Below are 137,356 nucleotides of genomic sequence, written 5' to 3' on the forward strand. Positions count from 1 at the left end.
TTAAGATCAGAAATCTCGCCATGCTTCAATAAATTTGTAAGGTTAGCACAAAAACTCTTCAAACTATCTCTATCTGCAGACCTTAACTTGTCCAAATCAAACAAAAGCCCAAAATTCTCTTCAAAAGTCTTAAATTGCTCAAACCTGGTTTAGAAAAAAAGAAGAAGATGAAGTTCAATAAACTATATAAACATGTCTCACCCAAAACAACGGCTTCTCTGCTTGGATTCTCTTTGCTATAATCTGCTTAGATATCATTAAGTTGGATAAATCCAGTGGTAGGTACAGAGTTGTTCAATTTGAAGAAACTCACAGCTATGATCTTGTAATACAAGAGTGTGCTCACAGTTACTTGGTCAGTGACATGGTCAGTTACGTGACCAATTACATGACCAGTTACAGTTACTTGGTCAGTGACATGGTCAGTTACTTGACCAGTTACATGACCAGTTACAGTTACTTGGTCAGTGACATGGTCAGTTACGTGGTCAGTTACGTGGGGTTACATGACCAGTTACTTGGTCAGTGACATGGTCAGTTACGTGACCAGTTACTTGGTCAGTGACATGGTCAGTTACATGACCAGTTACTTGGTCAGTGACATGGTCAGTTACGTGACCAGTTACATGACCAGTTACTTGGTCAGTTACATGACCAGTTACTTGGTCAGTGACATGGTCAGTTACGTGACCAGTGCCATGACCAGTTACTTGGTCAGTGACATGGTCAATTACGTGACCAGTTACATGACCAGTTACTTGGTCAGTGACATGGTCAGTTACATGGTCAGTTACGTGACCAGTTACATGGCCAGTTACAGTTACTTGGTCAGTTACGTGCCCAGTTACATGATCATCAGCTTGCTCAAAACACCATGCTCATTAACTGATTATATTAAATTTGAATGAAATTGTGCTAACCTGGTTTTGAATGAAGAAATAGCTTGATCAACTATGTAGAGAAAATAATTGACTTTAAAGGATTCTGCAGCTGATTGTGTCACCGCTTCGCTAGAGCTTTCACCAAATTGTCTCTTTTTGTGAATTGTCCGTTTTTCCATGAATACCGGTTCAATCCCCATCTCACTTGCAATCTCTTTAGCTTCAATCAAGGACTCCTCAAATCCAGTTTCTCTAAACTTTTGAAGAAAGGAAAGAAGACGTTCCAATTCTTTGATGGCAGTATCAACATGCATATCTTCAGATTTTCGATAGCCACCGAGGAAACCTTCTGAGATGTTCAATCATAATTGGATTTTTGTCTTGGATTGAGAAAGAGCTTCAAAAACTTGAACTTAGAAAGAGGAAAATCATCTCCTCTCTACTGCTTTGCGTCTCAATTTGATGGAACTATGGAAGTATTGAAAACAGAGGGTCATGTTGTGTGTACGAAGACACAAAGTGGTTTAGATTGATTCTTTTTTTTTTTTTTCTGCAGGCCTACATAATAAAAATTTTTGAGGCCCCTAAAATATGAGGCCCTAGGCTTGGGCCTGCTTCGCCTAGCCTCAGGGCCGGCACTGGTGATACTCAGAGTTTCTGCTACCTGTCAAGTGAAATACAGAGGGCGTCAGAAGGAGATCGCGCTGGGCGGTCTTCTCTTCTCCGATGCCTAAGTTAGTCAATGTATTTGTGTTGACAAAGTAACAATAGGTAAGTATTAAATGCGTAATTAATGAGGAGAGAGGAGAGAACCTTTTATAGGTGAAGAGAGAGTAGATCTTCTCTATGTTTTTGATGTGGAACTGATATGCTTCAGTCCCCAGCTTTTGATGTTGTCTTGGAGCGGCGCGTGGCGGCGCGTCAGCGGTGATCTGGGGGCAAGCCGAGGCTCAGGCGGTAGCCTGCTTGGCTGTGTTCCCGTAGGTCACTCCTTTAGCGGGAGTTGGTACCGCTAGTGGTAGCATGAGCGTGGCTCGTTATAGCTAATTATGCTTGCAAATGCATATGTAAGTACAAGTCCCCTAAGTCCCCAGTCAAGGAGGGCAATCTTGGTTGGGGAGTTGCCTAGCGGTTCGAAGTGTTGCTTCCGCCAGTCTTGTTAAAAGCATAATTAGCGTCAGTGCGTTGTCAACCATGGACTTACTGAGCAAACGCTTTATACCCTTCCGGGTGGGCCCCTGCTAGGCCCCCCTAGGGAGTCCCCCACTCCCCGACAAAGATAGACCTCCTTTTGGCCGGTGTATTGTTTGTTGAGGGGAGCTTCGTTGAGCAGAGGGTGTTGGGTAGCGAACCTAATCTTTGATACCCAAGTGGCGGGGGTCAACAGCCTGATCAGGGCCGTCGAAGACTGTTGACGCATCCCCCTACCTGTCCCAGATGACCATATTTTGACTGCAACGCCGCGTTGCGGTAGTTTATCAAGGTGAGGCGTGGCCTCTGGAATCGTCGCTGGCGGAAGTCCTGCTGCTGATGATGAGCGACTGGCAATGTCGCGGGGACCTGCCTGGTGGTAGCCTGGTGCATGGCGTTACGATCAGCGGTGCCTGTCTTCCCAGGTGTTAAGGGCGAACTCTCGCTAACGGAGTTGTCTTTATCGGAGACTGGCTCGCTTGGAAGATGGACAGGGAGAAGTTCCGCTAGCAGAGTTTCGCTTAGTGGAGACTATCTCGCTTGCAAGATGGAAAGGGAGAAGTTCTGCTAGCGGAGTTTCGCTTAGCAGAGACTCTCGCTTGCAAGATGGACATGGAGAAGTTCCGCTAGCGGAGACTATCTCGCTTGCAAGATGGAAATGGAGAAGTTCCACTAGAGGAGTTGCGCTTAGTGGAGACTATCTCTCTTGCAAGATGGAAAGGGAGAAGTTCAGCTAGTGAAGTTGCGCTTAGCGGAGACTATCTCGCTTGCAAGATGGAAAGGGAGAAGTTCAGCTAGTGGAGTTGCGCTTAGCGGAGACTATCTCGCTTGCAAGATGGAAAGGGAGAAGTTCAGCTAGTGGAGTTGCGCTTAGCGGAGACTATCTCGCTTGCCAGATGGAAAGGGAGAAGTTCCACTAGCGGAGTTGCGCTTAGCGAAGACTATCTCGCTTGCAAGTTGGAAAGGGAGAAGTTCTGCTAGCAGAGTTTCGCTTAGCAGAGACTATCTCGCTTCCAAGATGGAAAGGGAGAAGTTCCGCTAGCGGAGACTATCTCGCTTAGTGCTTCGATAATTGCCAATTTTCGTTCTCGATGGTTACCTTGGACAGACGCTTCGTGTGATGGGGTCTGACACGTGGCCTACATGTATTGGATTAGCGTGTGCGATAACGTCTCTTCAGCACGCCCGTTACCTCATCATTAATGTGAGTAATTATTGATTTTGTAACCGAGGCGTTGCCTCGGTTAATCCAGGAGTAAGTGTGCTTGTGGGGCACGTGTACGGTTGTGACGCGATGTCGTTTTTCAGCGAACGGCGTGGATTAGTTTGATGTTGACATAAAAGAGAGGGAAACCTATGGGTTTTGGCACTTCGTATTTTTTACCTTGTGTTGTCGTCTTCAAGCTTCGCCTTACATTCCGAGAAGAGGATTGTCAAGATTCCATGAAGGTATCCAATTTTGAAGCACGAAGATCCTCTGTAGTGAAGAGAAGCGCCCTTGACTGCACCCAAGTTCTCACTTTTGAGGTTGGTACTCTAAATCTCATCCCTGTTTTATTGGATTTGTGTTTGCTTTTATCGGTTTCTAGGTTTTTTTCGATTTGGGGTACTCTGTTCTTCCCTGGTGTGCTCTGGGGGTGTGCGAGTTTTGGGGATGGGTTTTGATGTTTGGTAGAGAGTTGGGGTTTAGGGGTTTGCTGGATGGTCGAATCTGGGTTTTTGAGTATATGGGTGCTCTCTTTTCTTGTTTTGGTATTTGCCGGGCAATTGTTCTTGATGTTCCTGGGTGTAACTTGTAAAGGGACAGTCTAGACCTTGTACGAACTAACTAGTTTGGGTTTTTAGGGTTTTGGGATGGCTAGCATCATAGAGATTTCAAGCGGTGAGGATTCCGGGTCTAAAGAGTCGCTCAACGTGGCGGATAGGGTTTTTATTGACTCGTTGCGTCCGTCTACCCCTGCAGGAACCTCCTGGTCCGAACGGCTAGACATTGCACCACAACAGACCATACCCTGGGAAGTTGCCATGGGTCGTGCTGGTCGTCCGGAGAGTTTTAGGCCAGGAGAGGATGCCGCTAGCCGCAATAGGCGAGAGGATAGGCTGGCGAGTAATAGCGCCGCTAGCGTCTCCGCTGATGGGGTGAGAGAGGCTGGCGGGGAAGAGGTTAAGTCAGTGTGGCCGTGATGGCACCACGGTTGACGAGGCGGGAGGGCCGATGACGGTGGTCGCCGTCAACCGAGTGAAGCGGGTGTTTCGCTTGCCAGGCGTTGTGAAGGTGCGACCGCTGCTGAAGGATGAGAGAGCGTCGGTCCTGCCAGCTGGGCATGCCGCTGTGCACCAGGCTATCTTTCTCCAGGGAGTGACATTCCCGTTGCTGCCAAATCTCCAGATTTTGGTCTGTGAATTTGGTCTTGCCTTTGGGCAGATTTTCCCTAACATGTGGCGGTTGCTGATGGCACTAAACTCACTATGGCGGTTGTTCGGCTGTGAAGGTCCAACCGTGGCGGAGGTGCTACACTTCTACGAGTTGGTGTACGTGAAGCGCCAAGGATGCATCGGACAAGTGAATCTGAGTTGCCGCCAAGGGGCGCCCAAGCTAATCGAGAATTTGAAGGACTCTATGTCACCCTGGTGGGGGACCTTCTGTGTTGCCACTGATGGATGGGAGTACCAGGCGGGGTCGAATGCGGGGGAACCGACATTCAAGATTAAGTCGGAATTCCAACCTATCTGAGGTTGTTGGCCTGCCGCCGTTTAGAGTTGATTTTTTTTGCGTAATGATTCCCTTTTCTAATGACCATTTTGGTTTTTTTTTTTTTTTTTTTTTTTTGTAGCGGGCTTGCGCTATAGCCTGACGCGCGAAGAGGAGTGCCGCCTAGGAGCTATTGGTCGATCAGCAGTTAATACGAGCCCTTGGTAAGTGCCATTCCAGGATGAGTGTTTTAGTTCGTTGTTGTTAAGCGAACTCTTTCCTTTGTACAGATTCTCCGCCTGGAACAGAGCAAGCCGCGAGGCGTTTGAGAAAGCCATGGACCGTGCCAAGATCAACGATTTCTTAGAGAGCATGTACGCCTCTGGGCTAGAGGCTCAGCAAACTGTGGTCAACCCTCAGACATTGGCGCTGAGCCCATCTGAGGTTCCCGTGGTGTTGCCGATGCCGCATCACTCACACCTCGGCCCCGACGGCTCGCCCGTGGTGCAGGTAATAGCTGGAGAAGGCAATGTCCCTGCTGCGCCAGTGCAGCAGAAAGAGAGGGTGCCCGCTACTAGGCGTGGGCTGCAGAAGGGGAGGGTGGCGCCCACAAAGGAGTCAGTGACAATTGCGGGGATGGAGCCGCAGACGGGAGCGCTCCCCGTCGCCGCTGGTGTGACACGGGTGGTACACCAAGGGAAATGATGACAAAACGACTAGGGCGACGAGGATGATAAGGCTGACGTGGAGACCATTGGGGTCCGTCAGCGAAAGAAGGCAAGGCAGGCCCCCTTGAAGGCGACTGTGACCACTGGGCCGGAGGTGCAACGAGCGACCTTGACTAGTTTGCCGCATATGCCGAATTCCTGTCGGAGCCTAAGCGGGAGTTCCACCGCCATTGATCAGTCCCCGTACAGCTCCGCCTTCAGGCACATGTCCGTTGGGCTACATGAAATGTTCCTGGCAGCCTCAAAGCAGCCCCGAGTGGAGCGGTAGTTCAGGGAGGAGATCGAGGGTCTCCAGAGGGAGCTGGCAGAGACTAAGGACAGTTTGGCAGATACGGAGCGGCTCCTGACCAAGGCAGAATGTGATGCAGCTGATGCTCGCTGCAAGCTGTCTGTCGCCTTTGCGCGGGATGTGGAACGGAATGACCATATCTCCATACTAGAGCAAGACATAGCCCTGCTGAAGGATTAGGTGGTGGCAAAGGTGAAGAAAGTTGAGATCCTTCAACGGGAATCTGCCGCTAAGTCTACTGAGGTGAAGAGGCTGGAGGGTGAGGTTGCTCGTCTGGGAGTGGAGGGGACTTGTGCGGCGTCTGCAGCTGTGGAGGCGTTTAAGCAGTCGACGGAATATAAGAAAGCGTTGACTGAGGCGGCAAAGGTCGGTGCTATTGCCAACGTGGAGCTGCTGAAGCAAAAGGGCGCTATTGACTGGGTCAAGGCGTCCCTACCCGTTGGGTCGTTAAGTCAGCACGCACCGCCCGCACAAGGTGTGGTTCGCTCCTAGATTGAGGGTGCCTGTTCAGGTAGCGGGGAGAGTGGTGTGCGTCCGGAGGAAGACCCTCAGTAGACCCCACCTCCTACTCAGTCCGAGGTCTCCCGTGCTGGCTTTCTGGCCGCCCACACCCGAGCAGATGGCACCATTGTAACACCGAGCCCTACCACTTGTGGGTCCGATCAGACGAGTAGTCAGTCGGAGTAACAACCTCCGCCGGAGGGCGAGACTGCCGCTGAAGCCCCTCATCAATGAAGATAGCTCCACATCCCGAAGTAGTGCCGCTAAGGCCTTTGTTTTAGTTTTTTTTTTTTTTTTTTTTTTTTTTTTTTTTTTTTTTTTTTGTGCCGCTAAGGCCTTTTGTAATTCAACAATATTCTTGGGCGGGTAGTCCCAGGCCCTAATATATACAGCTGGTATTTTGTTTTTGAAATTTTTCCAAGTGTGGATGCATTTGTTGATTGCATTGCTTGAATATTTATGGACCGCTAGAGTTTACTGCTGTTTTGTGACTCAATGAAACATTAAAGGGTTTAAAATTGTTCCAAGTGCACGATATAGCGGACGTAGTTGGCTGAATATTGTTGGCGTTGCCAGTTGATTCTTATGCTTGGGCTTGGGCTTAGAGACAATGGTTTGAATAATTCCTCTTTTCATTGATAGTTGATATGTCAGTGTTTACAAAAATCGGGGTTGTACCCGTTGGGTAGCTTCCCTTAGCTAAATATTGAGTCAAAAATTTAGCTAAGCCAAGATGCTCTAGGGTAGCGGTATGACTACTTGTAGTAATATCGGAGGTGTTCGGTATTCCAAGGGTGGGTCGTTGTGATGCCATCCTTGTCCATCAGGTAGAAGGTGTCAGGGCTAGCAACTTCCACAATTTGGTATGGACCCTCCCAAGTTGGGCGGAGTGCTATTGGCGGTGGAATGACTTCCTTCATTACCCAGTCCCCCAGTTGGAGGTTTCGGGCCTTGACCCTGGCATTGTAGAAACGTGATACCCGCTGCTTGTTTTGCAAATTGTGCAAATGGCCTTGTGTCGTTTTTCCTCTAGGAGGTCTCTGTCGAGGTTGACGCCCTCGCTGTTGGTCTCGGGGCAATAGCCTTCGACCCTAGCGGTAGGTTGAGTTACCTCAATGGGTAGAACGACTTCAGTTCCGAACATCATGCAGAATGGTGTTTCACCAGTAGCGGAAGTTGGGGTAGTTCTGATGGCCCACAAAACTTCCGGAAGTTTCTCCTCCCACAAACCCTTGGTGTCGTCGAGCTTCTTTTTTAGCAGTTTTTTGATTATCTTGTTTGCTGCTTCAACCTGGCTGTTGGTTTGTGGTGAGCGACAGATGCGAAGCTCATTCTGGTGCCCAGGTTAACTGTGAAAGATATGAGTTCCTTGTTGTTGAACTGCATGCCATTGTCTGTGATGATTGTGTGGAGGACACCATAGCGGCAATACATGTTCTTCCAAAGGAAGTGAGTTACCTTGGCGGTGGTGATTGCAGTCAATGACTCCGTGATAGGAGCATAATTATGCGATATTAATAACGTTAATCTCTATACTTACTTTGTTAGTTGAGTATATTTTCTAGTTATTTACATTGTTTACTTGTTTTATAGGTATTTTGAGCAAAGAAGGAGAAAAGAAGTAAAAGAGGGATTGAAGTGCAAAATAGGCAAATTAGCCTGTGCAGATCAATCAATTTCGACAGATCACTGATACCAGCTCACAATGAACCAGATGTTGATCTTTATATTGATGGAAAGCTCCAGATGTCTAGTTTCCAGTTCTTTTTACGGCTCATCAATATCATTTTTCTAGAAGAAGTTATGGCCGATTTAGTACAAGAAGGTCAGGCTGCGCGTGAATCTGAGGTTGAACGAGAATTTATGTTTTGAAGCCCAAATCACACCGAAAAGCCCGAGGACGAGTTTGTGCATCATATTCTGACTTAATGGGTGATGTGAATGGTTGGAATAAGTCATCAAGTTCAAGAGCCAATAGGAAAACTCCACCTAAGCACGTGAACCCTAATTCTTTTAGGTTTTGGATTTCCTACACAACAGAAAGATGAAGGGAACCTCTAAGGATATAAAAGGAGATCAATCTGCAGCAGCTCTTGTTTTCTCTTCTCTATTCTCCTCTCTCTTCCTTCCCTTCTTTGTTTTGTTTTCTTCTATGTTGAACTAACTCTTTAGTTAGGGGTTGTTGAAGCCCCAAATCATGATTGTAAACTTATTATGACTTTCAATTAGTTTTGTTTATCTATTGGATGAGAACCTAATTTCTATCTTCACATTGATGATTCCTTTGCATGTTTTCTTTGGTGCGCAACTTAGATTGCATGTTTAGGATTCTATTGCTAAGAATGATCATTGCCTGTGCCTTGTTTCGAGGGTTCCGTTGAGAGTTCTAGAGTAGTAAATCGTCTATAAGGCGAGTGATTAGGCTCCTAGATTAATTGAGACGCGTCGTACTCATGATGTCTTGTGATGTCTCGTTTTTCTTAATCTTAATGATTTCTATGTGTTAAATCTAGAGTTGCGTCAACCTAGGTTGCATTTTAGAAAATAGGTTAGGTGTAGAGCGTCTCTCACCTAGCATACAAGTAAGGAAGAACAATAGGTTAATTCAGGCGTTGGGTTAACTTGAGCATCTTCATCCATAAATAAATGAAATTAGGTTGAACATGATTCGTTTACTTGATTGATTGGTGGTGGATGCAATTCCTCTAACTTGTTTTATCTTGATTTTCAAAACCCTGAATCAAGTCTTTTTATTTTCGGAGTCATTTAGTGTTTCGTTTTTATTTAATTAGTTCGTCAACCAAAGCACCTTAAAAAATTATCAAACTTTGTCAGTAGTTAGTTTATCATGTCTAGAGTCTGTCTGTAAATTTTCGTGACATTTAGAATAGTTTAGAGTCGTCTGCCAGTCAGATCTTTATAACTGGACAGTTTAGGTTTATTTTGTTTTGAGTCTTTAGATTAGTGGTTAGACCACAATCTCTTGCGGGAACGATCCCTACTTACCTATACTATTTTCGACATTCTTGTAGGGTTAAATTATAGACATTTTTGTGCATCTATTTTGGTGTATAGAAATAGCTTATCACTCCGCCTCTATCCACTTGCTATTATAGTCGATTGCAACAATGATGTATTTGAACTGGCCTTTGGCGATTTGGAATTTGCCCATTAAGTCCAAACCCCACGTGGAGTGAATCCATGGACCAATGATGATCGACAGTGGTTCTGCCAGGGCATGTGGGAGATCAGCATACTGTTGACATTTGTGGCAAGATTTCGATATCCTTCTGGCGTCGTCGCCGAGCGTAGGCCAAAAGTAACCTTGTCGCATTGTGCGATTTTCCAAGGATCTGGCGCCCGAGTGGTTTCCACATTCCCCGTTGTGTATCGTTGCCAGAACGACCCTTCCCTCCTCTGGGGTTAGACACCGGAGGTTGGGATGGGTGAATCCCTGGCGATAAAGCTTGCCATTCTGGATGTTGTAGCGGGTTGCTCTCCGCTTGAGTTGTCATGCTTTGACCTTGCCCTTTGGCAATGTTCCATTGCGCTTGTATTCGATGATCTCGTTCATCCAACTGAGATTGACCTCAATGTTGAAGATCTCCGCTAGGGTTTTTGTGATGCTAGGCCTATCAAGACACTCCACCCTTGTGTTCGCTGGACTTTAATATGGTTGAGCGGTTGCTAGTCTTGCTAGTGAATCAGATTTGGCATTCTTTTCCCTGGGGATATGTGTGATGGTGTGAAATTTGAATTTTTTGAGGAGCGTTTTGACGTACCCTAAGTACGCCGCTAACTGTTGGTCCTTGGCATGGAAATTGTCATTGACCTGGTTAATGACAAGCTGGGAGTAGCTGAATATGTTGGCAATGACAACTCCTGAGTCGATGGCGAGGAGTAGGCCGGCGATGAGCGCTTCGTACTCTGCCATGTTGTTTGAGGCCTTGAAGTTGAATTTTAACGCGTATTCTACGTTCAGTCCCCCTAGCCCTGTCATGGTGACTCCGGCGCCACTGGCCTTGGCACAAGTGAAGCCGTCCACATGTAGGTTCTAATTAGATTGCTGGGGGGCTGGCCCTTCAACGGTTATCATTGTTGTGCTGGGTTCTACCTCTATGTTGGGTTCAGCTTGACGCTCAGTGAGCTTGGCAATGAAGTCCGCCACCGCCTGGCCCTTCATGGCGGTTCTTGGTTTGTAGTCAATGTCGAACTCACTGAGCTCGATGGCCCATTTGTTGAGACGGCCCGAGTGCTCAGGGTTTTGCATTACTTGCCTCAGCGGTTGATTTGTTAAGACATAAATTGTGTGGGCTTGAAATTATTGGCTGAGGCGTCTAGCGGCGACGATGAGTGCGAGGGCGAGCTGCTCCAGGGGGGATATCTTGTTTCAGGCCCATTCATGCCTCTACTAGCGTAGAAAATGAGGAGCTCATCCTGGTCGTCCCGCCGGACAATGGCACAGCTTACCGCTGATTATGATACCGCTAGGTATATGTACAATGTTTCTCCCTGCACTAGGATAGAGAGGAGCAGAACTGCTGCCAAGTACTCCTTCAAGCTTTGGAACGCTGCCTCACAGTCTGGGTTCCAGTCGATGACCTTCTTGTGTGTTGTCTTCAGGACTTTGAAAAATGGGAGGCATCTGTCAGTGAGTCTTGAGATAAACCGAGAGAGGGCGGTTAGTTTTCCCTGGAGGCTTTGAACGTGCCTTTTCCATTCTGGAGCCTTCATGTTGAGCATGGCTTGCACCTTGTTAGGGTTGGCCTCTATGCCCCGCTCACTGACTATGTAACCCAAAAATTTACTGGCGGTGATGCCGAAGAAGCATTTTTCTGGGTTAAGGGGCATACCGTAGGCCAAGAGAATGGCGAATATAATTCTGAGGTTTGCCACGTGTCTGCTGGCCTTTATGCTTTTTACCAACATATCGTCCACGTAGACCTTAATGATTTTTCCCAAATGCTCCGCGAACATAGCATTCATCAGCCGCTGGTAAGTTGCACCGGCGTTCTTCAAATCGAAAGGCATGACATTGTAGCAGTATAGGCCTTTGTCGGTGGTGAAGGAGGTGCACTCTTGGTCACCAGGGTGCATCTTGATATGATTGTAGCCGGAGAAGGCGTCCATCATGCTGAGTAGCTCGTGGCCGGCGGTTGCATCGACTAGTTGGTCCATGCAAGGTAGTGGGAAACTGTCTTTGGGGCATGCCTTGTTGAGGCCCTTGAAATCGACACACATTCGCAACTTTCCGTTGGGTTTTTTTACCATGACCAAGTTGGAAATCCACTGAGGGTAATTTACTTGGCGGATGAATCCAATGCTCTGGAGCTTGGCAACCTCTTCCCCTATTGCACGGTATCTCTCCTCATAAAAGGCCATTCGTCGCTACTTGGTAGGGTAGGCGGATGGTTTGATACTCAATTTGTTGGTAATGATCTCGGGGGAGATGCCTGGCATGTCAACGCAGGACCATGCAAAGACGGCGGCGTTGTCACGTAGAAATTGGGTGAGTTCAGCCGCTACCTTTGGATCTAGCTGGGGGCCGATGCGGACTGTCCGCTCAGGGTGTTCGTCGGATATGCTGATAATCCTTAAGGATGTTTCTGGGTTGATAGGCTCTTTTTTGACATACTTCTTCTCGTCATCCTTGGGGTCCTCAAAGATATCAGGTGTCGCTGCATGATTTCCCAATGTTAGGACTTCATGGAGGCGCATTGATCGTGCCACAGTTGTGGAATAGCACTCTCGTGCCAGTTGCTGACTTCCCTTCACACAGCCTGTTCCGTTGGGAGTAGGGAACTTCATGAGGAGCATGTACCCGACGATGATGCATTTGAGTTTGTTAAGTGTCGGTCGACCAATGATGGTGTTATATGAACTGAAGCAGTCCACAATGATGAACTCTGTATGCATTTCCGCCATACATGGACTGGCGCCGATGACTAGTCGGAACCCAATGGCTATGTGACATCACCGGAGAAGCTACGTAGTGGCTCATGATCCTGCAATAGTTTTCTGTGCGGTCGAAGTTTGTCGTAGCACTTGTTAAAGATGAAATTTACAGCGAAGCCGCTGTCGATAAGGATCCTTCCCACTGACCACTTATCGAGTATAGCGTCGATCAAGAATGGATTGTTGTGGATCAGATGTACTTCGCGTTCTTCCTCCTCTGAGAAGGTAATAGGCTCCCAACCAGATTTTGGGAGTTTAGCGGACCTCTCATAGCGGATATTGCACACCTCCTTGGGGTGATTAGCACGTGCATAGCGCTTTTTTGCTCTATGAGACATATTGGTGATTGGAGCACCACCGTCGATGGTGTTGATGCGGCCCAAGGGCTCAATGTTAACAATCATGGGTGGTGGTTGGTGTACCTTGAATTGTTCCATCTTACCTTCTCGGTACAGAGTCTCGATGGCTGTTTTGAGGGCGTTACAATTGTTGGTGTTGTGGCCGCTGTCCTCGTGGTATTTGCACTACTTGCCAGTGTTTCTGGGCTTTTCGACCCTTGGGTATTTTCTTGGGGGTGATGGTGGGACCTGGTCCTTGCATTGGTCGTATATTTCCTCGTATGAGGCCGTGAGGACTGTAAACACTGCGTACCGCTGGGATGACTCCGTTTGTTTATTACGGTTATCCCCATGAAATAAGCGGCTGCCCTTATTGTAATGCTGGTCCTTCTGTCGCTTGCTCTGGTGGTTGCCTTGTTGCCATTCTCTCTTTTTATCAGTTGGCGATGCAGCAGAGGTTTTGATAGCTGTTTCCTGATGGTTGGTGGAGGGTTGGGTGGACTTTACAGACGTTGGTGGTGGGGGGGGGGGGGGTGGGGGCTTCTCCGTATGTAATGAATTCTGCCTGTGCATGGATGATAGCCTCGCTCATGACATGGTCGTAAGCGGCATTTGGATGGTTGTAATTGAGGTGATAGAGAAATGGTCCCTTGAGGAGTCCCTGATTGAAAGCTGCAAGCGCCATTGTTTTATTAAGATCGCGGCACTGGAATGTTGCCGCTCGCCAGTTGGTGACGAACGCCTTCAATGTCTCCTCCGCCCCCTGCTTGAGGTTGAATAATTGAGATGTATTGTGGTGTCCGGCAGCCAATAGGATGAACCGAGATAGGAATGCATTTGATAGTGCACTGAACGAGTCGATGGACCCTGGCGGACATTCAAAGAATCAACTCATTGCCTCACTATCCAACGTTTCGCTGAACAAATGGTAGAGGGTAGCGTCATCGAAGCCTTTGTTATTGGTGACTTTTTTGAAGGTGTCCATATGGACAAAGGGGTCAGTCATGCCGCTGTAATGTGACATCTTTGGTGTCTTTGCTTGTTCCGGGCGGATGGCATGTAGGATCCTGGCGGTGAGTGGTCCTGGTTTGGACGCAAAGAGTGGATTTGGTATTGGCGCTGGGACGCCTGCCTCCACCCAAATTAGCCTTTGCTCTAGTTGTTGCATCCGCTCCAGTATTAGGGTGGTTGTGTCTCCATCGGGTCCTGCCTGGATGTTCCGCTGAACCAGCTCTCGCTTGGGGACGGGTATATTACCCTCGGTTTTGGTCCTGGTTGTTGAGCGGCTGGTATGTGGCTGTGACTCTGCCTCCTATTCCAGCATTAGTCTGGGTTCAGGAGGTGGTCCCATTCCTCGTAGCTCTGGTGGGTTTAACGGTACCTACATCTGTATGATTGGTCCAGGTACCAATCCGCCGGTGTTGGGATGACTGCGCCTGGTGCTCCGCGATTGCTCTCTTTGCACTGGGTTGGCGTTTGCTTCCAGTGCCCTCTTCAGCTCGTCAAATCTTGACATAAGCGTGGCCACCTGCTTTTGTGCCTTGGCCTTTTCTCTGCGCTCCTGCTCGCGCTCTCGATTTGCCTTGTGAAGGTCCGCTAGCGCCAGCTCATACATGGCAGCGAGGTCCTGCACTGGGGGGCGGCTGCCACTCAGCTGAGCCTCCGTTGTAGTTTGGGTTGGTGGGATCTGGCAACTGGCCTGGAGTTCCCCGCCAGGGTTGACTGGCTTGTTAAATAGTGCGCTGTTAACGTTAACCGCTGGATTAACGTTGATCGTGGGGTTGGTGGTTGGCGGATTGATCTGCCTGCCCCTCAGCATTTCCCCCGCTACCATTAGTCATGGTGGATGTTGTGGTGGGGTGGTTTTTTGTTCAAGGATTCCCACAGATGGCGCCAATGTTAATGTTTAAAGTTCAGCGATAGCTAAACCTCTGTTAACGCTGGTCCGATGGGCGGACCGCTACCTGTGATACTCAGAGTTTCCACTACCTGACAAGTGAAATACAGAGGGAGACCGCGTTGGGCGGTCTTCTCTTCTCTGATGCCTAAGTTAGTCAATATATTTTTGTTGACAAAGTAACAGTAGGTAAGTATTAAATGCGTAATTAATGAGGAGAGAGGAGAGAACCTTTTATAGGTGAGGAGAGAGCTGATCTTCTCTATGTTTTCAATGTGGGATTGATATGCTTCAGTCCCCAGCTTCTGATGTTGGCTTGGCGAGGCGCGTGGCGGCGCGTCAGCGGTGATCTGGGGGCAAGCCGGGGCTCAGGCGGTAGCCTGCTTGGCTGTGTTCCCGTAGGTCACTCCTTTGGCGGGAGTTGGTACCGCTAGTGGTAGCATGAGCGTGGCTCATTATAGCTAATTATGCTTGCAAATGCATATGTAAGTACAAGCTCAATCTCCGTGAAATCAGAGAATCAAGATGGACATCATTTCAAGACGGAAGAAGATCTCCCAATTAAACCAGATTCTGAGAAGAAGTGGAAAGCAATTAAACTTCATCAAATGGCTCCTAGTATTTTGGGGATTGGATTCTTCTTCAAATTTTCTTGGGCAAAAGTGAAGGTTTATAAAGGGAGGTTGGAGCAGATTTCTCTTCTCTCTCTTTTCTCTTGAACCACAGTTCATCTTCTGCGTTGTACTCTTCCAAACTCATGGATCATTTTGTTGCTTTCATTTTTCTTATGGAGAACTAATCTCCTAGCTAAGGCTAGGGGAGAAACTTTGGATTTCCTATGTAGTTTTTATTAGTTCGATTCGACAAGAACTTCAATGCAAATTTAATTTTTGGATGTTCACTTTTAATTTTTGCTTTTACTTTTTGATTGATTGATGGGTATTTGATAATCTATTTCATAGGTTCAGCCATGTTTTTCCTATTGTGTAGTAAAAATATCCATGCTTTTGAGATTAAGTAGAGTTGCAGATTGATAGATAATTTCGTTGGAATTGTGTCTTGATTGGTTGTTGCCGTTAGGTACAAGTTATACTTGAACTATTCCTAGAGAAATTGATTGGGTTTTGTGTCTTTGAACTACCTCAAATTGGATTCATCTTTAGTGTCAGTTCTCTTGAATAAGTTTAAGGAAAAGAATCGAGTTGATAACATTGCATAGGTGATTTAAGGTGGAACCCTGAAACCTTAGTTTTTATCATTATTGAATTTTCTCTTCAACTAAACTCATTCAAATTGTTTTCTTTTCATTTTATTCATCATTCTGTGTTTTTCTCACTGCTCTCGGCAAAAACGACACTCATACTTCTGAGTCTATACTACTACACGACTCCTACACTTGGGATTAGCAAGCAATTTTTGGCGCCGGTCACCGGGGTGCGTTTGACGAAGCACGCAGAATACTTCTACATTTGGTACATTCGTTCCATTTTCTTTTTAATTTTGTTAGTGTTAGGTAGTTTAGTTTGTTTTCATTCTTATGCGTTATAGAGATCAATTAGGTAGATTTGCTAAAAAGCCTGAGTCTGAAACTTTGTTTGGAGATTTGTTTGAGTCTTCGAGTTCATCTGCATCATCTATAAAAATGGAAAATGATGACAATAATAATGTAAACAATGACCAAAACAATGTTCTGAATAATGTGCTCAACAATAATCTGCTTCCCCCACCTCCTCCACCTAGGACTTTGCAGACTTACTTGCATCCTGCACGTAATGCTCAGCCTTCTTGCATCATGTTACCACCTAACATGCCCAACATTGATTTTAGACCTGGCATTGTTCAACTCCTTCCTACATTTCATGGTTTGAAAAATGAAAATCCATACGTGCATGTTAGGGCATTCGAGGAAGCAGTTACTGCATTTTATTATCAAGTTGCAACCGTTGATTTTGTCAAATTAAAATTCTTTCCATTTTCTTTGCGGGACAAGGCAAAAGCTTGGTTGTATTCTTTGGGGGCTAGATCTATGGGCTCTTGGGCTGAAATGACTGAAGCATTTTTCAATGAGTATTTTCCTAATCATAAGACAATGGCTTTAAAGAGAAAGATCGCTAATTTTGCTCAAAATGAAAATGAGTCATTGTATCAAACTTGGAAAAGATTTAAGGAACTCTTGAGCTTATGCCCACATCATGGTTTTGAAACATGGCTGTTGGCCAGTTGCTTTTATGAGGGACTTCTCCCTCGTGACAGTCAGTTTATTGAGTCTATGTGCAATGGAAATTTCCTCAAAAAAGATCCTAATGAAGCCATAGAGTTTTTAGATGAGATTGCTAAGAAGACTCACCAATGGAGTGACTCTTCTACTTTTGAGAGCACAGATCGCTCTAAGCCCTCCACACCTTTTGTGAGTAAAGGAATTTTTCAATTAAAAGAAGAAGACCATTAGAAGATGATATGAGACCTTACTTGCTGGTCTGAATAAATCTCACGTGCCTCAAATGGTTAATTGTAATCAAGTTTGTGATTATTGTTATAAGATTGGTCACTTTGGTCAAAATTGTCCTTCTTTGCAGGTGATGAATGAGCCACAAGTCGCTGCATTGGGAAATTTTCAGCGACAATATTCACCTTATTCGGAGACTTACAACCCAGCAACAAAGAATCATCCGAACTTTCGTTGGAGGAATGAGTCTCACCCCCAGGTAAGTGTCCCTAACCCTCAATTTTCAGCACCTAATACATTTAATTCTAAGCCGTCTCTGGGAGACACTCTTCAGACATTCATGCAAGAGCAGCAAAAACAAAGTCAAAGGTATGATGCAATGTTCACTAAATATGATTCTATGTTTGGTCAGATAGTTGAAGAGAATAAGGAAATTAAGAATCAGCTTTCTAAATTAACCAATTCTCTTGCTTTTAATGAAAAAGGGAGGTTTCCTTCTAATACTGAGCCAAATCCCAAACGTGTCAATTCGGTTGAAATAGTTGAGCATGCTGATTCTATTATTCTTAGGAATAGAAGAACAATTGAAAATGCACCTCTTGTTAAAGAGGAAGAGAAATCTAAGAGTAAAAATGAATTTGATGAGTCTAAAGAGAATGAAATTGTTGGAAATCATTCTATGTCTGCACCGTTTCCCAAAGCTTTACTTCCTTTAAAGAAAGTGAATCAGAATTCTGAAATTTTTGATCTTTTTAGGCAAGTAAAAATAAACATTCTCTTGTTAGATGCAATTAAGCAGGTGCCATCTTATGCAAAATTTTTGAAAGACTTGTGCACTGTGAAAAGAAAGCATAATGTGAAGAAAACTGCATTTTTAGCTGCTCATGTTAGTTCAGTACTTCAAAGTAAAATTCCTCCAAAATACAAAGATCCCGGTAGTCCTACTCTTGTGTCATTGGAGAACATTTTATTGATCGTGCTTTACTTGATTTGGGTGCTAGTGTAAACTTACTTCCTTATTCAGTATACCTGCAGCTAGGTCTCGGTGAGCTTAAGCCTACAAAGCTTAAATTGCAGCTGGTTGATCGTTCTGTAAAAATTTCAAGGGGAATGATTGAGGATGTGTTGGTCCAAGTGGACAAATTTTATTATCCTATTGATTTCTTTGTTTTGGACACAGAACCTGTTTCACACATCAAATTCCTGTGATTTTAGGACGTCCATTCTTAGCTACATGTGATGCTAACATTAGTTGTAGGAGTGGAGTGATGAAATTGAGTTTTGGGAATATGACAATGGAAGTTAAAAAATTTAATGTGTTTAGGCAGCCATATGGAGATGAGGAATGTGAATTTGTTGATTTTATTGGAACTCTAATGCATGAACAGTTTATGAAGAGTAGTGCTGTAGATGCGTTAGAAAATTTCCTCATGAATTCACCTGATTCTAATGCTACTGAAACTCCTTAAATTGCTTAAATAAGTCCATATTTTGATTCTTTTCAGGTTCAAGGAGTGAATGGGTGGACGCCTAAGTTTGAGAAGCTTCCACCGCGAGTTGAGAGCAATCCATCAAGTGTAGAGGTGCCAAAACTGGAGCTGAAACCTCTGCCAGCAGACGTAAAACATGCATTCTTGGGTCCAAACGACACTTTTCCTTTGGTAATATCCTTTTTACTTACTGTTGAACAGGAAGGTATGTTGTTAAATGTCTTGAAGGCCCATAAATCTGCTATGGATTGGTCTATTGCTGATATTAAGGGAATTAGCCCTCTTGTTTGCACGCATAAGATTTTTTTAGAAGAGGATGCTAAACCATCTAGGGAGCCGCAACATAGACTAAACCCAAACATGAAAGAAGTTGTTAAAACTGAGGTCTTGAAATTGTGGGATGCGGGTATTATTTATCCAATTTCTGACAGTAAATGGGTTAGTCCTACACACGTTGTACCTAAGAAATCTGGAATAACAATTATCAAGAATGATAAAAATGAATTGGTTCCTACTAGGGTTGTTTCTAGTTGGCGCATGTGCATAGACTATAGGAAACTTAATTCCGCAACTAGGAAAGATCATTTTCCCTTACCTTTCATTGATCAAATTTTAGAAAGGGTTACAGGCCATGAGTTTTATTGTTTTCTAGATGGTTACTCAAGTTATTATCAAATTGAAATTGCCATTGAAGATCAAGAAAAAAACTACTTTTACATGTCCATTTGGTACGTTTGCTTTTCGTAGAATGCCATTTGGTTTGTGTAATTGACAGGGTCCGCCCCGGATTCCACCTTGGAATCCGAAATGGCCCCGCGGGACCCACCTTTAAAGAAGGTTTACCAAAAATTTCGGCATAACCTCCCTTAAAAATGCACAACCCAAAACCTGTAGAATTTCAATTGCACTTCTAAACAACCCTCCCAAAACTTCTGGAGCCACCCTGCTCCCAAAACCGCACAACTCCACAATTTAGAGTATCAAATTATCCAATTAACTCAAATTACAACCAAGTCATAGGTTACAATATTAATACAAAAATCTCAAGGTTATCAGAGCAATCTAGAACCAAAAGAACAACGATACACATAGTAGGTTAGCAAGTAACCTACGAGGGATAGATGACAGCGGTGGTGCTAAGCCTCAACTCCTAAAGCCGAACAGCTACACTGCGAACTGGGCATTTGAAACCGAAGGGCCCAGGGGAAAGTACATAAAAACGTTAGCGTGAGTGGACAAAATAAATAATTTCAAACAAAAGGAATTTTATAATTTCCCACACTTATTTCTTTAAAAAAATTCCCGATGCATGCAATGATTATAAAAAAAAATACAACAAGAGGAGTTCCGCTCATGAAAACCGACTAGCCCCGCTAGTCACAAACGATTAAAAGAAAAGGTTGAAACTCTGATACACAAGGAAATAGAACCAGACCCGCTGGCCAAAATAAATCGGAATAGCCCCGCTAGTCGAAAATAGTATAATGAGTAGGGGAAGACGATAGCCATACGAGTGAGCCTCCCAGGCTCGGGTGATAGCCTCCCAGGCTAAAGTACTCCCATTACTCCCGTAATATACCCTTACGCCACTATGTATAGCGATAGAATACTGGGCTTCAGAATTACTGTCACAGAGACAGTAACCAGCGCCACAAAGGCGGAGGGCTTCGGTGATCCCATCACCTCGCCACAAAGGCGGAAGATCAAAGCTAGCAATGATAAGTCACCCAAAGTATGGTAAAAGAAAATCCGAAAACCAAGTAAATCCACAAATACATAAAGTTTCCCCATATCCCGTAAAAGAATTTCCCATGACGTGTCCCACACGCCAAGATAATCTCGAGTTTAAAATGAATAGGAAGAAATAATAAGTATAAAGATTTACTCCATCGAAATCTCATTTCGAAAATCTCATAAAAATCTCAAATCGCCTAATATAAATAGTAATAATCCGGAAATCACATCGGAAATAAATAAATAAGAGAAGATAAGCATAATCCAATGACGTGACCCCGCACGCCATAAAATCTTCAAATAATCATAAATCCAAATCCATTTTCGAAAATAACCATATGCTCGAAAAAGTAAATTGATAAATAAATAGAGCATAATCAAGAAATAAATGCATGCATCATTTACTTAAAAACAAAAGTCCACTCACAGTATGCAACTAATGTGGTACCCAAGCGTAAGGATCCTCGTCAAGCGATGGGTCGGTACCTCGTCCTTTACACAATTATATTCAGTAAACAATAATTCGATAAACAAGTACGATTCTATACTAAATCCCAAAACCCTACGAAATCCCACATCTCCAATTCTTTCCAGATTCAATCCAAACTTCACCATTAATCTATCTCCGTCGATAAAAGTATTCCATATCGGAACAAAGGAAACCCGAAGGTCGGATTCCCACAATTCGACAACCAAAACTTCCAAACTTCGGGAATTCACAAACATATCCAAACTCTTCCAAAATTCACCAAACTTCACATACAAGCTCCATAACATTTATACAATTTAAAAGAGCTAAAAACTGAAACTAAACACTGCCCACACACGCCTCCACGCGCCGCCAACAGTGGCAGTGCGTGGGCCCCACCCGCCGGCGGCCACTACCTCCGATGGCCACCATAATTTGACAGTAACACCTACTCAACACACTGATCGATTTTCTCAACTACAACCCAACCCAATTTTACCTTTAAACAGTCGAAACCGGCCGGTGAAATTTTTCCAGAAAATCCCAAGAACCCTAGGATTTGAAATCTTCGATTCGACCTCCACACTGAAAATCTTGACTCGAGGATAGGGGCGAAATGTTCCTTGGAAAAAACCGATCCTTCAACGCCAGTTTGGTGGCCGGATATGGCCGGAATCGCCGGAAATCAATGAAACCTCCGTTCGGCTACCGTAATCTTCGTGGCTCAATTCCGAGCTCCTCTGGTCGAGCCGCCGCAAAACACCACCACAGGCGTGACAAGGGGGAGGAGACGAGCTTGCCGGTGCCCAGATTTCGTCGTGGGTCGGCCGGAGAAGGGAGATATCGAAGGAAGAAGAAACCGGACAAAAGGGAAGAAAGGATCGGGGGAGAGGAGAGAGAAAGAGCCGGGTAGGTTTCCAAAATGGAAACTTACTACAGTAACTCAGCTATTTATAGAAACTTACCATGAACAGTAACCGTAAACAGTAACTTTAATCTTTCGCTTATAACTTTCACATACGAACTCCAATTTTTACGCACCACATATGCACGCGCTCGGTTTAACGTCCTCTACAACTTTCATGAAGGAAGTTTCCTCAAATTTTAACCCGAACGAAAAGTCAACTTTTAGGGCCACTAAAAGTATCTAAACAAGTAAAAAGTGAAAGAAATTGTCGTTTCCCGTCCAAATGACTAGTAAACGGTAAAATTTAGGTCCGGGACGTTACAGTAATTCCCCTGCCACATTTCAAAGATGCATGATTAGTATTTTCAGCGATATGCTAGAGCAATTTCTTGAAGTTTTCATGGATGACATATCTGTTTTTGGTGATTCATTTGATGAATGTTTGTCTAATCTAGAAAGAGTGTTGATAAGATGTGAAGAGAAAAATCTTGTTCTGAACTGGGAAAAGTGTAATTTCATGGTCCCTTCCGGAATTGTTCTTGGTCACATTGTTTCTTCTAAGGGAATTGAAGTAGACAAGTCTAAGAGATTGAACTGATTGCTAAATTACCTGTTCCAAAGAGCATAAAAGATGTTAGATCCTTTTTAGGACATGCTAGTTTTTATAGGAGATTTATAAAGGATTTCAGTGCCATACCTAGACCTTTGTGTAATCTCTTGTCTAAAGACACTCCATTTGTTTGGACTGATGCTTGTCAGGTTGCTTTTGAAAGATTAATTTCATTGCTCACTTCTGCTCCTATTATGCAATCACCTGATTGGAATTTGCCTTTTGAAATTATGTGTGATGCTACTGACTTTGCAATAAGGGCTTTTTTGCAGCAAAGAAAAGATAAGAAACCATATGTCATTTACTATGCAAGTAGAACTTTGAATAGTGCTCAAATGAATTACTCGACAACTAAAAAAGAGCTCCTTGCGGTAGTATTTGCATTAGATAAATTTCGTGCTTACCTTGTTGGATCGCCTATTGTTGTTTTCACTGACCACGCAGCTTTAAAATACCTTCTCACCAAGAAGGATGCTGAGGCTCGACTTATTAGGTGGATCCTCCTACTCCAAGAGTTTGACATCACTATCAAAGACAAAAAGGGAGTAGAGAATGTGGTGGCAGACCATTTATCTAGATTGGTTTTTGATGAAAATCCTGACTTGCAGCCTATTAATGATTCTTTCCTTGATGAGCAGCTTTTTGTTATTTCGGAATTACCTTGGTTTGCTAACATTGTTAATTATCTTGTCACAGGTAAAATCCCTCTGGATTGGAATGCACAAGATAGGAAAAAGTTTCTGGTGGAGGTACGCAGTTTCTTTTGGGACGATCCTTATTTATTTAAATATTGTGCAGACCAAATTTTTAGGAGATGTGTACCTGAGAATGAAATGCATGATGTGATTTCTTTTTGCCTTGATGAAGCATGTGGTGGCCATTTTTCTGTTAAAAAAACAGCTGCTAAAATTTTGCAATGTGGATTTTATTGACCAACTCTGTTTAAGGACACCAATGCATATTGTCGAACATGTGAGCGTTGTCAAAAGTTAGGAGCGATAACTCGTAGAAATATGATGCCTTTGAATCCCATTTTAGTCATTGAAGTATTTGATTGTTGGGGCATTGATTTTATGGGTCCGTTTCCTTCGTCTTTTGGATATCTGTATATCTTGGTAAGCATTGATTATGTATCTAAATGGATTGAGGCTGTTCCTTGTCCGAAAAATGATCATAAAACTGTTTTGAAATTTTTGAAAGAAAATATTTTCTCTAGACATGGAGCACCTAGGGCTATTATTAGTGATGGGGGTAAGCATTTTTGCAATAAGCCTTTCAAGTCCTTGATGAAGAAATATGGAGTTACTCATAAAGTGGCCACCCCTTATCACCCACAAACAAGTGGTCAGGTTGAACTTGCCAATAGGGAAATAAAACAAATTTTGGAAAAAACAGTGAACCCAAACCGCAAGGATTGGTCTTTATGACTAATTGATGCACTTTGGGCTTACCGTATAGCTTATAAAACCCCAATTGGTATGTCCCCCTATAGATTAATCTATGGAAAAGCTTGTCACTTACCTGTAGAATTGGAACACAGAGCTTATTGGGCGATCAAGACATTTAATTTTGGTTTGAATGATGCAAGTTCTCTTAGGAAACTTCAGTTGAATGAATTGGAAGAAATTTGGAATGAAGCATATGAAAATTCTAGGATTTACAAGGAACGAATGAAAGTTTTACATGATAAGAAAATTTTGAGAAAAACTTTTAAACCTGGTCAAAAAGTTCTTTTGTATAATTCTAGAGTGCATTTGTTTCCTGGTAAGCTTTAATCTAGGTGGACAGGTCCGTTCGTGGTTAAAAGAGTTTTTCCATTTGGTGCTATTGAAATTGAGGACTCAAAGAATGGTAATGTGTTTAAAGTCAATGGGCAGCATTTGAAACCATTTTTGGAGAATATTGTTCTAGAGGATGAAACCATCTCTCTAGAGAATCCTATCTATGCAGATTGACTTGTTGGACTCTCAGTCCATCTGTTGTAAAGTGTAACATTCTTTTCAGTTCTGTTGGTTTTTCTTTTCTTGTCCGGTCACTAACAAGTTGCAGAGTCTTACTTAGGAACATCTCTTCTTTCAGGTGCACTCTTTCCTACTCACTCTTTACTTTTATTAACTTGTCTGTTATCTTTTGCTATTGATTATCACATTGAGGACAATGTTTATTTGAAGTTGGGGGGAGTAGCAACTTGTCAGTTGTGTCTTAGTTTATTTTGATTACTGTTTATTTCAATTTTGGTACTGTTCACCATCGTCACTGTTCACATAGTGTCTCAAAAAAAAAAACAAAAAAAAATTAGTTTGTGTCATAATTCCTTTGAGGTTGCTTGCTTCCCAATACGATGATGAGACATTAGTGATACTTCCTGTATGGTATGGAGAAATACTTGAGATTTTGGTGGTTAATTTGAGATATGAGCGTTAGCTTTGCATGTTGTCCTTTTGCAAGATAATCTTCATGACAGTTGGGGTCGTTTCAACCACGTTAGTACTGTTCAAGGTTTTGAAATTTACATGGACTGGAAAGTCATAAAATAAGTGGAGACTTATAACCCAAAGTGAGATTTGAGCTATTCTTTTATTGTTGAGGGTTATATATGAAATCTTATTTTCCTTCTGTGCTAAATACATTTTGGATGATCTCATTATTCTTCTATTTTGATCAATCACCGAGAATTCATTGCCTTGGATTATTACACTAGAACTTCCTTTAATGTCTCTCGAAGCGTAAAAGTTGACCACATGATGACTGGGAAGGGATTAAGGCATTTAGGATTACCGTCATTTCCATATATGCCTGTGTCCTATACAATCATCCACTAGATAACCATTTTGAGCCTTAAAATAAGCCCTTTTTTTTTTTTCTTAACCATATTCTCCTACCATGCTCCAGTATTAGAGTTAAGCCACATATACAAATCCATCCCCTTATTTTCTGAGAAATTATTAGAGATGGTTTGTATTCACAGAAATGTTCTCCTTTCGATTATTGTTGTACTATTGTTGGAGAAATGGTTAGGAAAAAAAAAAGAGAAAAAAAGAATGAAGGGAGTGAAAAAATGTGTAGCAAAAAGAAAAAAAAAAGAAAAAACTGCTAGGAAAAAATATATATTTGAAACAGAAAGAGAAGATGAGTTTGCATGATTCGTTGCAGATTATTTAGATAGAGTCATAGAAAGCAAGATTATCTAGTGTATAATTTGAAGGCCTCTAATAGTTTCTCAGGAATTCTTTGAATATCCTATCTGTTATTTGTTTAGCCATGCCCCTAGCCCCATTACAACTCTATATAAGATCTCTATGATCTTGGGCGTTGTGTGGTACAATTGTGGAGAATAGATAGAGAGGGAACTATGGAGTGTAATCCGATATTCTCAATGGTAATTGGTATCTTTCATGAGATCTATTTTATTTTACCAGAAAAAGCTGTTTTTTTTCATGACTATATGTGAGACTCTTTGCATCCATGTACATCAGTTCTTCTCACATATGCATTGAGAGAAACACCTAACCAACTTATGAGTGATTTTATTCTGAGTGATATATCCTATGTGAGAGTTGAAGTTGAGGCTTGCTTATGATGATTTGGTCTGTGTCGAAACTGAGACCTAGAATGGTACTGATTGTGGCTGGACAATTTTGGGTGTTTATGAGTTGAGTCTGGCACTTGGACAACGTGTGGAGCTCTTGCTCAGTCTTCTTTTAGCTCTTTGAAATTATGATATTGGATTATGTGAGTCTGTGTTGACATATATTTTTGGTTTGTATCTCTGAGTTTAATGATGGGAAGTAGTATTCACTTGGAATTGATGTTTGTGGGTATCATCCCTGGAAAACCCTCACGAGACTATAACTCGTCTGCTAAGGAATTCTTAGTGGAATTAAAGGCTTGTTGCATACGCTAAATGCAATCGTAACCCCTACGAAAGTGGCTTAGGTAATTTGGTTTTTAGCATTCTTTGAGTTGGAGAGTCGTCTTGAGTCGCTATCAATGGCTAGAGACTAGCAATAAGCTAGTTGGGGGGTGTGATGTGTGGTCTAAAATGCAGTTATATCTTATTAGTTTCTTAACTATTGAGTATTTTATTGGCCTAATTTAGTCTAATTATATCATATTCCTGATTTAATAGGTTTGCTACTTGGATGATAGAATTGGACAATTAAAGGCCTAAAGGAGTTGCTGTGCTTGGACTTAGAGGTAGACAAGTTGACTTTATTGGTTAATTGACTTGCATAATTATCTTGAAGGAGGAGATAAGTGTCTCCACGTGACTTGCTCTCCTTCCTTACTTTTATTCATTGGAAGGCACCTTTCCTTTGCCTTGCCGTAGCCCAAGCTCTCCAAATACCCAGAATCAATAACCTTTAATTAAGGGAGAGTGAAGGAAGCCAAATAAGTATGAAGAGCTCAATCTCTGTGAAATTAGAGAATCAAGATGGACATCATTTCAAGACGGAAGAAGGTCTCCCAATTAAACCAGATTCTGAGAAGAAGTGGAAAGCAATTAAACTTCATCAAATGGCTCCTAGTATTTTGGGGATTGGATTCTTCTTCAGATTTTCTTGGGCAAAAGTGAAGGTTTATAAAGGGAGGTTGGAGCAGATTTCTCTTCTCTCTCTTTTCTCTTGAACCACAGTTCATCTTCTGCGTTGTACTCTTCCAAACTCATGGATCATTTTGTTGCTTTCATTTTTCTTATGGAGAACTAATCTCCTAGCTAAGGCTAGGGGAGAAACTTTGGATTTCCTATGTAGTTTTTATTAGTTCGTTTCGACAAGAACTTCAATGCAAATTCAATTTTTGGATGTTCACTTTTAATTTCTGCTTTTACTTTTTGATTGATTGATGGGTATTTGATAATCTATTTCATAGGATCAGCCATGTTTTTCCTATTGTGTAGTAAAAATATCCATGCTTTTGAGATTAAGTAGAGTTGCAGATTGATAGATAATTTCGTTGGAATTGTGTCTTGATTGGTTGTTGCCGTTAGGTACAAGTTATACTTGAACTATTCCTAGATAAATTGATTGGGTTTTGTGTCTTTGAACTACCTCAAATTGGATTCATCTTTAGTGTCAGTTCTCTTGAATAAGTTTAAGGAAAAGAATCGAATTGATAACATTGCATAGGTGATTTAAGGTGGACCCCGAAACCTTAGTTTCTGTCATTATTGAATTTTCTCTTCAACTAAACTCATTCAAATTGTTTTCTTTTCATTTTATTCATCATTCTGTGTTTTTCTCACTGCTCTCGACGAAAACGATACTCGTACTTCTGAATCTATACTACTACACGACTCCTGCACTTGGGATTAGCAAGCATTCACCATATGGAGACCAGTTAGTGTGGATTAAGAGTGTCCCTGTAGATGCAAGCAGTACTTACTATTCCAGAATGGTCAAACCAAGCCAGTCCCAATTATTGTACGTACCTAATTGGCTTTGGACGGTTTAGTTGACAAATAGATAATGGGTCAGGTTCTAGATGTTCTTCTTTGCAATGTCTCTTTGAATTTTCAGTTTACACAAATAGTGTCGGGCAGTCAACATTGGCTTTTCCATTTCAGTTTTCTTTGTTTCTAGACTTTGCTCATTCTGATGGTGTTGCTCGATCTACTTTGCTTATATTGACTGCAAAGCTCGAGCTATTAGCTAGTACTTCACAATAAAAAATGCAAGTCTAACAGTTAAAATCAGTGCTTCGTTTTCCACGTTACGATGACAATTTGGGTTTTTCACATCATAGAATCAGCCATTTGAGGCGGCATCTTAGACTTGAACAATAGTTCGCATAAAAATATTAATTCTTTGAACATTCCCCTGTCTGAGCTCATGCTTTGATCTTCAGGGGGTAAGCTTCATCCTTCCTTTAAAATCGGAGTTTAAATTGAGTGAGTATTTATGATTCTAATCAGAGTTTAAATAGAGTGACTATTTATGATTTTTTTTTTTTTTCAAAAGAAATATTAATTAGGATCTAAGGCAGCTAACTCGGCTCAGTGACACCACAAGATCGATGGAATTGACAAAGATAACTTTCTGTACAGCTACATATGATTGAAGGAAATGTTTTTCTCATCAATCTTGTTGAACAAGCATTTCCTTCGATCAAACTGTAGTTGTCGACAAAGTTATCTTTGTCAATCCCATTGATCTTGTGGGTCTTCGAGCTGAATTAGCTGCCTTCCCCAAAAAGGTGATCCTCTTGATGGTTCCAACACCTCCATCTCCTTCAAATAAGGTGAACTCGGTGGTGGAACAACGGAGGACTCGGTTTCATTAGTTTACCAGCTTATGACTTGGATAATGATAAAAAAGAAAAGAGAAATATGGAAATTGGTGTTAAGGAACTAGAGAAGGTTTTGAGTAATTGTGAGAGAAGAAAATGCTATGGGTGGTATTTATAGAATGAGTCATGATTTATGAGGTTGAAGGCCACCCTATCGCTACCAACTGTGAATTAGTAAGTATCCCTGTAGATGCAAGTTGTACTTACTATTCTCTTGGATATATCCAGAATGGTCAAACAAAGCAACCCAACCCCAGTTATTTTATATATGTAGCTGAGTGGCTTTAAATGGAATGGGTCATCATGTTCTAGATGTTCTTATTTGCAATTTCTCTTTGAAATTTCCAATAGTTTACTTCACAGTTTAGCTAGCTATAGACTTCATGCAAGTCTAACATGTTAAAAGTGAATGCTCCTTTTTCCACGTTAGGATGACAAATTTGCCATTTCACAACTTAGAATTAGCCCATTTAGGCGGCATCTAAGTCTAGAACGATAATTCAACGTGGGAATACATGTTCTTTGAAAAACCCCCTTGCCTATGTTCAAGCTCTGATCTACAGGGTGAGCTTCATCATTACTTATAAATACCACCTCTAGAGCTCGTACTTTCTCACACCACTATCAATATTCTCTTAGCTTCTTCCACATTTCAATTTTCTCACTTCAGCTCCTCGATCAATCATCATCATGGGTGTGTTCACTTATGATACTGAGTTCACCTCTGTCATCCCACCACCAAGACTCTACAAGGCCTTTGTCCTTGATGCTGATAACCTCATCCCCAAGATTGCACCACAGGCTGTGAAGAGTGCCGAAATTGTTCAAGGTGATGGAGGTGTTGGAACCATCAAGAAGATTCACCTCGGTGAAGGAAGTGAATTCAGCTATGTGAAGCATCAGATTGATGGACTTGACAAAGACAATTTTGTGTACAACTACAGTATAATTGAAGGTGATGCTATCGGAGACAAAGTTGAGAAAATCTCTTACGAGATTAAGTTGGTGGCTTCTCCAAGTGGAGGATCCATCATCAAAAGCACCAGCCACTACCATTGCAAAGGTGAGGTTGAGATCAAGGAGGAGCACGTCAAGGCCGGAAAAGAAAGAGCCGCTGGTTTGTTCAAGATCATTGAGAACCACCTTTTGGCCCATCCCGAGGAATACAACTAAACCTATCTCTATGAAGTATGAATCTATGATGGTGGTATTGAGTGCTACTATGCACCATAATAGTGTTGTGTCCTGCTCTTGAATCTTGATTCTGTCATTGGTGTGGCTTTGTTATTTTTTCCTCTTCTTTACAGAGATTGTTTTGGCTTGTACTTCGGTTTATATATGGCAAATTGTAATGTATTAATCCTGGATTTGAATTTAAATAAATAAACCAAAAATCATTTGGTAAGAGTTAGTGTTTCAATTTCTCGGTGCCTACTTTTCTTTACTACTGATTGTGAACACTGTAATGCTCGGACGAATGAGGATTCTACAGAACAGTCAGAACTGGTTCTAAACTTGGCCGTTAAGAACTCCCACCTGGAGCTGTTTGTGCAGATCATAGCCTGCAAGCGATGACAACTCAATAGTTTTTTTTTTTTTTTTTCTGTTTAATAAACAGAGACCGGGTGTATTCCTGTATAAGCCTTTATTAACATTTATTACGTAGGAAAAAAGAATACAACCCACTGAAATATGACATGAAATTTAACTCCTCAAGAAAGAAAAAAACAAGATGCATGAAACCTTACCACTGCTCAATCAACAAAAATCAAATGACAAGACATGTAGTAAAACAAGATTCATGAAAGTGTAAATTATGAACAGCTATTTCCTGTGGGGAAAAAAAAACTTCCGAATTTTATAAAACTTTGTCCTAAAGAACTCCAAGAATTGTTTTTGCATATCCAAACCTAACGAAATTTTGTCATCACTTAAGTTTTTTTTTTTTTTTGTGAATAAATAGAGCAGTGCGACTAAAACCATATCACTCCTCAATCAACAACAAAAAAAGGACAAGAAAACTAATGATAGTGAAATTTTTTTTTTTTTTTTTTTGACTTTGTCAAGGGGAACCCAAAGGCTTCCTAGGCCCAAGATAAACCCCTTCGGCCCATGTGAAATGCTCCAACTGTGCATTGCAGCACAGTGCCTGGCTACTTTGACAGCTTCGGGGTTCGAACCTAGGTTGGGGAGCACACCCAACTAGGCAAGAACCATTAGGCCACTTGCAGTGGTTAATGATAGTGAAAATTAGAAAGCCTTATTTCTCTACTAGCAACTTAGGTGTCGCACCAAAATTACAGATATTTCAAATTATCCATAATTAATTACTTAGCTGTAGTGACAATTTTTTTTTTTGAAACAAAGGTTCATTGCGTTAGATGACCAGCCAAAAAGCCAGAGTCTAACATACACTTAAAGGCAGAAAAATGGCGGGTAACTACCATGCTCATATCTAAGTAATGTAAACTTATTACAAGTCGATTTTGAGCCCGCTTTGGAAGCGAACCCATAAATAAAGAACAACTCCGTGTCTTCTAGGGCAAAATCATTGACTAGCATCCCCATTAGCCAGGCGCGTAATTGCGGTACCAACAGAGAGCCACTTCCCAGCAAACAAATAGGAGTCAAATCCTCATCCAAAAGCCGCTTCAGTCCAACTCAAGATAATTAGCAATTCCGAAGAACCTTGATCTGAATTAGAACTGCCACTTTAAAAAACCTTAAGCCCATAAAGTGCGCCTAGGTTTATAGCCCCGCAACCCAAGTTTGAGCCCAAGCCCAAAAGCCGAAGCCCAAACCCAAGTAGCCAAGACAGTAGCCCTAGCCCCCAGTAGCCAAGCAATCGCTGCCGCCATCCAACCCTCTGACGGCCGACCGCGACGGAGCCTGGCCATGGTGACCTCAAGCCGCAACCCAATAAAAGTCTTCGAGCACCTGCACGTCTAGATCCACCGACGAGGAAACAATCTCAGCCCCTCCAAGTCGGAATCAGGAGAACAGTCGGACCCCTGCACTCAATACCTGAATCCGACCTCGCACAGACCCGATAAGCACACCGTGATCGCGTCGACCTCTCCGATCCACTGGTCTTCCTCCACCACCGAAAGACCCGTGTCCAAGCACCGCGATCTGGAATCCAACCGGCCGGCCAACACAGCCCGCCTCAAAGTCATCGCTACCTGCACCAAGAAGCCCTGTCGCCGCTATACCAGCGTGCAACCACAGGATCCTCGGCCGCCGCTCTTTACCAAACCCTAGGGTTTCTCTGATGTTTATATGACTTACGAGTTTTTTAGCTGTAGTGACAATAAGTCCAATAATTTTACAAATTTTCAATGAATCTTTCTACAATGCGGATTTTTTTTTTCTCACCATTATGTGTCTTTGTATCGGATAATCTAAAATGTCCAATATTGACAACAACCTGATAGTGGAAACATTTCCTTAAATCTGATCAAATAATAGTGGAAGCACGTGGTCAAACATAAAGCTGTCATTGTATATTCCCTATGATTTTAATATCTTATGAGATACTAAAATCTAATCATCGACTATTAAATACAAAGAAAAGTCATGATGAGCCCATGCATCATTTGCAAGCTTACATATAGCTTGATTATCGTATAGAAAACATTATAATATTTGATTTGTTGATAGTGTTTTCCTTAATTATTTACATTAATGTGTATTAACGTATTTGTCGATACATTCATTTGCAAGTTTACATATAGCTTGATTATCGTATAGAAAACATTATAATATTTGATTTGTTGATAGTATTTTCTTTAATTATTTACATTAACGTATATTTCGATACATTCATTTGGAATAATGATAAACTAGCTCAAAACAATACGAAATCGACTTCTAAGGTGCTTGATAATTAACTCCTTATTACAAATAGTGACCCAATTACTGTCTTGGGTGTGTGTGTGTGTGTGTGTATCCATTAAGAGATCCTTTTTTTGGGTCTTTTATAGAGATAGGGTATTAGACAACTTTTCGATTACATTTTAGCATCTCAACCGTTCAATTTTTAGGTCATAATATGTAGATCATTTCTGCAAATTTTTAACCAAATCGGTAATTTTTAACCAAATGGACGAACCAAATCTGTCAAACTTGAACCGTTCATACTTATAATTATAAATCACCGTTTTGAATGCCTTAACGATCACCGATTTGGCTGAAAATTTGCAGAAATGATCTATATATTAGGACCTAAAAAATGAACGGTTTAGATGTCGAAATGTGATCGAAAAGTTGGTCTAATCCCCTATCAAATACCAAAAAAAGGGATCCCTCACTAGAAGGGCCCTATATATATATATATATATATATATATAATATATATATAGACAATGTAGTAGAATTTAGTCGACTAAAAATGAAAAAAAATAAAAAATTGGAAACGACGTTCTAGATGGTCTTGTTCTAAACTCCATTTTTGAATCTTCGCGGTCAACATCAACAATGGCATAGTCCAGTCAACATTGGCTTTTTTGGGTCTACATTGGCTATTTTATTTGTTTTTTTTTGTTGGGTTCTTTGCTAATTGTCTTCAATCTTGATGGTATCATTAAGAACTGATGTTTAGAGTAGAATTGATGTAATGTATTGTTGAACTTTTGAATCGATCGATTCTCGTTTTTCCACATTAGGGTTATGTAATATTCAGTACAAATATATAACAGAATCTGCTTCACCTGTACCTCAAGCTCAAACCAAATTTTGTTGGGATGACTTGGAAAATGAAAAACTCTTTGGGCATTGCTGCTTTACTGAATCAGAATTCAATTTCACTCTGGGCTTAATGAAGATTGAGCAATTATGAACGATGAAAATTTTTGATTCTTAGGACTCTCCTAAAAGTTCATCACAAGAAATTGGAACCAAATAAGGCCAAACGAATTCGAGTAGGACACCGCAAACTCGAACACCTACTATGTGTCTCAATCTTTGATTTAACGGGCTAGTGCTAATCTTGCATATGTTTTGGAACTGTCTTTTAGACTTTTTCTTTTCTCTAAGGAGTTTTGACTTCATGTCTCTCTTTAAGTTATTCTTTTTTTTTTGTTTAATAAAAAAAAAAAAATTAAGTACGTACTCAAACTTCAATTTGGTTTTCCAAAGTCCTCAGATCAACTATTGAAGACGGCTTCTTAGACTTCAACCAATTATTTATTGATTTGAATATTAGAAACTCCTTTTCACATCGAACTTAACATGTATTCCTTGAAAGTTTCACTTGTCTATAACTGTTTAATCTACAAAAGTGAGCTTCATCCTCAACTATAAATACCACCTCCATCCTCACAGTTCCTCACACCAATACTAGTTCTGTCATCATCTTCCTTCTACATTTCAATTCTTTGATCAATTTCTAAGTTCTTGTATCGTCATCATGGGTGTGTTCACATACGAAACTGAGTTCACCTCCGTCATTCCACCACCAAGATTGTACAAGGCATTTGTTCTCGATGCTGACAACCTCATCCCTAAGATTGCCCCACAGGCTGTGAAGAGTGCCGAAATCGTTCAAGGTGATGGAGGTGTTGGAACCGTCAAGAAGATCCACCTCGGTGAAGGAAGCGAATACAGTTACGTGAAGCATCAGATTGATGGACTTGACAAAGACAACTTTGTTTACAACTACAGCATAATCGAAGGGGATGCTATCGGAGACAAAGTTGAGAAAATTTCTTATGAGATTAAGTTAGTGGCATCTCCAAGTGGAGGCTCCATCATCAAGAGCACCAGCCACTACCATTGCAAAGGTGAGGTTGAGATCAAGGAAGAGCACGTCAAGGCCGGAAAAGAAAGAGCCGCTGGTTTGTTCAAGATCATTGAGAACCACCTTTTGGCCAACCCTGAGGCCTACAACTAAATCAAACTATGATAATGCTACTGCATTATACTGTGTCGTTGTGTCATGTTCTTTATATCATTTGGTGTGGCTTTGATATTCATTTCCTTTTCTATCGTACCAAGCCAGATCTTGTTTTGGCTTGCAGTTGCAGTGATGACAAATTGTACGTAAAATTTTTACATTTCATTTGAATAAGTAAAGAATAAAACGTTTGTTCCTCTTTATACAAATTTATGGGCTTAAGTTTTTTCCCATGCCAGGAACACCATTTTGAAGTTCAAAATGCAGTAATTATGATGGAAAGCATACATAAATGATATACCAGCACGGCCGGGAGTCAATTGGACCCTGAATGAAGTGGTATATATAACCTGGTTAGTTAGTGGTTAAAGTCTTCTTCTTCTTCTTTTTTTTTTTTTTGGAAAGGACTGGTTAAAGTCTTTAGTAACTGTTTAATTTTTAACTAGCTTTCCTACACACGCATACGTGTGTGCAGAAGGACTGCGCTCGCGCGTGCGAAATTACGTTCAAAAAATTGTTGTTTTGCCATGTGTGTTAGAAAGACCACACTCTTGCTTGCAGTGATTTTTTTTCTTTTCATTAACCATTGCTCTACTTTGCAACATTCAAAACATTTACCATACAATTTGTGTCCGGATCAACTTTTGGGAATGCTATACCATCATCATGCTTTACTTTCATCCAAAAACATGTAAAATGAGTGTTTCAACAAATGAGAAGACATAATTTTTGCCAAAGATTTCATTGAATTTGAAACTAAAATAGGAGGGGCAAAGCTCTTTTATTGTCAAGACCTCAAGTAATTCTAGCATTCACCGAGAGAGGCTACCGAATGTTCTTTGCAACGAATCAAATTAATTTATGGAAAAAAACTTATGAAGATTAAGCTAATGATCGAATTGGAAAAAAAAAAAGAGGATTTAAAATTTATATGCAACTACCTTATTTTGTGAAGATTCCTATTGTCCACAGCGTTTGTTGATTGAAAAATATGGATATATTGTTCTGTTTTTCCTTAATAGATGAATGGTTATTAATGAGGACATAAATTATTTGTAACATAAGCTAGAAACCGTTTATTGTTTAGTTGCTACACTTAACACTATCATCTAAACCTGCACGGACAATCTATATTTTCACTATGTCATGTAAGTAGCTGCAGCCATTTGAGCAGCATGTCTTTCTGTTCTTCTCTTTTCTTATGCTCAATACATTCTCTTTGGAATGAACAGTCCAAGCTTCTCGTTACCCTTGCGAATGATGAACCAATTACCAAGCCAGGAAACACATGCCGGATACGAATTAGAAAGCTCTCCTTTATGTTTCTCCTACATGTTCCCTGTTAGCAGCATGGAAACAAAACTATGAGATTCTATCGTTTGATTCTTTCTATATTAGTATATTATGTACATGCAGCGATTAATAAAGATGTATGAAATGGAGATCACAACCTAGACAGAAACATCAACATGACACAACTATCAAAAGAGGAAATAAACCAACAAGACATGGCAAGACACAAATTGTATCTAAGTTGGCGAAAATTAGTCTGTTTGCCTGCTTATTCTGCAATATTTATTAGTGAAGACACACACAGGCTATAGCTAGCTTGACCCCAAGTGTGCTAGATATTTTAGATAATTAACTTGGCCAAATAACCAAAATCACCTGCTTTGCAAATATAGTCGCATCAAAAATAACAAGTGCACTTAAAAATAAGTAGGGATCATAAAGTTAATGCTAACACAGCTTACAAACTCCAGCGTTTCTCATTTATAAATTAAACTCCAAATTAATTAAGCCAAAGTTCATTACAGAATAGGCCAGAAAGAGACAGGGAACAATTTTTGTTACAATTCATCATTGAAATTTTGATTTGTTTGAGTACGTCTTCCTTTCTCCCTTCCTTCACTCGCTGCAATCTGCATAGGAATAAGCAATATTAAGCTCTTTGATTAGATTTTCAAAATGAAGAGCCAACCAGCGGAGACACCAATAATCAGAAGTAGATAAGTACCCCTCCTAGAAACCAAGAAGTAATTATGATGACTACTTGAAGAAGTCTATACAAAATTCAAGGTTGAACACCTTTTCTTGGGTATCTGAACCAAAAACACAAAACCCACAAACAAGTATTAGACAGAAAGAACAACTGCTTGGATGACATTAAAATTAATGAATACCTCTCGGTTGAAGCGGAAGAACTATCCTGGGTGTTAGCGTGAGTCATAGTTCCCTATTAGGAATAGATTACAAGAGAATATATTGTTGTAGCTACTTACCTTGTATATGTAGTGTAGTACAGTAGTACACAATAGCTGTAGTACGATTGTATTATGTTTCTATACACCACAGAATTGGTTTAATAATATATCAAACAGTTTATTCTCTCAATATTTCCGAAGTTCTTATTCCTTTTGACTTGGTATCAGAGCAAAGATCCGAAAGAACTTTGTCTCCTTAGTTTCTTTTCTTTTCCTTAATCGAAGGAATTGATACATAACTAAACCTTTTGTTTGGGTTTATTTTCGTCGTCCTCTACTATTAATCAAAACATGTCTTCATCTCTTTAGAGACCGACCTTGTGTCATCTCCCTATCAATCCAAACCAGTCAGGTCTTCGTCTCTTCAGGCCCACTGTTCCAAAAACAGCCAGACTGACCTCAGACTGGTCCTCAGTTCACAGACTGCTGTCTCTTCTCTTGCCCAGTCAGCGTCGTCTTCAGCCCAAGATCACCGCCGCTCCTCTCATCAATCCAGATCGGCTTCGTCCTCCCTTGATTACCTGCCCAGTGTCGTTCTTTGGTTACAAGCCCGGAATCCCATGATTACCAGACCGGCGGCGGCTTCTTCTTCTCCACCAGTGTCCTATGTAACTAATGCCAATGATGAGGCCTTTCCTGTGTTAGGGTCAGGGTTAGAGTCAGTTCGTATTACTCCCACCTTAGAACTTCATAATCTGTTATATGTGCCTGACTTGTCTCATTATTTGATATCTGTTCCACAGTTGAATACTGAGTCTCAATGTTCCGTAACCTTTTATCCTATGTATGTGATTTTTCAGGATCTTCTCACCAGGGAGATAATCGGTCGGGGGTATCTGAGGGGCAGGTTGTTCTATCTGGATCAGACATACGCAAGGTAGAAACCAGGAGCACAGTCCCGCGCCGCGCTTTGACTTCGAATTTTGATAAGCCAAGTGAAATTTGGTTGTGGCATCACAGTTTAGGGCATCCATCTCTTAGTCTTATGAGAAAAACCATGCCTACTCTGTTTATTGGTGTGGATGAGTCTATTTTATATTGTGAAACATGTGTTTTGGCCAAGAGTCATCGTGCTACTTATTCTCCTAGTATTTATAATAAAAGTATTATTCCTGATTCATTTTGATGTTTGGGGACCTTCTAGAGAGCCTATTGTATCGGGTATGAAATACTTTGTGTTGTTTATTGATGATTGTATGGGTTGCTCTTCTTAAAACCAAAAATGAGGTCTTTCCAGCCATTCAAACTTTTCCAGCCTTTCAAACTTTTCGTACTCTTGTTCAAACACAATACCATAACAACATTAAAGTCCTTCGTTCTGACAATGGGGGAGACTATGTTAATCATGTTTTCCAAGAGTTTTTTCAAACCCATGGGATTGTTCACCAAACCACATGTCCACAAACACCAGAACAAAATGGAGTGTCCGAAAGGAAAAACAGTCATTTACTTGATATGGTTCGTGCCCTTCTTTTTAGTGCTCATATGCCTAAGTATCTTTGGGGCGATGTTGTACACGCTTCCTCTCATCTTATCAATCGTCACTACACCAAAAACTGCATCACACGACGGTGAAAAAAAGTCTGATTTGAAGACTCACCGTCGTCTATCTCGATGTTGTCTGATGAAAAATCAAACGACGGTGAATTCACCGTTGTATGATACAAAGTCAGTCGACATATATTTCTTAATATCGTTGTCCAAGAACTCGACAGATGCCGGACGCACCCATGTGCAACACTTGTGTGCAGCAGTTCACACAACAGAATTTGCTTTTATGCCGTTGTGGGTTGAATTTTCATACAACAGTTTTGTAGTTTAGCTGTTGTGTGATTAAAAGCAAGACAACTGTGTTCTAGTATTTTCTGTTGTATGAGCTTAAAACTAGACGACGTTACTTATTGAAATCCATTGTGTGATACCTATCAATGCATTGTGTGAATACCCAGAATTTTTTGGTTCAGACAACATTGATTGACATTTCTGAAAATCTGTTGTATGATTGCTTCAAACATCCATTCTCTGAATTGATTTGTACATTAATTTGATCCATTCTACCTAATGAACAGTGACTATATCTTTCAAGCCATTCATCATAATCCAACATTCTATACATAAACTGCCTTTCCCAAACAAAGTTGTCCAAATTTCAAGCCAACAATAAAAGAAGAAAAACATTCCTAACTAGCTACGCATGAATCAAAAGCTGATATAACATCTTTTCGCTTCAACAAAACCTTCATGTGCCACTTTATCAAGCATCTTGTGCACTATATTCTTATTTGCATCACCTCCAAGTTTGTTTTGAAGCTTCTCAAGTTAGCACATATTGCAGCACCAGAAGAAATGTTCCTATTTGTTTGTGGTGTTGAGTAGAACAAATCCGAATGGTTCTTCTAGGATTTGGATATTGGAGTGCGAAGAACCATTTCCTCTATACCTACATCTTCACCATTCAAAATCCTGCACAAGGTTTCCCATCACTTATCAAATACTGAATTGCCAATACATGTCATAATAATTCGATGTCGGTAGATAAGTCAAACTGATGATTGTATCAGCTCAGATAGAGAGGTACATTTGAACATTATACACATTTAATTAATGAGACAAAGAAGCAAATCGTAATCTACCAATGAGACTAAGCAACTTAAATGATAGAGCAAATCAGAAAAGAAAAGTCCTTCTGAGTGCATATTTCAGAGTCCTGGAGCACACTTTTACAATCACCTCACCGAGTGCTTTCTATTATATAATATATTCACTATCATGAGAGCAACTCTTAATTTCGATTGTAATTGAAAGAAGAATGCACTCCTGTGTTACGAATTTGATGCAGGAGAAAAGAAGTGAGTTTTGGCTATTAATAATAGTGTGCTTAGGATAGAAATCTTAGGAAATATAATAGTTTCAGAAGACAAAAAAGGTTTATAGATGCATTAGTTTCAGAGAACTTGGAGGAGTAGAGAGGAGAGAGGACGACAAGGTAGGGGAAGAGATATTAATACACCAAGTCTTTCTACAATACTTTTCATCAATGCCAATCTGATTTGCCTTACAAGATATATATGACCCTATGTATAGGCTTAAAATACCTTAGGTGGACTTAATAAGAGACTTATCAAATAAGAACACTCTTGGACACCTTACAGACTTCTAGCCCTAAGAACAGAAAAAACCCAAGAAAAATAAAAATAAAATCTTCGTAGAACTCAACATTTAACTCTAAGAATATCCCAATCAATTTCATTATCAGGCATCAGCTTTTAGACTCTTAAACTACCATGGGGACTTGTCTTTGGACCAAAGAGAACTTAGTTTTAGAGTTGAGCAAATAAGCTTAATCTTGGGATTTCAAAAGGGTAGTTATTTTGTAACCAAAGCTGTACCTACTCTATCATGGTGTTGCTGTCTAGTTAATTGTAAATGGCTATGGCTTCATTGTATTACACAAAGTGTTACACACTACTTAGCCCTCAGTTGAGTATATCTTTATTATTTTCAACATTTTTGTCCCTCAGTCATGGCCAGCGAATCAACCAAAAATCTCTAGTAGCGATGAACGTCATATATATATATATATATATATATATATATATATATATATATATATATATTCCAAAGTAGAGACAATTTACCCTCTTTCTTTCAAGGAGAATTCCTTCACCAGCTAACTCTATTTCAGTAGCTGCAGTTCCAGGAAGAATATGGGCTATCATTCCACACTGCCTGACAATGAAAAGCATTGAAATTATCATGACCAAGAGACTAGAACAAAGAACCAAAAAAAATCAAAACATTAAAGTTCTCATAGGTGTCCTCTTTTCTATACTAGGACACAAATTATGTCCTCAAAGTTCTGGAAATGGAGTCATTCAATCCATAAGAGGACACAAAAAATACGCTCTTATATTATCAAAACTGCATACATATAACACATCAAACAGTTTCTCTGTTTACCTTTCAACTGTTAGTAATATATATATTACAACTTTACCTTGTTCTCTTTTCTTCTCATGCTAATTAGTATAACAACTGATGCTACAAACTAAATAGCAAATCCACTAACTGCTGCTATTACGGGAATGAGTACATTGGCTTTCTTCCTTTTCCATGATATTGCTGCACATATGTTTTTATTTTCTCCAACCCTAGGATGAATAAGGTTGATACATATCAGTCATGGAAATTTAGTCGACAATATAGTATTCAATTTGTATAGTATAAAAACAACGCCAAACAGTATAGAACTTTTTCCACATCAATAATATAAGATTGCAACCGAAAACAGAAGGAAATACTTTGAATATATTAGATAATGGCTTTGGACAGAAACAGACCTTAAAAATAATGATCCACTTGTCGATTTTTCAATAAGCATACTCGAAAGTGAACCATTTGAGCTTGTTCTTCTCCAAGTTACTGCAGAGATAGAGCAAATTTATAAACCTCTTCTAAATAAACAAGTATCTGCAGTAACAATTCAAATCAAAATACTCAAGACTTTCAGGTTTGGCAATTTAGTCAGAAATTCAGGTATTGAGTCAGTTAATCTATTGTTAGATAAATTTCTAAATCCAGTCATATACATACATTAATTTATAAATTCAAGTACTAATTACTAATTTATATATGCACAAATAATGTCAACTATTGCTAAGTTATCAAGCTTGGAATACTTACAAAGATGTAACAATTCATGATTGGATATATATATATATATATATATATATATGAAGTTTTCTCTCCTATCAAATCCACTTGAGGACAAGTCCCTAATTGCAAGTTTCAAGTAACTCATTAAGTGAGTCATGGTGATATTAGGATCCCCTGCAGTAAACAGATTGAAAACACCAAATTTGTTCAAAATCCAAGTTTTAGTCTCTTATATTAATTGTTGCTATCATTCCCCTTGAATCTTTACCAGAAAGAAGAACCCAAGCAAGCAATCATTTTAAGTCCAGTTACTAAGAAGCATTAAACTCTAATTCTTTTCCTTAATTCCTTGAACTTTCTTAAGCATACGTCAAGAGTTCAATTTCAGTTACGTATCAAACAACCTAAAAGAGAAGATAATATATTACCTACAGATATGGCCGCTGTGCTCCTTTTGTAACTGTACAAAATTCAAAGATAGGCAGTTAGGTATGCAACTTACTCAACTTCTTTACAACCATAGCAAAACAACAGTAACAGAAAATAAAAAGGTTAATTGTTTCTTAAGTTATTCACTCCTTAATTAAGGAATCCAAAGCAAGAAAATGAAGTTGAGAGTGAAGAACAGGTAGAAAACAAAAACAGTAAGATTAATTACAAAAATCTACAGATTCTATGGCTCATCAATCATTATCAACTCCAGGCTTTAACGTTTTTCCTCACAAGCACATTTAAGGGTTAATACTAAAAATCTAACATTTGAATTGTAGTTACAATTAAGCTGCACAGTTACTTTACGTATATGCATGTGGGAAACCTTCAACACTCACTTAAAGGAAATTCACACATCCAGCTCATAACACTATGATTTCACGGACAAAAAATGGGGTTGTAGCTACAACTACCATCAACACAAGTATTTTTCAATTGAAAGAGAGAACAAATTAAAAGCTAGAACAATAGCAGCTGAAACTTGGAAATAATAACCCAAAAAGATATTGGAATTTAAATTGACACGGAAAACAGAAACTGAAATAAACCAAAAAGTGATCGTATCAAAACATTATAGTTAAGTTTTGGGATGTGAGAAATCTTAGGCCATTCGAGGCCAGTCTCCTTGGTGCATCTTTCCTTGAGCAGAGGGCATCTCCTAGTGGAGAGTACCTTCAATTTGGTAAGGCTTTTCATAGCATCTAGTCCAAGCAGGTACTGGAGATTCTTACAGAACCAGATAGTCAGAGCCTCAAGAGATGTAAGATTTCCCAACTACTCAGGAAGAGCCTCTAGTCCCTTAAAATAATATATCCAGAGAGATTTTAAACAAGTAAAGTGCTGAATTTGTTGGGACATAGACTTGACCTTAGGTCGCACAGATATAATACTGAAATTGATACTAGACAAGAGCAATCAGTTATTTCTAGATTCTGAAGAGAGGTGCATAATTGAAGCCCACTCGGTAGGCTTAATAATCTCTGAACACCAATAATTGATATTAGATTATTACATTTCATTACCTGCAATTACTGAAAAGAGTTGCAGTAGTCGAGCCCAACTAGGCTTGATAATCTCTCACACGATCTGATATCCAATCTCCGGAGAGACGACATGCACTGTGTGATTGGAATTGACATCAGATGATGTCAGGGCAATCCCTTATGCACAAGTGCTGAAGAGAGGTGCAGTTATCAAGCCCAATTCTAGGCTTGATAATCCCTGACAACTCTAGATGTTCAATTCACGGAGACGGAGAGATGCGATGCCCGGTGTGATCTAAATCGACTCTAGGCTGGGGCAGAAGAAATACACTAATCGAATAGAACCCAACTAGATTGGTCAGAACCCAAATCCCCCATTTCAACAGAATGAAAAACCCCCAAATTGAACCCAACTTGAACCCTAATTGAGTAGAACCCAAATCGAATAGAATCTAAATCTAGACTTTGAAAGATGGTGATTTGTGATGGCTAAGTGTTTAGAGAAGATGATGAAGAAAAGCTCTAGATTTTGATCGAAGTGAAGGAAAGCTCGGGGTTTCTCTCTCAGACATGAAAAATGGCCAAGGCATTAACTTTGTTTAAGCGTGCCCTCGAGTTGGCTAAGGCAATAGGCATTAACTTTTGTTTAAGTGTGCCCTCGAGTTGGCTCAGACAGACAACGTATAGATACGTTTACGTTGTCTGATTTGTTACTTAGCTGAGGGAATAAAAGATTGAAATTTCCCACCTTTGCAATCAAAATGTTAGGTTTCGTGCTTAGGCTAGTCATTGCTCATTCACACAACAGAAATAGTTCATTCTGTTGTTGGAACTTGCAAGCATAACAAACAATTGAAGCCAAATTTTCTCGTTTTGGGGGGAATGAATGTCATTTTGGAGCCATCTCCAAATTTTGGTACTCACTTGCACAACAGGACATTAAAAACCATTGTATGATGATTTCCAGGTATACTCCTACAACGGAAGTAACTAAACTGTTGTCCAATTTAATAGCATCTAGGGTATAATTTGGAGCCAAATTTGACTCAATGGTAGGAGGGAAATATGCCGGTCTTTTTCTTTCATTCAGACAACAGATAATCTCTCTTTCTGTTGTGCCATCACCTCCTAACTAGAAGTTTTAGAATTTGAGCATCTTTATACAACGAAGATTTATTAAATGTGTTGTATGATTCAATTGTCGTTAACAGACAACAGAGGATTTGTTCTCCGTTGTGTGATGCAGTTTTTGGTGTAGTGCGTCTTCCATCTAGTGTCCTTCAGGGAAAAATTCCATTTGAGGTTCTTACATCTCATGTCTCCTTACCTTTTTTTCATAATCTTCCAGCTCGTGTCTTTGGTTGTGTTGCTTTTGTTCATATTCCTAAACCCCAGAGGTCTAAGTTGGATGCCTGAGCTCTTAAGTGTGTGTTTGTTAGCTATGGAGGCTATCAGAAAGGGTACAAGTGCTATCATCCACCTCCAGAAAGTACTACGTCACTATGGATGTTACTTTTTTTTTAGGACATGAGCTATTTTTCCTCTTCAGATACAGCTCTTCAGGGGGAGAATTCATATTTTGAAGAGCTGTATCATGGAGAGGGGGAGGAATCAGAAGGAGGAGCAGAAGTCACACAGCGAGGAGGTATTTTGACGGATCCAGTTAAGACTATTAGCTCGCCGCCACCTCCAGCATCAGAAGCTCCAGACATCCAGGCACCAGTTTCAATCACTAAGAATGAGGTTGAAAACACAACTGCCCCTCCTGCCATCACTTCTACCCCTGACCCATTGCTTCCTGGTACTGAAGATCACCCGTTTGAGGTATGTCCATCCATTGGTACTAGTAGTAGTGAGTCTAATGTTGAGAAATATGTGTTACCAAATAGGACCACTCGAGGTCAATCAGCCAAAAGATATGAACCTACTCTCATTGCCAAATCAAAATACCTAGTAGCCAACTATATGTCTTCTAGGAGGTTGTCTAAGTCATATGAATCATTTGTGAATCAAATATCTGCTGTATCAGTACCTAACAAAGTGCAGGATGGGTTGGGGGATCCAAAGTGGAGGAAGGCAATGGAGGAAGAGATGGAGGCATTGCAGAAGAACAATACTTGGCAACTTGTGCCTCCACCACCAGGCAAGAAGGTTGTAGGTTGTCATTGGGTGTTTACCGTGAAGCATAATGCAGATGGATCAGTGAATCGGTACAAAGCATGCCTTGTAGCAAAGGGGTTTACTCAGGGGTTTACTCAGACGTATGGTATAGACTACGATAAAACATTTGCTCTTGTTGCCAAGATGAACACTATTCGGGTTCTGCTCTCATTTGTTGCTAGTTTAAACTGGCCACTTCGGTAGTTTGATGTCAAGAATGCATTTCTTCATGGAGAGTTAGTTGAGGAAGTGTACATGAGCCTTCCACTTGGGTATGTAGTTGCTTCCCCTGGTGATTTTGTATGCAGATTGAGAAAATCTCTGTATGGTCTCAAACAGTCACCTAGTGCTTGGTTTAGAAGATTTTTACAGTTCATGCGGAAGGTTGGTTATAAACAGAGCAACTCAGACCATAAATTGTTCCTCAAGCATCAACAAGGGAAGGTAACAGCTCTAATTATTTATGTGGATAATATGGTAAATACTGGCAATGATACTGTTGAGATGGATAGACTACAGAGACAGCTAGCCTCTGAGTTTGAGATGAAGGACTTGGATGAACTTAAGTACTTCTTAGGAATTGAGGTAGCGATGGGGGAGAGAAGGAATCTATCTATGCCAGAGGAAGTATGTCCTTGACTTGTTGACAAAGACGGGTTTGTTGGATTGCAGACCTGTTGATACTCCTATTGAGCAGAACCATTGTTTAACTGAGTATCCTGACCAGGTACCTACTGATCGAGCTCGATATCAGAGGTTGGTTGGGCGCTTGATTTATTTGGCTCATACTAGACCAGATGTTGCATGTGCAGTAAGTGTGGTGAGTCAGTTCACGCATAACTCGAGTGAGAGTCACATGGATGCTGTTGTGCGAATTTTGAAGTACTTGAAGTCAGCACCAGGAAGGGGAGTGCTATTTTCTAAACATAACAACATTCTTGAGGTTTGTGGCTTCACAGATGCAGATTGGGCTAGAAATATTACAGACAGGAGGTCAACATCAGGTTACTTTACCTTTGTGGGAGGTAATTTGGTTACATGGAAGAGTAAGAAACAGAAAGTTGTGGCACGTTCTAGTGTTGAGGCCGAGTATAGAGGTATGGCTCACGGAGTGTGCGAATTGTTGTGGCTGAGAAATCTATTACGTGATCTGGGTTTCAAACTCAAAAATACCATGCAGTTATATTGTGACAACAAGGCAGCTATTAACATATCACAGAATTCAGTACAACATGATCGTACTAAGCATGTGGAGGTTGATCGTGTCAGGACCCACCCCGGAATTTCCCTCCTAACTCCAAGATGGACCTGCGGGGCCCACTTTTCGGGAAAATTCGACATAACTTCCCCTAAAAGTGGACAACCCTAAACCTGCTGAAAACACTTCTAAGTATAATAAATTTCAGTGCTTGAAGCCACCCTGCTTCCTAGCAACAATCCGCAAATTTCCAAGTATGAACACCGTACTACACAAACATAACCACTTATATAAATTACAACCCAGCAAATCAAATCTTTCAACTTCCTCCAATATTATACAACTCCCATACACTCATAATTATACAAATGTAAAAATCCAACCTTTTAAGGTAATCAGAGCAATCTATAGAACACACTTGAAATATGATACATAAGGTAGGTTAATAAATAACCTACTGAGGATAGATGGCAAAGTTGGTGCTAGCCTCAACTCCTAAGCCGGTCAGCAACGCTGCGATCTGGGCAATTGAAACCAAAGGGCCCAGGGGAAAGTACATAAAAACGTTAGCGTGAGTGGACAAAATAAATAAGCATAACGGAAGAAGAGTTTATACTTTCCCGCATTTATTCACTTAAAAACCGATGCATGCAACAATTAGAAAACACATTTAGCTTTAAATCTAAGAATCTCAAAACGGTAAACCGACTAGCCTCGCTAGTCACAAGATACGAAAAACAAATATATTGTAAATTCGAAATCTCGTTTTTCAAGAAGACAAGACCAGCCTCGCTGGCTATAATGAAAATCAGACTAGCCCCGCTAGTCAAGCAATGAGAAAATATGGGGAAGAAATTTCACCATACGAAAGAAGAGAGCCTCCCAGGCTCGGGTCAGAGTGTCCCACACTCTGGAGCATCTCATGCTCTGCTCTTACTCACCCATGAACACATAGTAAGCAGGGAGGAGTACTAATAGGCTAGCTAGCAATAAAATATAGCGACCCAGGTATGGTGGGTAAAAACCATTCAAATCCAATAAATCTATAAGGCTTCCCCATGTCCCACAAATAAAGAAAACACGGGTACGATTCCCAACCGTACCCAGAAATTCTAGTAAAAAGTCGTATAAATCAACAGCGTGTCCCACACGCTAAAAGAATAATTAGATTATCAATAAGGCAGTCCCAATGCCAAAATCGAAAGTCAATAAATAAATATGAAGATTTACTCCATCAAAAACTCATTTCGAAATAAAATCTCAAATCGACGAATATAAATATAATATAAATAGTATAAATCCGGAAATCACATCGGAAATAATAATTCGTCGAATAGGATTATAAATCATAACCAACTTCGGAAGCAAATCACTATCGAAATCAATTATATGGGATAAAGCGAAATCAATCTCCAAAAATAAATCATACGCTCGAAATGTAATATGTCAATTAAATAGAACATACTTTAATAAATAAATGCATGCATCATTTATTTGGAAACAAAAGTCCACTCACAGTGTACGGCTAAGCCTGTCGTCGATCCAAACCCTCCTCGAGGGAATCCTCCTCACGTCCTGTACAATATAACGTTCGTAAACCCATAATTACTGAATGAACAACTAAATTACGATAAATAAAACCAAACCCTAACATTGTCTTTATATGCCCAAAACCTCCCAATCTTCTTCACCAATGTTATTCCCTTAATGTATGGGCTTTAGGGTAGAATCAAGGAAATCCGATGGATGGATTCCTCGTAATTCAATTAACAATTTCCACCCTTGAACAAACATCAAAATCCATACTCACTCTTCTCCAATTCTATCCCAAAACTGCAATTATGAAACTAAATGTATAATTGGTTATTTAGCTCAACAACATAAGTTAAAGACCGGCCAAACACCATCTCACGCGCCACCAACAGTGGAATTTGGCAGCCGGTACCAACCTCCACAACCGGCTGCCAAATTCCATGTACAGCAACAACTCAACACACTGATCAATTTTCTCAACTACAACACATCCAAATTTTACCTGGAAATAGTCGAATCCGGCCGACGAAGATAACCCAGAAAACTCAAGAACCCTAGATTGTCGATTCGGTCTCTCCACGGCAAATAGGAATGCAAGTCCTCAGGGGAAATGATCTCCGTTGAAAACCGAGCCCTCGACGCCGGTTTGGTGACCGGAGATGGCCGGAATCGCCTGAAATCGGCAAGAATAGCGAATTGCTACAGTAACCTTCCCAGCTCAAAATCGAGCTCCTCCGACCAAATCTCTACAAAACACCACCACATATGCAACAAGGGGAAGGAGGCGAGTTTGGGGATAGCCGGATTTCGTCGTGGGTCGGCCGGAGGGGGAAGAAATCGAAGGAAGAAAATCGGGGCCGAAGGGGAGGAAGGGTCGGGGAAGAAGAAGAGAGAGTTACTGAGGGCTAGGTAGAATTTCCGAAAATGGAAATCTACCAACAGTGACTTTCATATATATATAAATTACCATGAACAGTAACTTTTACATTTTCGGCCATAACTTTCACATACTGAGTCCAATTTTTACGCACCGCATATGCATGCGCAGTTTAAAGTCCTCTACAACTTCTATGAAGGAAATTTTCTCATAAATGGCCCCGAACAAAAGTCAACCTTTTAGGGCCACTAAAGTATCGATAAAAAGTAAAAATTAATAGTAATCGACATTTGCCGTCTAAATAGTGAGTAAATCGTTAATTATAGGTTCGGGACGTAACAGATCGTCACTTTATAAAGGAGAAGTTAGAAGCCAAAATTATTAGCTTTCCTTTTATTCCAACTGAAGAGCAACTTGCAGATATACTTACCAAAGGAGTTTCTAGGAAGGCGTTTTATGACTCACTAAGCAAGTTGGGCATGGTTGATGTATATGCGCCAACTTGAGGGGGAGTGTTAGCGTGAGTCATAGTTCCCTATTAGAAATAGATTACAAGGGAATATATTGTTGTAGCTACTTACCTTGTATATGTAGTGTAGTATAGTAGTACACAATAGTTGTAGTACGATTGTAATCTGTTTATATACACTACAGAATAAGTTTAATAATTTATCAAACTATTTATTCTCTCAATATTTCCCAAGTTCTTATTCCTTTTGACTCTGGGGTCATATCCAAAAATATTGTGAATTGATCGAAGCAAAAGACTAAGAATGCTAACATACTCAGAATCGATCACCCTGTATTCAAGAACAGTGCAAGAACAGAATTAATAGAGCATAATTGATAATTGATAGAGAGAGAGAGAGAGAGAGAGAGAGAGAGAGAGAGAGAGAATATACATTTCATTGATCTTTTCAATCGTTATGAGGAGAACGTCGAAAGAGCAGAACATGATGGAGGCACCGAGAATGAAAACTGCAATAGTTTTTGCTTTTAGTGGGAGAACCTTAATTGTTCACGTAATCCTCACAACTGCTTGGACCATTACTCTTTTACCCTTCTTTTATTTAATTGATTTACTGTGAAGTTTGATAAAGAGAAGGGTATTTGCAGGGTTTTTGAAAATTTAACCATAAGCCTTATTGGCTTAATTAATACTGATATAACCGTGTTAGAGTTGTCCGATTAATCTAGCTAGAGGATTCTTATTCACTAAAATTCCAGTCTTTTCATAGACCAAGCCATTTTGATTAGGAGAGGCTGATTATGTAGAAAAGTTCTAAAATACATTAATATACTGGCACATTAAGCACACGTTTACTTATCTGAAATGAGAATAGAAATAAAATGAATTATTTCGATGTATGTACTAACATATATAAGTATTTTCTCCTGCTTTTACTAACATATATAAGTATGACAATTATTCAAATATATGAGATTCCTACATTTACTAACATATATAGGTATTGGAATGGGTGTGGGTCTCATCTCATTATCAGAATTCGATTCCTGAATAACCCTTAGTTTGATAACCACCTGGGTTCGGGGGTTTGGGTTTAAGAATGATTCTCATACCGATTCTTTCCTTCTCTCATTCTAGTTGTCTCCGATTCATGACTTCTTCCGTTCCAGTTGTCTTCGATTCATGCATTTTTCATTTCAATTAAGTAAACATGTCATACATAGATTTAGTTAGATACAGAGGTAGAATACTATCAAGCTAGTCTACCAATGTATAGAGTCAGTTTACCTCAAAATTGAATTAATTTACTTAATATATCGGTACACTAATGTATCGTAGACAAACTCAATTTTTTACTGAAAGATAAAAAATAATTGATTCGATCCATCCATAACATACGTCATTACCAAAAGTTTACTTTTCGTGAATAGAAAGCAGATGGAAGAATAAAAACATATTAGCTGGCAGAAGTCACCGAACAAATTACGTGGCCAAAAATAATTGTGGATAATTAAACCAGCCCATGACAATTTACTGAGGCCATTACGACCCAAACCAATTAAGCAAACACAGCACCGAAGTAAAACCAACGCCGTACATTGTGACAGCACACAAATACCTCTTCTCTCTCGCGGCAACACCTTGATCGAGAATGTTTATCCGTTCGGAGGCAAGCCATTGGATCGTTGAAACTTTGAGGTACGTTGACTTAATTCCGTTGAGTTTTTCACATTCTTGGTTAAGTGAATTCCCCAAGTTCTTATTTTAGGGGTTTTGCTTTCTATGTAGTTTTGATTAATGAGTTACTAGCAAGACTGAAACTCCAGTCTCTTCGTAAAATCATAAATCATATATTTTGTTTAGGAGAGGCTAGTTCAGGGGTGTTCTTCTTGACCATCTTTCAGGAATTTTTTTTTTTTTCTTTCTATAGTTGGAACATGATAGTTTAACTTAGTTAAGATTGAATAGAACAACGAATTTGCAAAGTGCTATTATAGCTTTTTATTTGATACAATACATTAGTACATTCAATGTTTCAACAATCCACCTGGAATATCAGCTGACTTTCTTGTAGAAATGGACGACAAACGGCAAAGAAGTTTAAGAGTATTCATTAGGATTGGCCAAGAGGTAGCCTTCAACAAGCTTGAAGAGGTGGGACGCCTTCTCTTTTCCAGCCTTAACATGCTCTTCCTTGATCTCCACGTCACCTTTGGTGTGGTAGTTACTGGTGCTCTTGATGATGGATCCTCCATCGGAAGATGCCACCAATTTGGTCTCGTAAGAGATCTTCTCAATCTTGTCGGACAAGGCATCTCCTTCGACTAAACTGTAGCTGTAGACAAAGTTGTCTTTGTCAATCCCATCGATCTTGTGTGTCACAGAGCCGAACTGGCTGCCTTCACCAAAGGAGATCTTCTTGATGGTTCCTACACCTCCATCTCCTTCGATGATTTCAGCACACTTAACTGCTTGTGGAGCAATCTTGGGGATGAGATTGTCGGCATCAAGGATAAAAGCCTTGAACAATCTTGGTGGTGGGATGACGGATGTGAACTCGGTTTCATAAGTGAACACACCCATTATCAGCTTATGAGTTGGAAAATGATCAAAAGGAAAGAAGAGTAAAAAGGAAATTGGTGTTTAGGCACTAGAGGAGGTTTTGAGTTGTGAGAGGAGAGAATGCTACGGGTGGTATTTATAGGTTACTCAAGGGATGTGTTATTATGACTTATGAGGTTGAAGTTCACCTATATGGAGACCAGTTGGTGTGAATTAAGAGTGTCCCTGTAGATGCAAGCAGTACTACTTACTATTCCAGAATGGTCAAACAAAGCACCCCAGTCCCAATTATTGTACGTACCAAATTGGCTTTGGACGGTTTAGTTGACAAATAGATAATGGGTCAGGTTCTAGATGTTCTTCTAAGCAATGTCTCTTTGAATTTTCAGTTTACACAAATAATGTCGGGCAGCCAACATTGGCTTTTCCATTTCAGTTTTCTTTGTTTCTAGACTTTGCTCATTCTGATGGTGTTGCTCTACTTTGCTTATATTGACTGCAAAGCTCGAGCTATTAGCTAGTAGCTAGTACTTCACAATCAAAAATGCAAGTCTAACCGTTAAAATCAGTGCTTCGTTTTCCACGTTACGATGACAATTTGGGTTTTTCACATCATAGAATCAGCCATTTGAGGCGGCATCTTAGACTTGAACAATAGTTCGCATAGAAATATTAATTCTTTGAACATTCCCCTGTTTGAGCTCATGCTTTGATCTTCAGGGGGTGAGCTTCATCCTTCCTTTAAATACCACCTCCAGAGCTCATACTCTCTCACACCAACATCAATATTCTCTTAGCTTCTTCCACATTACAATCTTCTCATTTTAAGCTCTTTAATCTTCATCATGGGCGTATTCACTTATGAAACCGAGTTCACCTCTGTCATCCCACCACCAAGACTCTACAAGGCCTTTGTCCTTGATGCTGATAACCTCATCCCCAAGATTGCACCACAGGCTGTGAAGAGTACTGAAATCGTTCAAGGTGATGGAGGTGTTGGAACCATCAAGAAGATTCACCTCGGTGAAGGAAGCGAATACAGCTATGTGAAGCATCAGATTGATGGACTTGACAAAGACAACTTTGTGTACAACTACAGTATAATTGAAGGTGATGCCATCGGAGACAAAGTTGAGAAAATCTCTTACGAGATTAAGTTGGTGGCATCTCCAAGTGGAGGCTCCATCATCAAGAGCACCAGCCACTACCATTGCAAAGGTGAGGTTGAGATCAAGGAAGAGCATGTCAAGGCCGGAAAAGAAAGAGCCGCTGGTTTGTTCAAGATCATTGAGAACCACCTTTTGGCCAACCCTGAGGCCTACAACTAAATCAAACTATGATAATGCTACTGCATTACACTGTGTCGTTGTGTCATGTTCTTTATATATTTGGTGTGGCTTTGATATTCATTTCCTTTTCTATCGTACCAAGCCAGAGATTGTTTTGGCTTGCAGTCGCAGTGATGATGAATTGTAACGTATTACATTTCATTTGATTCAGTAAAGAATAAAATGTATGATCATCTTTATACTTATTAGCGGTGTTTAGTTTTTGACCTTATATTTGTCAGTGCTTGGCCTGTAAGTGTGTAGCTGTAAGAAATTCATGAGCTATTTCTGCAAACAGATTAGATGGGTTAGAAATGCAACATTTATTGTATTTTTAACTGGTTGATGTGAGACTTTATTTGAGTTGTTTCTATTTTTTCCAGGAACATCATTTTGAGGTTCGAAATGCAGTAATTATGATGGAAGCTAAAGGAACATATACCAGCAGGGATGGAGTCAAGTGTACCCTGAATGAAGTGGTATATATGATCTGGTAAAGAGTTATCTGGTTAATGACCACTCAAAGTCTTTATAATTGTTAATTAATTTTTAATATAACAGTAGTAGAGTTGGCTAATCTGGCTTAGATGTTGACATGAATACAGTTTTCTATTTAAGTAATGGAATAGTAACAAATTTTAGTCTTTTCAAAATATCATAACCATTTTGATTCAAAAAGGATGACTCTTTATAGAAAGATAAGGAATGATAGACTCGATCGCTACATACAATCTGTCGTTACCAAAAGCTTTTACTGATGGTGAGTCCAACTTTCAGCAAATTATATCGAGCACAAGTTTGCCATCACTGATTTCTTCATAGTTCTGACTGTTTGGACTTCTACCAATGCTACCTCTAGAACTAACTGGCCTAAATACTCTGAAGTCTCAAGAACTCGTTTCTGTTGCAATGGTGATTTTGTGACAGTTTTTGTTTTGAATAATACTAGGTGAACAACCTTCTTAAAGTGTTTCTGGACCGTCTTTGAGGATATCTATTATAGCTGCAATTTGATAATTTAGCCTAGTAGGGAGTTATTGAACAACGAATTTCCAAATTGTGATTAAAGCTTGTTTATTTCATAGAAAATTACAACATTCAATCGCTTAATGCTCCAACTGGAACATCAGCAGAACAAATGGACAGCGAACTGATAACAATTAAGTTTAACAGTATTCATTGGGGTTGGCCAAGAGGTAGCCTTCGACAAGCTTGAAGAGGTGGGACGCCTTCTCTTTTCCAGCCTTGACATGCTCCTCCTTGATCTCCACATCACCTTTGGTGTGGTAGTTACTGGTGCTCTTAATGATGGATCCTCCATCGGAAGATGCCACCAATTTGGTCTCGTAAGAGATCTTCTCAATCTTGTCAGACAAGGCATCTCCTTAGACTAAACTGTAGCTGTAGACAAAGTTGTCTTTGTCAATCCCATCGATCTTGTGGGTCACAGAGCCGAACTGGCTGCCTTCACCGAAGGTGATCTTCTTGATGGTTCCTACGCCTCCATCTCCTTCGATGAGTTCAGCACACTTAACTGCTTGTGGAGCAATCTTGGGGATGAGATTGTCGGCATCAAGGATAAAAGCCTTGAACAACCTTGGGGGTGGGATGACGGATGTGAACTCGCTTTCATAAGTGAACACGCCCATTATCAGTTTTTGAGTTACTCGGAACTTAAAAGATGATCAAAGGAAGAGTAATATAAGAAATGGTGTTCTGAGAGAAAAGAGAATGTTGTCTAATATTTATAGAGTAATTAGATAGGTTATGAGGTTGAAGGTCACCTATAGCCTGCTAGCTGGTGTAACTGATAAGTGTTCTTGTAGATATATGTTGTACTATTCTTTTAAATTAGCCAAGACGGTCAAAGAAAGCACCCCAACCCCATTTAATTTAGAACCCAATTGTATTAAAGAAAAAGAGACTTGGCTTCTAGATTGTCTTATTCTAATTCATGTAACATAAACAATAACTAGCTTCCTTGGCAGTTTACTGAAATTGGATGACGGTCAAGATTGGCTTTTTCATTTTTCTTTGGTTTATGACTTAGCTTATTGGCTTAATGCTGCACCTACTTTTGTTTTGGCCTGTATTGACTTGCAAAAATCCAGTTCACAACCAAACTGGAAGGAACATTTAGTGAGGTTGAAAATGTCTTCCGAGACCTATTCTATCTATGTTAGCGGGGAACAGAGAAATTTATAAAAGAAATCTGTTAATGTATGCCAAATATATTGGTTTAATTTGTACCAGGGATAATCTACTGTAAGTGCAGAAGTAAATTTTTCTGATCTAATTCATTCATCCTTTTTGAAAATCACTATAAGTACCTAACAGTTGACATCTAGCTGATTGCTGCGGTGTTGATCGAATTCATCGTTGTATGTCTGACAAACTGATGATACGATATATAATCATCATACCTTAATGCCTTCCATGTTTAACATATATAATCATCAATTCATCATAACATGTTCAGGGCCGGAAAAGAAAGAGCCGCTGGTTTGTTCAAGATCATTGAGAACCTCCTTTTGTGGCCAACCCTGAGGGCTACAACTAAATAGAACTATGATAATGCTACTGCATTATACTGTTCTGTTGTGTCCTGTTCTTTTTTGTCATTTGGTATCGCTTTGATAGTTTTTCCCTTTTGTTCTCTACCAATCCAGGGATTGTTTTGGCTTGCACTTTGAGTGATGGTGAATTGTAATGTTACATTGGTTTTCATTTGAAAAGTAAAGAATAAAACGTATGATCCTATTTATACTAATTTGTGGTGGTGTTTAGGTTTTTTTACCTTCTATTTGGCAATGCTTTGGCCTGTAAGTGTGTAACCGTAAGAAATTCATGAGCCATTTCTGCAAACTGAGTAAATGGGTTACATATGCAACATTAATTTATTGCATTTTTAACCAGTAAATGTGAGAATTTTATTTGAGTTGTTTCTATTTTTTTCAGAAACATCATTTGGAGATTCGAAATGCAGTAACTATGATGGAAAGCTAGAGGAACATATAGCAGTAGGGAGGGAGTCAACTGGACCCTGAATGAAGTGGTATATATGATCTGGTAGAGAGTTATCTGGTCAGTGACTGATCAAAGTCTTTAGTAATTGGTAATTAATTTTTAATATAACAGTATTAGAGTTGGCTAATCGGGCCTAGATGTGGACATGAATACAGTTTTGTAATGGTATACTAGCAAATTTCAGTCTTTTCATAATATCATAACCATTTTGGTTGGGAAAGCTGATTCTTTATCCAAAGACAAGGAAGGATAAACTGGATCACTACACACAATCTGTCATTACCAAAACCTTTTTCTGATGGTGAGTTCAAAATTTACAGCAAATTGTTTCTGGAACAAGTTTGCCGTCAATGATTCTTCATAGTGCTGACTGTTTGGACTTTTACCAATGCAACCTCTATAACTAACTGGCCTAAATACTCTGAAATCTCAGCTACTCGTTTCTGTCATGAGGGTGCTTTTGTGACAGTTTTTGACTTTTTGTTTTAAATAATGCTAGTTGAACCACCTTCTTAGGGTGTATCTGGAGTTCTGGACCATGTTTGAGGATATTTTTATAGCCGCAGTTTGATAGCTTAGCCTAGTAGGGAGTCATTGAACAACGGATATGCAAATTGTGATTACAGCTTGTTTATTTCATAGAAAACATTACAACATTCAATCTCTTAATGTTCCAACAGGAACATCAGCGGAACAAATGGACAGCAAACTGATAACAATTAAGTTCAACAGTATTCATTGGGATTGGCCAAGAGGTAGCCTTCAACAAGCTTGAAGAGATGGGACGCTTTCTCTTTTCCAGCCTTAACGTGCTCTTCCTTGATCTCCACGTCACCTTTGGTGTGGTAGTTACTGGTGCTCTTGATGATGGATCCTCCATCGGAAGATGCCACCAATTTGGTCTCGTAAGAGATCTTCTCAATCTTGTCGGACAAGGCATCTCCTTCGACCAAACTGTAGCTGTAGACAAAGTTGTCTTTGTCAATCCCATCGATCTTGTGGGTCACAGAGCCGAACTGGCTGCCTTCACCAAAGGAGATCTTCTTGATGGTTCCTACACCTCCATCTCCTTCGATGATTTCAGCACACTTAACTGCTTGTGGAGCAATCTTGGGGATGAGATTGTCGGCATCAAGGATAAAAGCCTTGAACAATCTTGGTGGTGGGATGACGGATGAGAACTCGGTTTCATAAGTGAACACACCCATTATCAGCTTATGAGTTGGAAAATGATCAAAAGGAAAGAAGAGTAAAAAGGAAATTGGTGTCTGAGAAGTAGAATGAAGTTTTGAGTTGTGAGAGAAGAGAATGGTAGGGGTGGTATATATGGATTACTCATGAGTTGAGGTATGAGCTGGTTGAAGGTTACCATTAGCTTGTAACCTTGGTGTGAGCTAGTGTCTCTGTAGAAGTTGTACTATTCTCTTGGATTATGTTCAAAATGGTCAAAGAAGGCAGCCCAATTAATTTATAATGCCCAATTGGCTATAGTAGACAGAGAGAATGGGGTCGCGTTCTAGATGGTCTTATTTCAATTTCTATTTGAATTTTTAGTAGCTTCCTTCGGTGTTTTCACAAAGTAATGTCGGGATTGGAAGTCAACATTGGCTATCCATTTTATTTTCTCTTGTACTTGCAATCAATATGTTACGTCCGAATGCTCATTTTTCCACGTTAGGATGACAAATTGCGTCTTCAAATCTTAGAATTAACAACCATCTGAGGTGCCTTCTTAGACTTGAGCCATAGATCATTGATTTTTCATTGAAAGTCTATTTTTATATGGGAACTATATTAGTTATTTGAAATATTCCCATTTCGTAGCTCAAAGTGTTTTTTTTTTTTTTTTTTTTATACCATTTCGTACGTAGCTCAAAGTTGATCTACAACCTTAACCTATAAATACCACCTCCGGGGCTCACACTTTCTCACACCGATATCAACATTCTCTTAGCGTCTTCCACATTTCAATCTTCTCATTTTAAGCTCTTTGATCATCATGGGTGTGTTCACTTATGAAACTGAGTTCACCTCTGTCATCCCACCACCAAGACTCTTCAAGGCCTTTGTCCTTGATGCTGATAACCTTATCCCCAAAATTGCCCCACAGGCTGTGAAGAGTGCCGAAATAGTTGAGGGAGATGGAGGAGTAGGAACCATCAAGAAGATTCACCTCGGTGAAGGCAGCGAATACAGCTATGTGAAGCATCAGATTGATGGACTTGACAAAGACAACTTTGTTTACAACTATAGCATTATTGAGGGGGATGCTATCGGAGACAAAGTTGAGAAAATTTCGTACGAGATTAAATTGGTGGCATCTCCAAGTGGAGGTTCCATCATTAAGAGCACCAGCAACTACCATTGCAAAGGTGAGGTTGAGATCAAGGAAGAGCATGTTAAGGCCGGAAAAGAAAGAGCTGCTGGTTTATTCAAGATCATTGAAAACTACCTTTTGGGCAACCTTGAGGCTTACAACTAAATCGAACCATGAGAATGATACTGCATTATATCATGGATAACAACAGTCTGTGTCTTGTCCTTTGGTAATTGGTGTGGCTTCGATATTTTGCCTTTTCCTTTTCATTTCTGGCAAGCCCATTTGTTTTTGCTTGCCTTTCGTTTATGGTGAATTGTAATGTTCGATTTCATTTACATAAGAATAAATCACTTTATAATCTTTGCAAATTTGCGGAGTGCCCGTTATTTTAGAATATTAAAATTATTAACTTCAGTATACATTCAAATTAAATATAAATTTATTTTTCAGACGAATCTAATCCAGCAAACCCGAAAAACAAAAAATAAACGAAGGTAATGAAACAAAATTTCATTTCATAATTTTTGCAAGGGACGCAAGTACCAGTAACAAATTATGACGTGGGTTCTACCCAAGCGAGCAGCCCTCCAAATTGCAATGGAAGTCATTAGCCTAGGTTATGAATCTTATTGATCACACATTGACCTCCGTCCAGGTAAGTACCTTGCACGGTTGCTACCCCCTCTTTTGTTGTACCTCTTACTCGTCTCTTTCTTCTTATATTTCGATATGGAACATGTATTAGACAACCGCCTATTGCCCCATCTCATGTATGATCACTACATCCCATTAACCTGGTACTAATCAAGTACATTTTCAATAAAACTAAGACTATGAGTTTAGTCAACAAGCTTAGCCGAACGGATTGTACGCAGACTTTTGCAATACCAATTTTAATCCCTACTCAATCTACTAAAATGAAAACTTAATGTAATGGTAAGACTCCTAACAATAAGACTACTTGCTCTCCTCAATCACGACCGGTACTACTGTAATCTGTGAGATACTGTGTGTTACATATACATGCCTCTTATCTATAGCTTAATCTTTGACCAACTCAACATAAAAATTGAAAGATTGAATTCCTTTACTAATATTAATTGCAGTTTGGAGGTGTGCAACTGGATATTAACACTTTGATTAAGGAGCTAGAGCGGCTAAGTGATCGAGGCAGAAGCGCATAGGCAAAATGCATATAAGGTCGGGAATTCGAGTTTATATGTACCAGAATCAAAACAAGGATACATAACTATAACTGAACCCATGCATTACCATCTCATTTCGTCCGCCATCATCAGTCACATTACTCAGTAAAATCAGTAACTAATTTTTTAGTGGAAATGAGCATGTTCCGAGATTATCATATTAAGGATAACAATCAGTATAAATGATATTACTTTGATCAGTTTGACACAATTTTCACAAGGAGAAACTCTATTGTGAGAAGTTTGGGGAAACTAACCTTAATAGATAGCATTACAACTCAAAGATAATAAATCCAGATAAATAAGATATCGTGTGAAAAGAGCATCTTGTAACACTAAATATCCTGTTCCCAGAACAAAAACCACTCAATCTCATGGCTGGCCTTGGTTGAATGTGTTTTAAATTTCAACAACACAACTGAAAATTTGTTTCCTGACTAAGTACGTATTTTTACCAATGTATAACCTACAAACCACATTTTTTTTTCATCGAGTGTTAATTACTGTTTGAACTTAAATATGGCAAGACCCACGTGGCAGACAGGTGGGTCAGGCCCACAAGGCATAATGAATGAAAATGGTTGAATAGCCGCGGAGTAATGAATGATCACAGCTAAATGGCCACGGCATATTGAAGATTTACAAAAACTAGCTGTCAAATTTGTAGCAGAAGATAATGCTTTCAGAGAGCCATTGCCAAATTTGGAGAAATCAACTTGAATGGGCATTAAGAGATCTTGTTGTTGGAATCATCAGCTTCTAAATTTAAACGATTTGAATTTTATTTGTAATCAATCTCAACAATCAAGGTTGAGATTGTGTCTTTTTCTTTATTAGTAGTGTTATCATTCACTATAAAAATGACCATAGGCATCTTTGTCTTTTTCTCTCTGCAATTTACTCTACCGTTTTTTACGTACTTGCAATTTATCTTCTTGTTCGTTACTATCCTGCATTTTATTTCCTTCGGTTTATATTTTTTTTTATTTTATCTTACTGCACTTTATTTGCTTGCACTTTAATTTATACACTTTCCACATATCATATTAAGAAAATTATAAAAATTATTATCACCAACACTATCACATCAATCACAAGTTACACAACACGAAGATTCCGGCTAGTAAACCCGATCCATGTTAAAGTTCTTGCATACAAGGGCAGAGGGAACCCCACAGCCAAGATTGATCCTTCCTCGGTTCACAATCAACTGATAGAAGTCATATCAGCGCAAACTCAGCAACATCCTAGAACAAAACCTGGAGAGTTGGCACGCTCGCATCACACGTCACCAAACCAAAATAAATTGTGTAAGCCAAAGAAGCCCTCAACCAAGGGACACGTGGCCGAAATGAATTTTTGAGCCAACAATTTTTTGGAGAGTTACAACTTTAGGTTTTTAATTTCCACAAATATCTCAAACCTCTGTATCAAAGATTTCATAGTGATGTTAGTTATTACGAGATTAAAAAATATATAGAGACCCAATTCAAAAAAATATATATATAGAGACCTCTAATTTATAGACAAAGAGTATTAAATACTGCATGAAACAATATAACAAGAAGATCATGATCAACAGAAGTTTTCTATGGTATATAGACTTCGCGAAGAGACAACACGAACATCCTAATTAAACCGATTTCATCCAAATAAATTTGTGATCAGAAACAAACTACAAAAGTCATGGATGTTCATTTACTTTTTGTGATTGATATGTGATTGATAAATCCCACATCCCACATCTCATCGACAAACTTTTCACAGACCCACTGAAGCAAGCATCTCTTCTTTTGACTGAAAATCTGAAATTATACCAGTTCAGATAAAGGCTTTTGAATGTTTCAGTGGTAATCAATCTTTATTAGCAATAGGTTTGGTTCATTCCTTAACATAAACCAAATGGAAACATGCAGTACTCTAACTCCATTAGTAGGATGCCAAATCAAATTTTAACAGTAACTAACTATTAATCCACAATTTTGTAAAGTCTTAATCCACAAACAGAAGCCAAATTTTAATTAGCATTAGCTTATTATGATCTCTATATCTCAATTACCTTCGTAAATATGCTGATAGGTTGGCTAATGCATTAGAAACTCTTCAGATCAAATTTTACAGCAAAGCTGCATTATTTAAGTCATTTATGATCTAGATATGAACTTTCAGTTATATATCAGAGAAGGCATTCTGCATTTCAAAAACCAATTTTTGGGGCATCCATGTAGATGCAACCTTCAAGAAATTGGCACTGTATGCGCTAGTAAATGGCAACAGAATCAATAGTTCGCATTGTGCTCAATGCATTGCTAAGTGGCTTTGAAAAACTGACAGCTGCTTTATTTTATATTGGTGAGACGAGCACTTTCTCTTGTTTGCGAAGTGTGACTCGCAGCGCGTAGCACTAATTTACTGAGCCGATCTTAAGCTGAGTCTACTTACATCATGTAGGTTACATGAGACCATATACTTAGCATTTCCGAACATCCATTTGAGATCCAAATAGCAACTATAGATGACAAGATAGTCAACAAACAGTACAAATCATTTAAGTGGGGGAATTTAACATATATAGGTACGGGAAAGTTGGCAATTAATTCCTCATCTCCTCTCGTTCTACTCCACGTGTTAAATCCTAGGAGGACCTTTGCATATATTATACAGTTACTAAAGCTGGTCGCACTGTTTTATCACTGTTCATAAAATGAAGCGACAGTTTTATTCTGTCTTTTGACTCAAATTACAACTCTGCCATAACCTTTCTTTTTTTTCTTTTTTTTTTTACAATTCTGCCATTTTTTTTTTAAGAGAGAACAATTCTGTTTTGTATTTGTAAATCTCTACAAATCATGAAAAAAGTTTTTTGTTGTTGTATCACATTTATTGTTAATCTATTATTAACAACAAAACAAATCATATTCTAAGTAGAGCCTATATTTTTTAAATTGCGAGTATTCATCTATTACATATGAAGCTTGGAAATAAAACAAACCCGCAGCATCGCGCGGTTCAATTTACTAGTATTAGCTATTAGCCACCCGAAAATCTCACCCATTGAAGTGAAATACAAGTGTCGTAATTCTAGGTGAAGTTGTGGAGTGCTACCCTTAGATAGTGAGAGTTCGTCTTATTAGAGGGCTTTTAATCAGTAACAGATTATTCATTGGTATAGCTACATTCTTTTTTATTTTATTTTTTATGGGAGATTTTTACTGACAGAAGACTTAACCTAAAATGAAATGTGTTATTAAATTCTCTAAAAGTATAAGAGCTACAATTTGCCCCACCTATTGCAACCATAGCATATGTGCAAGTAACAAGTATACGAAGCCATTTCTAGCGGCAATTCTTGACATGCATGTTTAACAAAAGTGATTTGAGACTAGATTTTTAAGTACTGCTATCCCGAAATGATCCCTTCCAATAATTCTCGAAGGCGCTAGGCTGTAACTGATGTAGGACAAGATTTGAACCAGTTTTACTTTTAATAAAGAATATCGAAAAGAAAGAAATGTGGTCATATTAAGAGAACAATTTGAAGACTTCATCAGAAACTCAGGCCCCCGAGGGAATCTGGAATTTAGTTTTCAACAGACAATAGACACAGCATCGGTTAGAAACTCATAGGTTGCGCCACTGCCCCAAGCGCAAGGATATCCAAATTGTAGCCTTAGTCCCTTCGCTCGCCTTTTATAAGTTTCAGCAGTTTCATATCTGGGAATATGTCAAAACACTGCCAACGGCCACCCAACTGTACCACACAAGAACTGCACAGATGGCCAAAGTAATACATACAAAATGGTGATCAATGCAACAAAAGCAATGAAAGATCTTTACAGAAAATAGGACATGCAATATGAACTCTTTCTTAGACTTCCATGCTAGAGCAGCACACCCCACTAGCCTATAGCTGCGTTGTTTTCTAAACAATTTGTATAGTTCTTCGTTGCAGATATATATAACATCCCCATACCTGAGAAGATAGAAAAGAAACGTTACATGAAAACTGTATTAAAGTTTTCTCGGTTCTTCCTGTTCATCTAGGTAGGCAGGTAGCCAGAATTTTCATTCAAACTTCTTGATGCTATAAACCACACTGATATCAGGAACTAACAATTCCGTATTGACTGAAGATCGAGTTTGGGCATAATCCGCACTTGGGAGGGCAACAAATCTTGTTTGCAGAAGAGTGGTAATTCTCATGCTTGTTCAAGGCTTGTCCAATTGTACTAGTCTGCAAATCTATTGAAATAGAAACATTAGCATAGCCTCTAGTCTATGAAACCCACACACACACACGCACGCACGCACGCGCGCACACACACACACACATATATATATATAACAGAACAAATAAAGAATTCAATGAGAAAAGATGAGTATAATTCGATAGTATTGAGTTCTACTCATGAGTTGCTAATGACATTGTGGCGAAAGCCCCCAACATGAAAAATTCACATAATACGTCCTGGCTCGCCATGTTTGTTCCAAAACTTTCTTGAACTTCCATGTATATCATCAATATGTGCCCCCCAACCAATAATGAGAGATTACATAAGGAACAGAAGTTCAAGAAAGCCTGTGGAAAAGCATGACCTGAACAAGTGAGGGGTAAACCGAAGTTGTTCTAGTTAAGTGCAAGTCGAGAACCAACTAACTAAGCTCTATTATATTCACGTGAATCATTAAGAGGTATTGGTTTGTAGATAGGGTTATTTTGTGAAGTGTACTAGATCATAATATATAGCAGAGAAAATATATGTGCTACACACATGCATGTTTGTTATTAAGGTTATAAAAAAATTTATAAAAAAAAAAAAATATATATATATATATATATATATAATTTTGGTGTGAATTTCCAGAGAGGGCAGGTGTGCAGGTTATTGAACAAACATTATGTGTGACAACTAATGATACATGCATGAACAACTAACTTTCATTCTGTATTCTGCATCAATCCAATAAAAAGGATAATCAATGCTAAGTTAAGATTTTTTAAGTCAAAAGTCGATGTTGAGTGAAACTACAATGAAATTAGAATAAGAATGATTCTTTGTGTTGAAGAGAGATATTCTTTTTTGTCCTCATTGAATGTTGCTAAATTTTCCTTCTTCTTTTTTAAAGTACCCAAATTTTTCTCTCTAATTGATAGTTTAGCTATTAGCTGATTGTTTATTTTTTTATTCTTATATTCTTGACCAGACCAAATTCCTCACCAGCTAGCTGTCTAATTAGTTTACAAGAGCTGCATATGTAATGATCTTTCTAAAAACCATAATATGCAAAGGAGCAGACATAACAAGTTTGTCATAACGATCAAAGATTTTGCAACTAGATTTGTAGGGCATTATCCAGAAGGGAGCCCTTCCCAAAATTCTCGACGGTACTAGCTATGTTAGTTCCTCATTAGTTGTGTTATTTGCCCCAAGCGCAAAAACAACCATATGAAGCCTTGGATGCGTGAATGCATGATAAACATAGCCAACCAACCGTACCCCGGTTACAGTTCCAGCATTTCATCCTTTATACAGACGACCACGCAAGCACTTAAATTTTTTGGTGAAAAAGGACTTAAAATCAGTGCACATATGGCCACATTATTACATACAAGACAGTGCTGCAAGAGAAGCAATTATCCAACATCTCTTGCGATGGCAACAGTATGTTGTACGTGCTATAAAACTCGGTATACATGTATAACACAGCAATAATCCTACAAAAATAATCAAAAACATTGATGTACTAACTACTTGAATTGGCGACAACATGTTGTACTAAGACCTCATTTGGTTCACAGAATAGATTTCTTAGGAAGGTTATTCCTTTGTATTTCCATCGGGAAGGGAAATTAAGATTCCTACTAATGTGTTTGGTAACACTAAGGAACGGAATTAATAATTAATAGTATAATTGAAGAAAATTGGTATTTATTTTTTTATAGAATTATTTTAGCCATACAAATTGTGTAATAAATGTTAAAAAAAAGTGTACTAAATGTTAGAAAATGAGAAAGAAAATTGGTTCTTTAGGAGAATGGAATGATTCATTTTCCTCCCTATTTTTCCTTGCAAGAGGAACCATTTTCCTCACCTTGCACTTTCCAAACACAGGAAAGTAAGCACTTTCCCTTTCCCGAGTTTAAAACCCGTGAAACAAACGAGGCCTAAATGTCTGGAACTCATTAGATATCTGACCAATATCCAAATAGAAATAAAAAGCATGTCATTCCAGCCAAAATTCCAAGACAACAAAAAAGTACCAAATAAACCATGTCTTCAACTCTTTCTTATGGTTTCAACTAATCCTTTTGCTGTAGTTAAGGATCTAATTAAAGTGCTAGACTAAAAGCCGAAGAAAATGGATAATGTGTCAAGTTGACCTACTAGATGAAAGTTGCTCCATAACTGAGATTAGATGTCAAAGCTTTCAGTCATTCACTCCATTCACATCACTTGCTTTGATTCTATAAGATTGATTGTGTTAATCATTATGAAATATAAGAGCATGCAATGAAATTTTATGGAAATATCAATTGGCAAAGAACAAATAGAATTTGCTATAAAAACTGGCTAAGAGCATCTCCAACAATTTCCTCATAAATTTAAAAATTAAAATCTTTATCATTTTTGTTCTGCAATTGTATCAACTTCTCAATCATACTGGCTATTCATTTAAAATAGAGAAAGAAGTACAGGATATAGGAACTGTTGGAAACCAAAATTTTGAACCCATGGATAAGAGTTCGAACGCAAACCCCTTCGCAACAAGCAAGCACCCGCACCCCTCGCACCCCTCGAAGTGCAATAAATGTCACTACCTATCCGGCTAGATAGCCCATTGACCCCGTCCAAGTAAGTATGAGTAAATGTCCCACATAATTTATACTCCTCACTCACTCATGTTATTTGATTTGTTTTCGCCATGTGGAGGACTTAAATAATCATTCACCGGTACATATGGTTTACATTCATATCTTACATAATAGAAACTAGGACTTGACTTGACAGTTTGATGTATACGTAGGCTAACCCTTACACGAGCCAGCTAGCTAGATAACACCATTACTTCTTCTTTTTCACATGCTACTATTGTTTTTCTTTTTACATGGTGTGTTATATATGCCTTAATTGTCTAATATACAGCTTTAACTGAATCCATGATTTTCACCAATTCAACCAAAAAAAAGTGAGAGACTGAATTCTAGGTGCACAGAATTTGGGTAGGACAATACACCTTCTGCAACAAAGCTCGACTCGAAAGCTCTCGATAATCAAAGCTTCAAAATATGCATTTACATTCATTGATTGAAGATACACTAATTTTTACTACACTGATTTCAACTGAGAAGCTTGCCAAAATTCTCATGCTGTGCTAATGTGCTATCACATTTGTTGGCGCGCAAGGAATAAAATTATAAACTTATTTTGAAGCAAATCACCATGCTTCCTACTCGAGCACTTCCTGCAGCTCTACTACTCTTCAATCTTTGCATATTAATCCTCCCAAGCTTCCCCTAAAGCGTTTTTCGAGCAAGCTGATCAGATGGCATTCTCAAGTAAGACATTGTTAAACTTAATTCATCATCTAGCCTCTGTTGGTTTTGTTCTTCATGATGACCAAGGAAATCTGATCCTAACCTTTGCCAGATATATTTTCTGTAGAGGGACTGCAGAGATGCACAGAAATGTCAATGCAAACTTGAGGTTGTGACATTGATATTGATATTCTTCATGTAAATGTTGCTTGGCTTCACTGGAGAGGGCTGGAATGAACAAACAAGAAAAAACATCATCAGAATTTAGGGAAGCCAAAAGTAAATTCCTTGCAATCATTAGTGTTGCTACTCATCTTTCTGTAGTGCAAGTACAGAGGAGATGGGGATTTGTAGCTTCTACAATGAAAAATACAGTCATCACAGCCGGTTGGAGAGCTAGTATTGATGTGTGAGACTAAACTGGATGCCTCTCGAGTCTTTGATATTCAGATGCTTTCTTTGTCAATTTTAGATTGAGAAATAGAACCATCTGATTCGATTCATGGCTCATGGTTCGAGCCATGAGATGATGATCATCTTAGAGTGAATCCTTCTGTCGACTGATGACTCCTATTACACACGTAGTCTGAAGGATGAGAACCAACATTGACAAAGGATGAGAACCAACATTGACAAACTCCAGACAGTATTGCTTCAAGACCCAGAAGACGCATTAACACCATTCACGTTCTCAGCGTAAATTTTCACTTCGTTTGGTAGGGTGCGCCAAGCTTTGCTATAGTGCAACGCAAAGATGACACGTGTAGGTTCCAGCAGCAAGCTACTGTAATGAACCTACCCCTTAAAAAAATTAATTTAATATCGTGTGGACCATTGGTCCACGTATCAGATATTAAACTGATAAGAACAGATACTACACTTGATCTTAGCCAAAAGGCCGAGAAAGGTATGCTTCTTCTAGTCTCATGCTTCGCTTTTTATAGTCTTACGGGCATCCATATTGTTTCTCAAAACCGATGTGGGAGGCAGAACTATTACAATTTGCAAAGAGCTGCAAGGGCTGGGTGTTGAAGGCTCTTTACCTATGAGTCAACCACTCTTATTAACACAATCGATGCACATTAAGATTAAATGGTATTCTACACCATCTTAGCATCATAATCAAAAGAGAATTCAGGGCTTCATCTGCAAGAAAAACTGGAAAGAAGAAGATATAACCGACTTTGTCCTTCTTTCAAACACCATGCAGTCTCTTAATCTATGAAATCAATGTTCGAGTACCATCTTCGTAGATTGGATACAGTAACCAAAAAGAGAGCAAAAACACTTGCTACCAAAGATGGGAAAACCAAGGATCGTTTATATACTTGTACATGTATTGCCACACATGAGTTAGCAACTTAATCTACATACACCCGGATGTCTTCACACCAGTATATTCAGAGACCAAAGGGTTGGTTTGTTGCGATGATGAGTTGGGGTGAAAGAACAGGCAAATAGCGGAGATGTCATCCATTGCAATGCCTCTTCTCTTAGACTTCCATGCAAGAGCAGCACATGCCACCAGTCTTTTTGCTGCTTTGTTCCTATCTGGTGCCGAAGAAACTATCTGTATAGCTTCTTTGTTGGAAATAACATCCCATACCTGAGTAACAAACACAAATAAGTGATGTCAAGTTTTTGTATAGTCACTTTTGTTCATATATGCCAGAAGAAAATTGATCAATAGAAGAATTAGAAGAAATGCATGCATACCCCATCTGTTGCTAGAATGACAAACTGGTCCTTGCTGGTTATGTATCTTTGGCTCACATCAGGCACAGAAATAAGCCCAAAGTCCTTAACACAATAGTCACCAAAAGCTCTTGATACTGCCAGTCCTGGTGTCTTGCCATTTGGCATCCACACCCTATAAGTCCCCGGTTCATCGTGTAGACAAAACACTCGTCCATTGGACCTTCTGATTCTCTCAGCCTCCTCTACAACATATATAGAAAATGCAAGTATGAGGGAGGTGTATTTGATTAAAAATTTATACATACATTGGTCAAGTGGAGATTGAGACAGAATGCTAACGAGGTAAGTTAGGCTTGAAGTCGACTGTAAGCTGGATAGGTACCAAGCTCCCATCTTCTGAAGTGGAGGCCAAAACAGCCCTAGAATCGCCAACATGTGCTATGATGAGAAGTTCACCCTGAAGATATTGATGGTGATATTTTAGTTTTACTTTCTGGAAGGAATTACTAAAGTCTAGGAGAGCATACATCTCAGACCTACTAGTCCAAGCTGTTTGCTTACGTAGTTCTAGAATCCTACACCTTCTACATTTTCATATCAAAAACAAGTAATAGTCAATTCTATATACAGTACCATGATTCAACACCTGAGCATAGAATCTTCTGTACAAGTTAGATGTCACTTATGTGCATATTAGTTCTGATTGTCCTTCAGATGCATAGCTGGACACTTCATCATACCTCTTGTTAATATGTTACATGAAGAACCAAAACAGAAGAGTAGCAAAGAAAGCACTTAGGGACCAAGAAAAGGGTTTTGGACAGGAAATTGGGCAGTAACTTATACAACTATCACAATTTTTGATTACCTGCTTAATAATTGTCAACGCTGTAGTACCACTTCGATAGGAATCGATTTTAGCAGAATGCTTAAGCTCCTGGTCAATGGCAGCGTATGTTTTAAGAAGGGACTGCTTCCATGTATCATATCGATGGAGATTTCGATCCATCTCCATTTTAAAATTCAGGTCAAGTGATGTTAAACTGAGAGTTTCTTGCCAATTGCACAACAAAGAAGAAGGCATAGATTGCCTGACCCTTTTGCTAACAAGATGTCCCCACTGTCCATGCCCATCAAACACTCCACAAAAGATCATGTCTTCTTGGCACCCAAATTCCTATTAACCAAACCCAAATGATCAAACTATTGAAGATCGATCATGAATTATGAAACAAGCATCTATAAGTCTATGACAGTTATTCAACCTTCTCAAACAATTCAAGGAAACTGATTTACCTCCCAAATGACTAAACAATCCTGATTGATACCCTTTTGGCCTCTCTTGGAGCAAACAGAAGAAAAATTGTTAGACTTGTCAGAGTCAACAATCCCAGAAGAACTCAAAACCAGCTCATTCTTTTTTGCTTCCTTTGTCAATGCTTCTGCAGTCTCCTTTGCCACATCACCATGGCAATTCTTGGTCTTCTTGATCGAGATGGTTCTTCCCAACCCATCTAGGAAAGATGGAAACAGCACCATAACTCCTACACAATCCAAATTCCAGATCATTATACAAACTACACAACTTTAATATACATATTTCAAATTCTTTAGTTCAAGGCTTTCACCATGGTTGGTTTATGAGATATGCTCCTAGGCAGCATGACATGCAAATACTTGAGATGATGAGCAGTAAACAAGAGAGAGAACCAGTATTCAAAACCTTGTGTGTTTCTCCGATTCAGTACAAGAAAACTTCCGCCAGAAACCTCCTATGAGCTGCCGGAAGATGATGTCATGAGCTCGCTGCTGATCCTAGAAGAAACAAACAACGCTTTGTTTTCCATTTTCATCATCTTCTCTTGTTCATTTGCAAACGCGAGTATAACTACGCAAAGGCAAACTTTGAGACAAACTAGAAGCTAGTGTGAAATTACTTTCACGCCTTGCCTTGGCCACCATGTGATGTACACTTCATGGACCTTTTAGACATTCCAATTAATTAAGAGAGTTACATCAACATTGTCATATATATCTATCATCATGCCCCGCCCACTTTAATCATGCTTTTAGTTTAAGATATCAGATAGCTAATAGGTGTAATATAGATTTGGATGCATTAGTGGGATCATGATTAGTTAATCAGAATATACCACATAAAGTTGTCCTAAAACACTAAACAAATAGCGAAGACTAGTATGCAGTGATTAATTTCTTGTGGAGGAGATTAGATTCTGATTAAAGATGTATTATCTTGAAGAGTATTCTATAAAAAGTAGTGTTCATTACAAAGTTGTGATAGTGAAAGCTTTATTAACAAGACATTTTTTGGTGTGGATCAAAAGCTCCATTCAATGAGGCATAAAAAATCATTGAGATCCAATGACCAGATACCAAACCAAACACAAGGCTATGAATGTGCCGCTTGTTCTTGATGGACATATACATCAAAGACTGGGTGGTCAAAAGAATTAGGTGATTGTGACCCTATAATGAATCCAAAAATATAGGAGAAGTGGTTGGACCATAAATCACAGAGACACATGCATATGCACGCTAGATTCTGGTGCTAGATAATGGTGGGGTGGTATACATAAGCTTTTAGGAAGTCAGATCAACCTGCACACATTGTGGTGGTGGTTCGTTTCTTTTCACACCAAGTATCTTATGCAACTAGCTCAGCATGACTTGCAAGTGCAATGACATTAGCAAGAGCTTAGTAAAATGGATGAATTTCTAAACGTTCAATCTTTTCATGACTCAAACACCCTCCACTTGATTCAAAAGTTCTATAGTTCTTCCGAGATGTTGGTCATTCAATAAGTGAATACATGCAGCGCGTCTCACATATTGAACAATTGAACCGCTTATATCTCTGGTTTGAATACTTCGGAGTACTATAACACTACAAGCTAAATCAAAATATTGGGTAAAGATCTAAATCTGTAAACGCCACTATTTCCGGAGGGAGAGCCATTACGCTTTCCGCTGCAGAGTCGCTAAAATTTGACACAGTAACAATGGGTTGCATAATTCACTCTAAAACCATGTAGGGCACACAACATATATATTTGGCTACTGAGTTGGTTCACTTTACATAACAGAACTATTTGCTTCCTCATTTTCCAGTTCTCTAATCAACAATTCCATCATTTTCTTATACATAGGCATATAGTGATCGTTGATCATCGTTCTAGAAAGTCGGAGCTTACTGTACAGTTCTCTACGTGTCTCGTATATACCAACATGCTCTTCACTCGGTCCATCATGGTCTAAATTGGTAGAATCAAACGAGGTTACTGATATAATGTGCATGATTCTGCCAGGGGGATAGAACCGGTGGCTCTCAGAAATGTCTGCGGAAGAGATTGGCGTATTGCTTTCTGCAACATCAACCAGCATATTTTCTTCCTCGGTTATTTCTTTAACTGCAGCAGCTTCTTCCTCCTTAGCCTGAACATTGATTGCATTCTCCTGCCTCGTAAGCTCCTTCTCCAGTTCATACCACAATTCACCTTCAGTAATGTCTTCGACAGCAGATGTGGTTGGATCTTCATGCACTGGCAAAAGCTGCTCCTCTTCATCAGTATCATCATGACCTGATCCACCAGAACTACACACCAAATTATCCAGCATTGGGTCAGCGGTTGTTCCTTCAGCCAGAGATTCAGAATCCCTTTCACATATTACAGAAGTTTCATGTGAATCACCCATGGTAGAGTTCAATGATTGACCCACATTACGGCGACGTGCACCCATGCAAGACCAAGATGATATAGATGAACGGGTTCTAACAACAGCTAGGGCAACATTTTGTGCACGCTTCATCACAACCTACAAGTTGCAAACAAAAGCCTGGCCTTTCATTATACAGATAAAGGGGACAAAATCATACAGGTCACATAGGGAACATAATGCAGTTCATTTGAATGAGTCAATTACCAGTCCTTCTCAAAGAATTCTACAACTTACTGACATAGAGAAGCCAGTGAATTAAATTTCTAGCATGCAGCAGGTCTAATAACAGTACAAACCAGCAAGAACTGGTGTAATTAACCATCAATTCAAACAAGAGAAAGATTAGATTTACCTGAGTACTGCTGGATACTGGCCTCAATAGTGCACCTGCACCAGCAACCCTGGCTTTTGCACTAGCTATAGATGGTAGACGAGAACCTAGAGCAGTTGCTGAACGATAAACAACATTCAAAACACGTGTATGCTCAACCTGATCCCGCAAATCATTTAACCAAGATGAAGCTGTGACCTGATAAGATGACAAATTCAAATAAAAATTATGAAAATATCTAGCAGATGAAATTAGAACCATATACATATTTAGAAACAAGAAATGCTATACAATCCATTTCATATCTGGAGAAAAGTTTAGCACCTCAGAGCGGAGGTCATCAACAGAAGCTGCTGAGAATGTAGGCACCAGGTCAGAGCCATTGATGATAGTAGTGATGAAGTGCTTGCCAGATTCTGCCAACTCCATTGTTATACAGGCAGCTGCAAATGACAATTGCAGTACAAGCAATTGTTATTTCTAGTTTTCTACTAAAGCGGACAAAGAGGGGACCAGGGAAAGCATATTCCAGAAAAAAATTATCTGAGATGGAATGACATGGGCATACGCATGTCATTAAACCCACGGCATTTATTTGCATTTCAATGAACAAATGAATATGGAATGCTGTAACCATTAGCAAAGAGAAATTCAGCAGACGTGCCTGGGGCAAATGTAATGCAAGTACTTGAAGATAATTCTCTCTGTTCCCGGAGAATGTATGTTAATAAAGCAGCTGTACCACCCCCCAGTGAATGTCCAACAACCTGAATTGCAATTTTCAACATTAGATAGAAAAATAACAGAGATAATAATCTTTTTATCATATAATTATACACATTTTGTGAGTTCCAAAACTAAAGTGTATATACTTAATGAACCCTAGATTTTATGGCGAAATTTAGTCTGCATAATACTTTTATATCAGGAAAAGTGACAATACAGTTTTTTATCATCCTTCATAAGAAGTAATGAACTTAATTATCCAGATCTTCTTTCCTTGTTTCTCATGGTAAAATAATGGCCAACTTTGAAATACATCAACTGAAATTGTGACCTCATATATTAGATGAGAAATAAAAAAAATTATTTAAATGAAGGGTAGATATTAAGATATAGAGGACAGGCGTCCACTGAAATCTCAAGCAAACTAAAACACAGTTAAGAAAAAATAAAACTAAAATGCTAAAATGAAATGGAGAAGTCAGTAACAACAACTTTAAGTCTTAAGAAACCCAACGCCCAAAGCAAAGAAAAAGACTGAACCTCGAAGATCCTACTATCTGTTCCCTTCCCTCCTCACCAACCAAAAGATTGCAATAAAGCACATATTCCCAGCTCCAATCCCCATTCCCTCTACAAAGAACTTTTACCTCTCACCACATGAAGCTGGAATGTCCCATTTTACTTCACACTAAATAATGAATTTACCATAAGGTCATTGCAATCGGACAACAAAGCAGCAAATGATTTGATTTCAGCAGCCTTCGTACACATCAGACAAAAAGTCAGGAGTGTCACCAAGAAGGCCGTCTCTTTTAAACAAAACTACATGTATCTATCCAATTCAGATATCTGTACCACCTCTTATTCTAAACAAACCGACAATTCAGATATCTGTACCACCTCTTATTCATTCAATTCTTGAAACCCAAAATCCCAAGCTACAGGATAAGAAGAACTACTCATAATCTAACAATAGGACTATGTGAAATAGGGATAGTCTGTATAATTGAGGAAAGGGTACATGCTTAATTCAGTAGCAAGATCACTTCGGTTGCTGAGTCACAAGACTTCCTTGAAAAGAACCGTAAACATGTACTATTAGAACATGTGTTGGATGAATGACTCAGTTTATGTCAGTTCAAAAACAAAATGTAACGCTAGGAGTTAAGTTAAAGAACAGTAAGAAGACAAAACATGCATTATAAAGCTAAGAAATAATACATGGTGAATCAAAACAGATAGCAATATAAAAAAGAAGTCTGATGCTTAGTTCATGAAATGGCATTCACCTTTACTGTATACTCAGGATATTCACCAAGAGCCTCAAGCAAGCAAGGAGTACTGAGCTTAGCAATCCAACGGGCTGCAGCAACCATCCCACAGTGAGCATATCCTAGGACTAAGTTGCTTATTCCACCATCATGCAAAACCGAATGGTGGAAAGGGGCCACTGCACCAGTTGCGGCAGTTAGTGTATCTTTGATACTATGTGTACCACGTATCAACAGAAGAAAGCATTTTGAATCTTTATCACGTAGAATGGTGAACGCAGGCTTCAGAAGCTGCAACATTATGTTATTAATTAATAACACAATTAACAATCACTCACTCGTACAAAAGTAAATAAAAAACGGAAGTGCTTTATCACAAGGATCATAGAACTATTAGGAAGTTTATATGCAACTTTGTGCCTCTGCACCATACTTTTATTCTTTCCCAGTGATCCCCTTGACTCAATTCATTTTCGTCTGGCATGAATGATGTTACAGAATATGGACTAACATTTTCTGCTGTCAGTTCTTCCTTGTTATGAATACTACTTTCTGCTGCTATGGATTAATTCTCCAGAAAGACGCAAGCATGATGCCTCATTCTATAGGATATTGAAAGAAACTTCACACCAATCTAAAATGTTATCCAGATGAGAAGTTATTTGGTCAAAAACCAGGTTCTAGAAGTGTTTTGATCGTATTTTATTTACCTTAACTACAAAGACATGTAATTAGAGAGTTTGTTTGATCGCAAAATGAACTTCAAATGTATATGTGTAAAATAAACAATCACATCCATGCACGTCAATCCGATTACTCAGAAGGGCAATGTAAGCACATAACCAAATGCAGTTACATAGAACTAAGTTAAGAGCTTACGAACCGCAGCCTTGGGCTTCTGAAGAAGGACATCTTCCATAGAGAAACCGCCGGACTCTAAAAACACCGGAAAGGGCTTCTTGGAAAACAGATAACAAAGCGTCAACAGCTTCAAGTAATAATTTAGTTCCTCAATAATCTTAGCGCCTTTGAGCTGCACACTATCACAACCAGCATACACACTCGCCACTTGTAAATTCCCCTGCAGAGGTGAAGCAGTAAATTCATAAACCCTCACGCAAATTCCGAACCTTTATAGCATCAAAAATGTGGAATTTACAGCAAAAAAAAACTCCAAAATTTGAGGCCAATTGCTTTACCTGCCTACGCATGAGGTAGTTAATGCCGAAGGCCAAGTCGCCGATCGGCCATTTCCCTAGAGTCTCAGAGTAAGTGAAACGCAGCGTATCGGACAAGGTGGACATTGACTCGATCCACGTGGCCGGCGCCTGAGCCGGTCGCCGAGAAAGCCTCCTCCTAGCCGATCTCGACTTGGAGAAATCTCCGCTCCGATTGTCGTCGTCGTCGTCCTCAACGCCGTCCTTCGACGACGCTCTCCGGCCAAACATGTAGTAAAGAATCACAGCAGCTCCGGCGGCGGTCGCCATTGTCCCCGCCGCCATCAGATCGAAGCTCCGAGATTCAGAGCTCGCAAGAAAAACAGCATTCACTTCACAAAAATCAAACCCTAACGAATTGAGCTCTCAAATTGAAATCCTTGCTGTAATTTCAACGGAGCAAAATCGAATCGGAGAACGAAGGATCTGGGGAAGTGGTTTCTGAGGAAGCAAGGTACTACAGTGTGTGTAAGAGAGAATGTGGGCCAATGAAGAAAAGGGACTGTGGGAAATGACGGGAAGGTCCTTCCGGGGTGTAGTTGACTTTACGTGTCTTGAACGGAGTGGCGTGGGGAATATGTGAATTTGAGGGAGAGCAGTTTCGTCACGCCGGGTGTTTTGTTTTTAACGTGTTGATCGAAGTGGAAGGGCGCACGGGGCACGTCAGCGATCTCAAGTTTTTTTAGGGGGCGACGAGTGGTGGATATGGAGAGGTGGGCCCGGGTGTGTGGGATAAGAGCTGGATCCAACCCATCAAGTGTTTTCTATCCATTTAAATTGGGTGGGCCCGGAAGGTGTTATGTTGATCTGTGAGGTGACGAGGCCCAAATGTTTGCTAGGTCAGATCACCGAATTTTGATCCTGCTCGTGCGGCTACCGGCTGGGATCAGGAGTGAACGTCGGCACTGGAAAGTGGACTTTATAAAATTGATAGAGAGCAAGTCCAGGGAAATTAAAAACTGAGAAAAGTTAAAAACCTTAAAGTAATTAGGTCGAGTCTATAATCTAGTTCTATTACACCTTAACTCTTTCAATGACAAAAGTCTCTCGTGATACATAAAAGAAAGAGATGAGAAGAGATGATTTTTGTTAAATTTTTTATCAGAATGTTTTGTAACGAGTATTTTATAGATCTTTGGTGATTTTGAGAAGAAAAATTACTGCACTAAAAGGCAAACTAAGCAAAGGTTATAGCTTCGTTACTATCCATAGTGTATTCTTGTTATATATAGTTTTAGCTTGTCTTCCTATCACCCAACTTTTCAGATTCATGGTAGGTTTTCTTAAAAGCACATAGTATAGCTTTTGTGATAATGTTTGAACTTCGAAAGGGGCTTAACCGAAGGCAAGACTCAAGAGTGCTGATTGTTGAGGAAGTGAGAAGCACATGTAGAGGATAAGACGAAGTACTTTACAATACCATAAAACTAAGACAATTAATGACAATGAAATTGAAAGTTGAAACAAAAGAAGTGAGTAATTTGCGAACTACTTCATTTTGCCATCACAAGCAAAAATCCATAATTTGTTGATCACTTCTAGTCGTCTCATTGTCAATATCCACCTAGTTGTTTTGTATGGTGCAGGGTGGGGTTGCACAAATGTGTTTATATCATCTTCCATTTGTGATAACTTAACAATAAATTGTATGCTTCTTGTTCAACAAACTTAAATCATGGAGACACTTGATTATCTAAGCGTCACACTCAGAGCAACTAAATTGTGATGTGGACAAATTTATGGAAAGTGTACATGTTTCATCTTCAATGTCCGCGTCCCAATTTTGGGTCCAACATGTTTTGCTTTCTCCTCCTATGGGATCCTTATGATATAGGTGAACCTAAAAGAAGCTTGATCAAATTCTCAATCCCTATATACTTCAGTTGGTAAATGTTTTCATGAGTCTACACTTTACGCAGTTGTTGGGGCAAATGAATAGTCAAGCGCTTAATTGTTTACCAGTATACTCATAGGTTAAAAACCTAAAATCTCATAGTCCATTGCTCATTTCCAACTATATATATATATATATATATATATATGCATTTTGCAGTAATAGACCAACATTATTAGAACAATTCCAACAGTTTCCCCATATTTTAAATTTTCTTTACTTTAGGGAAAAATGAGTCTCTTTTGCTCCAACAGATTCCCTATAACTATCCATATTTTAAGGAAAAATCAAATTTCCTATATTTACAGCAATCTCTAAGAGCAACTCCAACAGCTTCCCTATAATTTTTGTATTATATAGAAGCAAAAGTCAAATCTTTAGCATATTTTTCTTCTCCAACTCCAACAGATTCCCTAGTTTACAGTAATCTATAAAATCTTCATATTCTTCTTTAAAATTTTGGAGTTTGCTGTAAATATAAGGAATTTGGTTTTCTCTCTCCTCACTTTCCCTAAAATAGAGATAGTTAGAGCAACTCCAACAGCTTCCCCATATTTTGATTTTACTCTATTTTAGGGAAGAATGAGCCTCTTTTATTCCAACAGATTCCCTATAACCATCCCTATTTTAGAGATAATGAAGAGAGAGAAAATCAAATTCCCTAAATTTACAGCAATCTCTAACATTTAAGGAAGAATTATGGAGATTTTAGAAATTGCTGCAAAATAGGGAATCCGTTGGAGTTAGAGAAGAAAAAATAGCTAAAGCTTTGACTTTTGCTTCCCTATAATATAAAAATTATAGGGAAGCTGTTGGAGTTGCTCTTATAGGGAATCTGTTGAAGCAAAAGATGCTCATTTTTTCCTAAAGTAAAGAAAAATCAAAATATAGGGAATCTGTTGGAGTTGCTCTAAAATTTTAAGGAATAACATGGAGATTTTAGAGATTGCTGTAAAATAGGAAATCTATTGGAGTTGGAGAAGAAAACGATGCTAAAGTTTTGACTTGTGCTTCCCTATTATACAGAAATTATAGGGAAACTGTTGGAGTTGCTCTATGAGTGCTAATCGGAGGAAACACAAACCTTCATTGAGCAGGATGAAAGCATTGGAGTTAGCCCAGGAGACGAAGCCAATGCACGTAGTTCGAAAGATGAAGCATAAAACAAACCTAGGGTCTGATATTCAAACCTTTTCACCTATTCCGCAAATTAGGCATTGAATTTTTGAGCACCAAATAAACTCAAGTACTCAATCGACATATAAATTAACATTATGGAATTTGACTACTATAAAATTGTTAATTATCTACTGTAATTGGAATTTTTTTTTCTTAATAAAACAAAAACTACATCCTAATCACTAAGACACACCAATCTCAAAACAAAAGCACCATATCCAATGCTGTGCTAATGACAAAATGGCTAAAGGTCAAATTCCAAATCCCTGGATTCCTCAAATTAAGAAAGATTCTACTAGAATGGAAACTATTGGGCATGGGAATTCGAAACTAGGTCAGTTTTTCAAAGATGCCTTGTGTTTTTGGGCTCCATCATATGATAATCATAACCCCACAACCTCACATTACTCCAGGTAGAAGAAGCCATTATACAATACTGTCAAGCCTGTGACCCCATAAACCCTAACTTTTCCATATCAAGTGTTAAACTAATTAATCAAAGATCCAAGTCTTTTAACTCTTCTTAACACACATTGTCTCAAAAGCTTAAAACCCAAATGGATAAATCAACCTAAATTACTTGCAAACATTGTAGTTCTCTTCGAGCATCACGTCAAACAAACCGTTCTCAATTGCTGATACTTGCTTTTATTTTCTTGTTAGAGGCATAGAGGTGAATTTAACCTAAATTGCTGGTATACACTATAGTTCCCATCAAATTCTGTATTTAATAGTTTTATAACTTACGTAAACAATTCTCGATTGTTCATGTTCGTATGCATGTATAGAATTGCTCTGAACATTTACGGATCTATATCCGAGCATATATGTTCCTAACTCCAAAACTCCTACCTACTTGCTAGAAGAATGGAGGATTCTGTTTTAATTACCTAGTATTGAATTTTCCCACCTAAAACTAGTACTAGCTAGAGAGGCTCCTTCCCCTTTAATCTTTTCACGTGAAGTTTCTCATTGTTTTTGTGGGGGTGATTCATGTTGAAATTAGTTTTGTGCACCTACCAAAAGAGAGAAGAATTCATTCGCCATGGTCCTCTTTAACACTAGTTCATCATGAATCTCTCAAATTTTTTTTTTTCTGTCAGCAGCATTATTTTAGCTGCAACATTCAATTCTGGGACCTTTTTAATCTGTGGCTTTATTTGTTGGATCAGTTTAAGGCAGCAATTAGTCAATTTGACACTGACATTTGCAACATTATTCCATTTGCTATGAACTAGCTAGTGTCTAGCTTACTGTCATAATAGCCCCATCATATATTATCATCCACCCACCGTTTTCACCTAACTAATTAATTTTCTTTTTCGGTTGAAGTACTTGATCAGATTCTGTTAATTCTAAGCTATATGCATAGGTGAATCAGTTGTGCACCTAATGTCAACTAACATGAGAAGCTTGATTGATTAGGTGATATTTTTTCTCCAATTTGCACATTCAAATTTCATGTATATCTCATCATCACCGAATATGAAAAATGAATTCCATTTTTAATTAAGAGAATTGCTTTCTAAGAGTGTAATGCACATACAAATCAAGAGCGTTGGTCATCATTATTGCTGTATCTCACTTTTTTTTTTTCTACAATCATCTTTCACTAAATACAAGAATCGTCAATATTTAGATGTGCGATCTACAATTTAGATTTTTGTATAAGATAATTTATGACTCAGAGTAACGACTATTAGTTAAATATATTTCTATTTTATCAACATAGATTTTATAGTTAAATTTGCAATTAAATGCGATCAAAACAGGCATCATTGAGTGACTTCATCAAACTTTACTCAATAAAGTAGACCAATACAACAAAATCTCAACAAAGAAAAGAGTACCACATAGCTAGACAAAAGTAAAAAATGTATGTAACAAAAAAAAAATGAAAACTGTAATTAAAATGAAAGCATCATCATCCATTTTCTAATTTTATGTTCTCAACCACTAAAACTACAAATTAACATGACGATAAATTGCTTGAAATATAAGAGTCAATAACTTATTTTTATTCAAAAATTTGAACCTCGAGCATAAAAGCTACAAAGAGTAAATCCGAAGGACTATAATGACCGGGAAGACTGTTCTGAAACGCTTACATTTGGCAAGATCAACGGCTGACCTCGTCCTATTCCTTCCCGCACCAACTGATCCACTTTCAAAAATCTCACCCGCAAACTTGGCTCTTTTTTCTGAACCGCTCCACCTTGCCTCGTAATCACTGCGCCTCTCTCTCTCTCTCTCTCTCTCTCTCTCTCTCTCTCTCTCTCACACACACACACAAAACTCCAAAACGAAACATGCACACCAAAACCCCACAATATATTTGCCACCGAATTTAGCTTTGATTTTCTCATTCATTTCCATTCTCTGGCCACCTCCATTTTTTCCTTCCTTGATTGGAGAAAATGGAACATGAATCTGACTTCAAATCGCAGTTGGTGACAGAGATTTGCTCCATTTCGAAATTCTCTATTGTCTGTTCTCATAGGCATTGCACCAGCCCTGTTCGATCTTCTTCACCTTTCGTCGATTGGTATCGTCTTCTTGGGGTACGTTTCTTCATTTTCAGAACGTTAAATGCATTTTTTTTCTTTCTTTAAATGATACTAGCATTTACGTTTCTGGAAATTTATAGGTGGAAGAAACAGCTGGGATTGATGTTATAAGAAAGAGATACCATGAACTTGGTACGTTTAAGAATTGGCATTTGCATATTCCCAATACCCAAGTTGTGAAAATTGCTTGGTTTGGTAATGTAATGATTTTTGTGTGCAGCTTTACAACTTCACCCAGATAAGAACAAACATGCCAAGGCTGAAGTTGCCTTCAAACTTGTCTCAGAGGTTAGAATTCCACCTTTTGAAGTTCTTGATCTGGGGAAAAGTGGACGAGACAATCCAATGAGTCCACACACCCATTAAAACTCAGTTGCCCCAAAATGTAGAAGACAAATTTTTTTTGTTTTGACAGTATTTATTCCTCACCTAATTTAGTACATGAATTGGTGAGAAAATGCAGACCCTTGAATTTTTTCTGACAAAATGGGCCATTTAGCGTCTTTTTGTTTTAGTGCATTCAAATTCAATTGCATTGTACTCGCTTTGGGGTTTAGTATTTAATTTGAAACACTGGGTTTGAAATGTTGGTGATTATATCATTTCAGGCATATTCATGTCTCTCTGATCATGAAAATAGAAGAGCTTTTGACTTGGAGAGATGGAGCAAGTTCTGCTTTGAGTGTGGTACAATCCCCTACACAACCTACAAGACTCCCAGCAATGCCAAGGCTTCAGAACACAAGGGTTGGAATCCCACAAGCAGTTCGAGGTCTTGTAAAGTTATCAAGGGCCTGAAAGATATGAGAAACCGGTTTAGAGAAGAGGCAAGAGTGATCGAAAACTGTCTGAGGGCTAATAATGCAGCATCAAGAAATGAATCCTCGCTCTTCAGTCCAACTTCTTATATGTTTCAGAGCAATTCTAATCCTAGGTTGAGCAGGGAAACCCCCGTTTTCAACCCATCTGATCATGTGGTTCAAGGATATCCCCATGTCAGGACTCGAATTTACGACAAAGATAAATCTCGGAGCTTTTGGTGCTTGAGAACAGGGCATCATATATTGAATTATGAACAAGGAAGGGCTAGTAGGGCTACATATGATTCTCCAGTATTTGAGGTCAGATCAGAAAGGGGAATTTTAAAGAGTAGATCTACTTGTGTTCGTTCGTAGCTTTTAGGAAATAGATTGTTTCATTCATTCAAAAATAATGTAGAATTCATTTCTTTGGAGAATAAATTCTTTTAACTTCTCTTCTTGCATTGCCATATGATTGCCTTCAATTTAGTTGGTATCTGGTAACACATTGATTGCAATTGTCATGGCTTAGATTCCAAAGCATCCAAAATCCTGGATTTCTTGAAACAGTTGGTAAGCCATTTATTGTGTAGATTTCATTTTAATTTCAAGTATCAGAATGTAGCAACATTTCCCTGTCAGGAGAAAGGGAAACGTAGAAAAGTAATACCATTAATTATAAATAAGCATCACAAATGCATAGAATCTTGTTAATCAAAATGACATTTTATAACAGATTGTGACTGTACCATCCACATTGTATAGTTATATAAAACAAAGAATACTCGCATACAAAGATGCTCTCATACAAAATTGAACTTTGCCTTTAACTGCATTTAGTGTAAAATACTTTGTCGGATGGGGAATTGGTATTGCATTGTGAATTAGCTACTGACCACCATGCCATTACAGCTCTCAAAGACTATTTCTTCATTCCTTGGTTCCAATGGCTGCTTGTGTCTCGGGGACTTTCAGAGTACCAGCATCTATCAGTGGCTGCAACTCCTTCTTTGCCAGCTTGTTAACCTTGGAGTCTGAAGATGCTAAGAATGCAGAGACTACCCTACAGCTGCAATAACGGAATAGAAAACCAAGTATAAGAAAAAAGAGTAAATATTTTAGATAGAAATAGCAAGTATGTAAAAGACAAGAAAGCTTACCTGTGACCTTGGGCCCACAATTCACATTTCCCTTTCAGTGCCTTACTCCACAGAGTGGAAGCGAATGCAGGGCAATCCAAGATTAGTCTTCTAATGGTCCGACTAGAATGGAAATTTTCAAGGAGGTGTTCTTCTTTTGGTTCTTCGGATTTGGGCTCTGCAACAAGAGTTGCTATAGCTTCATATAGTTCATTCAACTTGTCATCCAAAATTGGGTGGAGGATTCCATCAGCACCCCCAGTTGCAACCTGCGTGCATTAAAAGGTAAAACCACATTGAAACAGTGTCAATCTTTTTTGAAACATTTCCAATGCCCATGGGACGAACAAATCAGCGTAATTCAGGAAAACTCATCTCACAATGAAACAAAAGAAGTAAACTGAGTACCTCATACATGACTTCTTTGCCAAAGTTTGATCTAAGCAACTCCCCTGCACTTGCAATGCATACATCAACTAGCCTCTGCAAGGCATAACGTCATCAAAATCAATATTCTCATCATAAAAAATGTTGAGCTGAATTCGAAACCAACTTCTATATGATATCGTGATATAAATTGGAAGTAGTTAGATGATAAAGCAACAAACCTCAGCAAGCCCACTCTTGACTAACAATTCTTGCCTTCGAACTGAAGGATCTTTTTTTCCACCATCAACTAATTGGGTACTCTCATCAGGATCATTAGTTTCAGTTTCCATCCCTTCAGAAGGGATGTCTGACTCAACCTATGAAGAGACAGAATACAGTAAGCACCACGCAAATAGATCACTAGCCCAATATAATTCTATTTTCTACAGTAGTTATATAAGATTTACCTTGTTGGATAAAGAAGGGATGGACAAACTGAGAGAAGCCAGGTCATACGGAGTCAAATAGCGTGAACAATTTGGATGAAGTAGCTGTAGCAACGGACGCCTTCCATCCTGAAATTTGCAAACAGTTAACAACAGCTCTTAGGAATGTAGCTAGTGAGAGCAAGGTGGAATCAGACCACTGTCGATGTGCAATTATGGTCAATGAGTATATATGAACAATAACTGATGAATGAGATAAGAAGAAATTTAGCCAATCAATCATTATGTTTCTTCTAGGGGAAGGGGTCTGAGAATATAGATGATCATATGGAGGTCCTTTCCAGTAGTCAGCATACATCCCAAGAACATAGCACAGTAAAAGAAATATGATCTTAAATGTTTTATTTACCAGAAAAAGTCAAAGCTGCATGAAGGACACAAACCTTATCAAAAACAAGATCCTTTAAATGTTCTTGAAGCTCATTAATGACAACCTGTAATCAGGAGTGTTTAGCTTTTGTGAGTTCAACATAATTTGATAAACTATGCCGCAAAGCTATTAGTGTCACATGAAGAACAAACCTTTGTAATAAGCTTCGTGTCATCAACAACTGAAACAAGAGAAACAAGCACCTGCAGAGTATAGCATAACTTATATCATGTATGCAAAATATTAAAGCAAGCTCTGTGTCATGTGTGCACATACTTGAACCAATTGAAACAAAACAGGAATAAGCATGGAATAAAAAAAATGTAAAGTTCTTCTTATACTAGCAATAAAGTAATAACAGCAAAGAATCCCAAATGCTTACCATACTTCCACATTGATCACTAGCTATATTCCGTATGTGGCCTTTCATTCCTTTGATTATCTTCTTTCTTTCCTAAAAGTAAGTCATGACATTAAAAAATGGTGGAAGTCATTGGCCATAACTCGGTGCATATATACTACAAATAAATTTTCACTTGGATCTAATAAAATAAAGAAATGTCAATAAACCTTTGCACTGCCATGCTTGACACAGAGCATTCCAACCCTAGATCCATCCCTTGTATGAATCATTCGGACAAGAAGAGGACCTGACAACTGTTTAATGACATCTGTGGCAGAGAACTTCCCAAAAAAAAAAAACTTGATATTAAGAAGGAGAAGACAGAATGACAAGCAAAAGAGTATACCATGAGCAAAGACTTGCTTCAAGAAAGATTGCTTATAAGACAATAAAGTGCAAGTTATATCTCAAACATACCTCTTCAGCTATGGTGAAGTACTCTATCAACACCCTATGTAATATAGAGTGGTCAACTATTCCTTTCTCTAAAATTGGTTGAATCACCGAAGTCATGTGCTTCAGGACTGAAGATTTCTGCAGATCTAACTTTGATATTATATCTACTAACCTGAAATTTGATCACTAATCAGGAGACAGAACAACTTTAAGACGGATATCATGAGTGGTTCTTTTAGGAATTCAACGAGTACCATACAAAGTGCCATAAGAATATATTGAACACTACTCGCAGTGTTAAATTATTGGATATAATTCTTTACCTTCCCTCTTTCTTCAAGACCAAGTCCTTAAACAACTGTAGTTCTGTAGAATATAGTTCCACCAAAAGTTCTTGTTTTTGAGCTGCATTTCCCAATTGGTATGCATGCTCTATGACTGAGACAGGATTTACAGAAGAATAACATTATCATCCTTCTGAGCTAAGAATAGGAACAAAAATAGTTTGCTGGGTATTGATGACATTTATCTCCAAGTACTACAGATAATCTCCAACATACCTACAGATCCAACCATGTGACGCAGAAGGGATGCAACATGTCCATGGAGTGATGAAATAAACTCCGCAAGCTGCTGTTTGGAGGCTGCCAATCAGAGCATAGAAAGCAACTTACATATCAATTAGAAAATAAAAATTCAATATACATAATAAGAATAACTTTTATACATTTATTTCCTAGTTGAACCATACCATTATCTAACATCTTTTTCACCAGATGAACACCATATGCACTGCGTGAAAGGGTAAGAAAATGCGGCTTAAGCTCCTCAAATACTGCATCCTTTTCTGCTTTTCTCTTTTTTGCATCCCCGTCCGCTTTTTTCTTTTTTGCATCCCTTTCTGCTTTCGTGCAGTACTTAACACAAGTCTGAGGTAAAAAAAAAACACATAAATACAGGCTACGGCAAGAAATCAGAGGTTTAAGACTTGGAAACATGGGGAGATTGAGCTAACAATTCACCTGCAGAACACGGGAAGAAACATGGGAGCTAGCAATTTCAGGAATTTTCCCCTTCATTTTTTCAAGTGCTTCGCTAACCAACCTGCAAAGGTCATCGACAGTCGAATCAAGTCAAACAACATAAAAGTGAAGAATTCCAACGAAGAATTGCAATACAAATTCTCAAACTACATACTTATATCTATCTTCCTTGGAAATATCTCGACTCCTCATCTTCTCCCACAGATGCGCAAGCTCCTATTAAAAAGAGGGGTCAAAAAAATAACTTCAGCCCGTCGCCATAATCCTCTTCATTCAAGCATTGTACATGGTGTTTGTTCATACTGGTTGTATTTGCAGAAATTGAAACAACAAATAAAAGTCGAAATGATGCATAAAGTCACAGGTTTTAAATTCTGATCTCGAAAATAAAGTAAAGTCGAAATCTTTAGAGGGACTGGTGCACATATATGTAGGCTCTAAGCAGAAACTAAACCAGCTCCTACTGATATTTCCATTTTCACATTAATAATTCTCAGAATGAAATGCCTTGTAGATATTCACAAACACTCACATGCTCTAAATTGTAATAACGCTTTCGCTTCTTCTTCCTAGCTTCTGCAAGCTCCTGCCAAAAAAACCCACAAATCAAAATGGTGCATTTACAAGAACCCATCAAAACCCGAAACCAAACTTCATCAGACACCCAACCTTAGCGCGGACGCGAAGCTCTTTCTTCGACAACGGCGTCGTTTTCTCGGCGCTGTCAGGCCCCGCCGGTTTGGGGCGTTTGAAGGGTTTAGAGGAGTCATTGTTTCGAGGATTGGTGGGCTTTGAACCGACGAGCTTGGGTTTCTTGGAAGTGGAGGTATGGTGGGTCTCCGGCTTAGTACCGCCGGAAACTTGCTTCCGCTTCTTTAGTCTGGTGTCGTGGTCCTTGGCCGCCATTGGAGTCGTTCGTCTCTGTTATGGGCAAGTTTGTATTCCAAAGGGTTTTTTCAGGGTTTTGGGGATGGGGGGTTGAGACGGGTCGGGTTGAAAGTATGGGCTCCCTCCCCGGCAGCCCATCTCTTGATGTCTCGGGTAGGTCAAGTCCTATTGAAACGTTATTTTGAAACACAAGCATGTTTGGTTTTTTCTACCCTCTAATCTAGAGATTCCACTTTTGGTGAATGAGCAAGTACCATTGCTTGCTGCTGTTGGACACTCCGAAATCTTCCCAATGATTGCACTGAGGTTCAGTTTCCTCTATGGTAATGTAATGTCTAAATTGATAATTATTATCATAAATAGTACCTGAACTATACCTCTATTTTATTGATAGTACCTGAACTATACCTCTATTTTATTGATAGTACCTGAACTTCAATTTTGATCACAACTAGTACCCGACCTTTTCAATTTCATTTTAAATGGTACCTAGAGCCACCCTCTGTCACTATTCCGACTAAAAATGACATGGGAGGTGATCATAATGATGATTTTTGATGATTTCAAGGGTTGCGATCATATATAGTGATGATTTTTTGGTAATAGACTTGCCTTGAACTTTTTTTATTTTTTTTTTATTTTTTTAGATTTGGGTTTTTTGGCCGGAATAGTGACCTAAGGTGGACTTAGGTACCATTTAAAATGAAATCCAAAAGTTCGAGTACTGGTTGTGATCAAAATTGAAGTTCAGGTACCATCGATAAAATAGAGGTATAGTTCAGGTACCATTTGTGATAATAACCCTTTGAAGATATAAAAGGAGTGCCGAAAAAAGACGAATTTGTAATTAACAAGTGTGCTGAATTCAAGCATCGTTTCAATAATAGAAGTCATAAATATTTGGAGTTTTTGGTGTTTGTTTTCAAAATTTAGCACTTCGGTATCTATTATATTTTGAATTTTGGTGAAATTAGAGTATCGTGAAGAAAAGCTAGAAGCAGCCTTGGGAAAGTGGGAGCAGTGTAATTATTATGGTGTCTTGCAACTCTTCATATTTAAGAGAAAACTAATCCAAGCACATCTACAAAAATAAGCTAGATCGGACAACTAAAGGTCAATGACGGTTGTTTGCTCTCATCACACTGTGTAACCAAAATCCTAGCAACTCGATTACAATCATAATTAGAGAATTTCAATAGCTACGTACTGTCAATCCCAACCACATAATCGACGTTCTTTCACTGCTAAGCTGATAAGCACTGTCTTTGATGTCGATGCTAGACTAGAAACCTTAGGTTATCAAGATAATGAGATCTCTTTGTGTTGTAAAATTTTATAGATAAGGAATAAGTCTCATTATTATGTTGGACTAAAATTGGCACCTTTTTTGTTTTTGTTTAACGAACCGCTCCCATTTTCCTGAATAATTTTTCAATGGATATATGCATGCAAGGGTGTGGTTTATGAAAAATAAAATGCCAACCCTCAACCCCCCCCCCCCCCCCCCCCCCCTCTTCCCCCTTTTTTTTTTAATTTATGGTTTATGTGACTACCCTTAACTCTTTAAGCTCTTATTAATGAAACTGCATAATCCAATAATCCAATTGAAGGGATTTCGTACCTGAGTCTCAAATTGTAATAAGTGTGGAAAGAACGTCCTGAATAATACATATCGGTACAAGACCTTATAGCCCTATCACATGTCGGCAAAGAACTATTAATTGCGTAAAAGCCACGCACAACCTACTAGATAACAACTATAAACTAAGATAAGAAAGTAAAAGGTAGCTCAACAAGGACACAAAGATGTAACCCAGCACCACGGCCACCCGGCCCACCCAACAAGTGAGACAGTGGATGCTAGGGTTCAATTTCTCTTCCAAATGTATTACATGAACATTAAATACATTAAAAATGTGCAGATTACAAAAATAGTGTGGGAACATATATTGTGAAAATTACCCTCGCGGGTATATGAAGTGAACCACATTAAAACGTTGTATGTAATTACTGAAAATTAACTACAACATGCAGGTATATCAACAGTAGTTTATAATTTAGAGTAACTTCCTTCTATAGTACCTGAGGTATAGCCATTTGGACACTTTGGTACCTAGTCTTCAAAAGATGACAATTTGATACCTGAAGTTAGGCTCTGTTTGACACTTTAGTACTTCTGTTAATTTTTCCGTTAAATATAAGGATAAAATTGACATTTAGAATATATGTATAAAAACAAAATAAAAAACATGAGTTTTGTGGGTTGATTACTGTTCTTCGTCATTTTATGGATATGAATTAAGGCAGATTCTTGGCTACGCCGGGCGTAGAGTACGCCTGAGATGTCCTTTAACGGAAGGACAAAATGGTCATTCAATGTTTCACAAACGATAGGCCAGATGTAGCTGGTAAAAAAATCCCTTTACTGTGGCCTCAACCCTCTCAACGAGGGGCGAAGTGGTCATTTAATATTCCTCTCAGCACCATCCTTCTCCCCTGCCTGTCGAAGGCACTGAGTTACAGAACTGAAACTCCCGGTTTCTCTGCTGCGAAGGAATGAGTTGATCACTAACCAAGGTATTTAACAAATGCTGAGAAGGAATGAGTTGATCCCTGAAAACCGATTAAGCCTGAGAACAAAAACTCCTAGCCACCACCACCGAGCGAACGACTGTAAACCATCTACACTCTGCGATCAACCGATCACTACAAAACCCAATTTTGATATGCTTATCTCAATCTCTGTTTCTACAACTGAAAATTATAATTCAAAAGACAAAATTGATCGAACTATACAAGTTTTCCAATAAAGATCAAAGTCATTAGACTCAAAGAAACACAAAGCATACAACAAGAACCCGAAATTGAAAGAATCATTTTGTTTCTGAACTTCAATTTTGATTTGAAGGAGGAGATCTACTCTTGCATGTTTACAAATTTGAATAACTGGGCTCATTAACTCCAATCACTGTCTAATCTAAACCATTGATCCCAGATATATAGTGACTCAATCTATTTCAAAAAAAAGAAAAGAAAAAAAAAAGGGTTTGATAGGATCAAACATCCCAGATGCTCGATCCGTTTCTTGTTCGCCGACTCGTGACAGTAACTCGGTCAGGACTCTGCCGTACAGCCACTAAGCAGCGGCGCACGGCTCTCAATCGCTTCGTCTCCTCGACACGGTTCCAACTCAGGACACCTAACGCGGTACCAACTCGCTTCGTCTGGGTCTTCCAGCTGCGCCGCTCAATTTCGCCATTGAAGTTTGTCGCTGGTACTCTTCCTTCCAATCTCAATCTGCGCCAGTTTGTAATGTCGTACATTTTGGGGGTTTTTTTTTCAATCTCGGTTCGATTTGCATGTTTTTTCAGTTTTGGTAGTCACAGATTTTGAGATTTTTTCTTTTTGTGTTGTTGAATTAGGGAGTTCATACTTGGGGCGATTTGGATGAAGGCTTCGGGTTTCAGCTGATCCATGAGAGTTTGCATTGTTGAATTGTGGATGAAAAAAAAGATGAATGTTTAGAGTTGGGAATTGCATCACCGAATGGGAATGGGAATGGGGTTGTGGAACTGATTTGTAAATCTGATAGAGAAGGAGAGAAATCACTGTGTTGACGCAGAAGGTCAGAATCATATGATTAATATCGCCAGAATCCGAATAGATCTTGAGTCGCTTTCTTGCCCAGAACGAATCGAAAAGACCCCAAGTGATCAATTAGGTTTAAGCAAAGATTATCTGTGGGTTCTGCTGCTTCTGCATTAGTTCATTTATATGATTCAAGGAAAAGCCCTCGTTTTTTACTGTAACGACTTGGATAACGGCAGTTAAGTCCCATTTACATTGTGTGGAGAGAGAGACGCCAGCAAGGCATGCCCCACTTCGGCGTATGCTACGCTGGCGTAGCCCAGACACACCTAAGAATTAATGCTTATGGGTTATGTTGAAGGTGAAATATTTGAATGTTACGTTTAAGAAATATAATAATCATGATTTGAACACCCACGAGACTACCCCATCGAAACTAGTCTCGTCAGTGTTTAAATCATGATGACTAAATTTTTTAAACATAAAATTCAATTATGTCATCTTTTTAACCCAAAACATTAATTCACGTTCATTTTCTCCCAGATGACCCAAAAAATGATGAAGTCCCACAAACTCCTATTTTTTTTTTTTTTTTTTATACATATATTCTAAATGTCAATTTTATCCTTACATTTAATATAAAAAATTAACATAAGTACCAAAATGTCAAACGAAGCCTAAGTTCAGGTATCAAAATGTCATTTTTTGAAGACTGGGTACCAAAGTGTCTAATTAGTCATACCACAGGTATCATTGAAGTAATTTACCCTATAGTTTATAGTAGTTAAATAGCTAAATCGTAAATTATTGGAAACGACAAAAATAGGAAATCAATATGCTATTTAGTTAAGATGTATATGTAGGAATCTATTAGAGATACATTTCTACACTTAAATTTGCTAGCTTTTGTCCATAGCTTAAATTATTGGAAGTTAGGAAAATTGGAAATCAATTGCACTATTTTAGTTAGATTGTATATGAACTTATGAAGGAATTCGTTGGGGATGCATTTCTACTCTTATTTTTTAAACTGTTGTCCGAAGCATAAATTATAAGAACTAAGGAAAACATAAGATTAATCAGTTTTAGTTAGATTGTATATGAAGTAATCCGTTGGAGATGCATTTCAGCTCTTGAGTTTTTTTACTTTGTCCAAAGCCTAAATAATCTAAAGTGACAAGAACAGGAAAGCAATTGGCTATTTTAGTTGATTGTATATGAAGGATTCTGTTGGGGATGAATATTCACTCCTAGTTTTTTTTTTAGGGGAATAAATATTCATATATTCTCACGACTTCATAGAGTCTCCGCCATGATAATACATATATCAAAGCCTAAACTCTCGAAGCATTAAGAAACTGCTTTTGCTTTTGCCGGAGTAATAAACGCTTGCAGCAATCCATATAGATGGACCCAAATCCAAATATGGTTCAGGGGAATGCTGGAGATGGGAGAGTGCCCATCATAGTCATTGAGAAAGATGTGAGTCCTGTTAAAACTCCAAGGTCCTCCTTTTTTTATTCGAAGAATATCACCTGCATTACTGAATGTGAAGAGAAATATACCCTCCGGTCTTTCCTGCACATGCAAAGTCCCATTTAATCTCCACATTGATTGAAAATCCCCCATGAAAGAATGGTGATTGAAAGCTCTGCATGTGCTAAGCCGTCCCACCATATAGGAATAATTGGCCACAAACTCATTTCATTTCTTCCTCAGATTGCCAAGATCAACGACTCCTGCTTGTCCTTCAAAGACAACGTCGATGCCAGCCTAGCAATCATGGAGGCAATCGAATACATCGATGTGGTCTTGGTGTGTTGTGTAAGACCCTAGCACAAAGAGAAGAGCGCGACTGGGGTTAAAACGACTACTTATTCACTCTTAGATTTATTGACTTTCATCTAAAGTGTAAATTATTGGAAGTGAGAAAAACATGAAATGAATCGGCTATTTCAGTTAGATTGTATTTGAAAGAATTTGTTGGAGATACATTTCTAATCTTTGACTTTTGTCCAAAGTGAAAATAATTGAAAGCAACGAAAATAGGAAATCAATCCACTATTTTAGTTAGATTGTATACAAAGGAATCTGTTGGAGCTGCATTTTTTTACTTTTGTCCAAATTATCAGCTCTCAAAAGTGAGGAAAACAGGAAATCAATCAGCTGGTTTAGTTAGATTGTATCTGAAGGAATCTTTTGGAGATACATTTCTACTCTTGTATTTTTTGACTTTTGTCCAAAGTGTAAATCAAGCAACGAAAAAAAGAAATTAATCCGCTATTTTAGTTAAATAATATCAGAAGAGATCCGTTGGAAATGCATTTCTACACTTAGATTTTTGACTTTTGTTCAAGCGTAATTTATCATAAGTGACGAAAATAAGAAATCAATCTGTGTTTTAGGGAAACGAGAATTGAGAGGAATTTGCTTTGTGTTCTCATTGATAATAGGGGCCTCTTTATATAGAGGATTACAATGCATAGAATCTCAATCATACAAGGAAAGTAATCGTACATTGAATAGGAATCTAGATCCTCCTAATTTAACCCTATTACCACTAGAGCAAGTAACCTAGAGTTTGGGCCAAACACAAATAGAGATATCCTTAAACACTCCCCCTTGTGTTGTCCAAACGTGGTGCTTCTCTAGTTGCCTCGTTAAAAACCTTGTCGAGTAACAAAAACCCAGTGGGACTAAATTAACCTCGGTCGAAGGGGAAAAAGAGCACAACACACCCTTCACGTTTCGAGGTGAACATGTAGACATCTCCCCCTGATGTTTGCGTCTCCCCCTGATGACTACGATCATGGGAGTTCAGATAATTTCCGCAAGCCAATTCTTGCCACATGTTTCTCGAACGTGGATTTGGGCAATGACTTAGTAAACAAGTCTGCCGCATTATCCTCATATCGAACCTAGTTCACTTTGGTATTTGAGGAGAGTCTGTTGTTGCTGATTATGCTTGGTGTTGTCGCTTTTGATGTAGCCTTGCTTCATTTGTTCAAAACGAACAGCATTATCCTAAATGCTCGTAGGCTCATCTTGTGGTAGACTTCAAACCACAATTGTTCGAACATGCGTGATTATGGATCCAATCCACAAACATTCACGAACCACTTCGTGAAGAGCAATAATCTCTGCATGGTTCGAAGATATAGCGACTGCAGTCTGTTCTGTAGACCTCCAAGATATCACGGTATTTTCCCATGGTGAACACTTAACCAATTTGGGAGCGACCTTTGTGTGGGTCAGAGAGGTACCCAGCATCAGCAAAACATTCCAAAACACTTATATCGTCTTGGGATGGGGATAGAGAACACAGGCCAGCGTTGGCAGGATTTCTGGTGTGTGATGGGTCCGAATCCATCTTCTCTCTGTAGGGATAGAACAAGCCCATATCAATCGTACATCTCAAGTACTGAAAGATATCTTTTACACCAATCAAAATGGCGTCATGTTGGCGCAGAGCTACACCTTAGCTAACAAGTTCACTGCAAACGAGATGTCTGGTCCTGTGCATTGAACTAAGTACAATAATGCACCTATTGTACTCAAGTAAGGCACTTCTGCCTCTAGCACATCTTCTTCATCATCCTTCAGACGAAGAGGATCCTTTTCAGGATCAAGACTAAGGACGATCATGGGGGTGCTTGAAGGTTTGACCTTGTCAAAATGCCTAAGCATCTATCGACACGATGCTCAAGTTCCAAACTGAGACATAATCATGTTCTCCCATAATCCTTCATCTCAAACTCGGATTTGAAGTGTTCAGCGGTTTCCCTTAACTCTTTAAGGGCTTCTAATGAAGATCATGTCCAACATGAACCGCGATGGAATCCGAAACTTGTTATGGAAAGGCGTGGGCATATCCCTTCCCAATCAAGTAGTTATTTTAGCGAGTGTTCAACCTCTTTGTAAACGCGCTCCGTGGTCTAGAGCTACTTGACTTGGGAAAATGAAGTTCACCATGAACCTTCATGTATATTCCGTATCTAGATCCCTATAGAGATACGTAGTGACCACATTTGTAAGCTGCATGATAAGTTATTCGGAAACTACCAAACTGACAGGGTAGTGGAGTGCAATGACATCCATTACGAGAGAATATGTCTCATCGTAGTCGATTTCAGGGCGTTTTGTGAGAAGCCTTACACCATAAGGCGAGATTGCCATCTCTTTTTCTCATCACGCTTCTTAACGAAGACCCATTAGTTAATACGTTTTATGTTAGGAGGTGTTGGTATTACTAGCTCGAAAACCTTCCTCTTCTTTAGAGAATCCATCTTAACCTGGATCGCATCTTTCCATTTAGGCCAAATTTCTCTACGTTAGCGTTCATTCATCAACAGAGCGTGATTCGATATCATCTGCCTCAACAAACTCATGCGCAACAAAATGCGCAACTACATCATCAATCATGATGGAGTTTCTATCCCACGTCTCATGTACACTACTGTAATTTTCATAGAGCTCTATATTCTCAGGAATAGGTTTTGACGTTAAGGCGTCCCCCAACGATAACCATAACTTAGAAGATTCTCATGAGACGGATTTTGAGTGTCGATGATTCAAGGATTGGTTTGTGCCAATGTATCCTTTGAACCCACGGGCCTTCCGTGCATCCTAGCTGGGGCCATGGCCTATAACGCCAGAGTGCCACTCTCTTTGGCGTTGGCGCCATGCCTACCTCCGTGCATCCTAGCTGGGGCCATGGCCTATAACGCCAGAGTGCCACTCTCTTTGTAGGGTGGCGCTACGTCCTCTAGTAGGGACGTCCTTCCTTGCAGGCTTGTTTGCAGCATATTTATGTGATCTCGTCACTTTAACAGGGATCGAGATGAGACATAGTGGGGACAGGCCATGACAATTCATGTCGTTCCTGCTGAACATCCGTGTTCTTATCTCCCCCTAATGACAGGAAGACTGTCTCATCAAAGTGACAACCCGCAAAGCTAGCGGTAATGAGATCGCCTTGCAAGGGCATTAAGTGGCGGACGATTGTTGGAGTCTCAAATCCAACGTAGTTGCCCATTCGTCTGTAAGGACCCATCATAGAGCGCTGTGGCGGCGCAATTGGCACATAAATGGCTCACTCAAATATGCGTAAGTACGATACTTATACTCAGTCACTAGCTGTAACGCAGAGGTACATTGAGTGGCGGTGGGTCATAGACGAAGTAGCATAGCTGCATGCGATATTGCACCACCCCAAGAGGATATAAGGAGATTGGTGCGCATTACCAATGTCCGGACTACCATCGTAGTTGTTTCCGCAAGATCATTTGGGTGTACATGGGAATGTGATGTCCAACATCAGTCCCATTGCAATATTCATCGAAAGTCTTTCGATGTAAACTCTCTAGCATAGACAAATCCAATTGACTGAATAAGATGATCTGGGGAGTGAGCCCGTTGTCATATGATATGTGCTAGGAGTGTAGCATAAGCAGCATTTATAGGTGGACAATGGCACAACACGTGACCGGCGTGTTTGCGTGTCAACCAACATCATGAAATATTTAAGCGTCCGCAAGTTGGTTGAATCAATCCACAGAATCCCCATGGATTCTATGTAAGAACATAATGAGTATTGTCATATCCTTTGCATAGGACGGTCTCAGTCCTAATTTCCCTAAGGAACGGGCTTTGTAAAACGAGCGAGAGGCTTTAGAAGCAACCAATGAGAATTTTGGTTGGGCTTGAGCGTCTGAAACGCTATTCGAACCAAGTTGGTGATTGCAACATCACCTAGGGCGCCATCACAATGATGGACACGATCCATGGTGTCATGGATAGGGACTGCGCCAGCCCTAGGCTGGTGGTGGACGGAGGCAGTGCCCTAGGCAGCAGCGTCGGTCACACTTAGTCCATGAATCAACTTTTGATTCATGCTTCAGTTCGCTCGAGAGAAAGGATGTCCATGTGAAGTCTTTGGTAGACAGATTATCATATCATGACTAGGATGATCTATCATGTCGTGACAAAGCCAATATGTATCTAAATCCAAGAGATCTTCTCTCATAACTTTATTGGATTAATAGCTCGAATAGTGACATAAAATCCACTAGAGAGACACATAAACTTCTCTAAAGTGCGCATTTGTTCGTAATCATTAGAGGTATTGCAAAAGAACTCATTTCCGTTCTATACATGCGTTTTCGCATGGAATCCGTTGGCTATTCATAGGTGTGATTCGCCCTAGAAGCGTAGAGAGTTTCTGTAACAATAATTAAGGTGCCATTTGGCAAGTGGAACTTGAGCTATTCCATGTCCTTGAATTAATACTGATGGCCCAGCCATCGTAGTCACAAAAGTCATATGCTCAGAATCAAAATGGAGTCATAAAGAACTCGAAATTTTATTCATAAGCCAACAAAGTACATCATTGTCTCTTAACCATTAGGAGAATCTAATCCAAATGCTAGCTAATGGAAAACAATGGTAGTCGTCTAACTTCTTTCAGTAATTCCAAAATAAATGTGACCAGGTGAGTAGAGAGATGTCGGTGGAGCAAGACTCGCTTAAGTACCACTAATCTCATAACCTTCCTAGACATTATACTTACTTTGGGTGAGCCTACTTTGAAGAGAGACTACACCATTGGCATTTACTACAATGTATATATGGCAATTGCCTATTACATCTTTTGGAAAAATAAAGACTTAAACAGAATTGGCGATCTATTGATCCCAGCCAGATTTGTAGTATTTGACCCTTCACTCTAGATCATCTTCATGATCTTCTTGTTCCACATAGTGAGCTTCTCTTGCTTCACAATATGCTTTGTAGGCAGTGATGATTTCTTCACGAGCTCTACAAATGTGTGCCCAATGATTGGATACTCCACATCGAGAACATACATCTCTTCTCTCAGACTCCATTGATTGAGGCGCTTTGAAAGCGTCATTTAGATGGCTCCTAATGTTGGTGGCGTCACCAATATGGCCAGAGGCGTTGCCTCTCTCTCTCTTTCCACGTTGACCTCTTCAGTTCCGTGTTCGCCTCTTTTGGCGGTTACCTTCCCAAGTAGAGCAATTATATGGACCAGGACGTCCAGAAGTATCCCTAAGATTAGGGTTTTGCTCTTGGCGCCTTCTCTTAGGGGCGCGACTATAATTGGATTCCGGAATATGCCATGTTCCCACGGATCTCAAATTATAGTTCTCACAAGGATGTTGTCATGCTTTTCAGTGACATTCATAGTTCCAATGAGCTCATGAAACCTTGTGATTCGTCTTGCAGTAACATCGATTCGATAGTTCTTAGCAACCATCAATGCAGAGACAGGGAAAGTAGAGAGAGTCTTCTCAATCAACATCGCATTTGTGATCTCTTTACCACAGAATTCCATTAAGGATTTAATGCGAAATGCTTCCGAGTTGTAGTCAATAACCGACTTGAAATCACAGAAGCGGAGGCTATGCCATCTCACTTCTAGGTCAGGAAGCAAGGAGTCACGGACGTTGCCAAATCTATCTTTGAGTGAGACCCACAGCCTTCTGGGGTCTTCTTCATACACTCGTACTGGAGCGAATCATCCATATGACGAGTCATTAGAATGATGGTTGTTGCCTTATTTGCCTCTAAGGCTGCTCTATTTGCTTCCAAAGCTTGAGCTTGCTCAACAGTTAGCACGTCCTAGCTAGGCTCGAGAATCGTATCCCAGATTCCATCGGCCTTGAGATGCTGGCGGATATCACGAACCCACCTGTGATATTCAAAGCCAGTTGTTCCCAATGGAGCAAAGTCCAATTTGTTCAGGTTACTCATCCTGAAAGAGAACAAGAAATTAGGGTTAGTTTCGGAGCGAAAAAGGCTACCACGAAAACAAATAAAATTTCTGAGTGTAGTCGCTTCCAAGAAATTCGATTCCAAGAAGGGTTGGATTAGATCGAAACAATGATGTTTGCGGTCGATCATTTTATCTCAACAAACTCTAAGTTTGGAGAACTCTACAAGCTCCAAGCTTGAAGTGAGCACGAACCCCTCCAGTTCGGCTTAATTTGGTCTCCCCTATGATAAAGAAAGGGGGGTAGAAGAAGGGAGGTTGCAAGTCCCCGAAAAGAAGAGAAAATAAATTTAAAAACTCTAAAAAAACGGGAACGTTTAGTAAAAAATACCTCGAAATAGGTCGCCGAAAAAGTTGACCGGAAAAAGTGGTAGGAAAATGTCTCCGGAAAGTTGCCGGAAGTCGCCGGAAAATTGTTGACCAGGAGGAGTTGACCGGCGTTGACTGGGAGTTGATTGGCAGGATGACGTGGCAGTGGGTCCTTCTGTTGACGTGGCAGTGCTGATGTGGCAGTGGGTCCTTGTGCTGACGTGGCAGTGGGCATGCGTCAGTGGGCCTCTGCCATGGGCTTGGGCTTCTGGGCTTCCTTTCCTTTTTTTTTTTCCTTTCCTTTTCTTTTCTGCTGGTTTTCTGTAGGAGATTTAGTTGGCCGGTTCAAGCACTTTTAGGCCGATTTTCTCACTTTTTCTTCCGGTTCCTGAATCTTTGGCTTGAGAGGCTTCTGCTACCATAATTTGGTGGAAATTGGAGGTCTGGAAGATGGTGAACCGGTGGAATATTTGCTGCTAGTTGTATAAAGCTTCCGGTGGCCGGTTCGGTGGTTTTCCGGTCGGTTCTTGAGGTGGGGCTGCCGGTTCTGGACTCCTGGGATCGAGTTCTTCAAGATGTGAGGTGGAGGCAGAAAAGGCTTCAAGGTTTTGTATTCGGATTCAAGGTTTTTAGCTTCTTGAATCAGGGTTTGGCTATTTGTTTCAGGGTCAGGGCTTCGTGCTAATAACGTTTTTAGGGAAACGAGAATTGAGAGGAATTTGTTGTGTGTTCTCATTGATAATAGGAGCCTCTTTATATAGAGGATTACAATGCATAGAATCTCAATCATACAAGGAAAATAATCTTACATTGAATATGAATCTAGATCCTCCTAATTTTACCCTATTACCACTAGAGCAAGTAACCTAGAGTTTGGGCCAAACACAAATAGAGATATCCTTAAACAATCTGCTATTTTTTAATTGTATTGTATACGAAGGAATTCGTTGGAGATGCATTTCTATTTTTAGATTTATTTATTTTGGTCCAAAGCATAAATTATTGAAAGCGACGAGAACAGGAAATAAATCAGCTATTTTAGTTAGATTGTAATCATTGTATGAAGAAATCCAACACACGTATGCACTCTTTAGTTTTTGACTTTGGTCTAAATTGTAATTTATCTGACGTGACAAAAAGAGGAAATTAATCTGCTACTTTAGTTATATAATTATATTGCATCTGACTGAATCCAGTAGAGATCCATTTGCACTCTTAATTTTTTTGAATTTTGACCAAAGCGTAAATCATCGGAAGTGATGAAAATAGGAAATCAATATGCTATTATAGTTAATTAATATCCAAAGGGATCTGTTGGATATGCATTTCTACTCTTAGATTTTTGGACTTTTGTCCAAAGCGTAATTATTAGAAGTGATGAAAACAACCACAGTCCCTACACCTGCCCACAAGCCGTTCATACTGAAATGTCAGAGCTAGTGTTTTTGACGTAGAAACCCTAAAACTCTTTCCCAAACGCACAGGCTCATTCAAACACAAAGCCACCCTCACCCGAACTCTTCCTTCATGTAGCCCTTGTTGATCCACCTCCAGAACCCGGCCAATAGTCTCACCAATCAAAGACACTGTTGCCAGAGTAATAAACGCTTGCAGCAATCCATATAGATGGACCCAAATCCAAATATGGTTCAAGGGAATGCTGGAGATGAGAGAGTGCCCATCATAGTCATTGAGAACGATGTGAGTCCTGTTAAAACTCCAAAGTCCTCCTTTTTTTATTCAAAGAATGTCACCTACATTACTGAATGTGAAGAGAAATATACCCTCCGGTCTTTCCTGCACATGCAAAGTCCCATTTAATCTCCACATTGATTGAAAATCCCCCATGAAAGAATGGTGATTGAAAGCTCTGCATGTGTTAAGCCGTCCCACCATAGAGGAATAATTGGCCACAAACTCATTTACTTTCTTTCTCAGATCACGAAGATCAACGGGCTCCTCCTTGTCCTTGAAAGACAACGTCGATGCCAGCCTAGCAATCATGGAGGCAATCGAATACATCGATGTGGTCTTGGTGTGTTGTGTAAGACCCTAGCACAAAGAGAAGAGCGCGACTGGGGTTAAAACGACTACTTATTCACTCTTAGATTTATTGACTTTCATCTAAAGTGTAAATTATTGGAAATGAGAAAAACAGGAAATGAATAGGCTATTTCAGTTGGATTGTATTTGAAAGAATTTGTTGGAGATACATTTCTACTCTTTGACTTTTGTCCAAAGTGAAAATAATTGAAAGCAACGAAAATAGGAAATCAATCCGCTATTTTATTTAGATTGTATACAAAGGAATCTGTTGGAGCTACAGTTTTTTATTTTTGTCGAAATTTTCAATTCTCGAAAGTGAGGAAAACAGGAAATCAATCAACTGGTTTAGTTAGATTGTATCTGAAGGAATCTTTTGGAGATGCATTTCTACTCTTGTATTTTTTTACTTTTGTCCAAAGTGTAAATCAAGCAACGAAAACAAGAAATTAATCCGCTATTTTAGTTAAATAATATCAGAAGAGATCCGTTGGAAATGCATTTCTACACTTAGATTTTTGACTTTTGTTCAAGCGTAATTTATCATAAGTGATGAAAATAGGAAATCAATCTGCTATTTTTTAATTGTATTGTATATGAAGGAACCCGTTGCAGATGCATTTCTATTTTTAGATTTATTTATTTTGGTCCAAAGCATAAATTATTGAAAGCGACGAGAACAAAAAATAAATAAGCTATTTTAGTTAGATTGTAATCATTGTATGAAGAAATCCAACACACGTATGCACTCTTTAGTTTTTTACTTTGGTCTAAATTGTAATTTATCTGATGTGACAAAAAGAGGAAATTAATCTGCTACTTTAGTTATATAATTATATTGCATCTGAATGAATCCAGTAGAGATCCATTTGCACTCTTAATTTTTTTGAATTTTGACCAAAGCGTAAATCATCGGAAGTGATGAAAATAGGAAATCAATATGCTATTATAGTTAATTAATATCCGAGGGGATCCGTTGGATATGCATTTCTACTCTTAGATTTTTAGACTTTTGTCCAAAGCGTAATTATTAGAAGTGATGAAAATAGGAAATCAATCCGTTGTTTGGTTATATTGTATATGAAGGAATCTGTTGGAGATGTATTTCTATTTTTAGTTTTTGGTCCAAAGTGTAAATTATTGAAAGTGATGAGAATAGGAAACAACTCTACTATTTTAGTTGGATTGTATATGACGAAACCCAACACACATATCCACTCTTAAATTTTTGACTTTTGTCTAAACCATGATTTATTAGAAGTGATGAAAAGAGGAAATCAATGTGCTACTTTAGTTAAATTGTATATGAAGGAATCTAGTTAAGATGCATTTGCACTCTTAAATTTTTTGAATTTTGTCCAAAGCGTTAACTATCAGAAGTGACGAAAATAAGAAATTAATCCGCTATTTTAGTTAAATTTTAATTTTTGTCTATACGGTAATTTAGCAAACTTGACGAAAAAGAAGAAATCAATCCGCTACTTTTGTTAGATTACATTTGAATGAATCTAGGCGAGATGCATTTACACTTTAAATTTTTCTTTTTTAATTTTTGTCCAAAGCGTGAATTATCGAGAGTGACGAAAACAAGAAATTAATCTACTATTTTAGCTAAATAATAACCAAAGAAATCCGTTAGAGACACATTTTTCGCTCTTAAATTTTTTCAAGTTTTGTCCAGAATCCAAGAACCAAATCCAAATTCCTAAAATAAAAATCAACATATTTATTTAGATTCTTTCCCCCAAATCCATAAATTTACCCCAAAAGATAAAAAAAAGTTAATGACAATCCACGTCAGGTTACATCATGTTACTGGCAGAGCAGATCCAACCAGAGAGGCCCGACACGTAGGCGTCAGACAAGGAAACAGGAGGGATGGGGGTGGACGTTACCACGCATATTCAATCCATTTCATTTTCGGCCTCGATTCCGGAACCATACTCCCGGCCTTTACCAAACTCCAATCACCTGCTCCCACCTCCTTTCTCCCACATCACCCCACCCACTCGATCCCCTCCACGTGTCACCCCACCCCGATCGGAAAGTCCATAGCTCGCACGTACCTCACCGCGTCGCACCCTATAAATACCCCCAACTAACTCAATCTCGTCCCCTCTTCGAAATCATGAGTCACTGAGCGTTTCTGATACGCAGGTCTCCTTATCATGGATAACCTATCTGCTGCTTTTTGTCAGTTATAGCGTATCAGTGATAGGTTGGGTGTGAAACAAAGACACAGGAAAACGCATCGAAGAAAGTGCGAGCGACAACTCTCGCTCTCTCACTCTCTCTCTCTCCTTTATCTTTTTCATTTCTCTCGTGTAGTGCTTATGCACTGTTGTCGTTGAAACGGCGAATCATGGAAACAAAACCCTAGAGAAAACCGACTGCGTCTCCCCGATTCAAAACTCGCCGCCTCCACCAAAACGCCGTCGTTTCGGCAGCTAATCGCCCGCCGCGGGTGTGTGGAATCCGCGCGTGAGCTTTCGAATTTCACCGTCGAGGTCTCGGAGGGCCAAAAATGTCATCTCTGAGCAGAGAGCTGGTTTTCCTGATCCTTCAATTTCTTGAGGAGGAGAAATTCAAGGAGGCTGTACATAGGTCAGTGACGCCATTTTTTTTAATTTTGAATTTTGAATTTTTTTTTGGGAATTTTGGGGGTTAAAATTTGAATTTGGTTTCAGGCTTGAGCAAGAGTCTGGATTCTTCTTCAACATGAAGTACTTCGAGGAGAAAGCGTTGCAGGGAGAGTGGGACGAGGTGGAGAAGTACCTGTCCGGGTTCACCAAGGTGGACGAGAATCGCTACTCTATGAAGATCTTCTTCGAGGTCAGAAAGCAGAAGTATCTCGAAGCGCTCGACAGGTAGTTCTAACTCTCTTTTGATTAATTTGTTCTCGAAAATTGTAAAAGAGAAATAGGAGTGTTTATTGTTCGCAAAATTAAGAAGGAAAATTTGGAGTGTTAATTGATGATTGGGGGTTTTGTGATTTGGAAATGGGCGCAGGCAAGACAGGGCGAAAGCTGTTGAGATACTGGTGAAGGATTTGAAGGTGTTTTCGACGTTTAATGAGGACTTGTACAAGGAAATCACTCATCTGTTGACTCTTGACAACTTCAGGTAATCTATTGCTGTACTGGAATTGTAAGCTTGGTTCCTTCGAGTTTAAATGCATTTGAGGTTTTGATTTCGGGGTTTAAATGTGTGCAATTTGGGGTTTTTTTTTTTGGATATGATGCAGAGAAAACGAGCAGTTGTCGAAGTATGGTGATACTAAATCCGCTAGAAGCATAATGCTGGTAGAGCTGAAGAAATTGATAGAAGCAAATCCTCTATTCCGAGAGAAGCTGGTTTTCCCCACTTTGAAGGCGTCACGCTTGCGAACTTTGATCAATCAAAGGTATGTTTGGTGTTTGGAAATGCCCTTATTTTTAGTTTGTAAATTCCGATTTTGATACCTCCTGTGTTTGTGAAGGTCGACAAATGTTGTTCTTTTGAAAGTCCATGTAATTGATTTTCATGTGTAAAATTCCTGAAGCAACAATTTTTTTTATGTGCAGTTTAAATTGGCAGCATCAGCTATGCAAAAACCCAAGGCCAAATCCTGACATTAAGACCTTATTCATGGACCACTCGTGTTCTCCTCCAAATGGAGCTCGTGCATCGACTCCAGTTACTCTTCCAGTTGCAGCTCTTACAAAGCCTTTAACTTATGCTCCTCTTGGAGCACATGGTGGAGTATGTGCTTACCTTTCTTTGTATTTTTTATGAATTTATCAATGTTGAAATTCATTTCAGTTAATGCTGACCTCGTGATGTTATATTATGCCATGTTCTCATTACGTACAGCCTTTCCCGCCGGCTGCTGCTGCTGCTGCAGCTGCCAATGCGAATGCTTTAGCAGGATGGATGTCCAATGCTAATCCGTCCTTGTCTATGCAATCAGCTCCGGTCTCTGCTTCACCCCTGCCTGTTCAACTTGGTCAAGGTTAGGTCTTCATTCTTTTAGAGCTGGTTTGCAGTTTACATCATAGCATACTTGAATATATATTCTGAGACCTGTGTATTTCACTTGCAACTCATTGTCTTTTTACAAGAAGAAGAAAATTAAATGTTTTGAAGAGATTGAAGATAAATTTCATGTTACTCCCAAGGAACAAATATTCATGTTCAGGGGATTTGTCCTTGTTTTGAAGAGATTCAAGAAACTCTTCTTTGCTAAGCCATTCGACCTGTTCATCGAGTTTTATCATACTGTTTATTTGCTTTTTGTTTAAGAAGGAAATTTCATTTGTCCCATGTCCAACAAGTAGTAGTTAGTGTGCTGAACTCACTGGTCATTGTTTTATTTGCTTGAATGATTATTAGGTGCAGCATGTTGTACTTATTGTTTGAGCTATTTTGGTAACTTGGAATACTTTTACTTTCTTAATAGTTTCTTCTTTAAAGCATCCAAGAACACCATCAACTGGTCTTGGAATGATTGATTATCAAAGCTCTGATCATGAGCAACTAATGAAACGCCTGCGGACTGCACAATCTGTTGATGAGGTATTATCAGCACCATTTCCGGATACTTATTTCTTGCATTGTGCTTCTGTATCTGGATAGTTGCTTCTAATAATGGAACTTTTACTTTCACATATTCAGGTTAGCTATCCTCCTCAACATGCTTCCTGTTCGCTAGATGACCTACCGAGAAATGTATCTTGTACACTTCGTCAGGGATCCACTGTTATGAGCATGGATTTCCACCCTTCTCATCACACATTACTTGCTGGTAGGTTGTGCCAGGAATGGATATGGATGGAGAATGATACCTTGAATATTTAGTTCTGTTTCGCTTCGATCTCTTATCCGACTTGAATAACATGTTTATGGATTTTGAGCAGTTGGCTGTAGTAATGGAGAAGTTACTCTGTGGGAAGTTGGGTTACGAGAGAAGCTGGTGTCCAAGCCATTCAAAGTATGGGAAATGACTGCTTGTTCTCTGCCATTTCAGGTGTAAATCCCAGCACTTTATAAGAACTATCAGTATACTACTATTCCTTATCTCGTTATTAAAAACATAGAATTTGTGTTTTCGAAATCCTGGTGACAGTATATAGTAAAAGGTTTCCACTCCTCAGTATCTTTACCACTGCCGTATCTTAACTTCAAGTTTCTTACAGGCGGCTATTGTCAAAGATTCATCAATGTCTGTTAACCGTGTATCATGGAGTCCAGACGGGAACTTAATCGGTATGTGCAGCAACGCTGCTTTAGCATCATTTGAATGCATATTGGAACATAACTTCCTGTATTTTTGTGGTTGCAGGTGTTGCATTTACGAAACATTTGGTTCATCTGTATGCTTATCAAGGGTCTAATGATCTACGCCAACATTTGGAGGCATGTTTTGATTCTCTTTCTTCTACTTGGAGAGGACATTGTTTGCCACTTTAGACTGATGTTTGGATTTGATTTTCTCACAGATTGAAGCCCACAGTGGAGGTGTGAATGACTTGGCATTCTCTCATCCAAACAAGCAATTGTGTGTTGTAACATGTGGAGATGATAAGATGATAAAGGTGGGTACCAAAATGTGAAGTTTCATTTAATCTTATCTTTTATTATTATTTATTTTAATATTATTATTTTGTGTTTTCTTTTGGAAAAAAAAAAAGGTTTGGGATCTGGCTGGAAGGAAGCTTTTCCACTTTGAAGGTCATGAAGCACCTGTTTACTCGGTTTGCCCCCACCAGAAGGAGAATATTCAGGTGAGATACGTTCATTTCCTGAAGTCTGGATATATAGCATGTACATAAAGGCAAGATCTTCTATGGAGAATTACTTTTCTCTTGATGTTGGTTATACTAATAATTTTGGTGAGAAACTACAGTGTCAGCAAAAATGAATTCCAGACTAGCCAAAAGAATGAAAAGAAAACAGTAACAGTAATCAAGTTTCATATAGTTGCAGCCACTTGGTGGTAAATCTCAGATGAATATAGTGAATTGTGGGTATCATATTGTTATTATATTTTAAGTGGCATGTTATATCTGTTGAGACTTCCTCTATGAATTTTCAAACTTCATATAACTAAAATAGCTTGACGTAGGAGACTAGCTCATTTTATTTTTTGTATTGGTTTATTTACCTTGAATTCTGTGTTCGTACACAATCTTACCAGTTATTTGTTTAGTAGTCCTTGTTATGTGCATTTCACTTATCTCAGATCTTGTTATGCAGGTAGAGAATTTCACAAGAGTTTTAATGATAGGATAACATTATGAGAATTGTTAACTATGGGAAAGTGACTGAGGCAAGCTTCTTCTGGTGGAGATAAATTCATGGTTTTGTAACTGCTTCGTTTTATATTTGCAGTTTATATTTTCAACTGCTGTTGATGGAAAAATAAAAGCTTGGCTGTATGACAATGTGGGCTCCAGGGTTGACTATGATGCTCCAGGGCACTGGTGCACCACAATGCTGTACAGTGATGATGGAAATAGGTAAAAGGAACATGCACATGGTTTATGTGTCCTCTTTGTCACATGTTTCTTTGTTCATGTGGCAATGTACAAATTATGACTGATCCTCTTATATCTCAGATTGTTCTCTTGTGGGACTAGTAAAGATGGTGACTCCTTCCTGGTTGAATGGAATGAAAGTGAAGGGGCAATAAAGAGGACCTATGGTGGGTTCAGAAAGAAATCTAATGGCATCGCACAATTTGATACCACAAGAAATCACTTTTTGGCTGTTGGTGAAGATAGCCAGATAAAATTTTGGGATATGGATAATACAAATGTTCTTCTCAGTATAGAGGCTGATGGTGGACTACCAGTAAGAAACCTCATTGCTTATTACTTATATTTTTAAATAGTATGAGTGGCGGATTCCCTTGTTTTGAGGTTATTCACTAATATAAGCATCGGGATTACTTCAGCCTGTTCCTCGCTTGAGATTCAATAAGGAAGGGAATCTGCTTGTTGTTACCACGGCTGACAATGGATTCAAGGTTCTTGCAAATGCTGATGGTCTTAGATCCTTAAGAGCAATTGAAAATCGATCTTATGAAGCATCAAGAACACCTATTGAGATGAAGGTTGTTATTTCTTTCTGAGCTGCACTAGACCTTCGATTGACTTTGTGTTTTTTGAAAAATTGATCTGCTCTTTAACTTGATTTACTTGATTTTCCTGGATCAGGTATCTACTTCGGCCATGGTTCCAAATATCAATCCTGCCATTAATAAAGTAGATCGTATGGATGCAAGCTCTCCTGCCAGACCTACTCAGATTCTTGTATGTGATATAAATGATAAAGTTCATATATGACTTTACTAATAGTAATAACTTAATCACAACTGACTGGTTGCTCATGGACTTGACTTATCCAAGGACAACCATAGTTCTGTAGTCATATAAAGTTTGATTAGCCATCCCCCCCTCCCTCTCAGAGTAGGTCTAAATTTCCTAACATTTGATGTAGAATGGAGTTGATCCTATGGCAAGAAGTGTAGAAAAGCGAAGACTATTAGATGATGCATCCGAGAAAAATAAACGGTGGGAACTGGCAGAGATTGTTGATCCTGTTCACTGTCGAGTGGCTACGATGCCAGATAGTAAAGATCCTGCTAACAAGGTGATTTTCAGTTTTATGGTTTTTCTATTTTGTAGATTTTGATGTCATAGGCTCATGTAATAGTTTCAAGTGTGGTCTCATTTGAGTTCAGGTTGCTCGACTTCTTTACACAAATTCTGGTGCCGGCATTCTGGCTCTTGGTTCAAATGGGGTCCAGAAGCTATGGAAGTGGAGAAGCAGTGAACAAAATCCAAGTGGAAAGGTGATGTTAACACAAGCACTAATGATATCTCTCTTCTTCTAAGCTGCATGCATTTTTGCAGAATATATAATGCTTTTAGAATGTGCCGCAACTTTCATGAAAAGATTTCTGACTTTTTTTATGGTTCAAAAGGCCACTGCTAGTGTCGTTCCGCAACATTGGCAACCCAACAATGGTCTTTTGATGACTAATGATGTCCCTGAAAACTGTGAGGAAGCAGTTCCATGTATTGCACTCTCAAAGAATGACTCCTATGTGATGTCGGCATGTGGCGGAAAAGTGTCTCTGTTCAATATGATGACATTTAAGGTAATTTAGTACTGATGTAATGCCAATGAATCATATGAAGGTTTCTATCTTCTGCCACAATTTGGATGGTGCTGCTCCGGATTGAATTGATGTTTGAGATGAAAATTTGTGGATTTGCAGGTAATGACAACTTTCATGTCACCTCCACCAGCCTCAACCTTCCTAGCATTTCATCCTCTGGATAATAACATCATAGCAATTGGAACAGAAGATTCAACTATCCACATTTACAATGTTAGAGTTGATGAGGTGACTGATTTAAGCATCTTTTTGTATATTTTTATGTAATTAAATGTTGTCTGTGATTATCAATATCAATTGGTTGCTCTGCTGCTAGGTCAAATCAAAACTGAAAGGCCACCAGAAACACATTACTGGATTAGCGTTTTCTGTTAACCTTAAGATCATGGTTTCATCAGGTGCTGATGCTCAAGTACGTGACATCCATTCTTTCTTATGTTATTGGAACAACTTGTCAACTTTTCCTGTTAATGTGTGTTTTGGTCTCTGTGTCATTGTAATTTTGTAGTTTGCTTGAAGCTGAATGTAAGTTGATTTTTAAAAGTCTTTAGATCTTGCTGCAGCTAATATAGATGCTAGGACATTTTAATTTTTTTTTTTTTTTTGTGTGTGAAAGTTCATGATTCATGTTTTCCTTTGTACCATCAACTACTTACTTGAATCTTTGAGTAATGTTAGATCCCTTATTAATCATGCCTCCCAATATGGTTTCTTTGAAAATGTGTTACAAAAAAAATTGCACTTGCAGCTATGCTTTTGGAACATGGATACGTGGGAGAAGAGGAAGTCGCTGACAATTCAACTGCCAGCTGGAAAGGCGCCTGTTGGTGACACACAAGTGCAATTCTATTCTGATCAAACTCGGTTGTTGGTATGCCATGAGACTCAACTAGCACTATATGATGCTGCTAAAGCAGAATGCATTCGACAGGTATAGAACGTCTTGGCATGAGTTACTCTTGTTTGTATGCAACAAATCCCTGATTTGTTAAATAATCTTGCAGTGGATGCCGCAAGATGTACTGCCTGCACCAATAACATGTGCAGCATATTCCCCCAATAGTCAACTAGTCTATGCGGGTTTTACTGATGGCAATATTGGAGTATTTGATGCTGATAGTCTGAAATTAAGATGTCGTATTTCCATGTCAGTGTACTTGGCACAAGCATCCCCAAGCAGGTATTCCGAGCACTCAGTTATTCTTGGTTTATGAGGTGGCTTTACCACTAAATCCTATTGTCTTCTAAACCAACATTGCCCTACTTTGTGACAGCCAAACTGTGTTCCCGCTAGCTCTTACAGCACATCTGCAGGAGCCATATCAGTTCGCCGTTGGACTGACAGATGGATCTGTTAAAGTTATAGAGCCCTCAGACGCTGAGGGGAAGTGGGGAGTTACAGTGCCTGTTGATAATGGAGCACAGAATGGCTGGACAGCAACATCTTCGTCTAACAATCCTGCTTCTTAATTAGCAGCTCCAGCGAGCAAGTCTATGTCTATTTCCTTGTATTGATTTGTATTCTATTTGTGTAGTATAGCGGACTTGTAGGTTGGTGATCCACATATGTGCCTCACCCAATGTGTGAGCAAATAGAGATCTAATGGTTAGGGCAAAAATTTATGTATATACATATGTTTTCCATTATACATGTGTTAATTATTTATTCAAATATATGGTTCCTTTCTTCTTTGCTCCAATTTTACAGTTTGCAAAGTTTATGTGGACGTGTAGACCTTGGATGTCATTGTCAGGTAAACATAAGAGGCAGAAATTGAATATGAGGCTCCGCAGGAGGAGACTTGTCCGTGTGATGTTCAGAAATAGGGTAATGCTTATATAGTAGTTATCTAGTGGAAGTTACTTGGTGCTTGGAGTCTTTGAATGGTTTTCTATATGATAAGACCGGTATGGTCGATGCAGATGTTTTTGGATTCAACTGCTTCACTTGTCAAATGCTTTTATAGCTGATGAAATACTTCCATCAAAATTTGTCGGACGATCAAAAGTGCTTTCGATTCCGAAAGTGCTTTTAATGCTTCCAGAAACTCTTCCAAACAAGGTCCGACCCGGATGGTGGTTGGAGGTTGGAACATTTTAATTAATTATTGTTACTTATGAAGTCATGACGCCCATTATTTAGGTCACCATGAAACTAAGACTAGCCTTAATAGCCTTTCTTGAAATGGCAAAATGAACAGATCTTATTGTAGAAATCTGTTCGAGGCCAAATTCAATCAAATATTTCCGGACTAAAACATGTCACCTCATGGAGTTTTCCTGCCGATTCCATCTTCCGGACTGCTCTCCTAGCATTATTGTAACTGAGCAAAAAACAAAAGGACAGCCCACATATAATGCCAGAGGCACCCTACTTGGACGGTCCTAACTCCTAAAGTTGGGTCGAAGCCAACGATTAGTTCCAATCATGCCATGTGGTCTTGACCAAGAAATTATGTTATATAATTACACAGACAAAAAATCTGAATCTCAGGCTTCTGGTATACATATAAATTCTGGGGTACTGTTCTTCATTTGGCTCTGCATGTGTTATTATTGTGCTCACTGATTGATGTCACTGTAGAAAGAAGCGGTTTTTCAGATGGGATGTGTGTCTCCGTGACTGTGTATTCCTTGGTCTTTCCAACAAGCAAGTGCTGTGTAACATGACAAACCCTAGCTTAAACCCTAAGTAAAGAACAATGTTCATTGTTGTGCGATGTCTTAACTTGATCGATAGTATTGGAGGGTTTGTATTTTAGTGGTCAGTACAATGATTCAATGAATGAGTTCTGAAGAACTCTACAGATAACCTGTAGGGATAAGCTGTTTCATGTCATGTATAAAATAATCAAAGAGCTATAAAATCTACTCAACCACCCAACCTAACAAGAAAAGAATGAAAAAAAAGGTGATCAAGTTCATCTCCAAGGGGATATATATAATTATATATGGATGTAATCATTCAATTTTACATGGAAGATGAAAATCTTTTTCTCCTCGAAAACAATTATTGGAATAGGACTTTAAGAAAAGATAATTTTACTTCCTCACAACTACCATGCTTTAGCATCTACAATAATGAGAAGCAAACAAAAGTTGCCCCAACTTATTGTTACCAATGACCCAACGTTTCAAACATGATGTTCGATCAGATGAGTCGCTTCAAATTTGATAAAAATGAAACATTGTTTGGAGATGGTCTAAGATCGCTTTGATTTGATCAGGTTTTGGATGTTGGTGGTAGTGTACCGGTATGGTGGTTGTGCGGATGCAGGTGGCCAGAGTTGGATTGAATTCATCAGTGGTGATGGTGGAGGATTTGATGCTTTGAGCTTGACTAGCCAGCAGGGATTGGGGATCCGAGTCATCACTTCAGTTGTTGCCAAATTCTGATTGATAATCCAAGTCACCTTTGATTATGACCCAAATAACTGAATAAGGCTAGATGAACCAGCTCTAAATCTATAAACTAAGGGATAGTTTTAAGAGACTGTGAGGGATAAATGATTTTGACGGTTGAAAATAAATATACAGTTTTAAGTTGTTATAATTTCTGCTTTTATATTTAATGTATGTGGTTGAGATGCATTTGTCTCTCACAGTCCCTTAAAACTGTCCCTTAAGTGAGCAAATCTGATATACAGATTTTATCCAGAGTGATGCTCCGCTTTGAAATTAATGCGTGAAGTTCGAGTTTTCGGTCACTTTCGGTTGCATATCCACATCTCGACCGTTCAGTGTTTAGGTCCTACTGTATAGATCATCTCTGCAAATTTTCAGCCAAATTGATTATCGTTAAGGTATCTAACTCGCTTAAACCAATGGACGGACTGAATCTGTCAACTTGAACCGTACTGGCTTTAAAGCAGTTATCAATGCCTTAAGGATCATCAATTTGGCTGAAAATTTACAGAGATGATCTATACACTAGTACCTAAAAACTGAACAGTTGAGATATGGATATGTGACCGAAAAGTGACCCAAAACTCGAACTTCACACGTTAATTTCAAAGCTCTGCTATGCTCTGGATAGGATATGTGTGTGTGTGTGTGTGTGTGATCAAGAGAGGACATTCATAAACTTAAAAATGAGGATGTTTTTATTTTTAGTATGTATGTATGTATCTATACTATTATTTAGGGGAGGGCAGAAACCGAACCGGGAGGGCAAAACCGGCCGAACCGGGCCGAAAATATGGTGGCGGTTACCGAACCGGAAAAAGCAGTGCAAAAATCTTCAGCTTTCGAACCGGACCGGATTGAACCGGGTCAGAACCGGGTTAATATTCTGAACCGACCGCAAAAAACCGAACCGGCCTATTTATTATATTTATATATATTTTTATTAGTTTTCTTATGTGTCAATTTATGACTGGTGGACATTTGGTTGCACATAGAACACTCGCACCCGATCATGCCTAAACCTAAGTAACCCTAACCAAGTACGATCTCATTCAGTCTCCACTCTTACACTCGGCCTCCCATCTCATTCTCTCTCTCTCTCTCTCTCTCTCTCTCTCTCTCTCTCTCTCTCTCTCTCTCTCTCTCTCTCTCTCTCTCTCTCTCTCTCTCTCTCTCTCGACTCCACACCGAGCCCGACTGCACACCACCGCAACGACCGCCTCAATCTTGTTGCAGAACGCTGCTGGCTGCCCGCCGATCTTCACGCTGAGCCCGATCTTGCTGCAGAACACTGTTGGCTGCCCGTCGATCTTCACGTCGAGCCCGATCTAGCTGCAGAACGCTGTTGGCTGCGCGTCGATCTTCACGTTGAGCCCGATCTAGCTATAGAACGTTGCTTGCTACCCGCCGATCTTTACGCCGAGTCCGACCACGCCGATCTTCACATTGATTTGCAGTTTTGTCGCCTCTCTGACATGGACTCGGTAATTCACTTCTCTGTTTTCACTTCGATCTTCATGGACTCTCTATTGTGATAGTATTTCTGTAAAACTTGTGAGGATTCAGATTGAACTTGTGAAACTTTGGATTTTAGGGTTCGGGTTAAAATCTTCATTGTTCTTGATTTGATTTAAACTTTCAGATACTTTCTCGTTAACTTGTTGTTAGCTTGGAGTCTGTTGTTAACTTGTTCATGGGAGTCTGTTTTTAACTTGGAGTTTATTGTTAACTTGTTTATTGGACTTTGTCTATCTGTGTGTTTTTATTTTGTAGATTGGTGATGGGATGTCACAGACTCCAACTCAGTCTAGCATCGGAACTACACCAGCTTCGGCTGAAGTCGGACAACTCCTCATGTCTCCTCCTGCCGCTGCAACACCAACTTCTGCAGCAACCGGTGAAGCTGAAGAACTTGGGAAGAGGAAGAACCAGTCAGAAGTCTGGGAGCATTTTGTGAAGCAGAAGAATCCAGATGGTTCGAAGATGGCGAAACCAAGAGCCAAGTGCAAATACTGCCCCCAGACCTATGCCTGCGATTCCAAAGCCAACAAGACAACATCGATGAGGACTCACATGCAGTACCAATGCAAGAAGTGCCCGGCTTACATGCTAGCAAAAAGGCAGAAGTTCTTTTCTTTCGATTCTGCTTCCTCAGGTGGTAATTTAGTTGCTTTAGCTTATGATCCCATGAATTGTAGAAGAGCATGTGCTAGGATGATTGTTAGGGATGAATTGCCATTTAGTCATGTAGATGGGGAGGGATTTAAGGAATTCATGAAAATTGCTCAACCAAAATTCACAGTACCTAGCCGTAGGACAATCTGTAGAGATATCTGGGATCTCTATTAGTTTGAGAAGGAGAAGATAAGGGAGTTTGTAGCTAGGAATAATCTGAGGGTATCACTTACCACTGATACTTGGACTTCGGTCCAGAATATCAATTATCTTGTCCTCACTGCCCATTTCATAGATGAAACTTGGGTGCTGCACAAAAGAATTATCAATTTCTGTGTTATTCCGAACCGTAAGGGAAAGACAATAGGTAAATTGATAGAGTCTTGCTTGATTAATTGGGGTATCGAGAGGGTTTTTAGCATTGTAGTTGATAATGCTTCTAGTAATCAAGTTGCACTTGATTACATGAAGGAGAAGATTGGAAATTGGAAATGTTTAGTGTTAGGTGGGAGTTTTTTGCATGTTAGATGCTGCTGCCATGTGTTGAATCTGATTGTGAGGGATGGGATGGAGGAGCTTGATTCCTCCATCGATGCAATTAGGAATGCTGTTAAGTTCATTAGAAGTTCACCTGCTAGACTTGACAAGTTTAGGAAGTGTGCTTCAAGAGAGAAGGTTGAACATAAGGGGGGTATAGTGCCTTTGGATGTCTGCACAAGGTGGAACTCCACCTATTTCATGTTGGACATTGCCGTTAAGTATCGGCAGGCCTTCTCTAGGCTTGAAGACGAGGATCAGCAGTATGAGAACTATTTTCTGGAGAGAGTTGGAGGAAGTAAAAGGGTTGGGCCGCCTAAGAATGAGGATTGGGAGAAAGCTACGAGATTAGTGAAGTTCCTTAAAATCTTTTATGATGCAACCTTGAATTTTAGTGGGACTAAGGTAGTAACTTCAAACCAGCCTATTCAATGGATTTGTACCATAGTCGATGAATTAGAAGAATGTGCAGCTAGTGATGATCCTTTGATGGTTAGCATAGGGTCCTCCATGAAGAAGAAATTCGACAAGTATTGGTTGAGGTTAGAGGACATTAACACAGTTTTGTTGCTTGCTGTTGTATTGGATCCAAGATACAAATTATTGTATCTTGAATACTTTTTTCCAAAATTGCATCCGGACAGCAGCATGGTGCAATTTATGGTAGATGAAGTGAAGAGGTCCCTCATGCAGCTATACAACGAGTATCACCAATCTGATCCTGTGGCTGCACAAGCCTCAAATGATCTAGCACAGCCTCTTGTTGATGATAGTGCTTTTGCACAAGGAGATGATGACTCACATGCTGCATCACTAAATAAGTTTATGAAGCTTAGGAAGGAGAAACATGTGGTGGAGATCAGGAATAAAGTTGACAAGTATTTGCTTGTAGCTGCGGAGGACCCTGCGAACAAAAATTTTCAGCTTTTAGATTGGTGGAAGGAGAGTGCTGTTAGGTATCCAATTCTGTCCAAGATTGCAAGGGATGTCTTTGCTGTTCCAGCTTCGACAGTGGCTTCAGAGTCTGCATTCAGCCTAGGGAAAAGGGTTGTGGATCCATTTCGAGCATCATTAACTCCAAACATGGTTGAGGGGCTGGTTTGCCTCAACGATTGGTTAAGGGGTGGAACTTTTAATGAATACAAGGAGCCTACTAGGTCGGAGCTGGAGCTTTATGGTGAACTTGAAAAGCTTGAATCAGGTAAATTTGTTATAAAATCCATTTGTTATTTTCTATGTTGTTGAATTTCAAGTGTCAAACTAATAGAAATTTGACAATTTGTTGCTGTTTTGATTGGTAGGGAGTGTCATAACTCAGGTGGACGTTTCTGCACAAGAATGAATGATGCTTTAAAGTAGAGAGATGCGTGTTATGCTGCTGTTTTGGTGTTGGCTGCAGATTTGCATATAAGAAGTTTTTATGTTTTCATGAACTGTTTTTAAGTTTGAAACTCCTTTGTGAGTTAAATTTGGGTCTGTAATAACTAATGGACTAGCTATCTGTTTCTGGACTTGTGGTTAACTGGTTGTTATGAACTAGGCTCTATGGTTTATGACTTTTAAGTTTGTAGGATTTTCCTAACTTTTTTCCTTTTCGGACTTTATGAAACTGTGTATTGAACTGCATTTTTTCCTCTTTATGCTTGTTGTATTGAGCATTTCATGGGTAGGTTGTGTTTTGCATGTTTATGCTTGCTGCAAATTATTTGGGCCAATTGGGCCCTAAATATTATGTTTGTTTTAACTTAATATTTGTGTATTAATAATGGATTTGTAATTGGGCCCTGAATACTGAATAAATAAATAAAAGCCCATTTAGAACCGAACCCGAACCGGGCCGCACCGAAAATTCGGGTCTCCGAATATTTCGGCCCAGCCCATTTAAAAACAGTTGTCGGTCCAAATTTAGGCCCAACCGAGGACTCCGGGTCGAAGTCGGGTTCGGCCCAAAACCGAGCCGGGCCGACCCGAGCCCAGCCCTACTATTATTAAGAGAAGAGGCTTTGTTAGCTAAGATTTAAAATTTTGACAGAATTGACCCTAGAAGATTAATAACCTTTGAGAATTAATTAAATCACAAAGATAATTAAGACATTTACAAAATATAACTTTATGATTTTTTTTTATTTCAAAAGTACCCACAAGGCCACAACCCACTTTTCTCTTTCACATTTTCTTTTCTCTGTAATAACCAACTATTTTCTTTTTTATTTTCTGAAAAAAATAAATAATAATAACTTGCACATGCAGCGTATGTGTGGCGAAATGCTAGTTTCATAATCTAAACCACTCATTTTCTAGTTACATACACACATATGAATTCTACAAAACAAAAAAATTTGAGTAAAAACAGCAAGAACTTTATTGATTAAGTTAAACGATTACAATCAAAAGCTAAAGCATCCAAAATGCTTTCTGGAGCTTGGTCTCTCCATACTTGAGTAGTATTGGATTCATAAGCAATGGCTGCTAACCTATGTGCCATAAAAAATTAGTCAAATTGGAAAACTTTTAATCATTTGATTAACACAATGTTCGTTTTAATTTTATCTAACGGTTTATATTTTTTTTACACAATTTTGAGTGAACAAATGATTAAGAATTTGGTTGATTTTTTGTAAGCACAATTCTTGCATAAGAATCTAAAGGATCAACGGTTAAAATCATAAAATTAGGTCATATACTAGTGTAAAATAATAAAAATTTTCAAATTTTTCTTCTCTTGATCCTCCATATATATATATATATATATGTATATATATATGTATCAACTGATGTGACATAACCATTCACAAATTAGACACTTTCATTAAATATGCTACTACATTAAGGCGGATTCTAGGTACATAAAAAGATGGTTCACTTGACATTATTACTAACTCATTCTTTATTTTGGGCATCTCTGCAATTTTGGGACTAGATTTGGCCCCCCAATTGTCATTGATTTTGGGTTTGGGACCTGGACTGATGGTATTTGTTTGGGAGATCGCTTACCAATATGTCTGTTGTTACCCTTAGAGCAAGTTCACCCGTGGGTCATCTACTATTCACTACTTTTTATGTGTATTTTCACTCTCTTGGTCCCGGACACAGTATATTTCATGCCCTGGGTCGCCCTGTGTCACTTTCTGGGTCACCCTGGTGACCTACAAGCTGACCTGGACACTTGGTGACCCAGATCTTATTGGAAACTGTGCCCGTGACTTAGAGAGTGAAAATAAACACTAAAAAATAATGAATAGTAGGTGATCTAACCGGTGAACTTGCTCTTAGTCACCTTTGGTTTCTTTGGGTTACTTAGGTTCAATAATTTTTTCAGTTCTATGTAATATTCAATTTTATTTTTCTTGTTGGAATTGCATGATCATCCAAATCACTAGCTACCAGAATTAATAGAGCATCTTTAGCAGACTCTCTATTGTGGCTCCTTAGCTATTTTGGATAACATGTTTAGTTTTTTATCTATTTTAGCAACTGAACCAGACTCCTAAGCGGCTCTCTATTATAACTTTTAGCTATCTCGCTCCTAAATATAGAGAGCGGGATGAGGCTCTCTATAATTTAAAACATTCATTTTAAGTTATTTTATGTAATTTATAAATACATTTAAACTATTTAATATTCATTTAAAAATTAATATAAATTCAAAACTAGCTAAAATAGATAGCATTGATGCAGACGTAATTCTAAAGTGGCTAGCTAAAATGAATTTTTAGCTATTTGAGTTAAAATTTGACTCAAAAATAGCTAGCATTGCTAAAGATGCTCTTACACAGCTGATTTTTTTTAATAACACAGCTAATTTATAATCGACCACGATGAGTATGTTTCATAATATTATTGTTTTTGTTTTCTTTTCATAATATGTCCTCCATCCCCGTTTGTATTTTTTCTTTCAGTATTAATAAAATTCTGAGAGAGGACACTGAGTTAGTAAAAAAAAAAAAATATTATTGTTTAGTTTCAATGTTTTTTGCTTTGTTTATTTCTCATTGCATTTTTGCATTGTTGGATTATAATCCATCTTATTATTCAATATAGTGTTGTTATTTTTCCTATTTTTATTTATCTTTTAACAATGTTAGCTTTTCTATTAAGAAATGAAAAGATTAGCTAAAATATCTTTGACAGAAAATGATCAACGACCTTTTGTCTGCCAACTGTGATATCCCAAATATTCTCTTGAATTAAGAAACATGCGGCTACGTACGTTCATATCTGGATATTCACACTGCCCCACTTCCACAGTTCCTAGAAGCTTGATCAACTATACGGCGATGAACAGGAACTTATGCCTTTTTGGTGTCTAGTGTGATACTATAAAACTCAGACTAATATGAAAGTTCGAAATCTTTGGTGCTTTTAGATTATTTTTATAAGTTTGCGATGAATATATATAAGCAAAATTAGCAGACACATATGTTGGCAAAACTTCCACGTCGAAAAGTTGGATCATCAAAAGCTTACATTAAAAAGAAAGTTGAATGAGCTTGGCGACAGCTAAAGAAGGAAACCATACTAGGATATATGCTAATATTGGTTTGCAAAAGGGAGAGCATCTCAAAAGAACAATCTAGCTTAACCATATACGAAACTTCTCTTAGATTTGGTATCTTTGCATCTTTGATAGATTATGCCACCCAAAACATAATTGGGTTTTAGCTGCATAGTTTATATGACTTACGTTGTCCAATTTCTTACGAGAACTTTCTTAAGACAAATTATTTCGTTGCTTTGACGTCTCGATAAAGAACTTTGTTTCACAATATATTAATTGAAATTCAGACATTTGCAATGCGATGTTGTGAACTTCATTATTATTATTATTATTATTATTTTAAAGGACCTTTTTTAAAACATTCTTAGCCACTTGGTGACCAACAGAACACCATTAAACAAGTCTGTTGGTGAAGAAATATAGGTGAAGAGGAAGAAATTTCAAAGACATTTGTGGATTGCTAAATGTTTGAGTTTTAGTGTGTTAGCATGAACAATTCATTAGGCGTCAAACAACTTAAACACAAAATTGATCCGTCTTTAACACTTTTATTTTTATTTTTTTCCTTTTATTACTCATTATGTATATAATTTTTTAAAGATATTAAATTATGTTTTATCTCTTTCATCACACGACTAATTCAATCTATTGGATTACAGTACGTTAGACGTGACATAGCATGCCTGAATTTTAGTTGTGCAAACTTTATAGTGGTAGACAAGTGAAATTAAATCAAGCTAAAGTGTTAAACCAAGTTTCTATGATTAAAAAGAAAGTTAAAAGAAAAAAGACAAAAGAATAGCAGGCATAATTAGAATGGCACAACATTAGTACAACACACACAATTAAGGTGTGAGTCGTCATTGATATTGTTAATGAAACCTGATTCCGTTTCTCTAAGAAAAAAGAAAAAGAGGTTGGCATATTATTCCTGCCGTGGGCTAAGAAGTGAGTGATTACGAAACCAGACCAAGTTAGATCCTAAACATGTCATGCTTGCAGTGGAAAAGAACCACAAAATTATGCAAATAACCAAGCAACTTTAGTGTCTAAGAAAACACGAAAAGACAAAGATTGAAATGCATGGTTTGAAACTCTTCCTCTGTCTATGCCTTAATGTCCATCAACCCACAAATTAGAACAACTAAGCAATTCACTCATTTTCAATCTAGACTTGCTCATGGGAAAACCCAAATCCAATCGAGTGTTTGAAGACTTAAGGAATAAGAAATTTTCCTATCATTTTAATCCATATGGGATACCAATCATACAAGACAACTCGGGAAATAGTCAATTTTCTTTTTCTTTTGGAAACAACAAAAGAAAAATATCTAACAAAAAACACATCAATTATATGTTAGTAAAAACAAAAAACATTATTAGAAAAAAAAGGTTAAAATAAAAAATAAAAGTGTGCGGCTATTGCCACCATACTAACTACTTTGTTCCTCCTACAAATTTTTGATTTATTAAAAGGGATTTTGTCTATTTACCCCATTTTTAGAGATTTTTTTTCCATTTACCCAATTAAGTTTTTTTAATTCCCTCTTACCCAAAACACTCTAAGGAGGTATTCCCTAATACCCCATTAAGATTGTTTTTAATACCATTTTACCCTCACCCCTTTGTTACTTAGAGAGAGAGAGAGAGAGAAAATGGAAGAGAGAGAAACCATAGGAGACTTCGCAGGAGCCCAGTCACCGGCCAACATTCGCCGGATTCCGGTCGCCGGGTGCCAGAATCCGGCCACCGGCTGCCGCCCACCGGAATTTGCTGAAAATCTCACCGTAAAAGTTTTTTTGCCCCCAATAGACATCTATTGCCCCTTAATAGAGAGGCAATAGATGTCTATTGCCCCCTAATTGACGTCTATTGCCCCCCAATAGACGACTATTAGCCATGTATTGCCCCCCAATAGACATCTATTACCCTCCAATAGAACTTTTGGTAGCCAGAATGGGAACTAATTTTCCTGAAATTAGACAAAAAAAACTTTGATTAAAAAAAAAACGAAGAGATTATATCAATTTAAAAACATCTATTGGTCTCCAATAGACGTCTATTGGCCCTTAATATTAGGGCTGTCAATGGGTCGTGTCGGGTTGGGTTTGTGTCGGGTCAAGGTATTTATCGTGTTGCAAAATACAAACCCAAACCCAACCCATTTAATAATCGTGTCAAAAATTTAAACCCAAACCCAACCCATTTATTAAACGGGTTATCCGTTTCCAACCCGCTTAACCCATTTAATAAATAGGTTGTGTTGTGTTTGACAAAATGACTCATTTAAGGGTTAACAATGCGACCCATTTAACTAAAAAAATGCATAAATTGATTAAATTTGCTAAAAACTCCACGAGACGAAGAATATAAATAATTATATATAATTCATAAATAATTAAATCCAATAATTATAAAGAAAAATATTTCAAATTGTCTAATCCTATGATCAAATACTCCCAACGTCTAAAATTTCAGGATAAAATATAACATAATCGGGTTATACGGGTTCACTTCGTGTTGGCGGGTTGACCTGTGGCTGACCAGCTTTTTAATCGTGCGGGTTCAACCCGCTTTATTTCGTGCGGGTTTCGAGTCGTGTTATCGAGTCGTGTCGGAATTGACAGCCCTACTTAATATACATTTAAAAATTTTTTTTCTTTTCCTTCTGTCCCGTTACTTAAAAAAAAAAAATCCGATTTGGGCACCCAGAAAATGATCTGGGTACCCATGTCCTATTCTCCCATCTTTCTGGCTGTAGACCTGGGACCGGAAGTAGTCTTCGGCGAGGCACGGTTCGTGGATGATGTCGCTGATGTCCTCCGGGAGCTCGAGCCCAAAGCCTCCTTGAAACCAAATCTGATTGCGCGACCTTGACCTCTTCCTCGACGACACCATCTCCACCGGTTGGAAGCTCTGGCGACTGGATCATGCTGGGGACAGCTTCGTGTGCTTCGTGCGCTAATCTGAAACACTAGAACAGCCATGGACTGACGTTTGGATTGGAGATGGCTTCGTTGGCTACTCGGAAACATCGGAACAACCATGGCCGAACGTTCTTGCAAGTCGCAGCCATGGCCGGACGTTTGGATAGGAGATGGCCGGACTCCGCTTCCTGCTGCTGCCAGTGTATAGAGAGAGAGAGAGAGAGAGAGAGAGAGAGAGAGAGAGAGAGAGAGAGAGAGAGAGAGAGAGAGAGAGAGAGAGAGAGTGGCAGATGGTAGTTTTTTAATTGGGTTGAGGGTAATATCGTCATTTTATTTTAAACGGGTTGGTGAGAATAAAAATCTCTTGCTGGGGTAAGTGGGATGATTTTTGCCAATTTTGGTGCTTTGGGTCAATGACCCATTAAAATACTAAAATACCCTAATAAGAAATTACAATAAATGACAATATCTTATTAAAAATTACACTTATTTTTTTCTTATTATCCCTACATAATATGTACTTAAACTTTATTCTTAATCGTTTCATTTATCGTTAAACCTAGTGAGACTGATTGACTAAGACTTCATGAGATTGATTGAGAGACGCGGAGGAAGCCAAATAGAAAAAGAATTTGAGTTAAACCCTACATTTGAACTGAGTATTTTGAGTGTTGCAAATTGGTGAACAAAGTAAACGTGAAATTAAAAAAATGTGTGTAGGGTGAACAAAGTAGTTAGTAGGGTGACAATAGCTACACCCAAAATAAAAATTCCAAAGAACTTATGAAAGCATAGAGTGACTTCAGTTTTCTACAAAATCGGCTACAAAATCTTCTCTACAATATAAATAAATGAAAAAAAAAAAATCAGATCAGGTTTTCTTGAACAAATAAAACTTACAAGAAGAACAAAGAGAATGTTGTCAATCAAACTCTCAGTTCAAATGCCTCAAACTTTCAACTTTCTTCCACTACAATAAACTCCCCTAAGTTTTGCTACTGTATATCCATTTTTCATTTTGTTTTGTTTTGTTTTTTAATTTTTTTTTTGGAAACAATATTTAAAAATAAAATGAAAATAAAAACTTTCTATCACGCTCGCACTCCTCTCTGTCTATCAGACATCTCTCATTAGTATTGTTAGTGTCACATACGACATATTTTGTTAATTCTAGCTGACGTATATAACACTAGCATTTCTCCACACTGACCACACATGCTCTACATGTGTAAGTTATTATTATTATTTTTTTCAGAAAATAAAAAAGAAAAGAGTTGGAGTTTTTCTATTGGAACCTCCAAATTTACTCACTTGAACTCCTATGCTTTTTACTCCTCCCATCAACTTTGCAAGTACTAAATTTACTCACTAAACCTCACTAAAGTTCCTTAAATAACCTCATTCATATAATTTGCAAACAAACTATTATGTTTAAAATAAAAAAATAGTCATTTCAATGATTTAATTACTCTATAAATCTTAATTACATATCCATTCCTTAATCAGATAACAAAAATCTATTTTTCAATAAAAGAAAATCAAACACAAGGTATTGAGTTTCAAAATTAATTTCTAATCAATAAGAAAATAGCATGAACTATTATGTAGTTTTTTTTTTTTTTAGATGTGCAAAAAAAAAAAAATTTATCATTTTTTCTTAATGTTTATTTTATTTTCTCTATTTTCTTTATCTCATGATTAATTATTTAAATATTTATTTAGTTTTTTTACTAGCTCATGTTTTGTTTTTAACAAATACTTTGGATAGACTTGGATTTAGGTCATAATATAATTTATTTTGTTTTCTCTCACCAATATGAGTTCAATACGTATATCATACATTTTTATGTCACATGATCTTAATCATAGTTTTAATTCTTATTAAATATATATGAATACTTTAATGAGTATGTAGTGAAATTGGAAAATGAAATAGATAAAGAAAATAATAAAGAATACAATCTAATGTTATTGAATTGGAAAGTCTAGAGAAAATTAATATTATATTTCTTTGGTATAATTGTTATCCTTAGTAGTCATTTTATAGTAGGTTATATATGTCATTTAATAATTCAAAATAAAGTGAGGTTAAGTGAGCAAATTTGGAGGTCCCAATAGAAACACTCAAAGAGTTGGTTATTACAGAGAAAAGAAAATGGGAGAGAGAAAAGTGGGTTGTGGGTATTTTTTTTAAAAATATTTTTTTAATAAAAATACATTTTGTAAATGTCTTAATTATCCTTGTAATTTAATTAATTCTCAAAGTTTATTAATCTTCTAGGGTCAATTCTATCAAAATTTTAGATTTTGGCTAACAAAGATTCTTCTCTTAATAATAGTATATATAGATACTTCGTAACTAAATACGATCGTTAGATGCAATAAAATTCATTAATTATATATACCGTGTACAATGCAGTTTTGTCAGGTATCACCTAGCTACTATTAGCAGTGGTGTTTACCTGGTAAGTTGCTGACCAAATAATTTATGCTCAATAACCCTTAGATTTACATCCAAGGGTGGAAAACAAAACACTTCAACTTAATAATAATTCTCTCTGCCATTGAATTTACATCCAAGGGTGGTTGAGCATTACTTTCTTGGTCAATAACTGACCAGGTGAACATTTTTGACACTATTAGATGACACGACATAGTTTGTCTTGCAATAGGAGAATTTAACATTTCCAAAATGTTATAAATGGAAATCATCGAAAGATTTATTGGTCTTTTCAATTGTCAAATCTAAAAAAAAACTAGATTGAACCTTTAAACAATACAAAGTATCACATGCTCGGAGAGTTTTTCTATTGGAACCTCCAAATTTACTCACTTGACCTCTATGCTTTTTACACCTCTTATCAAATTTTCAAAGACTAAATTTACTCACTAAACCTCACTAAACTTCCTCAAATAACCTCACTCATATAATTTGCAAACAAATTATTATCTTTAAAATAATTTTTTTTGTCATTTCAATGATTTAATCACTCTATAAATCTTAACTAAATATACATTTCTTAATCAAACTTGAGTTTCAAAAATTAATGTCTAATCAATAAGAAAATGCCATGAACTATTTTGTTTTTTTTAATAATTTTTTTCTTTCTATTTTAGTGGTGCAAAAAAAAAGAAAAAAAGAAGAAATCATTTGTTTTTATTCTAAAAAAAAAAATCATTTGTTTTTTAATGTTTATTTTTTGTACCACATGATTAATTATTTAAATATTTTTATTTTATTTTTTAGTTTTTTTTTTTTTGTTGCAAATATAATAGATTGACTTAGATTTAGGTCATAAATCCTAAGAGGATTTATTTTGTTTTCCCTCACCAATATGCGTTCAACATATATATCATACATTTTTATGTCACATGATCTTAATCATATTTTTAAGGATGCGGCTATTGCCACCCTACCATTTTCTTAGTTCACCCTACAAACACATGAATTATTGAAAGACTATATTACTCAAATGTAAAATGACTAATAAGTACACTAATATTTAAAAATCTAAATATATAAGAAAAAATAAATATATAAGTAATTAATTAAATATAAAGACTACTTAATTTCTTATTGGATAACATTAATTTTTATCTTCTCCACCCAAATTTGAATTTATTACTATTTTTTTTGTCTTTTTTTTGCCTCCTCATAGTTAATTCGTTATTCAATTCACAAAACCATTAGTGTTAACTTCATCAAAATCTTTACAATATCCATTGAGAACACCGCAAAAAAAAAATTAAGACACCGAAAAAAAAAAATCAATTTCTTCTTCATTGCTCATAGTTGTAAATTTACTAATATTTTTACATGGATTGAAATAGAAAACAAAAATTTTAAAAATGAAAGTAAATTAGATTATGATTTTATTAGAAAACTTTAATACATTTTATTTTTTTATTGATATAAATTAAATGAGAGATTTTCGTTAAAAATATTTATTTTTTAATTGGATATGTCATATAAGGATATTATTGGAAAGAGAAATGGGTTAGATAAGTAAATTTAATAATTAAAATTAAAATGTAGGGTGTAATGAGCAAGTAGGGTGAACAAAGAAAATGATAGGGTGACAATAGCTGCACTCAAAAATTCTTATTAAATATATATGAATGCTTTAATGAGTATATAGTGAAGTTGGAAAATGAAAATAGATAAGGAAAATAATAAGAAATACAATCTAATACTATTGAATTGGAAAGTCTACATAAAATAAATATAATATTTTTTAGTATAATTATTGTCCTTAATAGTCATTTTATAGTAGGTTATATATGTCATTTAATAATTCATAATAAAGTGAGGTCAAGTGAGCAAATTTGGAGGTCCCAATAGAAACTCTCATGCTCGGAACATGGTAAAAATTCTCGGAATCTTTTGTTAAGATACTAATGAAATTTATTTAAAGAAAAACACAAATTAAAATGTAATAATGATTACTTACGACTATTTTCAACCTGAAACAGAGATTTTTCATCAATTTTCAATCTATTTTTGACACCCTTTCCTCATGAAAGAACAAATTGAATTAATGGAGAAGCTAAAATCTTTTTATTAGATTTGGAAAGAAAAAGTTTCCAGCATCAAATTCAGGAATGTCCTAGTTAACAGGAAGTGTCATTACTCACCCACCAAATCTTTACATTTTTATTTCATAAAACCCCAAAAAAAAAAAAAAACCAGAATATTTTTTAAAAGATGCCACGTGTCCTTGGCATTGTTGTGTTATTTTCTGGCCAGTGATTGACGCTAGGCCAGGCTAGCATCTTTTGCCATGATTGACTGTGGGCCCCACCCTCGCTCCCCCTCTGTCAACCCACATGCGGTCTCTATGCCCCATGCACTCCTTTCACTTATTTTATTCCTCTCCCTCACCCACGGGTTCACGCCCCCCGTCCGTGCAACCTGCACCTCCGACAGATTAATTGGGCAATACTCCGGTCCAAAGGAGTTTGAACACACTCGTCCAAATTCTCCCGTATGTTTAGTCAGTAATCGGGATTGCTCATTCTCTAAATCATCATACAACTAACGTCATAGAAGAAACCGACGCAAATACATGATATATTTTGTCATTTTCCTAAATTAGATAAATAACGGTTCATAATAATAAAACATTACATATGATTAGATTACTAAATAATCTCTGATTCAATCAATGTACCAGAGAGAAGACTATTCAAGACACGGGTTTGATTATATCATTAGAGCAAGTTCACCCGTTGGGTCACCAGGTCACCCACTATTTACTACTTTTTAGTGTTAATTCACCCTCTAGGTCAAGAGCACAGTGTATTTCGTGCTCTGGGTCACGGGCACAATGTATTTCGTGACCCAGAGAATGAAAATATACACTAAAAAGTAGTGAATAGTAGGTGACTCGGTAACCCAACGGTTGAACTTGCTCTTACAGTGCATAGCAATGCAAATACGAGAGAGTTTGGATCAAAATCTGCAGGAAAATTCTTCAATGCACCGACAGTGCAAGTAAACCAGCAGAACTAACATATCTCAACCGTTGATATCTATAATCAATCATTTAAAAAAAAAATAATAATAACTTAATGTTATCTAACCGTCCATTCATGTTAATGTAAGTGCACGTCGATGCACTGAAATCTCTAAAAGTCGAGGCTCATTTGAACACAACTACTGTCCAACATCAACAAGTGGCACCTCTCTGACACAACTCTCCATGAACACCTCGTGACATTATCACGGCTCTCCTTATTTTGTTTCTTTAGCCAATAGCTTTTCAACAACTGTAAGCAAACAAAGGCAGTATTACACCACCACTACTTATCAAAAATTTTCCCCATTTTTTATTTTTTAAAATCTCTATTTTTCTTCTCTTATTACAACGTAGTGTCTTCTTCTGCTTCTCTCTCTCTCTCATGGTGAGGGCCGTTTCAAACAAAATTTGTCGGCGAGAGACGTTATTAATCATAATTCATTAACAGGGTAAATTATTTAATTACAATTTAGTGGGCAATTAAATAGCTTATTATATTTCTCCCTTTTTATTCTCTGTGACTGCTTCACCTGCTCTGTTTGATCTGCATGAAGTGAGAAAGAGAGAGAGAGAGCTGGCATTTCTATAGTGGCAAATTTCTTTTCCCCTTATGCCATTCAATTATTTTTCTTCCTCCCCATATATAATCATTTATGCTTTGTGTCATTTACACAATTAATGCCAATAACCCACATACTTACAATTCCAATAAGCCTTCTTCTTCTCCTTCTTCTTTTTGCTCTGTTTGTGGGTGCTGTTTCTTCTTCTTCTTCTTCTTCTTCTCTTTTTTCCTCTGCTGCCAACCTTCTTTTTGGTCAGTGCTGCTGCTCAGAGCTTTGTTTGACTCATGAAGATGCTAGTAAGTACGTTTCTTTTTTCTGGGTTTTTAGTGTTTTTTGTCCCCTTTATACCAGTTTGGTATCCAAAGACTTGATCTTTTTGATTCAATTCTAGATTCAGGATTTGTTTTTCTTGATTCTGCTTGGTGGGTGTTGTGAATTGGAATACCCTTTTGGATTTTTGCTGGTTTTTTTTTTTTTTTTTTTTTGCTTGAGCTTCTCTGAATCATGGTTAGAATTTGGTGTTAATTGCGGTTTTTCATCTTACTCTGCTTTTTTTTTAGTTCACTTCTGTAGTGTATACATTGATCATTTGATAATCTATCGAAATTGTTGAAATCTGGTGCTGATTGTTGACTCAGTTGGTCTTAAGTGTATTCAAGTGTTGCAACTTTGATCCTGTTGTGTACTTGTTCTGCTTTTAATTTGTGCATTAGTACTCCAGTGAATTTGTTTTTGATGAAATTCATCTGAGAACTAGTGGCTTTCTTGTTCTTGCATTTTCAGGTGGTGTTGCTCTTGCTGCTGAGTTTGGGCGATGCTATTGGTGGAGAAGACGAGGAGAGGCCTTGTGATTCTAAACTGCAATTAAAACCAAGGCCGCATAGTGTTTCCATTTTGGAGTTTGGTGCTGTTGGAGATGGCAAGACATTGAACACTCTTGCTTTCCAGAATGCCATTTTCTATCTCAAGTCTTTTGCTGACAAGGGCGGTGCACAGCTTTACGTGCCGCCCGGAAGATGGCTTACCGGAAGTTTCAACCTTACGAGCCATCTCACACTGTTTTTGGAAAAGGGTGCTGTCATTCTTGGATCTCAGGTACTGTTCTACTCCTCAACGAGACAGTGAAATACTTCTGATAATGTGATTTTTGCAATGTTAGCTTGTTCTTTTTGTAAATTAATGTTACTATGTTTTCTTGCCTAGGATCCATCTCATTGGGGTATTCTTGAACCCTTGCCCTCGTACGGTCGAGGGATTGAACTCCCAGGAGGGAGATATTGTAGCTTGATAAATGGATATATGTTAAATGATGTGGTCATAACAGGTATGCAGAACCTCCGAATTTGCCTTGCTGTTTTGACGTGTTATCCTATAGGTAACCTAATTCTCTATCTCTATTTACCACACTAGGTGATAATGGAACCATCAACGGTCAAGGATCAGTGTGGTGGGATTGGTTTAACTCTCATACTTTAAACCATAGCCGTCCTCATCTTATAGAGTTAGTTTCGTCTAAAGATGTTGTTGTTTCAAACCTCACATTTGTGAATTCTCCTGCATACAACATTCATCCAGTCTATTGCAGGTTTGTTAGCTAATGCATTATAGTTTAATCATTTCTCGGTTCAAGGAGATATTCATGTTTTATTAATGAATTCTATGCAGTAATGTACATATTCACAACATCTCAGTCTCTGCTCCCCCGGAGTCCCCTTATACAGTCGGTATAGTCCCAGGTGTGACATCTCTTTGACTCCCTGCTTTAGAATTCTTGTTGAATTTATTGTTCAGGGGTTTTGAGAATCCAAAAGTTTGCTTGAAAGCATAGCCAGGTTTCAAGTATGTTTACATGTTTTTGCTTGTTATGGTGACACCTACAAAAACAAGTAGAAGTGTTAGCTAAACTTTGAGCCTCCTTCCCCAAGTCTCCTCTTTATTCTCCTGATCGAAAGGGCACATCTTCAAGTATCATTTTTGTTATGCGCATACTGTTTTACCATTGGTGTTTGAAAAAAAAAAATGACATGAGAAGAATATATTTTGTCTCATATTTACCCTCTTTCGCTTTATTTTCAGATTCTTCTGACAATGTGTGCATACAAGATTGCAGCATTGGCATGGGTTATGATGCCATTGTCCTCAAGAGTGGTTGGGACGAGTATGGCATTGCCTATGGAAGACCAACCACAAATGTACACATCAGACGGGTCCAGCTACAATCGTCTTCTGGTTCTTCTCTTGCCTTTGGTAGTGAGATGTCCGGTGGCATTTCTAATGTGCTTGTGGAGCAGGTCCACCTATACAACTCACTTGGTGGCGTTCAGTTTAGAACAACAAAGGGTAGAGGTGGTTATATCAAAGATATCGTAATTTCAGATGTCAAAATGGAAAACATCGACGTGGCATTTGGTGCGTCTGGTCAGTTTGGTTCCCATCCGGATGACAACTTCGATCCTAATGCCCTTCCAGTATTGGATCACATCAACTTACAGGATGTGATTGGTACCAACATCACTATTGCTGGAAAATTCTCTGGGATCAAGGAATCCCCCTTCACTTCCTTTTGTCTGTCCAATATCTCCTTGTCAATCAATTCTGGTTCTTCTACCAATTCTTGGGTATGTTCAAATGTTTCTGGCTCTTCTGAGTCTGTCTTCCCCGAACCATGTTCTGCCCTTAAGTCATCGTATTCAAATTCTTCCTCAGCCTGCTTTTCAATACAGACCTTGAATGGAATAGCCGTGGCATTATGATACCATTCATCCATACCCCAGATTTTTTCAGTCACAGTCTATAATGAGGGAAAGAACCAAAATTTTCTACCGCCATTTACAGTAATTTAGATCACATTCTTTCCAATAAGACAGTACATGTTCAGATTATTCGTTTCTTCATCGACCTGTGTAGATTTGCACTCTTGCATGTTCCATTCTGCAGATTATTTGTACAGCTTCTTCATTTCTTCATTCATGTGTAAGCAAATTTTTGGTAGTGATGGTGTAAGAGGACTTGGGATATATTTTGAGTACTGGTGCTTAAATTTAATTACTCTGTTTCCTTCGAAGTCTGGTGCGTGATGTTGATTCAACATGGTGATTAGTAAAAGTGAGAAAAGTGAAATGTCGTGTTTTTCGTACTCTAGCTTTGTGTGTGTTGTTATATCATTGTTTGTTGTTGGGATGCCAATCGAATTGAAACCGGGACCTAAGCCAGAATGGACCAGCTTGTTATATCATCGATAGTGAGTTTGACTTCAAATTGAAGCCATCTCAAAGGTGAACATGGAGGTACCTGTTTTATGGTCTTGATCAAACACTTTCATTGCCTGGCACAGGATCATGATGCAACTATTTAAAGACAACTATGTGTAAGGTAAAACTAGGAGCACAGAAAGGGGGAAAGTGTACAAGGCAAGAAGGGTTTGTTGGTTTGAACTTCTGCAACAAAAAAAAAAAAAAAAAAAATTCAGATAATAAGAGTTTAAAAGTAAAACTCCTATAGTGCGATGTGTAAGTTGTAATTTAGTGATTAAGGAGGGTGTATTGTATTTGGATTTGTGCAGACTTTTTTTAAATGACATATTTTTTAAAAAGTCCACAGACTCTTTAAAAAGTTAATAAACTGTTATGGATTTCTTAAAACCATTGATTTTAGCAACAGACTTTTATTGATTCATGAAAATCTATATACTTTATTATGAATGACTTCTACAGATTTCCTAAGATGTATAAAATAAAAAAATAAAAAACAAAAAAAAATAAAACAAATGCAGCCCAAACACAAAACAAAATAATAACTTGTTGTCTCTTCAATGCTCAAGTATCTTCTAATAGAAATTGACTCAAATAAATGATTTTTAGTCTGTCTAGGAGTTTGTTTTCATTCCTAATCTCCCAACAACATAAATATACAATATAGATCACTTGATGTTTATGGTTAATTATTCTCATCAATTTTGTTTTCGCCGATTAACATATATTGTAGCAATATTGGTCAATGTCTTGATCTATAATCAATAAATTGAAATTCAATTGTTCAACCTTTTTTTGAACCATAATATAAATTCAAATTAATGAGAATAATTAATTAATAAGATAAAATTTAGTATGGTTCAAGGTCTTAGGGTTAAACCACAATATTTGAGTTTTAGGGTTTCATAAATCATTTTTATTTCTATTAGGGTTCGAAGTATCACAATTGAAAAAAAACAAAAAACAAAAATCACATTCAACAACTACAATGAACATGTTGGGTATCAAAAAAGGTTGATATCATAAAAGATTAGAGAAAAGACAAAAAATTAAGAAAGAGAGATGATGAAGGACAAACTTCTTTGTGCGTAGAGAGAAGAACTTTGATAGACCTTTTTTTTTTTTTTTTTTTTTTTTTTGAAGAAGAAACTTTGATAGACTTTTTGAAATCTTTGGTCTGGAGGCTGGAAAATTATTGGAATTTGGTATGTATAGTTAACACTACAAAGTTCATGATTATCCATGATTTTCTAATTCCATAAGTATGAATGATATTTTGAATACCTCTGTACTTTTATTCATTTTTAAAAGTCCTAATTGAATACCCCTAGATTTTGGTGGAATTCATGAAGTCTTTAAAAATCCTAATTGAATACCTCAAGACTTTCATGGACTGTTAAAAGTCTATATTGAATACACCCAAACTTTTAAATTCCATAGATTTCACTAAAAGTTCCACTAATTCCATATACAATACACCCCCCTAAGAATATTTACATTAAGTGATTAAACACAAAAAAGATGTGTTCAAATCTCCTTTGTCCCAACTATTGCTCAAAATAAACAATGCATTCTATAGTATCTACCAAATTAGATTGGATTAGGTCTTGCAACGTGAGCACAACACAGAGACATGTTTGGACTTACAAACACTCTCAAGTGAAAAAAGTATTTTACACTCAAAAAAGAAAAATTGAGGCTATGCAAATGTCGGATTTCATTTTGTGTTTTTGCGGGGTTATGGGCTTGGACTAAGTTGTAAATTATGGTTTCATTTTGTGTTTGGCTGGATTAGCGTAAAATTGCAAATTATCACATTGCGGGTACTGAATTACCAAAATGCCAAAATTAAAACATTACATCGTAAACAAATTGTCTAAAATATAGAGAAAATTTATGATACATGATACATCCACTCTATAATTACATCGATGGTAGACCAACTCCACATAAACCAATAGTAGTAGTCTAGTTTCATACAGTTGTAGATTAGTTCGAGAATCGAGACCAAGCCGAGCCAATCTACCATTTTATCTGTCGTAAGAAAATGGTAGATTTTATCGTCTCCAAATGCATAACGTAGTAGACGAACCCGAACTATAGGGTCCATTCGTAGTCGGACAATGAAGCCCACAATTTGAAAGACACAGCCCAAATCGAAACTAAGCCCATAATATAACGCCCTAAACCAGAACCAGACCCGTTTGCCGCCTTCACTTTTCAGCAGCTCAGCTAAACCCTCCCCCTCCCTTTCTCCTTGTTCTAGGGTTTAAGCACTGCAACTCGTGCCCACCTCACTCTTATTCTCTCTTAGGTTTCAGAATGGCCCCGTCAAACATCAGAGACCTCTTGACGGCGTTTAATCCGTCGCTGGACTTGTTCGCCATTACTTCCGGCGACGGTCGAATCAAGGTTTCTGAATCACATGGTTTTTTTTTTTTTTTATTTTTTTACTTTTTATGGTGAAAGAATTGATTTTAACTTTCTGGGTTTGCTGTAGATTTGGGACACTGTGAAGGGTCAAGTCCAGACTGAGTTTACAGACATAGTATCAGAGGAAGATACAAGCATATTTGCCAAAAGAGAAAGAGGGCATCTCTCTGTTGATTACACTTGCATGAAATGGTTCACTTCTGAAAGAAAGGTTGTGGCTTTTGCTTTGTTGCGATTGTAAGAGTTGAGCTATAATTTTTTTTTTTTTTGGTTTTAAAATTTTGGTGTTTGCAATGGTGTTGATTGTTTCAGAAGAAAAGGAAGCTTGGGTGCTCGTTGCTGGTTTTGGGAACTGGTGGTGGTGATGTATTGGCTCTTGATGTGGCTGCTGGTCAATCGAAATGGAGAGTTACTGATTGCCATGCAGGGTTAGCTTCCTGCTTAAACCTTTCCTTGGTGTTGAATGAATATAGTTAATGGTTCTAAATGCTTAATGAATGATTTTGACGTTTTGGGCTGTCTAATTAATCTCCCTGGTGCGGCATTTGTCATCTGCAGTCGTGTTAGTGCAATATCGTTTGCAAGAAGTGGTTCTTCTATTTACACTGCCGGTGCTGATGGGATGATTTGCGAAATCGATTCACTTACAGGAAACCTGTTGGGGAAGTTCAAAGCTTCGACAAAGGCAATCTCCTCTATGTCTGTTTCAGCAGGTATGGTGTGTGTGTGTGTGTGTACATATTCACACATATATGTTCATATGGCCTTTGCTCAGAGTACTGCATTAGCTTCTCAATGTTTCATCGTTGTCGGTTAATGTGTTCATATATATATATATATATATTTGCAGATACTATTTAAAGAATCAAACAATTTGGATATGTTAGATGTGGGATGCAGTGTTGTTTGGTCTGTAATTAAGTTGAATATGGTATTGTATTTAGGTGACGAATTGTAACTAATGTTGTCCAAGAATTGACTTTTCATAAGTTTACAAGAGAACAGGAATATTGTTAGTGGTTTCAAGAATGTAGTTATGGGTTCCTTTGAAAGAACGTATAGTTGGCTGGTCAATACATATAGATTGGTAGGAAGCGTTTGCATTCAGGAACAAGTCTTATCCCTATCAATTATGGTTTATGCAATCCTTTCAAGTTCGTAAGTCTGAGGCTGGAGGAAATTGTAATTCAAAGTGTAATAGTTAATACTAAAGGACTGCAACAATTAATTCAGACAAGCCTAAAATTTGCAAAAGCTTTCTGGGAATCCAAATAAAGCTGCATTCATTGCTAGTTCTGGCTTTTACTGTTTTGCTGATATTGCCTTGTGGTGATCTTTTGCCTGTCCAGATGGGAAGATAATAGCTACTGCAGCTGCACAAATGAAGATATTGAATTTGTCTGACCACAAAAAGATACAGAAGTTTTCTGGCCATCCTGTGAGTGCTATGCTTTTCTCAGTTGTTTATGTTTAAGTATGCTTTTCTTCTGATTATGCTGTTGGTTTACTTTTATTCGTAAGAGTTTAAGCTGTTAGAAAGTAAACTAATTATTTGTAAAATTAAATAATTATTATTTTTTTAAATAAAAATATTAATTATATTCATTTTTGTTCAATAATATGTGTAAAATACGGAAAAAACATAAAAATCGTGTATAGTATGTGTATAATACTTTTAACTTCAAAAGTACGGGAAATTTAACTAGTCCCTTTCAAAAATACGAAGTACGGAAGTATTTTTGAAAAAAACGTAAATACGTGTTCTATTCGCGTATAATATGAAAAATTACTAACTATGATCTCAACTATTCATTAGGGAGCTGTTCGCTGTATGATCTTCACTGAGAATGGGAAGTACATTCTCTCATCTGCAGTTGGTGAAAGGTATATTGCAGTATGGAATATAGATGGTGGGAAAAAGCAGTCAGCAAGTGCTGTTCTCGCAATGGAGCACCCTGCTGTGTTCCTTGATAGCAGGTGCATAGACAGTGGGGAAGTTGGTGATGCAGGTCTATATGTCTTAGCAATCTCAGAAGTTGGCGTTTGTTATTTTTGGTTTGGAAAGAATGCTGAAGAATTACGGAATGCCAAGCCTACAAAAATTTCAGTATCTTCTGAAGACAGTTTGTCTGAAACTCATAGGGGTTCACCTGCAATATTTGCTGCAATTTTACAAGGAATTGCCAAATCAGCTTCTGGGCAGATATTTGTTGCTACTGGATTACCAGTGAAGCCATCATTTCAAAAACTTTTGGTGCATTCTGGTACTGACATAAAGTTGAGTAGCTCCCGTGATGGGGTTCTTCTACCAATTAGTCAGTCTCTTGTCAAATCCAAGAGAGGCCAAGATGTACAAAATAGAGGTAAAACTTGATCATAACTAGTTTCCCCAATACCCAGAGTTTATGGAGATTCCTTGTTGATTTCATTGAACTTAATAACTAGATACTACTGCATTAGGGGGAAGATAACGAGTCATAACTTCTTGGTTTAGATGTCATACACCTCATAACTCTTTTATGTATATCCACTTATTTATTTTACATTTAAATCGGGTTTCTGATAAGATTTGGTGCTTTAAAATTCCCTTGCCTGAAAAGCAGTTAAATGTTTCAAAGTCCAAGTTAACGGCACTTTTTTATTCTGATTCTTGATTTTAATTGGATAGCTGATTAGTTGTGTTTATGGTTCATCAGT

At 38.5% G+C, this 137,356-nt stretch overlaps 13 protein-coding genes, 1 long non-coding RNA gene, 2 other non-coding genes and 2 pseudogenes across 18 annotated transcripts in view; 8 read left to right on the top strand and 10 right to left on the bottom strand.

The window, feature by feature from the left end:
* Positions 1-16,563: 16,563 nt before the first annotated feature.
* On the bottom strand, positions 16,564-16,671 carry LOC112201210. Its single transcript, XR_002936666.1, has one exon. It is a non-coding gene; the product is annotated as a small nucleolar RNA R71 (small nucleolar RNA).
* Positions 16,672-29,018: 12,347 nt separating this feature from the next.
* On the top strand, positions 29,019-29,821 carry LOC112201102 (major strawberry allergen Fra a 1.08). The gene has a single exon (XM_024342118.2). The coding sequence runs from the start codon at positions 29,107-29,109 to the stop codon at positions 29,587-29,589; it is 483 nt and encodes a 160-aa protein (XP_024197886.1). The 5' UTR covers positions 29,019-29,106; the 3' UTR covers positions 29,590-29,821.
* A 3,913-nt stretch (positions 29,822-33,734) lies between these two features.
* On the top strand, positions 33,735-34,506 carry LOC112195753 (major strawberry allergen Fra a 1.08). Its single transcript, XM_024335944.2, has one exon. The coding sequence runs from the start codon at positions 33,824-33,826 to the stop codon at positions 34,304-34,306; it is 483 nt and encodes a 160-aa protein (XP_024191712.1). The 5' UTR covers positions 33,735-33,823; the 3' UTR covers positions 34,307-34,506.
* A 774-nt stretch (positions 34,507-35,280) lies between these two features.
* LOC121052537 lies at positions 35,281-36,529 on the bottom strand. The gene is made up of 4 exons (XR_005809394.1): positions 36,493-36,529; positions 36,327-36,411; positions 36,164-36,231; positions 35,281-35,648 (listed from the first exon to the last, which is right to left on the bottom strand). It is a non-coding gene; the product is annotated as an uncharacterized LOC121052537 (long non-coding RNA).
* Positions 36,530-50,905: 14,376 nt separating this feature from the next.
* LOC112195894 (major strawberry allergen Fra a 1.05-like) lies at positions 50,906-54,537 on the bottom strand. Its single transcript, XM_024336124.2, has 2 exons — positions 54,477-54,537; positions 50,906-51,528 (listed from the first exon to the last, which is right to left on the bottom strand). The coding sequence occupies exon 2, from the start codon at positions 51,522-51,524 to the stop codon at positions 51,042-51,044; it is 483 nt and encodes a 160-aa protein (XP_024191892.1). The 5' UTR covers positions 51,525-51,528; positions 54,477-54,537; the 3' UTR covers positions 50,906-51,041.
* LOC112197957 (major strawberry allergen Fra a 1.08-like) lies at positions 52,251-53,037 on the top strand. The gene has a single exon (XM_024338942.2). The coding sequence runs from the start codon at positions 52,349-52,351 to the stop codon at positions 52,829-52,831; it is 483 nt and encodes a 160-aa protein (XP_024194710.1). The 5' UTR covers positions 52,251-52,348; the 3' UTR covers positions 52,832-53,037.
* LOC112197958 lies at positions 53,881-54,593 on the bottom strand (annotated as a pseudogene).
* Positions 54,594-56,466: 1,873 nt separating this feature from the next.
* On the bottom strand, positions 56,467-57,165 carry LOC112195946 (major strawberry allergen Fra a 1.05-like). The gene has a single exon (XM_024336185.2). It carries the CDS (start codon positions 57,064-57,066, stop codon positions 56,584-56,586), a length of 483 nt encoding a protein of 160 aa, XP_024191953.1. The 5' UTR covers positions 57,067-57,165; the 3' UTR covers positions 56,467-56,583.
* A 607-nt stretch (positions 57,166-57,772) lies between these two features.
* Positions 57,773-58,525, top strand: LOC112197838 (major strawberry allergen Fra a 1.07). The gene has a single exon (XM_024338732.2). The coding sequence runs from the start codon at positions 57,858-57,860 to the stop codon at positions 58,338-58,340; it is 483 nt and encodes a 160-aa protein (XP_024194500.1). The 5' UTR covers positions 57,773-57,857; the 3' UTR covers positions 58,341-58,525.
* Positions 58,526-58,695: 170 nt separating this feature from the next.
* On the bottom strand, positions 58,696-58,841 carry LOC112201236 (annotated as a pseudogene).
* Positions 58,842-67,636: 8,795 nt separating this feature from the next.
* On the bottom strand, positions 67,637-67,831 carry LOC112201239. Its single transcript, XR_002936691.1, has one exon. It is a non-coding gene; the product is annotated as a U2 spliceosomal RNA (small nuclear RNA).
* Positions 67,832-68,093: 262 nt separating this feature from the next.
* Positions 68,094-70,612, bottom strand: LOC112196773 (probable protein phosphatase 2C 34). Of its 2 annotated transcripts, none has more exons than XM_024337203.2 (6): positions 70,247-70,612; positions 69,915-70,162; positions 69,487-69,795; positions 68,958-69,075; positions 68,637-68,860; positions 68,094-68,526 (listed from the first exon to the last, which is right to left on the bottom strand). In XM_024337203.2, the coding sequence occupies exons 2-6, from the start codon at positions 70,155-70,157 to the stop codon at positions 68,287-68,289; spliced, it is 1,134 nt and encodes a 377-aa protein (XP_024192971.1). In that variant the 5' UTR covers positions 70,158-70,162; positions 70,247-70,612; the 3' UTR covers positions 68,094-68,286. The 2 variants fall into 2 exon arrangements, with proteins under 2 accessions (XP_024192971.1, XP_024192970.1); XM_024337202.2 differs by having other exon boundaries at positions 70,342-70,611.
* A 1,011-nt stretch (positions 70,613-71,623) lies between these two features.
* Positions 71,624-76,459, bottom strand: LOC112196772. Its single transcript, XM_024337201.2, has 7 exons — positions 75,884-76,459; positions 75,568-75,765; positions 74,703-74,975; positions 73,352-73,454; positions 73,012-73,130; positions 72,709-72,885; positions 71,624-72,452 (listed from the first exon to the last, which is right to left on the bottom strand). Exons 1-7 carry the CDS (start codon positions 76,184-76,186, stop codon positions 71,712-71,714), a joined length of 1,914 nt encoding a protein of 637 aa, XP_024192969.1. The 5' UTR covers positions 76,187-76,459; the 3' UTR covers positions 71,624-71,711.
* A 4,791-nt stretch (positions 76,460-81,250) lies between these two features.
* On the top strand, positions 81,251-82,807 carry LOC112200812 (dnaJ-related protein rsp1). The gene is made up of 4 exons (XM_024341821.2): positions 81,251-81,535; positions 81,622-81,673; positions 81,762-81,829; positions 82,150-82,807. The coding sequence occupies exons 1-4, from the start codon at positions 81,392-81,394 to the stop codon at positions 82,714-82,716; spliced, it is 831 nt and encodes a 276-aa protein (XP_024197589.1). The 5' UTR covers positions 81,251-81,391; the 3' UTR covers positions 82,717-82,807.
* A 230-nt stretch (positions 82,808-83,037) lies between these two features.
* LOC112197696 (pumilio homolog 24) lies at positions 83,038-87,538 on the bottom strand. The gene is made up of 17 exons (XM_024338481.2): positions 87,237-87,538; positions 87,100-87,153; positions 86,722-86,783; positions 86,547-86,628; positions 86,276-86,453; positions 86,085-86,168; positions 85,848-85,962; positions 85,546-85,696; positions 85,296-85,409; positions 85,108-85,179; positions 84,878-84,928; positions 84,739-84,789; positions 84,317-84,424; positions 84,089-84,226; positions 83,889-83,963; positions 83,502-83,749; positions 83,038-83,410 (listed from the first exon to the last, which is right to left on the bottom strand). The coding sequence occupies exons 1-17, from the start codon at positions 87,471-87,473 to the stop codon at positions 83,272-83,274; spliced, it is 1,959 nt and encodes a 652-aa protein (XP_024194249.1). The 5' UTR covers positions 87,474-87,538; the 3' UTR covers positions 83,038-83,271.
* A 15,791-nt stretch (positions 87,539-103,329) lies between these two features.
* LOC112197528 (topless-related protein 2) lies at positions 103,330-111,051 on the top strand. The gene is made up of 25 exons (XM_024338254.2): positions 103,330-103,791; positions 103,875-104,054; positions 104,197-104,310; positions 104,432-104,590; positions 104,751-104,928; positions 105,040-105,178; positions 105,626-105,741; positions 105,841-105,970; positions 106,083-106,192; positions 106,362-106,431; positions 106,508-106,581; positions 106,665-106,760; positions 106,857-106,949; positions 107,557-107,684; positions 107,784-108,018; positions 108,122-108,280; positions 108,384-108,479; positions 108,667-108,819; positions 108,911-109,021; positions 109,154-109,330; positions 109,451-109,579; positions 109,668-109,763; positions 110,100-110,282; positions 110,356-110,531; positions 110,626-111,051. Exons 1-25 carry the CDS (start codon positions 103,712-103,714, stop codon positions 110,819-110,821), a joined length of 3,378 nt encoding a protein of 1,125 aa, XP_024194022.1. The 5' UTR covers positions 103,330-103,711; the 3' UTR covers positions 110,822-111,051.
* Positions 111,052-128,923: 17,872 nt separating this feature from the next.
* On the top strand, positions 128,924-132,365 carry LOC112200460 (probable polygalacturonase). Its single transcript, XM_024341491.2, has 6 exons — positions 128,924-129,271; positions 129,759-130,070; positions 130,179-130,299; positions 130,386-130,560; positions 130,641-130,711; positions 131,052-132,365. Exons 1-6 carry the CDS (start codon positions 129,260-129,262, stop codon positions 131,726-131,728), a joined length of 1,368 nt encoding a protein of 455 aa, XP_024197259.1. The 5' UTR covers positions 128,924-129,259; the 3' UTR covers positions 131,729-132,365.
* A 2,059-nt stretch (positions 132,366-134,424) lies between these two features.
* Positions 134,425-137,356, top strand: part of LOC112195795 (WD repeat-containing protein 43) — a 5,763-nt gene continuing 2,831 nt past the window's right edge. The window contains exons 1-7 of one of the 2 annotated variants that reach the window (XM_024335995.2): positions 134,425-134,638; positions 134,727-134,870; positions 134,972-135,087; positions 135,218-135,372; positions 136,009-136,097; positions 136,476-137,022; position 137,356. The exon at position 137,356 is cut by the window's right edge and continues 167 nt beyond it. In XM_024335995.2, coding sequence (XP_024191763.1) covers positions 134,549-134,638; positions 134,727-134,870; positions 134,972-135,087; positions 135,218-135,372; positions 136,009-136,097; positions 136,476-137,022; position 137,356 — 1,142 coding nt within the window. In that variant the 5' untranslated portion in view covers positions 134,425-134,548. The remainder of the gene's footprint in view (positions 134,639-134,726; positions 134,871-134,971; positions 135,088-135,217; positions 135,373-136,008; positions 136,098-136,475; positions 137,023-137,355) is intronic. The other variant, XM_024335994.2, reaches the window with a different exon arrangement.

Source organism: Rosa chinensis, chromosome 4 (genome assembly GCF_002994745.2).
Source record: "Rosa chinensis cultivar Old Blush chromosome 4, RchiOBHm-V2, whole genome shotgun sequence".
NCBI lineage: Eukaryota > Viridiplantae > Streptophyta > Magnoliopsida > Rosales > Rosaceae > Rosa > Rosa chinensis.

What these genes read in the sequence shown, in the direction of transcription:
- LOC112195894 (XM_024336124.2), bottom strand. Translation starts at nt 51,524, where the DNA reads ATGGGTGTGTTCACTTATGAAACCGAGTTCACATCCGTCATCCCACCA.
- LOC112201102 (XM_024342118.2), top strand. Translation starts at nt 29,107, where the DNA reads ATGGGTGTGTTCACTTATGATACTGAGTTCACCTCTGTCATCCCACCA.
- LOC112197696 (XM_024338481.2), bottom strand. Translation starts at nt 87,473, where the DNA reads ATGGCGGCCAAGGACCACGACACCAGACTAAAGAAGCGGAAGCAAGTT. An exon ending in GTGATCAATGTGGAAGTATG is followed by an intron (nt 84,929 to 85,107) that starts GTAAGCATTTGG and finishes TATACTCTGCAG; the next exon opens with GTGCTTGTTTCTCTTGTTTC. An exon ending in ACACGAAGCTTATTACAAAG is followed by an intron (nt 84,790 to 84,877) that starts GTTTGTTCTTCA and finishes TCCTGATTACAG; the next exon opens with GTTGTCATTAATGAGCTTCA.
- LOC112197838 (XM_024338732.2), top strand. Translation starts at nt 57,858, where the DNA reads ATGGGTGTGTTCACTTATGAAACTGAGTTCACCTCTGTCATCCCACCA.
- LOC112197528 (XM_024338254.2), top strand. Translation starts at nt 103,712, where the DNA reads ATGTCATCTCTGAGCAGAGAGCTGGTTTTCCTGATCCTTCAATTTCTT. An exon ending in CTCTTGGAGCACATGGTGGA is followed by an intron (nt 104,929 to 105,039) that starts GTATGTGCTTAC and finishes CATTACGTACAG; the next exon opens with CCTTTCCCGCCGGCTGCTGC. An exon ending in ATCTACGCCAACATTTGGAG is followed by an intron (nt 106,582 to 106,664) that starts GCATGTTTTGAT and finishes ATTTTCTCACAG; the next exon opens with ATTGAAGCCCACAGTGGAGG.
- LOC112196772 (XM_024337201.2), bottom strand. Translation starts at nt 76,186, where the DNA reads ATGGCGGCGGGGACAATGGCGACCGCCGCCGGAGCTGCTGTGATTCTT. An exon ending in ACTACCTCATGCGTAGGCAG is followed by an intron (nt 75,766 to 75,883) that starts GTAAAGCAATTG and finishes TCACCTCTGCAG; the next exon opens with GGGAATTTACAAGTGGCGAG. An exon ending in CAGTATCCAGCAGTACTCAG is followed by an intron (nt 72,453 to 72,708) that starts GTAAATCTAATC and finishes TGCAACTTGTAG; the next exon opens with GTTGTGATGAAGCGTGCACA.
- LOC112195753 (XM_024335944.2), top strand. Translation starts at nt 33,824, where the DNA reads ATGGGTGTGTTCACATACGAAACTGAGTTCACCTCCGTCATTCCACCA.
- LOC112200460 (XM_024341491.2), top strand. An exon ending in AAATGATGTGGTCATAACAG is followed by an intron (nt 130,300 to 130,385) that starts GTATGCAGAACC and finishes TTACCACACTAG; the next exon opens with GTGATAATGGAACCATCAAC. An exon ending in ATTCATCCAGTCTATTGCAG is followed by an intron (nt 130,561 to 130,640) that starts GTTTGTTAGCTA and finishes AATTCTATGCAG; the next exon opens with TAATGTACATATTCACAACA.
- LOC112197957 (XM_024338942.2), top strand. Translation starts at nt 52,349, where the DNA reads ATGGGCGTATTCACTTATGAAACCGAGTTCACCTCTGTCATCCCACCA.
- LOC112195946 (XM_024336185.2), bottom strand. Translation starts at nt 57,066, where the DNA reads ATGGGTGTGTTCACTTATGAAACCGAGTTCTCATCCGTCATCCCACCA.
- LOC112196773 (XM_024337203.2), bottom strand. Translation starts at nt 70,157, where the DNA reads ATGGTGCTGTTTCCATCTTTCCTAGATGGGTTGGGAAGAACCATCTCG. An exon ending in ATTGTTTAGTCATTTGGGAG is followed by an intron (nt 69,796 to 69,914) that starts GTAAATCAGTTT and finishes TTTGGTTAATAG; the next exon opens with GAATTTGGGTGCCAAGAAGA. An exon ending in CTTCAAGCCTAACTTACCTC is followed by an intron (nt 68,861 to 68,957) that starts GTTAGCATTCTG and finishes TATATGTTGTAG; the next exon opens with AGGAGGCTGAGAGAATCAGA.
- LOC112200812 (XM_024341821.2), top strand. Translation starts at nt 81,392, where the DNA reads ATGGAACATGAATCTGACTTCAAATCGCAGTTGGTGACAGAGATTTGC. An exon ending in ATTGGTATCGTCTTCTTGGG is followed by an intron (nt 81,536 to 81,621) that starts GTACGTTTCTTC and finishes GGAAATTTATAG; the next exon opens with GTGGAAGAAACAGCTGGGAT. An exon ending in AAAGAGATACCATGAACTTG is followed by an intron (nt 81,674 to 81,761) that starts GTACGTTTAAGA and finishes TTTTGTGTGCAG; the next exon opens with CTTTACAACTTCACCCAGAT.